The sequence below is a fragment of the Acipenser ruthenus genome, chromosome 15 (assembly GCF_902713425.1).
Source record: "Acipenser ruthenus chromosome 15, fAciRut3.2 maternal haplotype, whole genome shotgun sequence".
Taxonomy (NCBI): domain Eukaryota; kingdom Metazoa; phylum Chordata; class Actinopteri; order Acipenseriformes; family Acipenseridae; genus Acipenser; species Acipenser ruthenus.
In genome coordinates this window covers 15,308,797-15,452,975 of record NC_081203.1, presented here as the reverse complement: position 1 = coordinate 15,452,975, position 144,179 = coordinate 15,308,797, and the positions used below count along the sequence as shown (strand labels likewise).

At 43.1% G+C, this 144,179-nt stretch overlaps 2 long non-coding RNA genes across 2 annotated transcripts; one reads left to right on the top strand and one right to left on the bottom strand.

Annotated features, from left to right (window-relative positions):
* The first annotated feature begins 48,096 nt into the window (after nt 1-48,096).
* On the top strand, nt 48,097-115,003 carry LOC117422088 (uncharacterized). The gene is made up of 3 exons (XR_004547606.2): nt 48,097-48,261; nt 56,684-56,712; nt 114,077-115,003. It is a non-coding gene; the product is annotated as an uncharacterized LOC117422088 (long non-coding RNA).
* On the bottom strand, nt 81,794-95,611 carry LOC117422089 (uncharacterized). Its single transcript, XR_004547607.3, has 3 exons — nt 95,482-95,611; nt 84,565-84,591; nt 81,794-83,641 (listed from the first exon to the last, which is right to left on the bottom strand). It is a non-coding gene; the product is annotated as an uncharacterized LOC117422089 (long non-coding RNA).
* Nucleotides 115,004-144,179: the final 29,176 nt, after the last annotated feature.

Genomic DNA, 144,179 nt, shown 5'->3' with positions numbered 1-144,179 from the left:
AGATTTTTCTTTTTGAGAGGGAGAGCTGGAGATTAGTTCTGGATGTTCTTTTCTCACGCTGAATGCAGGAGACTTGACAGGTCTAAGTGAGGCAGATTGTAATACAAGCCTGTTGAACCCGTCACCCACACTCTGAGTGTTAATGTCTGTATGGGTGAAGCAATACTGCTGCCACACAGAGGAGATTCAAGATACTGTAATCTGTAATAGCTCTTTCTTTGCCTGTGGAGTAGATGTGCCAGAGAGATACAGTTTCTATTGCAAAATGTGAGGGTATCCATTTACAACCCATTATGCTTTTGAAAATATTATGGTCTCAGTGTGTGTAAATGGATATTGGGTAATTTATAGTGAAGAATGCTTATCCTCACAGATTCTATTTTAAGCATTCACATCAGGGCCCATGTGTGCAGGTCCTTATACCCCCCACCCCGTGTGTGATAATGAACACCTCACATCTGTTTAAAACCTCAACATTAGTGATGCTGGAATGTGTCTTCTTGAGCTCTTCCAGATGTCAGGAGTCACTGCCGCTGTTGAATTGCCAGTTAATACACAAAGGCAGAATGTTATAAAAGAGGTCACTGTCGATCTTGCAGTTAATTACCCATGAGAAAGATCCATACATGGTATGGTTTATATTGGCTGTTGTTTTCTCTAGACACTTCTGTATCTTGGTTTACCATAATTAATGTTGTATTTCTTTCACGGTTATCACAGATTTCTGAGAAATGTACCCATTGCCGTGTAATATGTAGTTCCCAGTAAAAACTCCTATTTCTGAAAGAGTAGTATAAATATGCATCTTTGTATCATTTAAATACAAATACAGCAAACATTTACTTATTGACGCACTGCCTGTTACACTACATTCAGGAACCTGGCAGCCGGTCTAGTTTGCTTCCGGTAAATGATTGAACACACACTGCATAGAGCTGCACGATTTCTTCAAAATGTCTCCAATGAAAAAGACACCAGCTGCATCAAAGATCGGAAATATTTCTGCTAAAGATCGCTCTGTCCAGTACAAGAAGGGGACATTTCATGTGTCTATTGTTATTTTTAAATTGATTTATGTTTTTATAGTATTTTGTTTGATAATTCACTGATGGTGAAAATAGAATGTCTTTAAAAGGTGGACATAAAAATATTCTACACATTTCAATTTTTTACTGCTTTAATAAATATTATGTTTAAGATGGTGAAATTAGATGGTGAAATTCTATGAAATATGCAATTTTTTACCATGAAAGAAACACAGCCCTAACCTCAATCCTCAGAATGTAACGCACACCTTGTTAAGACACAGAACTGGCCAGACTTCTGCTACATGCCTGCACTGTGACAGTCTGGCTCGCAGTGGTGACGTCACGGACCAGGAAGTAGAAACCAAAACAATGGATGGGCGGTTAAAGCTGAGTGCAACGGCACTCAGCGTATTTATTAATAAACAAAATATTTAAACAAAACAAAAGGGCACGAGGGCCAAACGAATAAACAAACAAACAAGTAAGTGTCGTGCTGGACAATCCAGCACGTTTTAGCAATTGTTTTTTCGAATGTTGCTCGCTCTCTCCACTCCCCGTACTCTCCTCTGTACACCCAACCTCAAGTGCAGAGAGCTGCAGGTTTATATACTCTGGCCGAGGGAGTAACTAGTTGGTAATTATCTTATTATCCCTCGGCCAGAGTCTGCACGCGTTTGGTAAGGATGCATGACTGTCAGCTAGTTAAATAATCAGTAGCTGATCAGCCATGCATACTCACTGGGTTTTTAAATATAAAATAATAAAAGACACGGCACTTTTACCCGCGCCGTAAACAAAAAATACAAATAATAATACATAGGGGCGGGACACTCTGCCACAAGCACACACTTCTATTACACACTGGTACAGCACACACTTCTATTACACACTGGTACAGCACACACTTCTATTACACACTGGTATAGCACACACTTCTAATACACACTGGTACAGCACACACTTCTATTACACACTGGTACAGCACACACTTCTATTACACACTGGTACAGCACACACTTCTATTATACACTGGTATAGCACACACACATACTGGTCATGAGTAAAGGAAATGGGTCTCTGAACATAGTGTGTATTATTGTAAGTCAAATTACCCATTAGAGCCAGCTGAAGAAGACTAAAATAAGACATTTTTATATTCAGAACATTTCTGTAATGTCAGTGATGGCATTGTGACTAAGATACGTCTTTATCTCTCACTAGCAACATTTTCACTGTTCTCCCTACCATTGTGATCTTTTAGCAGTTTTGATTGGGGTTTTTTTTCCCATGGTCCCAGCATATCTCTAATCAAAGCAAATAACAACAATAACAATAAAAGCACATTGAGAGGTGCAGTGATAATATGCAGAGCAGAGGGTAGGTTTTCATTCAGAGAATAATATGGGCAGGTTGTAGAGATTATAACAGATCCGCTGTGTATAGTCACTGCATCAATCTGCTCTAAGTGGCATTTGAATAACAGCTTTCGAATGTGATGTAAATCTGCTGCTTGACCTTGTCAGCATTGGATTTCAGACCATTTCACTGTCAAAGAAGAAACCTATTTGATTGATGCTCCCACAAGACACATTGAATCACAGTAACTTTCAAAAAAAATGTGTCATGCATAGATTTATGTAAAATGAACCATTGTTGATTACAAACTGTGCGAGACTAATTTCACTCCTGTACCCACAGCAGAGCAGAGTTACATTCTTAATGAATTGAACAGCCATGGTACTAAAAGACTTAAGCCATAAACCCTAAGGATGAAAAAATGTATTTTCAGCTGTCAAAAATGTAGAACTAATCCCAAAGCAGATAAATACTGAATTACAAAAGTAAGTGATGTGCTGGGATATTTCTCTTAAAGACAGCCCAGGGTGTTGAATTCATGAGTTACTTTTTGACTGAAATCATGTTACTTTAGGTGTGAATGGAAACACAATCCCAGCAGAACATGTGTGCATCTGCAGCATTGCATTGTGGGAAAGCAGTGTCTTGGAAAGTGCTCATTGGCACATCCTTTTCAACACCAACTCAATTCTTTAGTATCTCACTGTGGCAAAGTGCCCCGCCCCTGTGTGCATTTGTGTGTTCTGTGTTGTATATATGCGTGCGTATGTTAATGTTGGTGTATAGATTGGTACACAGGATATAAACGGGTCTGTGTTTCACGTGTGTTTAAATTGTATATTTGTATTTAGGCACGGGATTGCACATCACGCACGTGCATTTAAAATATAATATGTGAACACGGGGTTTCACGTAATGAATTCACGTGCTGGGATTCAAGTGAGTAATTAATTAGTAATTGAATCCCAGCACAACAGTATATATAGATGCACGTTTCTGTCACTCGGGGTTAGGTGTTCGGTGAGTGGAGAACGGGATTGGAGACGGAGGTAAAGAGAATAGTAATAATAATAATAATAATAATAGTTAGAGTATCTGCTCACCGTGTTTGTTTGTCTGTGTAGTCCGTTTTGTTTGTCTTTTTATTTTGGCGTGTAGTGCCGTGTCCTGTTTTGTGTTAAAACCTTTTATTTGTTAATAAACGCTGAGTGCAGCCATTGCACTCAGCTCATCACCACCGTCTGTCTGTGTGTTTGAATTCCTGTCTGGCCTGACGCAACCCACTCTGGCCGTCTTTGTGACACGTGGTGTCATCGTGGGATAACCGCGCCTCCAAGCGTCAGACCAGGAGAGGGGGTTTTGTGTTTAAAAAAAAAAAAAAAAAAAAAAAAAAAAACACAGGACTGGTTTAAAAAAAAAAAAAAAAAAGTGAAAATGGAAGGCTGGAGAGACGGCTGCCGGGACCTGGAGGACCTCCTCGGGGGCCTCGAGGACCAAGGCTGGTGCATGGCCTGTGGAGTCTACGGACACACGGTGGCGATCTGCCCCTTCCAAGGTGAGGAGGAGGAGGAACCGGCCCAGGAGAGGAAGGTGGGGAGGAGGAGTAAGAAGAGAAGGGGGAAAGGAAAGCTGCAGCAGCAACAGCAACCACAACACCAGCCGGAGGAACAGCAGCCCGGGTGTTACTGCTGTGCTGAGCCTGGGCATTCCAGCGCCAACTGCCCCTGGTACCCCCTCGAACAGCTACCCCAACGATGCCCCATCTGCAGAGGTGAGCACTTCGTGGCCCACTGCCCTGTCCATCAGGAGAGGGAGGAGCAGGGGTCGCCTCAGTCTCCACGACCAGCAGGGGGGGGTAGACTGCTGCTCCCACCGCCCCAACCACAACTGCAACAGCGGCCAGAGGAGCCAGAGAACCTGTTCCCCTGGTGCACCTGGTGCGGAGAGGTGGATCACAGCTGGAGGGACTGCTCCGAGGTGCCACCGAGCTGGTGCGGGCGATGTGAGGAAGGGGGACATGACTGGTCAGGATGCCCCTATGCCAGCTCGCCAGTGCCCAAGCGGAAGGAGCCTGAACGTCCTACGCCTGAGTGGGAGGAGCCCGAACGTCCTACGCCTGAGTGGGAGGAGCCCAAACATCCTACGCCTGAGTGGGAGGAGCCCGAACGTCCTACGCCTGAGTGGGAGGAGCCCGAACGTCCTACGCCTGAGTGGGGGGAGCCCGAACGTCCACAGCCCAAGAGGGGGGAGTCGGTGCGTCCACAGCCCAAAAAGGGAGGAGTCGGTGCGTCCACAGCCCAAAAGGGAGGAGTCGGTGCGTCCACAGCCCAAAAGGGAGGAGTCGGTGCGTCCACAGCCCAAAGGGAGGCAAGTCGGGGCTTCCACAGCTCTGGGACCCGAGCCACCAGCAGAGGGAAAATGCCTGCTGGTTCAGCCCCAAGAGCCGGAAGGGGAGGAGTTACAGGCCCAACCCCCTGGAAATTTTTTGGGGGGAGAGGGGCAGGAGGCTGGTGTCCCCCAGCAGCCTCTATTCATGCTGCTGAAGGCAGCACGGCGCGCACCAGCCCAGCCGCCACAGCGGAGGGAGCCAGCGCCGCCAGGAGCAGAGGAGCTGCCTCTGCCTCCGCCACCTCCACCGCTTCCTCCACTAGGAGCAGAGGAGCAGGAGCTGCCTCTGCCTCCACCACCACCAGGAGCAGAGGAGCAGGAGCTGCCTCTGCCTCCGCCACCTCCACCGCTTCCTCCACTAGGAGCAGAGGAGCAGGAGCTGCCTCTGCCTCCACCACCGCCAGGAGCAGAGGAGCACGAGCTGCCTCTGCCTCCACCACTTCCAGGAGCAGAGGAGCAGGAGCTGCCTCTGCCTCCACCACCGCCAGGAGCAGAGGAGCAGGAGCTGCCTCTGCCTCCACCACTTCCAGGAGCAGAGGAGCAGGAGCTGCCTCTGCCTCCACCACCTCCAGGAGCAGAGGAGCAGGAGCTGCCTCTGCCTCCACCACCTCCAGGAGCAGAGGAGCAGGAGCTGCCTCTGCCTCCACCACCGCCAGGAGCAGAGGAGCTGGAGCTGCCTCTGCCTCCACCACCGCCAGGAGCAGAGGAGCTGGAGCTGCCTCGGCCTCCGCCACCGCCCGGAGCAGAGGAGCAGGAGCTGCCTCTGCTGCCCGTACCTCCGCAGGGAGTACGGTGGCCGGAGCCCCAGAAAGGGGAGCTGCCGACCACGAAGAAGGGGGACGAGGTCTGGAGACCACTTTCCCCAGCAGCAGTTTCGCTGCAGGAGTTCTTGTGGCCGGAGCCCCACAGGAGGGAGCTGCCGGCTACGAAGAAGGGGGAGGTCGGGGGACCACCTGCCCCCGCAGCTTTTTCGCTGCAGGACGGGACCAGCATGCTGTCAGCCGTGCCACTACCGGCAGGGGAGCTGACAGCATTTCCAGCCATGGGCCCACTGAAGCCTCCCTTCCCAGCCCGAGACTTTGTCCTGGACTGCTGGGTTTTTAAGGGGGGAGGTGGCCGTTGAGGCCATGTGTGCTGCGCACAAGGGGGGGTATATGTGGCAAAGTGCCCCGCCCCTGTGTGCATTTGTGTGTTCTGTGTTGTATATATGCGTGCGTATGTTAATGTTGGTGTATAGATTGGTACACGGGATATAAACGGGTCTGTGTTTCACGTGTGTTTAAATTGTATATTTGTATTTAGGCACGGGATTGCACATCACGCACGTGCATTTAAAATATAATATGTGAACACGGGGTTTCACGTAATGAATTCACGTGCTGGGATTCAAGTGAGTAATTAATTAGTAATTGAATCCCAGCACAACAGTATATATAGATGCACGTTTCTGTCACTCGGGGTTAGGTGTTCGGTGAGTGGAGAACGGGATTGGAGACGGAGGTAAAGAGAATAGTAATAATAATAATAATAATAATAGTTAGAGTATCTGCTCACCGTGTTTGTTTGTCTGTGTAGTCCGTTTTGTTTGTCTTTTTATTTTGGCGTGTAGTGCCGTGTCCTGTTTTGTTTTGTGTTAAAACCTTTTATTTGTTAATAAACGCTGAGTGCAGCCATTGCACTCAGCTCATCACAACCACTGTCTGTGTCTGTGTATTCCTGTCTGGTCTGACGCCACCCACTCTGGCCGTCTTTGTGACACTCACACATTCACAAACCCCCAACCCTTAACATTTACAGCATGCTTGTGTCTAACAAAACAAAGTGAAGCTATAGATATTTACTTAAATTCTAAAATATCTGAACTTTTTGGAGCCCACTTGTGTAACTAACAGACATGAATAAGCACAAGTGGGTGTCAGAAAGTGAGCTTTTTCAGCTCTTTGTTGATGGAGGACATGGTGTCTTGTATAGCGAGGGCTCTGGAGGACATGGTGGCTTGTATAGAGAGGGCTCTGGAGAACATGGTGTCTTGTATAGCGAGGGCTCTGGAGGACATGGTGTTTTGTATAGCGAGGGCTCTGGAGGACATGGTGGCGTGTATAGCGAGGGCTCTGGAGGACATGGTGGCTTGTATAGCGAGGGCGCTGGAGGACATGGTGGCTTGTATAGCGAGGGCTCTGGAGGACATGGTGGCTTGTATAGCGAGGGCTCTGGGGGACATGGTGGCTTGTATAGCGAGGGCTCTGGAGGGCATGGTGTCTTGTATAGCGAGGGCTCTGGGGGACATGGTGTCTTGTATAGCGAGGGCTCTGGAGGGCATGGTGTCTTGTATAGCGAGGGCTCTGGAGGACATGGTGGCTTGTATAGCGAGGGCTCTGGAGGACATGGTGGCTTGTATAGCGAGGGCTCTGGAGGACATGGTGGCTTGTATAGCGAGGGCTCTGGAGGACATGGTGGCTTGTATAGCGAGGGCTCTGGAGGACATGGTGGCTTGTATAGCGAGGGCTCTGGAGGACATGGTGGCGTGTATAGCGAGGGCTCTGGAGGACATGGTGGCGTGTATAGCGAGGGCTCTGGAGGACATGGTGGCTTGTATAGCGAGGGCTCTGGAGGACATGGTGGCTTGTATAGCGAGGGCTCTGGAGGACATGGTGGCTTGTATAGTGAGGGCTATGAGGTCTGAGGCAGAGCTGGAATAGGCACCCTGGTTTATAAGAATAAAATCTTGGAAAGCTACCAAATAAGATCACATTGCACTGTACAATTTATTCATGCATTACTTCTTGGCTTATAGACCATTTGCAAACCCATTTTGTAACAGTTTTGGTATAAACTTGGAATTCACATGAATGCTGTTCTATAGTATTGTGAAATGCCATACAACAGTAGGGCTGGGTAACACTTATGTTGAAAGTACTTGTTTAACTATATTGGGTTTGGCAGTAGTATTTATTTTGAAGGGTAAATTATATGTGAATTAAAGTCTTTCACTGCAGTAACGACTCTGCTTGCTACTACTGAAGCAATGCCTCAGGTTTTTGTGGTATGGTCCAGCTCACAAAAGACTCAAATAATGTGCCTGGAAGTAAAAGCCTACTGCACATGCCAAGGGAAGCTTTACATTAGATGTTGATCAATATTTAAAGTGATGACCCCTCCCCCAATCCATGTCAGATCAGTGCTAACTTCTATCCCAGATTATCCATGTCAGATCAGTGCTAACTTCTATCCCAGATTATCCATGTGGGGATCAGTGCTAATTTCTATCCCAGATTATCCATGTTGCATCAGTGCTAACTTCTATCCCAGATTATGCATGTCAGATCAGTGCTAATTTCTATCCCAGATTTAATTCCTGGGTTACAGAATTATTCTAAATAATGCAGGGCTTGCCATGTGTTAAAATTACCCAGCTCTTTAAATCTGAAGCATTCATTACTATTGGTGCTATTATTACCAGCCATTTATATTTCAGATGAGACATTCATTTGCATTTTATGAGTAGCAAACAGCTTCAGAGAGGAAGTCTCAGAAAAATGAGTAGGTGCCAGCACTAGTACTGAAATTATTTAAAACAGTACAAACAACATACAATAATAGCCAACAAACACGTTGATTTCACTGGGGCTTTGCTCAGGTGAACCAGACAAATAGATATAAAGAAAGACAGGAGCAGACTATCTTCATGATGTCAACACTTCTGAAGGTTTTACCACATTCTTCAATAAGGTACCAGACATCGAAAGGGTGGACATGTCATTGTGTTCTCTCATAAGAAACAGAGCTGCATGTGATCCCCGTTACCCTCCTTGTCATTTTATTATTCTTGGTGATGCATCATAATAAACAGCAAGGGAAAGATGATAATCACCATGGACACGCTTTGTCTATCTTCAAGCCAAGTGTATATTCGTTACAAAAAACTTTAAAAATATAGCTGTGGTTTAAGCTTGAAGCCACAAAAGTCAGAACATTCCTTACAAAAAAATGACAAATAAATGAACTTCAATGGCATAGCTTGACTGCATTAAACAAGGAGCTTGGGGGCTAGAGACCGGGCTCTAAGTGGCTGCATTAAACAAAGAGCTTGGGGGCTAGAGACCGGGCTCCAAGTGACTGCGTTAAACAAAGAGCTTGGGGGCTAGAGACCGGGCTCTAAGTGACTGCATTAAACAAGGAGCTTGGGGGCTAGAGACCGGGCTCTAAGTGACTGCATTAAACAAGGAGCTTGGGGGCTAGAGACCGGGCTCTAAGTGGCTGCATTAAACAAAGAGCTTGGGGGCTAGAGACTGGGCTCTAAGTGACTGCATTAAACAAAGTGCTTGGGGGCTAGAGACTGGGCTCTAAGTGACTGCATTAAACAAGGAGCTTGGGGGCTAGAGACCGGGCTCTAAGTGACTGCATTAAAGAAAGAGCTTGGGGGCTAGAGACCGGGCTCTAAGTGACTGCACTAAACAAAGAGCTTGGGGGCTAGAGACCGGGCTCTAAGTGACTGCATTAAACAAAGAGCTTGGAGGCTAGAGACCGGGCTCTAAGTGACTGCGTTAAACAAGGAGCTTGGGGGCTAGAGACCGGGCTCTAAGTGACTGCGTTAAACAAAGAGCTTGGGGGCTAGAGACCGGGCTCTAAGTGACTGCGTTAAACAAAGAGCTTGGGGGCTAGAGACCGGGCTCTAAGTGACTGCGTTAAACAAAGAGCTTGGGGGCTAGAGACTGGGCTCTAAGTGACTGCATTAAACAAGGAGCTTGGGGGCTAGAGACCGGGCTCTAAGTGACTGCATTAAACAAAGAGCTTGGGGGCTAGAGACCGGGCTCCAAGTGACTGCATTAAACAAGGAGCTTGGGGGCTAGAGACCGGGCTCTAAGTGGCTGCATTAAACAAAGAGCTTGGGGGCTAGAGACCGGGCTCTAAGTGACTGCATTAAACAAAGAGCTTGGGGGCTAGAGACCGGGCTCTAAGTGACTGCATTAAACAAGGAGCTTGGGGGCTAGAGACCGGGCTCTAAGTGACTGCATTAAACAAAGAGCTTGGGGGCTAGAGACCGGGCTCTAAGTGGCTGCATTAAACAAAGAGCTTGGGGGCTAGAGACCGGGCTCTAAGTGGCTGCATTAAACAAAGAGCTTGGGGGCTAGAGACCGGGCTCTAAGTGACTGCATTAAACAAAGAGCTTGGGGGCTAGAGACCGGGCTCTAAGTGGCTGTATTAAACAAAGAGCTTGGGGGCTAGAGACCGGGCTCTAAGTGGCTGCATTAAACAAAGAGCTTGGGGGCTAGAGACCGGGCTCTAAGTGGCTGCATTAAACAAAGAGCTTGGGGGCTAGAGACCGGGCTCTAAGTGACTGCATTAAACAAAGAGCTTGGGGGCTAGAGACCGGGCTCTAAGTGGCTGTATTAAACAAAGAGCTTGGGGGCTAGAGACCGGGCTCTAAGTGGCTGCATTAAACAAAGAGCTTGGGGGCTAGAGACCGGGCTCTAAGTGGCTGCATTAAACAAAGAGCTTGGGGGCTAGAGACCGGGCTCTAAGTGACTGCATTAAACAAAGAGCTTGGGGGCTAGAGACCGGGCTCTAAGTGGCTGCATTAAACTTGCCCGTGTGCAACAACACCCTGTGTATACTGCAGTAATTAAACCCAGGAGCAGGTAAGGAAACCCATTACAGATTTACCTGTTAGCTTTTTAAAAGCCACTTTCCTATCTCGCAATGGAACCATTCAAGCATTGTGAAGTTCAGTTTTAATTATTTATGTTTTATGAAGATGTTTAATTAATGATGTGCTAAAGACTTCCCCTTTAAGGTGTTATATAAGACTCAGCATTTCTTGTTTCCCTAATGGGATATTAACATTGTGTTGTTTCGCTTAAAGGGTCATCAGTTTAGAGAGTATGAAAGTGTGTACCCTCACTTTTGAGCACAGAGATTGAGCAGAGGGAGGCTTGCCATGAGTCATAGGGGCCAGGTGTAAAAGCTTTGTCTGCAGTCTAGAACAGCAAAGAGACACACGCATGCTCTAGCAACATTCTAAGAAGCCCTAACAAGTGAACCAAATACAAAATACAATATATATTTTAAAATACTTTTAAAAGACTCTTATAAGCTGAGGTGTTTTCATTGCATCTGCACTTCAGGAACTCAAGCAGCGCAGAGCCTGTTTGGAGACTTGGCACCTGAAACTGTTTTTAATTTCCACTGCCAGAATTAGACCCCCACCCCCACCCCCCTCTATCACTTGAGAATGTGCTGAAGATTCAAATGAGAGGAATCGCAACCCATCTGCCCTTGATGTCTGATTATGATACATCTGTGATTGCAAATGGCAACTTCAACCAATGTTCTGAAATATTAAGTCCTACTACACTAGTGAGCCTCACTGACTTAGTTTGGGATTAAATCCCCTAAACTGACCTACTTCTCTGACTCCTGCCTCTTCAAACGTACTCGGATGGGCAATGTCTTCACGAGCACCATCTTGGAGTGGAAGGGTTTCATGTAGTAGTTCTCTTCATGGAGCAGGCTCTCTCCTCCACCAAACCAATTGATTTCCATCCATACGAAAGAGCCCACTATGTGACTGAGCTTATCTATGTATTTCTCTTTAGCATCCCTGTGGCAGAGGAGAAGCCCTGCTGATGTAAATAGTGTGGATGTCGAAATGTAAGGTTGGCAGGGATGAGGTTAAATCTGTCCCTGCCAGCAATCACAGGTGTGGCCATTCCCCAATGACTTGTCCCTGCCAGCAATCACAGGTGTGGCCATTCCCCAATGACTTGTCCCTGCCACAATCCCTTTGACCTGCCCGACACCTTGGTCAGCCTTTTCACTCCTAAACCTTCCTTCAATACGACGAGCACAACTCAAACCACATTGCATCTGCTCTTAAATGGTTGTTTACCTAAGAAATCTAATATAGGAAACAGACAGCCAGGAAAACCTTATTTCCAGGGCCAATGTGATATGCATGGTCCAATTCTCAAGGCTGATCCAAATGCATTTGCCAGCAAGCATATTCACATGTAGAGATGCGCGCTGGTATGTTATTTTAAGAACACGAAGAGCAGCACCTCTATTCATCTTGTTTCCACATGTGGAGGCACTTAATTTGAGTTATAAAACATTCTTCACTAAAAATAGACCCAGCATGAACAGTAGAAAAGAAAGCACATGAATGTGTTCTTTCTAATGCAGCAAAGCAGAAAGCTGCTGGAATTTACTATGGTAAAGATCATTAATGTAATTAAGAGAAGAATCTGAAACCAGCACAACGTGTTTATAACAGAGAGTCAGCGCTGGTAAAGATCCTTAATGTAATTAACATGTGTCATAAATCTGGACTCCAGAATAGTACAGGTACATGGAATATTAAGTCTCATGTAATGGGCTAAACCCGTCAAAACAAATCATTATTAACAATACCATTCAGAAAACTGAAAGCTGGACACATCTTCTATGAATTACAGCACTGAACAGGAACCATTTCATTATAAAACAGTAATCCAAACTCCTACAATTAATTTAACAAATACTATATTTTAACACTCAATTTAAATTCATCATCTTCAAATAATTTTCAGATACATAATTGTGACAAAGTGGCTGAGTGGATGCAGGTGCAGGGGTGATGCAGTGCGGTAATGAACAGACAGAGAGATTTAATCTGGTTTGGATTAGTTTATTTTTGTATCCAGGTCTAGTGACCAACAACAATAATAATAAACAATAACAGGTTTGCAGACCCGAACAATGACAATAACCCAACACGTATCCGTCCCACAATTGTACACACACGGTCACCAGTCCTGGTTGAGTGCAGTGGTGCTCATGGTGGGTGATACAGATTATTTGTGACAGTTGTGCAGTGCTGTTCTGGCTTTGTGCTGGCCCTCGGCGACAGCTCCGGAATCGTGTCGGCCGTCTAGTGTGGTGTAACAAACAAGACGATTACACACAGAAATACAAACAAACAAAAAACACTCACGATACTGCTTTCTCTGGTTAACAAGGTTTCTCACAGTCCTTCTCAGTTTTTAATTACAAACCAAATGCGAAGGAACAGATTACGATTCTCCGTCCCCTTTTATGCTGTCACACATGACCCCTTGGTAAAAGAGTGCAATCGCCTCTCCAATCTGCGGCTGCCACGTTGTTTCCCTTCCGGGTCAATGCGTTATTGCAATGGAGTCTCGGCCCCTTCCTGGCTGACCAACTTCCCTTGAACCCTGGGAAAGAACTGTCAGACCAGCCCATCCAAGGAACTCTGTTCTCACTGTTTAGCGCCCTCAGAGGTCGGGAGGGAGATTTACAATAATATACAAATGACTCAATGTCATGGCCAAAGTTATCTAAATGCATTGTATTAATGTCATATATTCAAATTCATTATTTAAAGATATTGCCACATACTGTGCCTTTTCATACATACCTACATGTAAACAAGCCTGTCTAAATATCTGAAGGTGACATTCCTAATACTGCAGTTAGCTGGTTTAGCAGGTAAACAAGCTGGCTAGTCTGAAGGCCTGTTTCTAGATTAAGTACAGTACAGGAGAATGTGCAGAGATAATAATGTATTAAACAGATACCAATCTACAGTTAACAGCATGTGATACATATTACTGTTTGCTTTTCAAATCCTCCTTCTTGCATTTTTTTGCATTTCTTATTTCTAAGTTCTGTTTTAACTAATCGTACAGCACTGCAGTGGTCTAACGATAACGATGACAGTCAATTTAAAGGATCATCATGATAAATACAGCTGAAGTATGTCATTGGCATGGCAATCATGTTGGTTATATAAGTCGCTCTCCTGGGAGTAAAGTCTATTGCCAGCCCTTAATGCGGTTACTTATATAACAGAGAACACTGTGTTTACATCAGAACCGGGCTTCTTATGGCCTGATTCTGATTTGAATAAACTGAGCAGGAGGCTCAAACTTCTTCAACTGTTTTCAACTTTTCCAGAAGAGAATGCGTCCCCAAAGACTGTTTTTACTCATACTGCACTCCAGGGCCCATCCATTCATTTCTTTTAGACACCTGGTTGATAAACGGCACTAAAAAATGACAGCTTTTTAACATTTGGAACTAACAGAGCACAAATCCGCTGGAATTCAAGAATAAATGTAAAATATCCACAGAGGTGATATGTGTGGTTTTCCGCACAGTTCTAGGAAAACAATCTAATGGGACATTCCTCATGGATGCTCCTCTTTTAACCGTGTGGCTTGCTTGTGGCTATGTGTCTGTATGACATGATGAAGGGTCAGCCCCAGTATAAAGCTGTGAGGACAGACAAACCCAGCATGTGTGCTCCTTCACCAGGAGTTTTTGGTTACTTTGGATTGTGATGATGTCATTAGTAATGCCCCACACCGAGGGAATTGCCAGGGATTACAGAGTGGTTTGGGTCACTGATCAGCTTTCTTTCACTAGGGAGACCGCAGCTCCTAAAGAAGTTTAAGGAGTTATCATTTGACCGTCCAGTTTATTATCGATTACTGATTATTGAATTCAAATGAAAACTATTGATTCGTCAAAGAAGCAGGTGCAAACAAACCGCAGCAAGCAACATCACCCACCAGCTTTCCTTCTGAAAGTCACTCAATGACGAAGTTATAATCCCCTTTTTGATAACGCTTTATTCAGAGTAAATATCATGGAAGTTATTACACATGAACTAACTCGTGGGTTCATTCATTACAAACTAATCCTGTCTCTGCCGGATTCTATTGCCTGAATTTACAACATTGACAAAGCAATTGATTCTCAATCTGCCACCTGAGTTATTTAAACAGATTGCGAGCACAGTGTAATCCTGTGTGCTATGCAATGTATTGTTTTAACACAAATAGTTAGCATGTTTAAAGAATGCTGTTTATTTCCATGAAAAAAAAAAACCTTTGAATGACTTGAGGAACAATGGGGGGGAAAAAAAAACAATTTCCAAATCTGTCACTAGAAATGGAAAGTGTGCACATCTTTGCAGCAGCTGTGTGAAATGCAGGACACAAGAGATTAGTAAGAGAGATTAGTCAGAAAGTGCACTCAGTATTTTTTAATGTCCCATTGGCATTAAACCTTAACCTCAGAAAATATCAGCATTAACTGGCAGCACATTGCACCTGTGTTAACACCTGTATGAACATCTGGCTCTGCAACGCCTACTTTTTTTGAATTTTAAGTGACATCTTCAACTGCTGCTTAATTTATGTCCATCTTTCCCCAGTGAATAAAGGCAATTCCATACTGTAATGTCCGTACACGTTTACACTGTCTGATTCCAAGGGGTGCATTGAATTGTAGCTGTTCAGGAACAACGCTGAGAATCAAAGGATTCTTTACACACAAAGCTATTGATTTGGAACAAACTGCTTTTGTCTTCATATTTTACAGTAATCTGTAAGAATAACCCTTTTCTTGTGATGTAAAAGTTGGCTTGGGCAGGTTGACTCCTAACTCTTATGTCCTATAAATGTTTTCATTGGTTGTGGCTGATTAATCCATTTTTAAATGTCTTTCAAAATCATAAACAAACAACTCTGATAACATGCAAGCAATAAAAACATAGAAAGAGATGGCGCATGTTCAGTGCTTGGCCGGTGAAATATTGTACAAAACTTAGAACCCACCAAATATCATCAGTCATTTCCATAAGCATGGTGGACACAGAACTTTGGCAAACTCCAAGGTAAACTTGAAACATAAATACATTCTGAGTTAAAAATAAAAGATTCATTTATTTTGATTGTAGAAATACTTAATGGCAGCTACTATAAACAAGCAGACAGATGCTAAAAAGGAAAGATAAGAACTGTAATGTATGTTTTGGTACTTGTTGAAATGATATTTAAACAACAACAGATGAACCAGCAAACACAAAGCGCCCAGAACTGATTTCAATGCTAACCTGTGCTGTGTTTCTGTTTGTGCCGCTTCACTATATCTATATAGAACTACCTATAGATACACTATACACCATACTGTACACAGACACACAGTATCTCTGTATATATATATATATATATTGTGAAATTAAGAGTGTCAAAGGGGTTAGAGACACAGAACGACTAGGAACTACAATTCCCAACAACGGGGCAAACATACCGTGCATGACGGGTAACAGCGGTAGCTTTAAAAAGCTGCGGGGATCAGCTAGAGGGGTGAGCGAGAACAGGTGCACACACGAGCCGTGGGACGGGAGAGTACCTAACCCAGACGAAAGTGGGCAGCGGCATTGGGAGCGAAATTGGGAAATTAACCAGTGGTAAATCAGAGGAATACAATTGTAGCACTCGTTTCTAAAACGGTACAGCGTAGTGGGACATTCCATTGAAGCAACCTTGCGGACTACCTTTGTCACCAGTCGGAGACAATCATTGTTTCGACAGCGGGACTGTGCACGGTGGTTTTACCTTGGAAACAACACGGCGGACTACAGGCTTCCCTGCATCGGAGCAACTCAGAGAACACTGACCGCTGTAGAGTGAGTACGCTGTGTTGTACTGTTGATATGGAAGTACGGGACTTGTGTGTATGTAAACAGAGTGCTTAAAGACTGTATCAAAAGCCCACGAACTGGGCAAGTGATTAACCCAGGAGAACTGTGTTCGGCTGGAAGAGTTGTGTACAAATTACGCAGGGACACAGAAAGGGTGATTTAAATGAAAACAACTTTATTGTATGTCCGGGGAACAGTGGAACCTGCAACAAAAGAGAGGCGAGAGTTAGAGAACGCTCAAGTGCTCACTGTTTTTCACCTGTATTAATTCTATTCTACACAGCAGTGTTATTACTTACCTTTACGAAAGGTTGGCCGGGTGTTGTGGCCGCACTATACCGCAAACAGGCTTCCGGGGCCGTCGGGATTACAAACCTGTGAGTAGGACGGGGACTACCACAACTCCACAGCGCCATCTGGTGGATGTCCGCGACAACCTGGAAAAGAGAAAGAAGCCACAATACCAAGCCACCAACAAAGAAACTTGGATACAGCAAGCCATCTCTTACCTGAGGGTTTCGTTCCACAAAAAGTCCTGGACTGTGTTTATTTGAGTTGTGTTATTATTTGTCTTGATAATTGGAACTTCTGTGTGTTCATTTGTAGAATATAAGAGGAAAAGGAAAATCATTAAAACCGAAATCTCCTTGGACCTGGGTCTCTGTCACGTTCTTCTGCACCAAAACAGGCACTACGTACACATCTCATACTTACGTGGACTTCACCAGTTCACATTTGGTGTCAGAAGTGGGATGTGTTAAGCCTGTAGTATCCATTACAGCACCCACCTGTCTGTTACCTGATTGCAGAAAATGGCTGATTTAGAAGCCCTGGTCCGTGTGATCATGAATGCCACGGCCGCACAACAGAACCTCGCAGCCATCCAACAGGAAACCAACCGGTTGCAGAACGAGCAGATACAGGAAGCAAAGAAGGAAAGGGTAGCCATTTTGCAACGGATGGAAGAACTGGTGAGCACTCCGGCTCCCTCGGCGGCCACCGCTTCTATACGGTCAACGCACGTATTGAATAAAATGACCAACGGCGATGACATTGAAGCATATCTCCTGGCCTTTGAAAGGACGGCAATTAGAGAAGGCTGGCCACGGGTGCAGTGGGCCGGTATATTATCAACCTTTTTAATTGGAGATGCCCAGAAAGCATACTTTGATTTGGCCACCGAGAAGGCCAACAATTACGATGTACTCAAGGCTGAAATCCTGGCCCGGGCCGGGATTACTACTGCTCTCCGAGCACAAAAGTACCACAGCTGGAGTTACAGCGGGTCCTTACCTCCCAGGTCCCAGCTGTTCGATTTGGTCCATCTGGCCAATAGATGGTTAAAACCCGAAGTGAACAACAGTCACACGGTCGTGGAATGGTTGGTAATGGATCGTTATCTCAGAGCACTACCCCCAACGATGAGGAAATGGGTTGGCCAGGGGAACCCTAGCACATTGGACGACTTCATTGCCTTAGTAGAGCGCCAACTAGCGGCTGAAGAGCTAGTGCGCCCTGGGGCCTCGGGTCATAAAGTGACGACCAGACCAGACAGTTGGAGACCACGTGTCCTAGACCCGAGGAGTAAGCCGCAGTCCACAGGAAATGAAGAGCGAGTACCTGTGGTGAAGGGACAGGGGGTCAACAGCAGCCGGGAGGGGATCGATTATTCTTTTTACCGCTGTTATAAGTGTAATCAAGTGGGTCATATAGCCAGGTTTTGCACACAAGGCGAGCCTATGCAGTGTAATATGGGGGATTATTTGTGTGGTAGTATAATAGTTCCAGGGAAAATAGAAAGAGGGGCGCCCTACCTCGCCCCAGTAGAAGTAAATGGACGTGAGGTCATGGCTCTCATTGATACAGGCAGTGCAATTACCTTGGTAGTGTCCAATTTGGTACCTACTTTCCGATTGAATTATGATCTCAGTACAGGGATTATGTGTATACATGGCGATACTAAACCTTACCCCACTGCTCTGGTTGATATAACTTACCAAGACCACGTGTGTAGCATGAGAGTGGGCGTGGTTAAAAGTTTGCCGCACTCAGTAATCCTGGGCAGAGATTATCCCAGGTTTAAATCCCTGGTGGACATTAACGGGAAATTGAGTCCTCCTGAGTTAAACACTGAGGAGGGCAATACCACCCCTGAGAGTCTATTAACCTTATTTCCCTTTACCGACAGCAGCCTGTTTGAAGGAACGAACCCAGTAAGATTTATAAGTCGCGACGACAAAGACGGCTAGAAAAGGGGTATGGACCGCAAGGTGCACCAGTCCTAGTGGGGGAACAAAGGAGAGAAACAGGCACCCAGTGTACCGTCAGTGATATTATGGATACCACGGAGGAGGAAATAATGGATATAGGGGAGAGGGATGAAACAGAAAACTGGTATGAACCTTTTCAACCCTCAGCCCAGAATTTCGGAAGGGAACAAGCCCAAGACAGTACCTTAGTAAATATCCGGGACAGGGTTATATCGGTGAATGGGGTGCCAGTAGAGGGTGCTGTTGTGAATCCTAGGGAACACTTCATTATTAAGAATGATTTACTGTATCGCATTACTATGGTTAATGGCTCACAGGTGGAGCAGCTCTTGGTGCCCCAAGCATATCGTCTGACAGTCTTAAGGTTAGCCCACAATCATTTGTTTGGAGCACACTTAGGTAGTGAGAAAACGTTACAAAGGATTTGCCAACGGTTTTATTGGGTCGGTATTAACAAGATGGTGGAAAACTTTTGTAAATCCTGCCCTAAGTGTCAGAAAGCCAGTCCCAAATCACATTTTAGAGCTCCCCTCCAATCCATGCCTATCATTGAAGTCCCGTTCGAGCGGGTGGCCATGGATTTGATAGGACCCCTAAATAAGTCTGCTCGAGGGCATGAGTATGTTCTTGTGATTGTAGATTACGCTACCAGGTACCCAGAAGCGATTCCCTTACGAAATATGGCCTCTAAAACCATTGCAAAAGAGTTACTTCAAGTGTTTTCAAGAGTGGGAATACCCAAGGAGGTCCTTACAGACCAAGGGACCCCATTTACGAGTAGATTGATGAAAGAATTGTGCATTCTGCTGAAAATTAAACCAATTCGAACGTCAGTTTACCATCCTCAGACGGACGGACTGGTTGAGCGATTTAATAAAACCCTAAAATCTATGCTCCGAAAAGTAATCGCCAAAGATGGGAAGGACTGGGACTTGTTGCTACCTTACCTAATGTTTGCTGTTCGGGAAGTGCCCCAGTCTTCTACAGGTTTCTCCCCCTTTGAGCTACTATATGGACGCCAACCCCGGGGAATTCTAGACATTGCCAAGGAGACGTGGGAGGAACAGAACACCCTAGGTAAGAATGTAATTGATCACGTCATCCAAATGCAGAACAGGATAGATAGGGTCACACCCATTGTAACTAGCCACCTTCAGCAAGCACAACAACGACAAGCACGACAATATAACAAAACAGCTAAATTGCGACAGTTTAACCCAGGCGATCGGGTTATGGTGCTAGTGCCCACACCCGAGAGCAAACTGTTCACTCACTGGCAAGGACCATATGAAATTATTGAACAGGTAGGCGAGGTAAACTATAAGGTACACCAATTCGATAAACGGAAAAAGGAACAGATATATCATATTAACCTGTTAAAACCGTGGGTAGACAGAGAAGCATTAACGGTAGAGATCGACTCAACTCACGGTAGCTCAACGCCGTCCATAAATGAAGTACACATAGGGGAAGAGAATCAAACAGAATCTATCAATATCAACCCCGAGTTAGAGCCGGAGCAGAAAGAGGAAATACATCAGATGGTACGGCGTAACCAAGATGTGTTGTCCAAGACGCCCGGCCGAACTAGTGTCATACACCATCATATCATAACCCCACCCGGTGTTAAAGTCACACTTCGACCGTACCGTATACCTGAAGCGAAAAAAATAGACATTAGGAAAGAGATCACATTGATGCAAGAACTGGACGTAATCGTTACAGTCCATGGAGTAGTCCCATAGTTATGATTGCAAAGCCAAACGGTACATGGCGATTTTGCAATGATTTTCGACAGCTAAATAATGTATCGAAGTTCGATGCATACCCTATGCCCCGGGTAGATGAGCTGATAGAGAAACTCGGAAAGGCAGAATACTTAACCACCCTAGACCTCACCAAGGGATACTGGCAGATCCCGTTAACTCCAGAATCCCGAGAAAAAACAGCGTTTGCTACTCCGTGGGGTCTGTTTCAGTATAAAGTGATGCCTTTTGGGCTTCATGGGGCACCGGCAACATTTCAGCGCTTAATGGACAAAGTTTTAAGACCACACGTAGAATACGCTTCGGCCTATATAGACGACATTGTAATATATTCAGAATCGTGGGAAGGGCATGTACAGAAGGTAGAGGCAGTACTGAATAGTTTAAGAGAAGCAGGGTTAACAGCGAACCCAGAGAAATGCTTTGTCGGTTTAAAAGAGGCGAAGTATCTGGGGTATGTAGTAGGGGGAGGAAAAATTAAACCACAGGTTAATAAAATAGACGCAATAAAAAACTGGCCCACCCCGCAAACCAAAAAACAAGTGAGGGCGTTTTTAGGTTTGGCAGGGTATTATAGGAGGTTTGTGCCGGAGTTCTCCACTATTACGGCACCCTTATCGGATTTAACAAAGAAATCGGCTCCAGTGAAAGTCAAGTGGAGCGCAGCAGCAGAGACAGCATTTCAGACAGTTATAAAAATCTTGTGTAACGAACCAGTGTTAGCGGTGCCAGATTTTTCAAAAAGGTTTATTGTTCAGACAGACGCATCGGATGTTGGATTAGGGGCAGTCCTGTCACAAATGAAGGATGGAGTAGAACACCCCCTGATGTATCTGAGTAGGAAAATGCTGCCGAGAGAAAGACGGTATGCAGTGGTGGAGAAAGAGTGCTTGGCAGTGAAGTGGGCGATAGAATCACTTAAGTATTACCTATTGAGTTGAGAACACTGACCGCTGTAGAGTGAGTACGCTGTGTTGTACTGTTGATATGGAAGTACGGGACTTGTGTGTATGTAAACAGAGTGCTTAAAGACTGTATCAAAAGCCCACGAACTGGGCAAGTGATTAACCCAGGAGAACTGTGTTCGGCTGGAAGAGTTGTGTACAAATTACGCAGGGACACAGAAAGGGTGATTTAAATGAAAACAACTTTATTGTATGTCCGGGGAACAGTGGAACCTGCAACAAAAGAGAGGCGAGAGTTAGAGAACGCTCAAGTGCTCACTGTTTTTCACCTGTATTAATTCTATTCTACACAGCAGTGTTATTACTTACCTTTACGAAAGGTTGGCCGGGTGTTGTGGCCGCACTATACCGCAAACAGGCTTCCGGGGCCGTCGGGATTACAAACCTGTGAGTAGGACGGGGACTACCACAACTCCACAGCGCCATCTGGTGGATGTCCGCGACAACCTGGAAAAGAGAAAGAAGCCACAATACCAAGCCACCAACAAAGAAACTTGGATACAGCAAGCCATCTCTTACCTGAGGGTTTCGTTCCACAAAAAGTCCTGGACTGTGTTTATTTGAGTTGTGTTATTATTTGTCTTGATAATTGGAACTTCTGTGTGTTCATTTGTAGAATATAAGAGGAAAAGGAAAATCATTAAAACAGAAATCTCCTTGGACCTGGGTCTCTGTCACGTTCTTCTGCACCAAAACAGGCACTACGTACACATCTCATACTTACGTGGACTTCACCAGTTCACAATATATATATATATATATATATATATATATATATATATATATATATATATATATAGCGTGTATCTTTGATAAATCAGAGTTCTCCCACCGCACACACCACTTGCAGCAGTAGCACTGTGTCCTGGAACAGCTAAAGATAGGTGTTTGAATTATAATTTCCATTTGAACTAATGCAATACCTTTTAATGTAAGAGTTACAGTGTCTTCTTTTCGGGCTCTGTTTTTCTTTGCTGCATAGGATAATCTGATGGCTTCACCAACTGTTTGCTTCAAAACCTGACCTATGGATGCTAGTGAGGAAACAGACAAACCCCTATTGTACACTTTCAGCTGGCGCGTCACACAGGGTTCCAATCAATAGACAGGCCACATAGTCATGAGTATATACACACCAGTCTAACAGAAGATTATAAACATTGTGCCTTATGTTATAAGTTTACCCCTCACCCCAAAAGGCCCTAATACAGTCTATGTCAGGGCAGTGGTGCCACCCAGTCCATTTAAGGAGAGTTCTGTTGTTGAACATATTGTGCCAATGCTATTACTGGGCACAGATCCAGTGCTGGTTGTCTATCAATATTTAGAAATATAATTTGACCCAAGTAGCCCAAGTCAGATTTGTGTACATAACGCCTTCATATCATCCAAGTCTGCAATTCCCAGTTGGCTTGGTGGAATCAAGCCACCAACTCCACCCCCACAATAACGACACCAGCACATGGCATTTACACAAGCTCTCCTTGAAACACACTACATCAAAATGCAGAATTGATTCTGTCATCTTCCAGTGCTACTGTTTGTTTTGTTTTGCTTTTTCAAGGTAAAAGCGTATGCCTTAAGATCAGTTCAATTATTCAGTTTAATTCAGGGTAATGACCGCCTAAGAAATATCCTGGTCTCACCCTTTAGTCCAGGAGGTATCTATCTGGATTGGAGGCTATTTCACTGCTCTTACTGGCTATATACTGTGGCACAAGCTAGGATTACTGTACAGTAGGTATCAATCAGGTGTTTATAGGGCTAATGTTACCAGTACTAATATTCATGCTGGGTGTTTATAATGCTAATGATACTGAATGTGCTACTCCATGTGTTTATTGACACATGCTATTGAAAGGAACTTTACTTTAGTATTGTCAGTATTATCAGTACTTTGTCTGTCTGTCTGTTTGTTAAAATGGTTAAAACAACAAACTGACAGCCTATTGTGAAAGTGTTATAGCCTCCATCAAGCCAGAGAGGCCTCTAAATCATGGAACGTAATTCTAAGGCACTTTGGCTAGTCCTGTGCATTGCTGGCCTTGAGAACATTATCATGTATCCAACACTGAATAACAGTATAACAATGGGTATCATAGGCCTGGCTGAAAAGATTCGCAGCTAATGTGCACTGCTACTGTCCTACTAAGCCTTAGCCTTGAATTCACTCATCTGCTATTTCAAGAGATTGCAGCTTGATAATTGCACCAGTGATCCATCTGTAAACTCCATTTGTTTAATACATATTTACAAAAGCACGTCCAGTATTACAGCATTGCTTTTGCTGAGTGCAAGGGAGCCCAGTAGATGCAGCTCTCCCTCATGACACATTGGAAATATCCTTACAAAGGACAATGGTCTACAACAGATCTGAATAAGGGCTCTCAGCTCAGCTCTTCAGTGCGGTATAGGACCTCAAGCAAACGCTGTATTACACTTAATGTTAGTTAAATGACGCATCAGTTTAACTTTGCTTCTTTCCACTGTTTTGAAGGTTGTGCTGTTTTGTTTTTGGTACATCAGAGTAATGACAACCCCAGCAATGCAAGCGTGTCAACAACGGTGGAAATGTGTTCTAGAGACAGGATGAACTGCAACACAGACACAGCTTCCACGGAGTGAGGTAACCAGTGGTGTACCACAGGGATCAGTATTAGGTCCTCTGCTATTCCTAATCTACATTAATGATTTAGATTCTGGTATAGTAAGCAAACTCGTTAAATTTGCAGACGACACAAAAATAAGAGGAGTGGCAAACACTGTTGCAGCAGCAAAGGTCATTCAAAATGATCTAGACAGCATTCAGAACTGGGCAGACACATGGCAAATTACATTTAATAGAGAAAAGTGTAAAGTATTGCATGCAGGCAAAAAATGTGCATTATAAGTATCATATGGGAGGTACTGAAATTGAAGAAGGGAACTATGAAAAAGACCTAGGAGTTTATGTTGACTCAGAAATGTCTTCATCTAGACAATGTAGGGAAGCTATAAAAAAGGCCAACAAGATGCTCGGATATATTGTGAGAAGTGTTTAATTTAAATCAAGGGAAGTAATGTTAAAACTTTACAATGCATTAGTAAGACCTCACCTAGAATATTGTGTTCAGTTCTGGTCACCTCGTTACAAAAAGGATATTGCTGCTCTAAAAAGAGTGCAAAGAAGAGAAACCAGAATTATCCCGGGTTTAAAAGGCATGTCGTATACAGACAGGCTAAAATAATTGAATCTATTCAGTCTTGAACAAAGAAGACTACGCGGCTATCTGATTCAAACATTCAAAATCCTAAAAGGTATAGACAATGCTGACCCAGGGGTCTTCTTTGACCTGAAAAAAGAAACAAGGACCAGGGGTCACAAATGGAGATTAGATAAAGGGGCATTCAGAACAGAAAATAGGAGGCACTTTTTTACACAGAGAATTGTGAGGGTCTGGAACCAACTCCCCAGTAATGTTGTTGAAGCTGACACCCTGGGATCCTTCAAGAAGCTGCTTGATGAGATTCTGGGATCAATAAGCTACTAACAACCAAACGAGCAAGATGGGCTGAATGGCCTCCTCTCATTTGTAAACTTTCTTATGTTCTTATGTTCTTATGTGCTGATGTTTTCAGCCCTGCATGCCATTCACATGTAGGGGGATGTGTGCACTGTACAGCCGATGTGCTTCAAAGTGAAATCCAGGCAAACCTCTGCATCAGCCACCAGAATATGGCAGCTTTGAAATCCAGCACGGGGCCAGGCAATAAAGAGTTAATGCCCCCATCTCTCTGCCCTCTAAGCACTGGGATGTGTGAAAGGGTATTGTAGGTAGCATTTAAAAGGTTCCCGATGTAGTGCTGACAGCATTAGTGGTTTGCTCTTTGGCATATATTTTCATTCTGGCACACAATACCTGCTCATCTTCCACAACTGAACACTGCAATGTCAGTTAACTTCCTGTACCCAAATCCACAACACTGCAATGCCAGTTAACTTCCTGTACCCAAATCAACAACAGTGCAATGCCAGTTAACTTCCTGTACCCAAATCAACAACACTGCAATGCCAGTTAACTTCCTGTACCCAAATCAAGAACCTCGTGACACACTTTACTATAGACTTGTTACACTGGGATATGCACGGCTTTGCACTTCATCCAAAATAAACCAGGAACTCCATCACAAGCTCTTCGCCAAACAGACAGAACTTCAAAAACGCTCAATCACAATTCTAATGTAAAACGAAGAAACTAAACCAAGTCGACAAACTTTTCGCCTTTTGCTTTCTTCAGTGCACTCATATATTTGGCACAAACAGAAACTTTTGTCTGCTTGACCAAGTTTCTTTTATTTTTACTCTTAAAAGAATATAAAAAATACAAAGCCTGAACAAATACCAATATTTACAGACTATACTGAACTAAGTGGAGAAGTCTGGGTAAGCGAGGCTGGGGCCCCATTACAGGTCCCTTCCTGGTGACATTCACGGTAAGGTTGGAAGGGTTAGGATAACTATGTTCATTTCCATATGTTTCCATATGTTTCCTTTAATAGCAAAAGCAAGCATCTGGGACTCCTGGAATAGAAACTTCATATCTAACTTTGGTAACATTCAAGGCTACCAAAAAAACCAAACCCCACAGAGCTGCACATTTATTCTGGGACTAATTGCTTTCTCTTCCTTCGGGTAGTGATCTTACATTTCAGTGTTTCCATTATCCCAGTAAGTCCTGGTAATCTGCTCGTTTCAAAGCATCCTTTCTGCAACTTCTTTATAACACATGCCCCAATCCCCCCAGCATTTCCAGTCAAACCATCTTTCATTAAGGGAAACAACAGAACCTTACAAACTGAACCTCCAAAACAAAAACCACAAAAACGCATCTGGATACCTTTAGAAATATAATCCAGTATACATTTAGAGACGTTTCCAAGAGAAAAAGCATGAGAAGTGTAACGAAGCCTAGTGTAACAATGTAAAGCCCATAGAGGGATAGTAGCATATTCAAAACATGTGGCACACTATGGACTTGCACAGTATAATCATGGGACAAGCAGGGGAAAACTGCCAAATGACCCTGCAAATGACATAAGGAAGTATGTAGGGAAAATAGATTGTTATAGATTGTATATTTCCAGAATACGAACAAAATATATTTTAAAACATAAATGAAAAAGAAAATGGAATGCTTTTATTCAAACTCCTGTTACAGCATACATGAAGTCAACTGTTTACGTCACACAGGCTTTTTTCCCCCAGGACTGATTATACTGTATTTGAGTTATGCCAGTAATTTCCAGCGGTGTGATTTCACATGTTTTTGTAATTGTCTGGTGAGTGGTTAAAGGACAGGAGCAGCTGGTTTCACATCCCTGCTTAGCCCTTCACAACAGGGTGAGATCACTCTTTCCTACAGTCCCACAGCTCTGTAAAGTAGGTATAGCAGAGGCCCATTAGAACTGAAAACTGCAGGGGCAGCCTACTGTACTCCCTATGGCTACCTAAAAGTGACCTATTATAAAATACTGGGAAATAACATATGCATTCCATGAGGAGATACTATGCAAAGTGGGCTCAATGTAAGACTTAGAGCTGTTAGTTACTATCCCAAATGCTCCAACAGGGAGTTAAGGACCTCTGTGTCACTGTGTCTCAGTCTCAGGAATTGTGAAGAGAACAAATCAATCAGTCTATGTGTGACTCCTGGGGTATCCCTGCTTTTGAACCCCAGTATACCTCCCTAAAGTCAGCGAAGGCTACAGGCTAGAGTAGAGAGGAGGAAAGAGTTTCTGGGTTAGACCCCGTGGGTTAGACCATGGATTTACTGTAAAAAAGATATCTCATCCCAGGGGATAACCAAAATGAAATCAATATATGAATGGAACTTAAACTGCCTTGTTTAGGAAAAAAAACTACTTATTCAACATTCATATTTTGACATCCTTGCTTTTTTCTCTTGAAATCATGAACTAAAATATCTTTGTGAAGGAGCACAAGCTGTTTGCAGTAGTCCTGTTTGATAAGCGTTCTTTCCCAACTGTGCATGGTCTGCCAATGCGTGCTGCCAGTAGCACAACAGCTTCTTTGTTTCTCAGTTCTCACAACTTGTTTTCCTCATTTTTAAACTGCTTACTAGACTGAGTTCATAATAGTGTGTTAGCTAATGACCTGATTCCAAGGGCTCCTCAATGGGACGATTGTGGCCGGCCTTGTCTCAATAAAAAGGAAGCTTGTTCATTTGTGAGTCTGCTGATAGCCTTCTTCCGATATCTAAAAATACCCAGCGCTTTAATTATTGGGCTGTTGCTTACTAATTTTAGTTCTGACTTCAGAAGGGGTCCGTGGCCACTAAACCCATGATTCAAGCTGTCATGGAACCCCCCAGGGTAATCCTGGGGACTTAACAGGAAGTGGGAATCAAAGGTTAAAACTGCAGTAAAAAAAAAACACAAAAGCACTAATAAAGGGCTTCCTGTGAAGCATCGTGGACTGGAAATACATTATTGTCAGGATTTGTAACCCAGATCAGACTGACAGAGTAGTGACTGACTGCTTTGGGAATGAATAGGGTCAAAGGCAGGGTGCTTCTTCCAAATACAAACTGCAGATATTTATGCAAGATCTTGCTTTAATGTCTGCAATAATACTTTTTTTAAAACAAATGAACAAATACATAAACAGATACAAATAATATGTCAGCTACATGTTTCAGAGTTTTAGCAGCACACTGTTGTAGAGTGCATTAGCTATGGTTGTGTGTTGAAAACATTCAGGGTTGAAACCAATGTAAAGTTTGCACCTGTCTTTTTTAATGAAAAGAATCAAACAATTAAATGCATTCTAAATCAAGAACTTGTCCTAGCTCTGGCTCTATTTACAATATTGATGTTGTTTTTTCTTTAAAAAATGAACAAACTTGGTGACAAATATCTGCATTTCATTTCAAATCTGAAAGTTAAATTTCATTCATTTTGAAGTATATCTGGAGATGTGCCTGGTTGTGGATGTTTTTGTTTTGTTCCACATCAAAGCCTCCTTCCAACTCGTCCTGTCTTTGATTTCATTCATTTCCACACAAAACCTCACATGCATGAACTCACACTCTTACTAGCACACAAAACACAGCACAAAAGCATCATGAAATATTAATTTGCATTAGGTTGTCCAGTACAGAACATCAAAGGGACCACAGGGTGTGTTTCCTTGTAAAAACAATCCAACTTACACCTACAAAGAAAAACATGCATCCATTAACTGTAGCTATGCACTTGAAACAACATAATGAATTGAAGAATGGAAAATACCAGCAACATACAGTTCACTTTGACCATTGATTAGAACTGCTGAACATGCAGTACAGTGTGACTACAATCTTCGTGATTAGAACTGCTGAACATGCAGTACAGCATGACTACAATCTTCATGATTAGAACTGCTGAACATGCAGTACAGTATGACTACAATCTTCATGATTAGAACTGCTGAACATGCAGTACAGAATGACTACAATCTTCATGATTAGAACTGCTGAACATGCAGTACAGCATGACTACAATCTTCATGATTAGAACTGCTGAACATGCAGTACAGTGTGACTACAATCTTCGTGATTAGAACTGCTGAACATGCAGTACAGCATGACTACAATCTTCATGATTAGAACTGCTGAACATGCAGTACAGCATGACTACAATCTTCATGATTAGAACTGCTGAACATGCAGTACAGTATGACTACAATCTTCATGATTAGAACTGCTGAACATGCAGTACAGCATGACTACAATCTTCATGCATATTATACAAGAGGTCTTCCAGAGCTATTTATAGAAGACATTCCTAAATGAGTGGAATTTCTTTTTTGAATATGGTCCATTCTCCAGAGGTGTAAGGAGGACAGAGGCTATTACAGTGTGTGATGTCATGTCTGACATTTCTCTTCCATGTCTAGATGTCTAAAACACCCTGCGCTGTCTGTTCAGAAACTCTTCTGGAAACTGAAGGAATTACTTCATTAAATGTCACTCCTTTGGTGATTTTGATTAAGGGTTTCATATGAAAAGACATGTAATAATATGGATTGATCTCATTAGAATTAAACAGAAGATCACAACACATGTCTGTAATTCAAATGTATATATAAAGATTTATAGGCATGCAGCAGGTGGAGCTTTCTCCCAATTATTCTGATCAAGTTTTGCATTTCTAACAGTTCAAAGCTCAATAAAGTCGCTATTGAATTCCTAAGGCTAGGTTTTTCGTTAGTTTTATGCTAGGTGTGTAATAACCGGTGACCCTGTGCATCTCAAGTGAGTGTCAAAACCACAATGCAAAAGAGCCAGGCTCGTCTGCATGTGTGCTTACAGAGCTTTTAACCTCATCTCATCAACGATAGGGGACAGAATCCGTAACAGCAGTGAATCACCCAACACTGCCTGTTACACTTGTGCAAAGTGTTTTGAATTGGTGGCACTGGAGACTGAAGTCCGCTCTATTAATCTCTAGTGGATAGGAGTGGTGATAGGATCAATGAGTGACCCGACCCCCCGTTGGCAAGTGGGTGGTTTTATGTTACATTATTTGTAACATGGGTCCCAAAACACAGTTTATAAATAAACAAGAAAACAATTGAAGGTGCTTCCATAATGGATTTTAAGATACTATTTGGAGTTAATCACTGAATAGCTTGAAGACAATCCCTTTATTCTTCTTAATGGCAGGTGCAGTAAAGCAGAAGCTCTCTGACAGTTAAAAAATTTGAAAAACTTGATTAGGCAGGTGTGGCAGAGCATGGCTCTGCCCTTGTAAATATTGGCAGGGATGGGGTTAAATTCTCCTCCCTGTCTAGGTTTGTTGTGTCAGGTGGGAGTAATTAGTAATCAATTAGCACCCAGCCATCTGACATAAAAGGAGACCTCAGCTCCTCCGTAGACAGGGGTAGCAAGTAGGTATTTTGTGTTGCTTGCTGGGTTCTTTGTAATTTTCCAGTACAGTGAAGGCAAGGCAAGGCAAAGCAAAGCTTAGCCTGGAAGCCTTATTTCTCTAAGTTTTACTTTGTGTTTATTGTTTGTGTTTAAGAACCTTTTTGTTTGGCCCTCGTGCCTGTTTATTTTGTGTTTTCTATTTAATAAAAGTATTTTTGTTTGAACTGCAGTCTGTCTCTGGGCCTCCCGGAGGTGCTATATCCCACTCTGACACCACATGTGACAGGATGGCGCAAGGGATGAGGCCCAGAGACAGACTGCAGTTCAAACCTGGACACTGTGATTTATGACAGTCCCATTCTTTTTATACAGATAGTCACACCTGGACACTGTGAATCATGACAGTCCCATTCTTTTTATACAGATAGTCACACCTGGACACTGTGAATCATGACAGTCCCATTCTTTTTATACAGATAGTCACACCTGGACACTGTGAATCATGGCAGTTCTATAACTCTTTTCATACCGTGCAGGTGCTCAGTGGTAAGTGCCCTTGGATTCCAAGGTTGTAGGTATAATCTGCGGTCAGTTCAGACAAGGGGCCTCAAGCTGTAGTCCTTGGAGCTAAACGTGGCTCAAAAGACACTGGAATGTAGCACAAGAGAAGAATGAAAATACAATGTAACTCAATAATACAAACACAATGCATCTCAATAATACAAACACAATGCATCTCAATAATACAAACACAATGCATCTCAATAATACAAACACAATGCATCTCAATAATACAAACACAATGCATCTCAATAATACAAACACAATGCATCTCAATAATACAAACACAACGCATCTCAATAATACAAACACAACGCATCTCAATAATACAAACACAATGCATCTCAATAATACAAACACAATGCATCTCAATAATACAAACACAACGCATCTCAATAATACAAACACAATGCATCTCAATAATACAAACACAATGCATCTCAATAATACAAACACAACGCATCTCAATAATACAAACACAATGCATCTCAATAATACAAACACAACGCATCTCAATAATACAAACACAATGCATCTCAATAATACAAACACAATGCATCTCAATAATACAAACACAACGCATCTCAATAATACAAACACAACGCATCTCAATAATACAAACACAATGCATCTCAATAATACAAACACAATGCATCTCAATAATACAAACACAACGCATCTCAATAATACAAACACAATGCATCTCAATAATACAAACACAATGCATCTCAATAATACAAACACAACGCATCTCAATAATACAAACACAATGCATCTCAATAATACAAACACAACGCATCTCAATAATACAAACACAATGCATCTCAATAATACAAACACAATGCATCTCAATAATACAAACACAATGCATCTCAATAATACAAACACAATGCATCTCAATAATACAAACACAATGCATCTCAATAATACAAACACAATGCAGTTGTAGGTTCTATAGACATTGTCATCTCAAATATATTGCAAATGTCATGGAATTTCTTATGTTATGATACTATATATTATCAGGAATCTACATTGAATGAACTTTAATCTAATTTGTCTAGCTTTGCCTAGAGATAACAATCAACCTAACACCTTGAATGCACCAGGCACTCAGGAAACAAAAGGCTAATCAAACCCGTCTCCGTGATTTAATTAACCTGTCTAGTGAAAGAGAGGTGGTTTAGCATAGGAGTCTGAAAGAGAGAAAAATAGCTCAGAGATTTAAGACAAATTTCACATCATATTGATTTAATACCACTATGAGTACAAGATGCAAGCGTTTTTATTCTTAAATTGCCTAACAAGTATAGAATAACCCAGGTAATAAATCCCTAAGAGAATTAAACTGTTTGCAATGTCTAACCAAAGTCGCAACCCGACATGTTTGGTGTCTAAAGAAATGTAATTTCTTATGGTAAAAATAACAGGAATTCAGAATAAAATCTGAATTATTTAGCAAAAGTTATGCACGTTTTAAAAGTTTCCCCTTTCCAGATTATGACAAAGAACTAATCAGACAGAGGAAGGGGGGAGCAATCAATCAAGATTGCAAGCCCATTCGCTACAAAATAGCTAATCGGAGCATGCAGTGGGAAATTCAAATAATCTCTTTGTTTGAAAAGTATAAAACCCCCTGCTTTAGCCCCAGCTCCTGGTCCCCAGCTCTACCCCTCCACGCTAGCCTCTGCTCTAGTCCCCAGCTCTAGCCCTCTAATCTGAGTCCCCAGCTCTATCCAGACCTGCGATAGCCCCTGCTTTAGCCCCAGACCGGCCGCTGATCCCTGCTTGCTCAGACTCTAAGAAACTACAAGACTGCACCTGGAGCCCTCAGCTCTCAGTATTTATCCATCAAGGTTGGGGGCCCTGACACTCGGAGAAACACAAGGTAGCAGAATGCTGAAAGTGACTGCTTTTCACGCTAGGTAACAATACTCTTAAATATCTATTCAGGTATTGTGTGACCCCTTGTTGTGTCAGTATGTACTAGTATTTCTTTGGTAAATTGTTGTTTTAAACCTTAGTTCTCATTGTAATGCTTTTAATGTGACATTAATTGTGTAACTGTTTTGTGTGATTTTCAAACTTATATTGTTGCATGCTTAATAAATACCATCTTTCTAAGAAGAGATTCCCAGTATTGAGTCATTCGCTCATGTTGAACAAACACGATTTATGAACTCTGAACAGTCTGGAATGTGGTCTATTTTTGGCTTGTTGTACGTGTAAATCCGCCATCGTTTTCAGAGAGCGATATTAAAAACGGGTTTGTACATTATAATTGGACACTGTTTATTGTAGAGGTCCCACCAAGATCTTGACTATTGAAGGTATCTTTTTACCCCCTACAGTTTTTGGAGGTCCTTTAATTTATTGCTCTTAAGAATATATCAACTACCTACAATAGTACCCACACATCTCAATAATACAAACACAACGCATCTCAATAATACAAACACAATGCATCTCAATAATACAAACACAATGCATCTCAATAATACAAACACAATGCATCTCAATAATACAATAAAAATAAATAAATAATAAATAAAGTAGGTAAACTCCCCTGTTTGGTGGAGTTGAACAGATAGATTAAACTGATAAACATGAAGAGATACATTGTTATTGGCCCTCTCAGGTACAGTTCTGTGAGCATCCTTTCAAGGGCTAAGATGAAGACTACTAGCACCGCCCTGCAGGTCCAACGTGTCTAACAGAACATTAACAGAACATAAATAACCAATCACAGAACACTCACACCCACTCACACACACACGCACGCACGCACACACACTCACACTCACGCACACACGCACGCATGCCCGCCCGCACGCACGCCCACACTCGCATGCACACTCACACACACACAAACAGAACAAACAGTCCAGTGGCCACGCCACCCCCCATGCTCGCTCCAGTTCTGACTGAGAGCTTTCAGCTGTCAATCTCACATGCAGCAACACAACACAGAAGCTCAGTGTTAATATATTTTGTTTTTAATCCAGGATTTGCACATCACAGGAGAGTAGAGGTGAGTAAACTCTGTATCCCTTATATGAGAAGTGGGTAAACGCTATATTGCCCAAATTAAAAGTGGGTAAACGCTGTATTTTATATACCTTCAAGTGTTTTCTTCCTCACCAGTAGATGTCTGCACCTCACTGAAATACATTCATTAATATGTAGTGTTGAATTTGACTGTGATTTTTAAAAGCAGCTTCCAGTTCTTCTAAATAATGGGCCATTAATAAATAGCATGAGGAAAAAATAACAATAAGGTGAAGCCCACACGACACTAAAACAGAGAAAGAGGTCATTTGTTATTAATGTCAGTTTTAAAGCAATACACATCGAGGTAACTGTATTTCACAGGGGACATTTTTTTAATAAAAAATAATCAGGAATTATTATTATTATTATTATTATTATTATTATTATTATTATTATTATTATTATTATTATTATTATTTAAGCAATACTAATGCTTCACTCCACATTCATTTTAATGTAAACTTTAAATCTTACCCTTATTAAATGTACTAATATTAAAATGATAGGGTTAGGTAAGATTAAACATCTCTGTGGAAAAGGTGAGTGCACCTCAAGAGAATCGTGGCTATCAAGCAGGAGCCTCACACACACGCTCCCCTCCCCATACAGACAGCGGACTGTCACAGAGAACAAGCACACCTGCATCACCTGCGCTCCTTGATGATAATGGTAAGCACCATGTCTTCAACTCATTAACAATCTTAAAATTCCCACCCCATTTATGTATAAGCATTTTCATTAGTAAAGCAGAAGTAAAAGATACAAGCTCGGTTAACTAGCAGTGTGCGCTCTGCTACCCAAAATGATGCATCGCATTTAAAAAAAACAACAAATGTATCTATCAGATTTCATTCTTACACCATTCCCCGATTCCTGACAAGCAGATACACGCAGGTAAGTGAATAAACATTAATGTATGGGGTAGTTTTTACATATGTCCATTTCTAAAATGGACAGATCTGTTTGTTCTGTTTTTTGCTGAGGTTACTTCTTCAAAGCTGGCTGAAATCGTCACTAAAATGAAGCCTTCCACTTGCTCCCTAGATCCAGTCCCTACACCACTTATTGTGTCACATTGTTTAGTTCTCAGCCCGGTGGTGACTGATATCATCAACGAGTCCCTGAGATCTGGAGTAGTTCCACCAGCATTTAAATATGCCATTGTGACTCCTTTATTAAAAAAAACAAACCTTGACGCAGATATTCTTTGTAATTATAGGCCTATCTCTAATCTGCCCTTTCTGTCTAAAATCCTAGAACGTGTAGTGGCTCAGCAGCTACTATCGGAATGTGATGTTTATGAACCTGGCTGTAAGACTCACCCTGCACACCACCCAGCCGTGCTTTTACCAGGGGAGCCACTCCCGGGGAGGGCAACAGGGCTTTTAAAGGCACATCATTCAGTGAGCAAGTATTATAATAACTTGAAATGGCAAACTCCTTTCCTGCTGTCACGCCAAGTGCCTTTCCTCAGATGGTTCTCCCTGCTTTAACTAAGTTAAAGATCCAATAAAAGTCTGTTTGAAGTAATCTGTTGAAAACGTAACAGTACACATGCTTTCTGGGCTGTGAATGAAGTCTTTACATAATTGGTAGTATATCCAAAACAAATTGATTTTCCTTATTGTGTGTGTAATGTAGCCAAAGAGAAAAACAGGGGGTCGTGATTTTATTATGTCAAGCATGTGATTCAGTTTTGGAATCCAAGGAATTTGACAACATCAGTTCCTTTTTTAGCTCACAATGCTGGCGTTGTTACTTCAGTAAGGACTGAATGAGATCACAATATAATACCCTCCCTATATAGATGATCCTTGCAGGGATAGTTTTACAGAATTAAACTACTTTATTTCAACAGATTTAACATTCAGTTCTGTTACACTATGAACTCACAGGTATTTAATGGGCTGTCTTGAGACCTTTTGTTCCAATTCTAAAAAAGGTACAGTGAAAGATACAATACACGTTCTAAAGCTCTTTATTATTATTATTTGTTTATTTAGCAGACGCCTTTATCCAAGGCGACTTACAGAGACTAGGGTGTGTGAACTATGCATCAGCTGCAGAGTCACTTACAATTACGTCTCACCCGAAAGACGGAGCACAAGGAGGTGAAATGACTTGCTCAGGGTCACACAATGAGTCAGTGGCTGAGGTGTGATTTGAACCGGGAACCTCATGGTTACAAGCCGTTTTCTTTAACCACTGGACCACACAGCCTCCTGAAACACATTGCTTAACACGGTTGAGAGATACATCCGTACTCTTTATTAAACACATTGTTTAACATGGCTGGGAGATACACCCGTACTCTTTATGAAACACATTGTTTAACACGGCTGGGAGATACACCCGTGCTCTTTATGAAACACATTGTTTAAGACGGCTGAGAGATACACCCGTACTCTTTATGAAACACATTGTTTAACACGGCTGAGAGATACACCCGTACTCTTTATGAAACACATTGTTTAACACGGCTGAGAGATACACCCGTACTCTTTATGAAACACATTGTTTAACACGGCTGAGAGATACACCCGTACTCTTTATGAAACACATTGTTTAACACGGCTGAGAGATACACCCGTACTCTTTATGAAACACATGATTTCCATTACACGAGAGTAGATGTTAAAACTTCATGCTGATTTGAACTCGGCTCTCGCCAAAATAAGCACCAACTAAGACGTAGCTTTACAGTAAACTAATGTGATCCATATGTGTCTCCATCCATTTACGTTTCCTTCCATATGATGATGTAGATATCCTTCTGTCTGGTGTTAATGGCTGAAGTGTAATGCTGGCTCCAGGGATCAGCTTATTTTGCCTCCCTGGCGCATCAGCACACACAACGGCTGCGATGCTGGCTCCGGGGATCAACAATAGTGCGGCCTCCCCAGCGCATCAGCATGACAACCGTCTGGATTGAGCTAAGTAGGGTACATCTCTGGGGTTTTCAAGTGGGCACCTTCCATCCTCAGTGTTTCGTCAACTAGCCCACGACACCTCAAGAGGGCTCGACGGTGATTCTGGCGTCCCAGCATCACCCCCCTCCGTCCCCCACTCAACTCAGCCCAGCTTACTTACCTGTACATCAGCGTTTCTTTCTTTCTATTGTGCTTGAGATCCCCAGCCAGAATCTTTCCGTCTCAACCACAGCCAGTTGCTGCTCCTCTCTGCTGCTTCAGATAAGTTCTTCACTGTGCGACGCAACTCTTGGCCACTGAATCCGACGTCTCTGAGAAACCGGGTTGTAGAGTGTGCCACAAATCCTCGACAACCCACTTCCACTGGGTAAACCCGGACTCTCCATCCTCGCTGTTCCGCTTCAGTGGCTAGTTGAGCATACCGCAGTTTCTTCCTCTCATATGCCTCATCTACAGCATCCTCCCATGGCACTGTTAACTCTACCAGGTGAACAAGGCGTGCTGATCCAGACCACAAGACAATATCTGGTCGAAGGTTAGTGGTGGCAATCTCAGGTGGAAAAATAAGCCGTTGACCAACATTTGCCAGCATTTTCCAGTCTCTAGCAGCTTCCAGTTGTCCTGGGCGAGGATTGGTTTTAACACCTTTTCTTGGTGGTTGCTCTCCTGGGCAGAGGAATGTTGTCTTTTGTGTGTAATGTTTTGATGGAACAGGTGGCAACTTATTGGTCATGTTACGCTTGTCTTCCAATGCTAAGGCCAAACATCGCAGCACCTGGTCATGGCGCCAAGTAAACCGTCCTTGGCTAAGAGTCACCTTACATCCTGTCAAAATGTGCCTTAATGTTGCAGGTGATGAACACAAAGGACATGAGGGATCCACTCCTACCCAGAGGTTTAGGTTCTGTGGTGATGGGAGAACATCATATGTTGACCTGATGAGGAAACTGATCCTGCTCTGTTCCATTGACCATAGGTCTTGCCAGCCAATCTTGCGTTGTTCCACACTCTCCCATCTCATCCATTCTCCCTGCTTGGCCTGGGAAATGGCCTTTATACACCTCATCCTCTCCTCCTGCTTTTGCACCTCGTTGACTACCAGCTTCCTCCTTTGAGCTGGGGCTGCCTTGTGCCATGTAGGAGGAGCTGAACTGAAACCAAGACCCCCTCTTCCATGCTGAACTTGCCCCATGATATCACCAATTCGAAGGGCAGCCTTTGCATCTTCCACAGCTTTCTTTGCCGCCCACTTTCTTCCAGTTTTCAACACAGGTGCTGCCTCCCTTACGCATTTATCGCGTGACTCTACTAATGTCATTTCCAGTCTGACCTTGGCGCACTTAAACTCCTCAGTTAGAGCAGAGACTGGTAGCTGCAGTATTCCTTTACCATAAAGTCCCGCTCTGCTCAGCGTGGAACTCCCAACCATTTCCTGATGTATGAACTGATTAAAGCTTCCAGCTTCTCTACTGTTGTCAAAGAAACCTCGTACACAGTCAGTGGCCACAGCAACCTCGGCAGTAGACCAAACTGAAAGCACCAGAGTTTTAGTTTACCTGGTAGAGCGCAGCTGTCTATGCTCTTCAACCCTTCCACTGCTTGTTGTCTAACTTCTCCCACACGAACTGTGTCCTTTAGATCCCCGTCGTACCATCTCCCAAGACTCTTCACTGGCTTCTCAGACACTGTTGGTATTGCCTCACCATTAATGAAGAATGTTTTATCTACTACTTTGCCTTTAATTATAGAGATGCTCCTTGATTTAGTGGGCTTGAATTGCATTCGTGCCCATTCAATGTTATTGGTTAATTTGCCCAATAATTGATTAGTGCAGGCTACTGTTGTAGTCATGGTTGTCATGTTATCCATTGTTTAACACGGCTGGGAGATACACCCGTACACTCTATTTTGTTGCTGTGGGCCTGTTTATAATTGCTTATTTTTTCAAGTAAACAAAAAAACACGTTTGAGCCAAGTAACTGCAGCCTGAATATCAATGGGTACAGACCTGGACCTCTCAAGGGGAGTCTCATGTGTGCTGTGTAAGATGTGTGTGGAAGTGTACAGTATATCATTGGATACAGACCTGGACCTCTCAAGGGGAGTCTCATGTGTGCTGTGTAAGATGTGTGTGGAAGTGTACAGTATATCATTGGATACAGACCTGGACCTCTCAAGGGGAGTCTCATGCGTGCTGTGTAAGATGTGTGTGGAAGTGTACAGTATATCAATGGATACAGACCTGGACCTCTCAAGGGGAGTCTCATGTGTGCCATGTAAGATGTGTGTGGAAGTGTACAGTATATCAATGGATACAGACCTGGACCTCTCAAGGGGAGTCTCATGTGTGTTGTGTACGATGTGTGTGGAAGTGTACAGTTTAGGATGTTATCATGTCAGGGAGCAGTAGAAATCAAATCCACCCACCTTACTTCTGCAGTAAAGATTCCATAACAGCATCAGTGTTTAAATATACTTCAAAGAGACAATAGGAAGATCCTTGTTTACAAATATACTTATAAGAAAACAAGAGGAGCAAAATAAACTTGTACCACCGCTTGCGCGATACTCTAAAGAAAGCTGGTTAACTGCAGAACTTCATCAAATATTACTGCTTCCTGCTGGAACATGGGCTGCCTGCCTCAGCACTGTCAAACAAAATAACATCACTAGCTTTTAAAAGCTATTTCTGAAACAGCTTCCATCCATTAGGTCAACGGGGTTGAAAAAGAATATGAGCTGAGTGTTATTGGCCGAAGTGCTTTTTCCTTGTAATGTCCTTTCTATATAAATACAATATGGAGAATGCACACTCTCAGTATAATCTAGAGCATACTGCATATTTTCAGAAAATCCTGCATGCTTTGTGATTATTTTAAGTCAGTCGACACCTCAAACCATTCAGCAGGATGCAAATGAGCAGTTCTCTGTGCCCCTGAGCAACTGTGTACTGTGCAGACTCACCATTCCTGTAATCCTTCAGTGAGCAGCCGTGCACATTTATATCTGGTATGTTATGCTGTTTTCGGTCTTTTACATCTTTTTATAATTGAATGTATCAGATTTTCCAGGCTTTTATGTAGTTTTTAATGTAATTTATCATATTTTTTCACCATTAAGAAAATAGTATGAGAATATTTTTTTCTGACGAAAGAAGATTAGACCCACGTGAAAAAGGATATTTTGTCGTGAGGCCAATTCCTTTTTCGAGATCAAACACCTAACTGCAAGAGCTGTACTGAGCATGCTCAGAACAAAGTGTCAAATTCCTATAAATCAGGAATAGATTCATATTTTTTCACCAAACCAGAAAAAGGCACTATTCTGGGCCAGTTCCTTTGTACCCTAAAATTGTTTAAACAGAAATTTCAAACCGTTTTGGAGCAAAAAACACAGATTTAATTTTTTTTTACTATCTGGATCTCTGAATCTGCATATTTGAGCAGAACAAAATGGCCCACATCAAGAGATCTAACCAAAGGGACCACACATCCAAATTTTTGTGCAAATCCTTGAAACGGGGTCAAGTACAGAAATTGGGGTTTAACATTAAGCATGGGGTTTATGTTGTCTTCATCTAGACAATGTGGGGAAGCTATAAAAAAGACCAACAAAATCCTCGGATGTATAGTGAAAAGTGTTGAATTTAAATCAAGGGAAGTAATGTTAAAACTTTACAATGCATTAGTAAGATCTCATCTAGAATATTGTGTTCAGTTCTGGTTGCTACAAAAAGGATATTACTGCTCTAGAAACAGTCCAAGAAGAGTGACCAGAATTATCCCGGGTTTGAAAGGCATGTCGTATGCAAACAGGCTTAAAGAATTGAATCTATTCAGTCTTGAATAAAGAAGATTACGCAGCAATCTGATTCAAGCATTCCAAATTCTAAAGGTATTGACAATGCCGACCCAAGAGGGCTTGCTTCTGTGACACAGGAAACTTCATCTCCGTGTCTCCCCTTTAGGCAGCTTACTGATAACAGGCCTCCATGATGACACTCTAGGATAGTTATTCTTCAGTGGTGTTCATGGATTCTACAGCAACAAATGAGGGTGCTATTCTGGTGATAAGGATTGTAATGAATTATTGGAATCTACATTCAACACCTACCCAAAGTGATTTTTTTCCATCTTACTATTGCTCCAGGGAACTTTAATCACAGTCATTTGTTTTGATGCCACTGCACCAATACAGTGTTTGTTTCTTCCTTTCATTATATCATTTGGCTCTGGAGAGCCATGCAGCTCTCAGTGATAATTATTTCAGGCTTAAGGCCTTTGCACATTGGATCCGTTCCGTCATTTATCATCCGTCATCCGAAGAAGCTGCGCGTCAATCCATTGCACACTGGATGCGTTAATATCGTACTTCAGAGCGCTGGTGTGCAGTGGAGGCTTTGCAGTAAATATACCTAGCTTCAGTATTTTAATAACAAATAAATACAATTCTGTTATACATAACTTTGAACACAAAAAATGTAGGATAAACTTAATGACCAACAAACACTTGGAATTTAAAACGTTTGCTAATTATTATGTTTCTACTAGATCTATAATAATGTAGTTACACAATACATAATAAAAAAAATTAAAAACGTATGATATTACACAGTTGTCATAGCATCAGAAACCATATGACCAATATTTAACACTCGCTCCATTAATAAATAGATCTAAAAGTTGGGAAGGTAGCAATGAGCTACTGAAAATACTTTACAACAATGACCTTCTACTACTCTCTGTGTGTGGAGCCAGAAATTCCATCACTTTCATGTACTGCCCCTCTTTTCTGACTGTTAAGCCCTGACCTCTCTTGCTCTGTCACACTTCTTTCTCTGATATGTGCCTCCAGGTTAGGCCATTGCTTCTTTACTTCCTCGACTACAATTGAAATAAAAAGTATATGCTTGTAACAACCTATACTGCACAAAATCCATGTGTTTATGTATGCTATCAGTTCATACTTTCATGTTTTACAATACATATCATTCATGCCCAAGTCTATGGCAATGTCTTTCCATATGTTTTCTTTTTTCTCAAAGTCTTTGTAATCTTTGTTAACGCATGTCAAATCAGATTAAATCAAACTTGTTGTGATTACAAAATTGACGCATCACCGTCGTACGACAATTACAGACTCAGTGTGCAAGGTGCAATAGGGAACGCACATGATGGTGTTTTTACAATTACGGACTCAGTGTGCAAGGTGCAATAGGAATGCACAGGATGGTGTTTTTCTATTTAGACGCACGTTAAATTCGGATGCGTTATCGGATCCAGTGTGCAAAGGCCTTTAGAATAAATGAGCTGCAATTAACATGGCTCTTTGTATGTGAGGGTCTGTGCCCAGCTGTAGTGCACACACAACTCCTCCAGGGTCTCTTGAGCGCAGTGCACACACAACTCCTCCAGGGTCTCTTGAGCGCAGTGCACACACAACTCCTCCAGGGTCTCTTGAGCGCAGTGCACACACAACTCCTCCAGGGTCTCTTGAGCGCAGTGCACACACAACTCCTCCAGGGTCTCTTGAGCGCAGTGCACGCACAACTCCTCCAGGGTCTCTTGAGCGCAGTGCAAACACAACTCCTCCTGGGTGGAGATCACATTCAGTCCACTACTTTGCCCCTGTAGACAGTAAATGACAGCACATTGCATCTCTGAATTTATTACCCGAGAAACCAGGCTTGCATAACTGTAATTTGTAGTCAGAGATACAACTATAGACCATTTCCCACTGGCATGCTCTACCCGGGTCACGACCCAGTGTCATGCGGTTCTGCTCCGTGATTTTCACACTGCTTTTTGAAGAAGCAGGGTCGACCTGGGTGACAGAAGCAAGTACACAATGCAGGTACGCAATGCCCTGGAAGCAGCAATGTTCACATGACCATAATCATCTGTTCAGGCTTTCAAGACAGCATGCTTGGTACAGACACTTCCATCCAAGCTTTTGTGGATTGAATCAGCCCAAATGTTGATTAGAGCAATAGGCGACATGCAGTGCATGCTAGTCTTGTAGAGTATACAGTATATACATGTGCACTGCAGTTCACCCTAAAGATATAGAGCATTATGAGCAAAGGCAATGCACAGAACCCACCCCTGAGAGGCTGAGGACCCCAAGGGAATGTGTTCAGAACCCACCCCTGAGAGGCTGAGGACCGCGAGGGAATGTGTTCAGAACCCACCCCTGAGAGGCTGAGGACCGCGAGGGAATGTGTTCAGAACCCACCCCTGAGAGGCTGAGGACCGCGAGGGAATGTGTTCAGAACCCACCCCTGAGAGGCTGAGGACCCCGAGGGAATGTGTTCAGAACCCACCCCTGAGAGGCTGAGGACCGTGAGGGAATGTGTTCAGAACCCACCCCTGAGAGGCTGAGGACCACGAGGGAATGTGTTCAGAACCCACCCCTGAGAGGCTGAGGACCGTGAGGGAATGTGTTCAGAACCCACCCCTGAGAGGCTGAGGACCACGAGAGAATGTGTTCAGAACCCACCCCTGAGAGGCTGAGGACTGCGAGGAAATGTAATTAGCTAAAGTAGCTGCTTCCACAGCTAAAAGACTTATACAGTATTGTGTTGTTGTCGTCTTTCATTACTGGCCTTAAGTTCTCTCCCAATCATTGTGCAGTTCAATTTATTTGATTTTTTTTTAATCAAGAAAAATATATCTTGGTTTCTTGGCCAAATTAAATCTATCATACTTTTTTTTTTTATTTAAAAAATGCTTCATTGTATATAAAAACACAATGATCTTCCTCATCCCATGCAATTGAAAGCAACAGATTGTCATAAAGCTCTTGAGTGTAATTGGTCCATGTTTCCCATTCTGCGTTTCTTAATGGAGAAAGATACCCGCATCTTTCTCTTTGTTTAGTATCTGAGAAGCCTCCCTAAGTCATGCAGTATAATGGGGGGAGATAGCAGCCACACCTCAAATTCCTGAAGCACCTGGCAGATGAATACACTCAATATACTCAACTTTAAGGTCTTGTCCCAGGGCATGGAGAATGGCGCAGATGGCTGATCAATGAAGCTGAAGAAAGGATAAGGCACGGTATTCATTACCCTGAGATAATATAGTTTATTAATGCAGGGTTGGTTTGTTTTTCTCAATAACTGTACCTCGTTGATCCCACAGTTAACTAATGGGATTAAAAGGAAGAGGCCCTGGGATGGTAATAACTTTCAAAGGGCTTGTTGTAAGAATTTGATGGAAACAGGCTTATTATAAGGGAGAAGACTACTTTTGATGTTAAAACTTTACAGACGTAGATGTCTTTCATCTCTCTGAGCACTTACTATAGAAGATCTTTAGCGTCAGAAAGCTGCCTGGCTGGTGACTCACTATAAGTCTGGGAAGTGTATTAATTCTGCAGCTATTTCTATTTGGATTCCATCTGGGGGACAGTGACATTCCTCCTGCTCATAGAAAACAAATGCTGTGTTGAGTTCTTAGATATCTCATCTAGACAGGAAGATTATTCAAGGTTTTATATTCTGAGATATCTCATCTAGATAGGAAGATTATTCATGTTTTTATATTCTTAGCTATCTCATCTAGATAGGAAGAGTATCCAAGTTTTTATATTCTAGATTTCTTATTATCCAAGGTTTTATATTCTAGATTTCTTATTATCCAAAGTTAATTACTACAGTACGCTCCAGTCATACGATGGGGTGGTGTGGCAGTATGGCTTGCGTGTGACGTGAGACCAGGAAGGAGACACACACACAGCCCTGGGGTATGAAGAGCTGATGTGTGAGTTTAATAATAATAAATAAAACGAGTGAACAAAACAAAATGAAAGGCATGATGGCCAAAACAGACAAACAAAACAGACATGGAACAAACACTAAATAAAACAAGTACCGTGCTGGTTTATAACCTGCATACGTAGCAATTGTTATTTTTATGGTTTCTTTTGCTTTACCTCCCGACTCTCTCTGAACACACTAACCCTGATGAGCGGCCGATAATTGTTTAATTAATTTGGTCACATTATGCACATGTTTTAGCTGGATGGAGGATTTTAACCCATCCATGCTGTAAAATAATTAACAACAAAACAAAGTTCAAACAAATACAGTACCTTTAAATAATAATAATACAAATACAAAATAACACAAAACATAAAGTACACACAGAGGCGGGGAGTACCCCGTCACATATCTCCCCTCTTGTGCGCAGCACACATGGCCTTAAAGGCCATCTCCCCCTTAAAAGCCTAAAAGTCTTGGTCAGGGTTCAGGGCCAGGAACGGAGGTATCAATGAGCCCACAGGTGGCCATGTTGTCAGCAGCAATGCTGGCCTGGGTGATGGTGGCTCCTCCCATAGAAGCAATTCTGGCAGCAGAAATGCTATTGGAGGAAATGCTGACAGTGAGGCGAGGTCCTCCTCCAGTGCCCCAACATGAAATGGAAAGGCTGACAGCAGGGTGGCACATTCCGGCAGTTGAAAAGGCTGCCCATGGCAATGCCGTCAGTGGCAATGCTGACAGAGCCGAGGCTGGCTCCTCCAGCAAAGGCAGTTCTGGCAGCGGACATGCTGCCAATGGCAATGCTGGCAGCAGAAAGTCTGACAGCGGCCACAGCAAATCCCCGGGGGTCAGCAGCAAACGACCCCCAGGCAGCGACAAACAGGCATCCCTGAGCGATGGTGAACTGGCCTCCCATCGCTCTCCATCTCGGGTCCACAGTATCAAAGGAGATGGGATTTTAATTTACGTTTTGCCATTTTATACTATTTTTATTAATATGTTGTTTTCAGACATCTGATTATCCATCAATCCACCCATCTCTCTTTTCAAGTGAATTCAACAGAGTGTAAAGTATGAGGAGGTCCATTAGGATCTCCATTCATTCAGTTCATTTCAGAGCTCAGGCCTTGAGCACTTTCTAATATTGCAGGCTTGTTTCCCTAAAGATCGTCAGTAAAGATTAGCCGGGGGCCTAGAGATGCCATTCTGCTGAAATAATTAAATGGTTTAAAAACAAAGAACAAATTCAATTTCCTTTTCAAAACCCAGCCATGACACCACTGGCAGGCTCAGTTTATCAGGTCATGCTTCATACTAATAAGGAACTTTAATTTCACCTCAAACCTTTTCTTTCTATAGTGTGACCCCCTCAGGCCTGCTGCCTGATGTACAGCACATACATACAAAAAGCACAAACTCATCCAGATGCAACAGTCAAACTGGGACTCCGTTGCACAAGTGCAGTAGGTATAATTGACCGACTTCTGAGATTTTAAAACCTACATTTGATTAGCAAACACAACTATATTTCAAGTGTGAAAATTAGGTTTTAGGTTTAAGGTGTGAGTCCAGTTTTAGATCTGAAAATGCCAGAAGTTAGTTTTTCAATTGCATTTAGCCAAGACATTTTTAATTGGTGTTCATGGCAACTTGTGGAGTTTACATGTTTTATAGAGAAAATGACTCCTTCATTTATGTTGTGTGTGATACTTTTTAAACAATGTGAGTTATCTGTTTCTGCTCTGAAATAGTTGCACAGTACTCTTTCCATGCTTTATTAACACAAAGTGGGTAGAAACACAGTTTATATACAGTGTTATTCCTGTGGTAGAAACACAGTTTATATACAGTGTTATTCCAGTAAAACAGTTCAGAAACACTGCAGGAAGACTCTCCAGTGAGGGGTACGTTCAGAGCAGTAAAAAGTGAGCCTCCTGTTGTTGCGGAGAGCATTTTTATAGGGAAAAGAAACCATCTTCCAAATATGAAATATATTTCCTATGCTGGAAACACTTCACATACTTATAAATATAACCCTTCTGTTTGTCAAAGTAGTCTGCCTCAAAATAATTTTCATGTGGTTTACATTATTTCAGTCAGGCTAACTTTTTAAAGCAAGCAACATTTTAAAAATATAACCACGCTTCTATCACACCATATATTATAGGATCAAATACACTTCATTTTAACTGAATTGCAGTGCATTGTATCTGTACTATACAACAGCACTGTCCAGTAACTACAATGCTATTATATAAGGAATCTGTGTGGTCCTGTGGTTAAAGAAAAGGTCTTGTAACCAGGAGGTCCCTGGTTCAAATCCCAGCTCAGCCACTGACTCATTGTGTGACCCTGAGCAAGTCACTTAACCTCCTTGTGCTCCGTCTTTTGGGTGGGACGTAGTTGTAAGTGACTCTGCAGCTGATGCATAGTTCACACACCCTAGTCTCTGTAAGTCGCCTTGGATAAAGGCGTCTGCTGAATAAACAAATAATAATAATCTGTACACCTAAGAGTAAATTATTAAGCTGTCATAAAACAGGCTCTTGTGGTTTATTTCTGTAAGAACCACCTTATTGAATTACAGCCTTACATGTTACTTCTAATATGACATCGGCAAAGAACAATAATATAAAAAATATAAAGAAATACATCAATAAAATATATAAATACATGTGTTTCATATACTGCCAACATTTTACACCTATAGAACAAAACCACATGGAGGATTGTACCTTTAAATGTGCAGAGATGGAAAAGCTGAAACTATTTGTGTTAATAGTGCAGAGTTAATTGTGTGCCTGTGGGGGGGGGGGGTCTCAGGTAATCATTTGTAGCATGTTATCTGTTTAGGGTGAGGCTCATGCCCCCCCACCCCCCACTCCCACTACCACGCACACACACGCACACACACGCACACACGCGCACACATGCACACACACGCACACACACGCACACACACGCACACACACACACACACGCACACACATGCACAGTGCTGCTTTGGTAACAGTCTAGTTAGTGAGTGGCAGGGGAAGTGCATTGTGTGTGTGGTTTGACGGATTGCTCTCATCTAGTGGTGGGAAGGAGGTTATTTTAGACACATCTTTCTAACGCAGCTTGAACAGCTGTCATTTAAGCTGACTTTCCATTAAAATTATAAATAGGGCTGTAAAATTGCTTATTTCACGGTCTAAAAATAGGTATTTCAAGATATTTCACGATTAAACATAGTATTTATTAAAGCAGAAATAGTGCTGTCAAATAACAAACGGATCATTTTCTCTAGAGTTGTTATACAACAAACGTTATTAAATATTTACAGTAAATGCTTATCTGAAAAACAGTAAATGTAAATTGTAGAATATTTCATGCTTTATGTCCTCCTTTTGAAGTCATTCTATTTTCATCATCAGTGAATTATCAAACTAAACTGTGCGACGCAACTCTTGGCCACTGAATCCGACGTCTCTGAGAAACCGGGTTGTAGAGTGTGCCACAAATCCTCGACAACCCACCTCCACTGGGTAAACCCGGACTCTCCATCCTTGCTGTTCCGCTTCAGCAGCTAGTTGAGCATACCGCAGTTTCTTCCTCTCATACGCCTCATCTACAGCATCCTCCCATGGCACTGTTAACTCTACCAGGTGAACAAGGCGTGCTGATCCAGACCACAAGACAATATCTGGTCGAAGGTTAGTGGTGGCAATCTCAGGTGGAAAAATAAGCCGTTGACCAACATCTGCCAGATTTTCCAATCTCTAGCAGCTTCCAGTTGTCCTGGGTGAGGCTTGGTTTTAACACCTTTTCTTGGCAGTTGCTCTCCTGGGCGGAGGAATGTTGTCTTTTGTGTGTAATGTTTTGATGGAACTGGTGGCAACTCTTCCAATGCTAAGGCCAAACATCGCAGCATTATAAACATCCACATTCCTTTCTGTCTTGAGGTGCTGTGATTAATGCTTATTTCTACTGTGTACTACAATCCAGTACTCCCAATTCACACACCACTGTGCTGCAAACAGTGCAATGGGGATTGTAATGAATGAAGCCAACAAAATGTACTCAAAACAACAGAGGCATTGTGGAAGACTAAACATTAAACACAGTAGTACAGTATTTCATGTTAGAACTGGAAATGTCACATTTTTCAATTTTTGTCATGTTTTTCGTTAAGTACATGGAAAAATACAACGCAGTATGTAATTCAATATGTTAACATAACGTTATTCAGCAGGTTTTATTTGACTGAAGCAAAATGAGTTAATTCTATAGGTGATGTAAACCTTTTGGCCATACCTGTATACATAATAATATGAACCTATAGATTACTGGAGCCAGAGTTTATTAGGACCTATGTATGTAGGTGCACTGGTGAGTACTGCAGACAGACAGACACATGCTGAGTTTCACCTATTACCGAGTGAACATTCAGCCTGGGCTCTGGACTCTTGACTGAGGGTCGTGGGTTCAATCCCAGGTGGGGGACACTGCTGCTGTACCCTTGAGCAAGGTACTTTACCTAGATTGCTCCAGTTAAAACCCAACTGTATTAATGGGTAATTGTATGTAAAAATAATGCGATATCTTGTAACAACTGTAAGTCGCCCTGGATAAGGGCATCTGCTAAGAAATAAATAATAATAAAATAATAATGAAAGCCTTTAAGCAAGACTTGGAGAATATAAACTGGGAAGAGATAAGGATGTTATCAGTCAGTGCAGGTGTTATTGTTCAGAAAGCACAGCCAGTCTCCTAGAACACTCTGTGTGGTACAGTGCAGTGTGTAATATTACAAACACAGTTTCTGGCTTTTTTACAGAAAATGTTCCTATTAGTTTTGGTGTGTCTTACTTTTACAGAGCTTGCTAGAAAATCTGGGCTGGAGTGATACTGTGTTGAGGCATTCTGAGAACTGCTCAGATCAAACAACAGCACAGATAAGCACCATAGCGTGAGCTTTACTTCTATTGCAACACAATGCAAATCAAACAACAACACAGATAAGAAGCAAAGTATGAGCTGCTTCTACAACGCAGCGCTCGGTACAAAAACACCCTAACACTAACCCTAACCCTAACCCTAACCCTAGCAAATTCTGCTGTTCTTTCAGTGGCATGGGTTACATTTTCAAATATATTAAAAAAAAGGCTTACCTTTTTGGCACGGTTATTTTGGTCGCACCTTTTGGGCAATTTGGATGTAGTTCTCTTTTAAGGAAATAAATTATTCTTCAAAATTCAAATGACCGAATTAATATTAAAACATGAGAGGGAATATTTCAATGTATCTGTCTGTGTTCCAGTTTGGCCTTGTGCGATGACTGATTCAGTGCAGCTCTCTTAAACTAGGTTTACAAGAAGATTTTAGGTTGTGTTGAAGAACCGCAAGTGCAGACTGCCTTGTTTGAATGTGCGTGATACATGCGTGCTACGTCCCATTCTCACAACAATGGAGAGACAATCTGGAGTTTCTAAACTGTATGTAAACCACGCCAGTGTTTATAAATTAACATATCATTTGAAACCTAAAATCCTGGTTATAGTAGATGTTAAAATTCAGCCAAACTACAGACATAGGGTATTATACAGATTTAGCCTTATTTCACAAAAAGATTACTAGTCATGTCGGGCTCAGAATTAGTTCTCACAATTGGAACACCAATTAAAGAAAGACATCTAGATTTTAGGAAGGACACAAAAAGAGTCAACTTCTCAGAACATCTCTAGCAGACACTGCTGGAAACGAATGTCTAAAGAAGTAATCCAAGGGGCCTGCAAATAGACGCAATTGCAGGAGAACACTTCCTTAATTGCAAGTCTTCTGGGCTGCAGAGAATCAGAAGCTACCTGGAATTGCTCAGACTGGTTGTTTTTCAGTTTGCCTGTCTGAGGTTTTTGTCAAGTCTGAACTCAAGCCCTTCTCTCTGTAGCTAAAAACAGCCAGCGTCTTGGATCCAGATAACAGATTTAAACTGCTGTTGCCATCTGTTGCTATTTTCCTACCTGTTATTTATTTCAGTAAATACTGACTTGAGTGTCTGGACAAATTGAAAGCAAACACGTGGCATGTTTTAAAGGGGTGCTAACCAAGGTTTTCAAATCTATTATTAGCACTACTGGGACCTCCTTTCGCTTGTTGAAGATGTATTGGTTCTTTGCCAGTGTTTTATACTGTAATTTGTAAGACAACGCTAAGAATGAAAAGTTGCTGCTGTTTGCATCTTATCACTTCACGTGTGGTTCAAACTCACTCTAACAGTATAGCTGCAACTAGAACATGTGACCTACTGCAAAGGTACCAGGATGCAGTAGTGTACCTACAGCTTTCTATTGCATTACAAATAAAACAAAATAAAAGTCAATAATGCAAGAACTGGATTTCAAAGCATTGGTTACATACCCGTTACCAACCATGACTGACAAGTATAGCAGGAGGCTACGAGAGGGACTGATATCTCTGAAGTTTCACAAAGGTGATGATTATGTGAGACATTCTGGACGACAGCTGTTCCTGCCCTGTAATCGAGGTATGACACAGGCCCGGTTTTTGGGATGGAACCGCATAACAGTCTCGCGTTTTGATTGGTCCATGTCTGTCACATGAATATGTCGTCACACGAGTGGAAAAGCGTGCAGGCATTTTTAACATTGTGATCAGATAGAGAGAGCGATCTGCTTTCCACAACCTTACCATTAAAATATAATGTGGTATTACACTGTACTGATATAACAAACTATGAGTAATTACTTTATATAAATTATCATGTTATGCACGAATGTAAGAATTGGCTTTCTGTTGTGGTGTACTTTTTTCTTTCAAGTAGCATATATCTATAATCGTTTTTGCGATATATTTTAATATAAACATATACGCTATTGCAGTTTTGTTACAGGATACATTAGTTTATCTCTAATGTAATCACAGTTTTACATATAGACTGCCCCTGTTTTCATTTACGTCCCAAATTCTGGGCCGCTTTGCTTTTCAGATAATGTCCCAAATTCTGGGCCGCTTTGGTTTTTAGATAACGTCCCAAATTCTGGGCCGCCTTGGTTTTTAGATAACGTCGCAAATTCTGGGCCGCTTAGGTTTTAGATAACGTCCCAAATTCTGGGCCGCTTTGGTTTTTAGATAACGTCCCAAATTCTGGGCAGCCTTGGTTTTTAGATAACGTCCCAAATTCTGGGCCGCTTTGCATTTCCGAATTCAGCCCAGTTTTGGGGAATCAGCTGACAGCCGAGTTTCTAAGTCATGCATGCACAGTTTACCATAAACTGGATCATGAATTCATTTGAGAGTAACCCTTAGTACATTAATCAAAGTTCATGTATTTTCTACTCTCCCCAGAAATCTTTTTTTTTTTTTTTAATGAAAAAAACAAAAATGTAAATGTTAAAAAACGCATTTCTTATTATATAAAGAAACTACATTGCACTGAAATAGATACATGAAAATTAATTTAAGCAGTCGTTTTCCTTTATTAAAGGCTAATATTAAAACACATTTTTGGGAAGGAACGTGGTATTCCGAAAAAAGGACATCTCGTTTTCTTATGTAACGTCCATCAATATATTGTAGTGTTTCAGGTTCTTTTTGGACAGAAATGAGACTGCAACTGTGAGTAGATGAAGGCCGTTTATTTTGACAATAATTAAATAATCACAAAATAAAATCATAAAGTGAGGGAAAGGAGACTGGGAGTCGAAAGTGAAAATAAATGACTGTAGTAATTTTTCTTTTACCCTACCCTTCCCAGTCTTTTCCCCGCCCCTCTTGTGCGCAAAACCTGAACTCCAATTCCCCTCCACACACGTGTACCACCATGCAACCCTGGCACGCACACACCACCATGCAACCCCTGCACGCATACACCCACAATGCAACCCCTGCACGCACACACCACCATGCAACCCCTGCACGCACACACCACCATGCAACCCCTGCACGCATACACCCACCGTATCAATTCTTTGCAAAATATATTTTCGGGTATTCAGCCCCATTCATGTCTATGGCAGTGTTATAAAACACATTTTCAGGCATATCTCTCGAACCCGAGCACGTAAAACCACCATTCAAAGTGATATAGACTCGGGGGAGCACCCCAAACCACCCCCTAAAAAGGTGTGGTGGTTCACCCAAAAACTCATGTCATGACAAAAAAATTCACTTTGCCAAGCCATCCTGGCATTTGAACCATGAAAATGGTGACTCCTTGTGCGGGGCCCCATGGGGCCCCAACGCAAAAAAAAAATCAAGTTCCTAACCCCCACAGAACCCGAGATACGCTCTGTCAAAAATGTCCAAAAACTACCCTTTTTGGGGTCATATCTCCAATACCCCGGGGCCTAGAAACCGGGTTGAACTTCCTAGGGTCATGTCTGGGGGTCCTCTTTCACAGGGAGCAACCCGTTTTCAAATGCTACATTTTCAACAAATTTTCACATTTTCAGCATGATGGCATGTCAAGGTTGTATTTCCAATAGCTTTTGAGCTCCAGGTTGGCAAAAAAAGTCTAAACTGGTGTCCTTTCTAGCTGGGGACACGTCACTTGGAGGGATCGACAGGGGCCCCGAGGTGGACCTCCATACCGATTTTCAAGTCTTGGGGACCCCCGGAACCCGAGATACAGCACCCTGAAAAATGTCTATGGGAAATCCCATTATAAAACCCCTTTGGGGCAACGCCCACCATCTGGCGGTGGGGTGGCGTTTGAACCCGTGGCTGATGTCTTTCTTTAGCTAAGACTCTTGTGCACGCAAAGAATGTCCTTCTGAGTTTGTTGGCCCAGGGGTCGTGGAGATACGGGTACGATAAGAGACCACCCCCTTCCCTATGGCAAATCCCATTATAAAAACACCATCGGGGTAAGGCTCAGCTAATGGCGGTCGTGGGTCTTACGAACTCGAAGGAACCCATTTTCTTTAGCTAAGATTGTTGTGCATCTAAAAAGAGTACAGAAGCACCAATTTAAGTCCATTCCAAGTGTTTTGTGATCACAGTATCAGCCTGAATGTATCGGAGCACAGTTTTGCACCAAAAGCGAGGGGAGGCGAAAAAATGCACTATATACCCTATTCTTTAAGATATCACTTTGCACTGCAAATTTGAGGAACGCAACCACTTAGCAACTTGCAAATTGGTACTGCAATTTAAAGGCCTGTAGTGTCAGACTAGTAGTGCCTAACTGATTCAAGTGTTTTTGGAATGATTTGTTGTTTTGTCCTAAACCAGCAGTTTGTCACCCAGATTTATTAAATAAACGGGGGGGGGGTCCATCAGATTATTCTCCATTTTATTGTAACTGAGGTACCATTCAGTTGAGCGAAAATTGTAAAGGGGTACTCGAGCTGAAACCTCCAGATAGAAGGGATACAGTTTCAAAAAAAGGTTGAAAACCCCTGACCTACAGTATAAATGATCAGGAATAGATAAGGGAAATGCTGACTCATACAATACAATAGGATTTATTTGAAGTTGTTGAAGGGCACTGGTCTCTTAAACCCAGAAGTTCTGATAAACCCCTACGCCTCACTATATATTGATGGACATTACATAAGCAAATGAGATGACCTTCTTTTTTTTTGGTATACCATGTTCCTAAATGTTTTCTGAGGAGAGTAAAAAATACATTAACTTTGATTCATGTACTCTTAAATGAATTAACGGTCCAGTTTATGGTAAACTGTGCATGCATGACTTAGAAACTCGGCTGTCAGCTAAGCAGAATATCTCAAAAACTGGCCTGAATTCGAAAATGCAGAATTCGGAACGTTATCTGAAAACCAGAGCAGCCCAGAAATTGTGATGTTATCAAAGCGGCCAAGAATTTGGGACGTTATCTAAAAACCAAAGCGGCCCAGAATTTGGGACGTTATCTAAAAATCAAAGCGGCCCAGAATTTGGGACGTTATCTAAAAACCAAAGCGGCCCAGAATTTGGGACGTTATCTAAAAACCAAAGCGGCCCAGAATTTGGGACATTATCTGAAAAGTAAAGCGGCCCAGAATTTGCGACAGGGGCAGTCTATATGTAAAACTGTGATTACATTAGAGATAAACTAATGTATCCTGTAACAAAACTGCAATAGCGTATATGTTTTATATTAAAATATATCGCAAAAACGATTATAGATATATGCTACTTGAAAGAAAAAAGTACACCACAACAGAAAGCCAATTCTTACATTTGTGCATAACATGATAATTTATATAAAGTAATTCCTCATAGTTTGTTATATCAGTACAGTGTAATACCAAAATATATTTTAATGGTAAGGTTGTGGAAAGCAGATCACTCTCTCTATCTGATCACAATGTTAAAAATGCCTGCATGCTTTTCCACTCGTGTGACGACATATTCATGTGACAGACATGGACCAATCAAAACGCGAGACTGTTATGCGGTTCCATCCCAAAAACCGGGCCTGTGTCATACCTCCTGTAATCTGCTGAAAAACCTCATTAAATCTGGCTCTATTGAGGGTGGCAGAGGAATGTATGAATGACCTTGGACTGTTGTGTTTCTTCATTTGGTTTTATTATTTGAGTCCCTTTGCTAATTAGACAGTTCCATGTCGATCCGTTGCCCTGTTTCAGTCAGTCTCTGCCTGTTTCAGTAATTAGTGGTCTCATTCCAATGCGTTAGTAATCTGCTCTATCTCAGGTTCATGTGTGCACTTCCATCACAGATATATAAAGATAATGTTAGCAGGTTAAGCCATTGTTTATGTGGGCTGGTAAATACTTATATGATCACATGAGCAATCTACTACATTCTAATTAGTAATGGAAAAAGCCTATTTTTAAATCACTTTTGCTGCTGTCACGGCCAATGCACTGAAGTGCACTTCGAGGTAATAAGAAGTGTCATAGACTTGAAGGGATAAGAAGTGTCATAGACTTGAAGAGATAAGAAGTGTCATAGACTTGAAGAGATAAGAAGTGTCATAGACTTGAAGAGGTAAGAAGTGTCATAGACTTGAAGAGATAAGAAGTGTCATAGACTTGAAGAGGTAAGACGTGTCATAGACTTGAAGAGATAAGAAGTGTCATAGACTTAAGAGGTAAGACGTGTCATAGACTTGAAGAGATAAGAAGTGTCATAGACTTGAAGAGGTAAGAAGTGTCATAGACTTGAAGAGATAAGAAGTGTCATAGACTTGAAGGGATAAGAAGTGTCATAGACTTGAAGAGGTAAGAAGTGTCATAGACTTGAAGAGATAAGAAGTGTCATAGACTTGAAGGGATAAGAAGTGTCATAGACTTGAAGGGATAAGAAGTGTCATAGACTTGAAGAGGTAAGAAGTGTCATAGACTTGAAGAGGTAAGACGTGTCATAGACTTGAAGAGATAAGAAGTGTCATAGACTTGAAGGGATAAGAAGTGTCATAGACTTGAAGAGATAAAGTGTCATAGACTTGAAGAGATAAGAAGTGTCATAGACTTGAAGGGATAAGAAGTGTCATAGACTTGAAGAGGTAAGAAGTGTCATAGACTTGAAGAGATAAGAAGCGTCATAGACTTGAAGAGGTAAGACGTGTCATAGACTTGAAGAGATAAGAAGTGTCATAGACTTGAAGAGATAAGAAGTGTCATAGACTTGAAGAGATAAGAAGTGTCATAGACTTGAAGAGATAAGAAGTGTCATAGACTTGAAGAGGTAAGACGTGTCATAGACTTGAAGAGATAAGAAGTGTCATAGACTTGAAGAGGTAAGAAGTGTCATAGACTTGAAAGAAAGTACATCTAAGGGGCGGGGTTGAATCGAACCCACTTCATGTCACTTCATGTTGGGCAGACTATAATCACTGTAACAGACTGTAATCACTGTAACAGACTATAATTTTTATTTTATTTTTATGTATTTATTTCTTAGCAGACGTCCTTATCCAGGGCGACTTACAATTGGTATAAGATATTGCGTTATTTTTTACATACAATTACCCATTTATACAGTTGGGTTTTTACTGGAGCAATCTAGGTAAAGTACTTTGCTCAAGGGTACAGCAGCAGTGTCCCCCACCTGGAATCGAACCCACGACCCTACGGTCAAGAGTCCAGAGCCTTAACCACTACTCCACACTGCACTGTAATGATGGTCTGTAATCACTGTAACAGACCATCATCACTGTAGGATACTGTAATCACTGCAACAGACTGTAACAGGCTATAATCACTGTAACAATTTTTTTAAATTTTTTGCAGTATCTGCTTTTCTGACGGATGAAGAGATGGTAAGCATACATTCTAAAGTTACACCAAACATTCCAGAAGAATTGAATTCAGTGGATGCAGACCCTATAGAACAGAGGAAGCAGAATAGGCATCATTAGAAAGCACTAAAACCTACTTCACAAAGCAGCAGGTTTTTATTCAGCATTTGCTGGCAATAGTTCAAGATAATCTTGTTCCATTTGTCACAGGAAAAAAATCAAAAACATTTCTTCTATATTCTCTTCTCACTCCTGGAAGCAATCCACTTCATATACTGAAACAATCCTTCCAGAAAGGGACAGCAAACATTTGAATTATGTACGTTTTAGCATCCTCTGTAGTTCAGCTGGTGGCCCAGCTTTTACAGTATGTTTTCTACTTGAAATTGTTTTTTTCAGATAGATTCCCATTTTGCATATAAAGCTCACGTGGTGTTCATTTAGAACTGGACAAAAAGGCACCTCAGATGCCAATGGCATGTTTGGTTAATCTGCAGTATTCACGGGTAGAAGTGCTGCTGTTTGCTTCTTGTAAATGTCCACTTTGGGTTTGGGTTTGTTGTACTTGTTCAAAAAGTGTTTTCAGTTTGGTTCTTAACATCTGGCTCTTCATTGTGACAATAGTAGATTAAGGGACATGTATGGAATAGGACTGAAGAACTCTTTGGACTACTGTTTATGGAACAGACTAGGATTGCTTTAGGATGTTAGGATGATGGACTGAGGTTTGTCTGGAGTAAAACCCATTGAATAAGGAACCGTTATGTTCTGGGAACAATGTATTCCTAGATATCCACACAGAACACAATGTTTTTATTTTCTGTCAGGCCATGTGCTGTATTTACAGACGTGTTAAATTCAATCCACAGAAATGTGTGACATATTGCAGGATAGTTTCCTAGTTGTTCCAGTTTTCTTTGGCACAGCATTAAAGACTTTAAAGCGTCACTGTGCTTCAGTGATAATAGATCAGATAAGGAAAGGGTTACAATGTTATATTGCAGTGGAGAGAAAAAGCAGGTCTGTGTCTGATAGTTTAAACTAACGAAATACAGTCTTTTTAATTCAATTGTTTCTAAGAAGTGCAAATCAATGCTTTGAAATCTTACCTATTTGTAGCTGTTCTAACATTATTACTGCCCCCCTTCCTTTGTGCTAAAACAACGTTACTGATAAAAGACTGTTTCCTTATACAAGCCAAGAGGTTTTTGTACAAGCCTCAGTTGACATCATAAGATACCTTGAACTTGCTCTCTATCCCTACAATTAGCAAGACTTTGTTAAAAGGCAGGGTGTAACAGAGGGTGCACTCCAGAGATCCCAGCAACAGCATTGGTCTGATTTACGAGGGCATGTAGTAAAACCCTTGCCTAACATGCAGCTCCCAGTGGAGGGCTTCAGGAAACTGGACCCATTTATCCATCCTCTTAACCAAAGCAGCTGTCACCTGCTTCACACATTTGGAAGTACAGTAGCTGCTGGTTTGAGTCTGTGAAATGTGCCAATACTAGCAGAGAAGCTCGCTGGTGCTGTGAGCTTCTCTCACAATGCCTGGCTTGTGTGGCTCTGTGCCCCAAACCTGGATCTGATCCATCAGCCATGCAAAACGGTTCAGCTGTTCAAACAGAGCGTGATAATGCCTCACAATGGGCTTTATTAGACTGATCTTAAAGAGCGGTGCTTTCACACTTTAGATATGTACAGGCCTCTTTACCAAGGTCTTTGCATCAGTTTGGACTGTTACTAAATTGGCAATAAACACCAAGTCAATTTATCTCTTAAACGTACATTCTGAGCTGCTTTGAAGTAGATTGAGAATATTAATAAATGCCTCTCCCTGAGCCATTATGCATTCCTAGAAAATGAATCATATTTAAGGGTTGCACTGCATTTGTGAGACAGCTTGCTTGTTGAAATCTGTTGCATGTGTTTGAAGAGTAGATGGTTATCTATTGATCATAGATATCAGAGATAGCAAGATATTTAGCATCCAGGAGTATAAGTGGGATCAAATGAATAACAAACACGCTTCTCCAATCGCTGTGCATGCATTCATCTGGTCCAACACTTGTTATTATTATCAATGGAAAATCTTCTTTTTTGCTAGCCATTCAAGACCATCAGACTTCATGATAACTGATGGATTACACTAACAGCCTTCGCCTCCATTCCTTTCCCCAGATACAATTTTCACATCCTTGTGATAGGGAAATAGCAGCAATGTCAGACATGCCTGGCAGTCTTTGTCTTTGAGCACTGCAATCCTTCTAGACTCTGTTCAATAAAAGCTCTGCTTCTCTGTCTGTTCAGTGACAGCACTACCCGGAGTCAATCTACAGCACTGCAATTCAATCACCTACATTCAAAAGTGGCTCAGATGTATAATCGATGCAGTATTCTACTGAACTATTGTACTGTACAGTAAAATGTGAACATACATGACAGAGGAACTGTTTGTCAGATTAAGACTTCATTCATTCATTTAATAATATCAGAATAGCAGTAGCAATGTAAAAAGGCTAAGTCATTTCAAACAGTGTTTTAAAATCGCCATGGAATCAGACGTATTTTATTATATTAGTATTAGAAGTTTAAACACACTGAATTGTCTATAGGCGCTTGTGGAAGTTGGGGGTAGTCACATAGAGCCTCTCTCAGTAATTGTGCAAGGTGGATTCGGTTCATTCTGCACAGTATATGATTATGCCAGTATATCAGTCTCGTGCTTAGCTGTCATCGTGTCTATGTACAATTGTTTTGTTCTGGAACTTCCCTTTCAGAAATTGTGCCCAGATAACATCAACATTTTCTTTATAATTACCCAGTATTTCTGGATAACTAACTCATGATATAGTCTAAGAACGGGATCTGAAACTCCCAACAGGAAATTTCTTAGCAAATGAAGCAAGAAGATGAGCTGTCGGTGGGCAGCGGTGTGTGCGTGTGGACTGGAGGGCTGTGGCTTTGATTCCCAGGCACACCGACTCAGTTCACTAGTTTAGAATAGACTCTGGGAGGCTGAAGACTCAAGTTGTTCTAAGATCGTGCTAATATAAAAAAGAAGAATTACTGTAGAATGAGCAAAAGTAGGCATACATAGGATTCAACAGAATTTGTCAATATACAAGTTATTGCCATTCCATTAAAAGTGAAAGAACTTAGTAAAAATACATTCCCATCTCAGAGCCTCTTGTCCTTTGTATTGTATAATGAGGATGTGAAAAAGTAATGATGTTCCAATGGATAAGGGCATCTGCTAAGAAATAAAAAATAAAAATACATAATTTGACATTGATATACATACTTTTTATGGAGTCTGTGGTTTGCAGCCTCACTGGGTCCGACAGCCTGGTATGCATTGCAGACTCGTGTGTTACACAGCTTCAGTTACACAGCTCAGACTCAGTATACATTGCAGACTCATGTGTTACACAGCTCAGACTTGGTATGCATTGCAGACTCATGTGTTACACAGCTTCAGTTACACAGCTCAGACTCGGTATGCATTGCAGTCTCATGTGTTACACAGCTCAGACTCGGTATGCATTGCAGACTCATGTGTTACACAGCTCAGACTCGGTATGCATTGCAGACTCATGTGTTACACAGCTCAGACTTGGTATGCATTGCAGACTCATGTGTTACACAGCTCAGACTCGGTATGCATTGCAGACTCATGTGTTACACAGCTCAGACTCGGTATGCATTGCAGACTCATGTACTACACAGCTTCAGTTACACAGCTCAGACTCAGTATACATTGCAGACTCATGTGTTACACAGCTCAGACTTGGTATGCATTGCAGACTCATGTGTTACACAGCTTCAGTTACACAGCTCAGACTCGGTATGCATTGCAGTCTCATGTGTTACACAGCTCAGACTCGGTATGCATTGCAGACTCATGTGTTACACAGCTCAGACTCGGTATGCATTGCAGATTCATGTGCTACACAGCTTCAGTTACACAGCTCAGACTCGGTATGCATTGCAGACTCATGTGTTACTGTGGCAATGCGCCCCGCCCCTGTGTGCATTTGTGTGTTATGTGTTGTATGTTGCGTGTGTTAATGTTGGTGTATAGTCATTGGTACACGGGATATAAACGGGTCTGTGTTTCACGTGTATTTAAAAGTGTAGATTTGTATTTAGGCACGAGGAGGGCACAAATCACTTCACGTGCTGGTTAAATGTAATATGTGAGCACGGGGTTGCACAGAATTAATTCACGTGCTGGGATTCAAGTGAATAATTAATTAGTAATTGAATCCCAGCACAATAGTATATATAGACGCACATTTCATTCAGTCAGGGTTGTTGGGTGTTCGAGAGTGGAGAACGGGTGAGAGAGAGAAGGAGAAATAACTTTAAAATATCAATTGCTATTACGTGCTGGTAGGACCAGCACGATACTTGTTTATTTAAAACTCACCGTGTTTGTTTGTGTGTCTGTCCGTGCACTGTCTGTTTACTGTATAGTCCGTTTTGTTTGTCTCTTTATTTTGGCGTGAAGTGCCGTGTCCTGTTTTTGTGTTCCAACCTTTTATTTTCTGTTCTGTTCTGTTTAATTATTAAATGCTGAGCGCAATCACGCGCTCAGCTTTACCAAAACCCCATCTCTCTGTCTGTTTATTTCCTGCATCTGGTCTGACGCCACCCACTCCGGCCGTCTTTGTGACAGTTACACAGCTCAGACTCGGTATGCATTGCAGACTCATGTGCTACACAGCTTCAGTTACACAGCTCAGACTCTGTATGCATTGCAGACTCATGCGCTACACAGCTTCAGTTACATAGCTCAGAATCGGTATGCATTGCAGACTCATGTGTTACACAGCTCAGACTCGGTATGCATTGCAGACTCATGTGTTACACAGCTCAGACTCGATATGCATTGCAGACTCATCTTTTACACAGCTTCAGTTACACAGCTCAGACTATAAGTGGTAATTAAAGTTATTTTGAGAATAGCTATTTCTGTACCCCTGGACTGAAATAGAATTCAAAACAAAGTATCATGTCTGGGCTGGTTGTTGTTTCCTGTGTGTTCTGTAAGTATGAATGCGCTGGCCGTGGGGCATGCCTCATGTAAACTGTCACATCATGTCTTAATGGTTAATCTTGTGCCTTTCAGTAAAATAAAAAAGAATAGCAGGAGGGGAGGGAGTGACAGTATTGATACCTGGGTTAACATCCAGATAGTGCTCTCAACGCATCTCTTAGTGAACACAGACACCCAATTGGTCTGAAATGATGTTGCAGTACTTATTTTGTTAACCTTGGTGGGTGCTTGAACTGTGATCAAACCAGCTAGTTTCAAATAATGTAGATTCCTTCTCATGAATTCAGGCTGTCGGGTCCCAAGTACATTTTTGAACCGTGTTCACTGTAACTGTGTAGGGACCCTATTATTTTCAGTGGTCTATTATATATATGGAACAAGCTCCATTTTCACATCGCACAGTATTGGCTCTGAAACGCTCTTGTTTCGCTTTGTTTACCATCTCTCTCTCTCCAATTTGCACGGCAATCAGTCCTGCCAGGGTAGTCTCACAATAGAAAAAGCCAAATTCAGGTAAGATAAATGCGATCGACATCAGACTTCACCTTCCAGTGCTAACCTCTTCTTACCTATTGTAAAACACTTCCAGATATTTGCAGATATTTTTGTTCTTTGCTTGTTTTTTTTTTAGTTGTTTTTTTTTTAATTGGGATTTTTTCAGAACGTTGTTAAAAAAGAAAGCCTGTACAGTACTTCTTTCTTCCTAGCATCATAACCAGAGCTGACATTCTACTGAGGTCACACTTAGGTTTCAAGCTATAGCTGCAGTATTTATAGGATTGCTTGGTATTTACTATTCAACCTCCAAATATATGTTACACGTCAAACCAACAGAGAAAATGAAGGAGTCTTTTGTACTTTACCAGAATTTTTACATGAGCATCAGCATTGATGATGCAAAAAAACAACCGAAGATACGACCTCGGTGTCCTCATAACTAGTTACGGCCATGCTTCTTCCTGGTACAATGTTATTTCCTTTGTTGTTTGGTAGTTGTTACTTTGCAGCAGTGGTGTAGTCTAGCAGGAACGCGCCGGAACAGAGATCGGGAACGTCTTTCAATAGGCAGAGCCTTGACTTAAGAGTCAACTTAAGAATAATTTCGATGCACGCGCACCGATGAAGCAATCTCTTTTCCATGTGGAAATCAAAATAGTCTTTCTGTACCATGCCATTGAATAGGAATTAGGAACCAGATTCCCTACGTGCCACTACTGATGGTACACGAATTGGAGTCTCTGTCTCCGATAACCAGCACGTATTTTAAATGTTTGCAGGGTCAAGTCACACACATCTCCTCATTCCTGCACAATTGTGCGTTTCAGTCAGTCGTCCTTGTGATGCAATGAAGAGAACATTAGGAACTTCTATTACAAACTACAGTACTAAAGTTTAATAAGGCTAACAATGTTTTTTAGTAAAAATGCTGATGAAGAAGCCAAATTGTGTTTTTCAAAGCAGCCAAAAACTGCATTTACATTTAAGATTTTATATATATATATATATATATATATATATATATATATATATATATATATATAAAACAAAAAGCATAAATAAGTGCTACACATTTATTTTTAAAAAGTAATGTTATAAACTATGTGTTTATTTATGTGTTTTGCTTGTTTTTTTCTCACAATGTCTGGTACCAGAAACGCTGTTTTTTATTTTAATTTATCTGATGAAATCAAATGCGGCCGGTCCAGGAAAAAACATGTATTCAGAAAGTCGTGTAAAATGAAATTGTCCAGAACTGTCAGTGGATACATTCTGTAAAAATCTGAAACTGCTGACAAATAAAAAAAAGAACTGAGCGTTTGTGTGATTCAGAATTTTGTTGAATGCAGAGTTCCAGAAAAAAGATGTGATATACTAGAGGGCATTGTGGTGATTGAAGTTCTGTGCTGGTGATGACCTCATAATAGAAAGGAATAGAAAAAGAACATGCACGATAAAAATAACTAAACCACCAAAGACAGTGTTTACCTGCAAGATGATTTCAAGACAAGCCAGATCTGGCAGCACTGACTGGGGGAGCAGCCTATAAAAGTCACATGCGAGATGCTTGCATTACCTATTAAATATTACCTCACGCTCAATGAACGAATAAAGCTGGAATTTGTATCATTTTTTAAGAAATCGATATTTTGTTGGCGTTCCGGTATTTTTGTATTTAGGACTACACCACTGCTTTGCAGCCTGTTGATGGTGTGCTTGGGGTGAGATGCTCTGGGCTGGACTGTGTGGATGATGCTAGAGCTGCACAAAGTGACCATTCAATTACTCTGATGGAGCTCTCCACAGAAATCAGGGGCTGACAATCATGTGAGGGTCACTGGTGTTGATTGGGTTACTACTTTACCATTCAGAAACAGCTGCTTGGGTTTGTGTGGATCGCTGTTCTGAGTCTAAGAGAAGCAGCAATCAGCACAAATCCAAGCAGCTGCTTCTTCACCTGTTTCACTTTGAATGGTAAATTAGCCTGATCAACAGCAATGACCCTCACCTGATTTCTGTAAAGAGCGCTACTTTATTGCTTAATTGTATTTGTGTTTTGCTAATTGTATCAGTCTTATTTAATTAAATGAGTTCCCATATGAGCTGGAAGTTTGTGATTAATTCTTCACAAATAAGTTGTCATACTGTCCGTGAACTCTAAATCCTTTGGGCTTGAACACTACCAATAAGAGGAATACAATTATATATGTGTTTATCACTGCTCTCAACCCTGTATCACCGCTCTCAGCCCTGTATCACCACTCTCAACCCAGTATCACCTCTCTCAACCCAGTATCACCTCTCTCAACCCTGTGTCACCTCTCTCAATCCTGTATCACCTCTCTCAACCCTATATCACCTCTCTCAACCCTATATCACCACTCTCAACCCTATATCACCACTCTCAACCCTGTATCACCACTCTCAACCCTGTGTCACCTCTCTCAACCCTATATCACCTCTCTCAACCCTATATCACCTCTCTCAACCCTGTATCACCTCTCTCAACCCTGTATCACCACTCTCAACCCTATATCACCTCTCTCAACCCTGTATCACCACTCTCAACCCAGTATCACCTCTCACAGCCCTGTGTCACCTCTCTCAACCTTGTGTCACCTCTCTCAACCCTGTGTCACCTCTCTTAATCCTGTATCCACTCTCAACCCTGTGTCACCTCTCTCAACCCTATATCACCTCTCTCAACCCTGTATCACCTCTCTCAACCCTATATCACCTCTCTCAACCCTGTGTCACCTCTCTCAATCCTGTATCACCTCTCTCAACCCTGTATCACCTCTCTCAACCCTGTGTCACCTCTCTCAACCCTGTGTTATTGCTCTCAGTGTTTAGACTTTTTAGAGCAGTGCTTTCTGGTATTGATCTATATTATTGGTATGAGGGACAGGGCAATTGCTAGCAACAGATATATGGAGCTTTCAAGTTTGACATTAAATTGGCCAGTAAGCTTTATTTGTGTCTCTTGATGAGACTGCAGTGGTGCTGAGTCAATCTGTGGAATAGTGTGGTCACTCCATCCAGCAGCTTTGACATGTTGTGCACTGACCCGAGGGTTCTCACAAATACACTGTTGGTAATGGACTGTGTTTGAAGTGTAACTCTTCTTAAGGAAAGGGTGGCTGGAATGTAAAGTGGATTTGCATGAGGGTCTGTGCTGTTTATATGTTTTCTAATTCCAGATCCCATTGCTGGTCTGCTTACAGTTGTGCGGACGTTTCTTCTGGGTAACAAACAGGTTCAAATGATTGTCACCTGCAGTTTCAGTATTTCAGGAAATTAAAAAGGGATACACTATTGTTTTTATTTTAGTGCTCTATTACAATGCATGAATGGAGGTAGGCAGAGAGGGTAGAGGGGAGAGGGGGTGGAGAAACAATACGACACAGGGAGAATGTCATAATAATTGGCATGTGTTTTTTTTTTTATTGCTGATTTTATCATATGATTAAGTGAGCTAAGATGGTAATGGATCATGCCTACACTGCTTCTTATGACTCAATAACCTTCTCCATATTAATATCTAATGTACTCACATATGTATTTTTTTAATGCTGACACAATAACTTAATAATGTCCTTCTGATTAAGGATGACTACATTGTCCATTCTGCATTGACTTTCATACAAACAGGAAACGTGTTCCAGGGTTTAATTTTAAATCAGCATTAATGATAAAATAATCACGCTCTTCATTTAAATGACAATGCAGCCTGAAATAGTAGCTGTGAAATGGCAATTTAGTACAAAATTACTGATTCAGGCTAATGCTAATGAGAATGAAGAATAAATGCAAGCAACTAAGGCTGGGTGAATGTTGAACAATTTTTGTGGCATGCTCCTGCAGCGAATAGTATACCACAAATTAATTTATTCTCTCTCTCTCTCAAAAAAAAAATTGTGATTAATCTCACGATTACAAATTATTTTTTATAACTTGAAAATATCGAAATAAAACAAAGCATTCACTGAGTACCGGTTATAAGTTCCTTAATTGTAAACAATATATTTTAAAATCAATTTGGTAATTTAAATAAAATTAAAAGTCAGAAGTATCCATTTTGCAACAGCATTGGTTATGCAGGTTGTCCCACTGTATTACAACGTACAAGTAAATAATAAATAAATGATCCCTGGAGCAGCACAGGCATGTACAGGAATCCTTGTTATTACAAACTCGCTTCATACAGGAATGCCACTCCCAACGTGGGCATGGAATGAATGCCAACATCTAACTGAAATACTTAAGCGGGGACTACTTTCACGCGGGACACCCTGTACTGTACTGACATGATGTAGCTTGATTCACAGACTTGCAGAAATCCTGAATTTCTAAAAAACTATGTCCAAACTGACTGTTTCATATGTTGCTGCCTGTAGCAGAACTGCTATTTTGAGAAGTGAAGGCATACTTACTGCACACAGGTTGTACAGCAGACTAGATGGAACTAACAGTCTTTCTATCCAATGAACTGTCAGAAAGTTTTAAAAAAAAAAACACTTCCCATTCATAAGTCCTTCACTTTTACTGCTTTGCTCCAGAATGCAGTTCTGTGACTAGCTTTCTATTCAAACGATGACTGCACTTATTGTGTTGCATATTAAAATAGTGACGCAGGGAATTAATTAAGGTATGCTGAGAGGATCAAGACAAAGGGCGATTAACAGGCGATAAAAATATTGATCTAAAAAGCAATTCACCATCACAGACGTGTGATTAATTGACAGCCCTGATTGACAGCCCTGATTATATATAGTGATTGTAAATCCTGGTCTGTGATTGGTTAATACCTCATCATCGGAGCAAAAATAGATTGAACTATTGCCCTGACATCCTTATACTACCAGGCTATAGTCTCCTTCGGTCATGTGATTGGTTCACATCCCTGTCAGTCCTGGCCCTTTTCAAAGAACATAAGAAAGTTTACAAACGAGAGGAGGCCATTCAGCCCATCTTGCTCGTTTGGTTGTTAGTAGCTTATTGATCCCAGAATCTCATCAAGCAGCTTCTTGAAGGATCCCAGGGTGTCAGCTTCAACAGCATTACTGGGGTGTTGGTTCCATATCCTCACAATTCTCTGTGTAAAAAAGTGCCTCCTATTTTCTGTTCTGCATGCCCCTTTATCTAATCTCCATTTATGACCCCTGGTCCTTTTTTCTTTTTTCAAGTCAAAGAAGTCCCCCGGGTTGACATTGTCTATACCTTTTAGGATTTTGAACGTTTGAATCAGATCGCCGCGTAGTCTTCTTTGTTCAAGACTGAATAGATTTAATTCTTTTAGCCTGTCTGCATACGACATGCCTTTTAAACCTGGGATAATTCTGGTTGCTCTTCTTTGCACTCTTTCTAGAGCAGCAATATCCTTTTTGTAACAAGGTGACCAGAACTGAACACAATATTCTAGGTGAGGTCTTACTAATGCATTGTAAAGTTTTAACATTAATTCCCTTGATTTAAATTCAACACTTCTCACAATATATCCGAGCATCTTGTTAGCCTTTTTTATAGCTTCCCCACATTGTCTAGATGAAGACATTTCTGAGTCAACATAAACTCCTAGGTCTTTTTCATAGTTCCCTTCTTCAATTTCACTATCTCCCATATGATATTTATAATGCACATTTTTATGCCCGCATGCAATACTTTACACTTTTCTCTATTAAATGTCATTTGCCATGTGTCCAGTTCTGAATGCTGTCTAGATCATTTTGAATGACCTTTGCTGCTTCAACAGTGTTTGCCACTCCTCCTATTTTTGTGTCTGCAAATTTAACGAGTTTGCTTACTATACCAGAATCTAAATCATGAATGTAGATTAGGAAGAGCAGAGGACCTAATACTGATCCCTGTGGTACACCACTGGTTACCTCACTCCATTTTGAGGTTTCTCCTCTAATCAGTACTTTCTGTTTTCTACCTGTTAACCACTCCCTAATCCATGTGCATGCATTTCCTTGAATCCCTACTGCGTTCAGTTTGAGAATTAATCTTTTATGCGGGACTTTGTCAAAAGCCTTCTGGAAAAAGGAACGCCTTCCTCCCCTGCACTCCTCACAACAAGAGAAAATGGCTCAACACCAATTCTGTGATTTAACAAAAAATGAATTACAAAACACACTACAAATGAAAGATGCTCCAAACACTAAAATGAATTAGAAAACACACTACAAAAGAAAGATGCGCCAAACACTACAATGAATTAGAAAACACACTACAAAGAAAGATGCTCCAAACACTACAATGAATTAGAAAACACACTACAAAAGAAAGATGCTCCAAACACTACAATGAATTAGAAAACACACTACAAAAGAAAGATGCTCCAAACACTAAAATGATGATTAAAACGGTACTGTCACTGTTTTCTGACTCAATGTAAACAAATATGACGGGCGGGATATAAACTGGATTATTCAGCAGTCAGCAAACCAGACAGACAGAGAAAAAGTTTGCTAACGATACTGTATGAACTTCAAAAACATTTTCTGTTATTTATTTTATTAATTTATTTGCTTGTACTGTATCAGCAATATTGAAACAAAATATATAAAGTCGTATTTACTATCCAGCCTTGCCTCGCTTATATTCTTGACTGATTCATGTATTAAATATGTACTGCAGACTCAGCTCATAGTGGAAAATTAAATAAGCCTCAGGAAGACTATTGTTACCGCCAGAGTAGATTATATATATATATATATTTTGTGAGCGAAAGTGCTCTATTTTGTAAGACTCTGACTGAATATGCTATTCTAAAGACTGAGTCGGAAACAGAAATGGCGAACCAATAGGTGAGATTTTATTTACAAAGAAAACAAAAGTAGAGACAAAACTAAATATGAGCACCAAAATAAAAACTAACCCAGGTCTGGGCACTAACTCACTTTTCAAGCCCTGACTATTGATTAGGGAGTGGCTAATCCACACCCTAATAATAAAGAAGAACTGTACACACAAACATAATGCAATTAAATCCCATAAAGATTTACTTTAAGTCCACTGGTACATGCACCTTTTCTTTTCAGTCTTTTAATTGTCCACACTTGGTGCACTTAGTCCAGTAAAGAAAAAAGAAACACAGCATCTCTTTCTTGTTCCTGGGTAATCACGTTGGCTTGCCAGCCACTCCACCAATTGAGTATAGGAATATGTATTCCGGTTGTAGTGCTTGTACTCACAGCTTGTTGTAGCGTTGCAGGTAAGTTTATATCCGATTTCAGAGCAGTGTCTTCAGTATTACTGTTCTGTCCTTTGCGTTGAATTGCGTACACCAAACGCTTATTTTGAAACAGCGCACCTCGCTGCATTTACGTATTTCATCGTCCTTTGAAGACTGTCCCTTACAGCCTCTGCTCGCTGTATATCCGTATCACCGTTTAGTTTAGTACTAACAATATTTTCCACTCTTTGACCCCCACAGGCACGTCCTGCTAGGATCTTTTTTATAACGCTTAAAAACAATCCAACACTCAGGCCTCACTGCCGTACCACCACCACCACTTGCTACAAAACACTCCCCTTTTTATTACCCAGAATCCCGCCGTTACAGAGCCCCTGAGTTCCAGGAACTAGGGGAATTGTAGTCTTTTAAGCGGCGGCCATTTTAAAACAAACGAAAAGAAAATCTTGTGACCAACAGTACAGTTATCGCTGTTCTTTATATAGAAATCCCTACTACTTCTATCAGGACTAACACCCGATAACCCTCTATTTATCACAATAATATATATATATATATATATATATATATATAGTAATATGATTGCACCTCACACGGGTTCGTTGCCCCTTTAAAAATAGACCCAACACACTGGAATGGATTTTTTTTACAGCGCTTGCGCTAAATTTTTAATGAACACAAACAAAACAAACACAAAATCAAATAAACACCTAGCTCTTATCGAGCACTAACTACACATGCAGGAACACCCTGTCTAATACGGGACAGCTAAGCTGTTTCCCCGTCCTTACACCAACACACAGGTTTAATACCACACTTACTTTTTATTCACTTTGGCTACTCTGAGACAGAGCACCTCTTCTGCCTCCTTCTCCTTAGCAGCCATGAGCAGACTATCTGCCTCCCTTAAATACCCTGCACCTGGTACTAATTTAACAATGGCTACCAGGTGCAGGGGATAATTAATACTAAAACAATTTAACAAATTCAATTAAACAATAAAGCAAACAATTAAATTAAACAAATGTGCATTCCGCACATGTTTTTTCTTCAGGGAGGCTTTAACCCCCTCCCTGCTGTCTTACAATATATAAGCAAGCACTGGTTGAATCATAAACAACTCCCATTAAATGGTTGAATTGAGCAATAACATTAAATGTTATTGCTCAATTCAACCATTTCTTCAATTCCAGTTAACAAAGACATTGTGCAGAATGTCCGTTGTGGTTCTTTCGCACATTTTAATTGTTGTGAACAGGGCCTGCTGTCCTGATTTGTTCAGTGTTCCTGTGGTGGGTTGGTTATGAATCACGCTGTGTAACACGTAGTCCATGGACTTTGGCACAACGTTCTCCAGAATTCATATTGTATGAGTGGCTGTTAGCAAGATGCGTTGATTACAGTGCAGTTGGTTTCCTGGCATGCTTTGTTGCTTTTCCTATCCATGACGATAGCTATGATTTCTCAAGCCAAGCAGAGGAACCATAATGCACAGGTACAGTATACAGAGTCCGCCACCCTGGATACATACCCCGGACCCAAGCAGAGGAACCATAATGCACAGGTATACAGAAACCGACACCCTGGATACATACCCCGGACCCAAGCAGAGGAACCATAATGCACAGGTACAGTATACAGAGACCGACACCCTGGATACATACCCCGGACGCAAGCAGAGGAACCATAATGCACAGGTACAGTATACAGAGACCGACACCCTGGATACATATCCCGGACCCAAGCAGAGGAATGTGTAACTGCTGTGTTACAGTATCATTACATTGTAATTAGAGACACTTTATGTAAAGTGTTACCCTGAACACAAGGATTTTTGGACATGCATGTTCAGGTTTCAGAAGGACCCAGCTGTGCATGGTGGATACTTCTCTGTTTTAAAGGCCTCTGTTTTCAGCTTGTTCAATGAGTTCCTGGTTGCTATCAAGGATAATAAAAAGAAGGATCGGACAGAGTGGGCGGGGCTTAGATTGGAGCCCACTCAGCCCAGTGTTCTGAGTCTGCTGTGGAAAGAAACTCTTTGAATGGGCGTTTCATAGGCTAGAACGTCTACCGCATTGGTATATTTACTGCCATTCTTAATTGTTCATTTGATTATATTAAGTTTCGCATCAGCTTTTACAGCGGAGGCATTGCGTACGTCCAACAAAATGAGGATTTCATATAAATGGAAAACTCTGTGACTGATCTGAACTAGCTGGTTGGATGATAAAGCATTGACAATTGCGTTTACAATAACATGGCAGCCCCGAAAATGTATTTACCAGTGGTGTCTAACATCCCGTATATGTATATAATAGTTATACTGTGTACAGTATGAAAGTATTGAACACCCTGTATTGTATTTATATTGTATATAAATTTATCTTGTAACAGCCTTGTATAAAGTAGTCAAACTGCTACTAGTAATAATAATAATAACAATAATACTTATTAATAACAAACAGGAGTTCACTAGTACATATCAGCTGACCACACCTCGATTGATACAGTGGACACCTCAAGTTGATTCTGATAAAACCTTGCATTTGGGTAATGAGTTCATTTCTGCACATATTTCACAACTACTAGGCCTGTTCAGCAATATTCGATAGTCAATGCAAAACACTTAAACCCGACACATTTAATAATCTTTGTTGCATTTTCATTATAGCACAACTACAGTTCCTTTACTGGATTAATGTAGTATGTAGGTTAAGTTTATTAATAGTGAAATAAGGTGACAAAAAACGCTAAAAGTAAGTCCTTCGATCAGTATTATCTTGTTTATTCCCATAGACATTATGGTTATCAATGAAATCTAAATTAAAACAGACTCATTGGAGTAATAAACACTATTTATTTTTTTAATCCAAAAGGGACATTTCAGTTCATTACCAACATTATTATTTGGTCATTTAGCAGATGCCTGTATCCAAGACTATTTACAGGGTTTTCAGGGATTTTCTTAGATATTCATAAGCATTCACTCCACAAACAATTCCCATCTTCAGACTTTCACCGACCATCTCAGAGGACCACTTGTACACTTCGCTTCCCAATCCACATGAGTCTGTAAAATGTCATTAAAAAATTAACAGCAAAAGGTAAACATTTGATTTGACATTTCTCAAAGTTGCTGCAATACATGCATACACTGTTAATCCATGAAATGATTTGTTTTTAAAAAAAACATTTCCTACCTGTTCAAGACACCATTTGATCTGGCCGTAAAATATTGTGCTAGCATTTGTTCCTGCAAAAACGAAACACTACTATTCATAATAGTAAAGGCAGCTCATGAACTATGTGCTCTTAACAGTTTATTTAATACTTCAGTTCTTAATTATTGGCCTCTTACCTTTTTCTCCAACTCAAGTTTTGGTCTGTGAATCGATTCATCTTTTCCTTCGGATGCAATAGCGTTGACAGTGTCTACAGTTCTCAGTGTGGCCCCTTGTATCCCTTCTGGTAGAGCAACATGATCATGGAAGCAGGTGGAATCTCGCAGAGATGTGTCACGAATACTCATTGCACTGCTGGCCTCGGTGCTGTGAGATTTGGTGAATGTGACTTTCTTTCCCCCACATACAGATGCTTTGCAGTATTCTCACTTTCTTCCCAAGGGTCATCCTTTAAATGTATTTTGCAATAGGAATGATCAGTATTGATGTTCTCTGCTGGTTTTACTTTTAGTGCTGCATGTTTACTGGCTTTGGTGCATCTGCCTGGTCTTGGAGGGGCAATATATTTTTATTTTCATATAATAAATTAATTAATTCCATATTGTCTTACGTATAAGTATACAAGTATAGTTTAAGGCACAATATTGCTTATCCTGACCAGGATAAGCGGCTTTAGGATAATGAATGGACACAATATTTATCAATATTGCTTATCCTGACCAGGATAAGCGGCTTTAGGATAATGAATGGACACAATATTTATCAATATTGCTTATCCTGACCAGGATAAGCGGCTTTAGGATAATGAATGGACACAATATTTATTACACTAAACTCAGAGAATAACATTGTTTCGAATGAGGGGTGCCAACACGTTTGATAGCAGCTGTATATATTTAAAAGACACATTTAACAAAAGTGAATTATCAAAAACTTTTTTTTTTTTTTTTTTTTTTAAAACCAAAAGCTGTTTTAGGATGTCCATTTCAAGAAGATATATACTCCCTTCACATAGCCTAGATCCTGGTGTAGGTGTCCAGAGCTTAACTCTGCCCTGTCCTGCTCTCTTCATTGCTTTTAGCCATTTCATACGCATTTGAGCATCTTTGGGGAAGTGAAAAGTTATTTCTGTCTGTTGTATGTCCCCTCTATTTGAGCATCTTTGTGTGGCACAACAAACCATTTCTCCTATCTTACTGTAAAACAAATATGGAGCTTTGGTGATTACCGACTTACTGCTACACTTTTGGGCTCCAACAATGGAGCCTCGGAATTATGGGAGTCTGTCCGATCCTTCTTTTTATTATCCTTGGTTGTTACGAATCATAGGAGTCACATACTCGCATGACTCAAGGAACACATGCTATTGGAGGGGTTGCTTCCTGTAGTAAAATATGTATTGTCATTGAAAAGTGTTTCTTCATTTATTTAAAACCGGTAACACTTAAAGGATTGATTCATTAACTAAAAGCACAGGGTGTCCACACTGCCTGCCACTCTAAATTATTAAATTCACTTTTATAAAAGGGCATTCACTGTTTCCTCTGATGGGAACCATCTGGACCAGAATGAAAACAGAAAGAACTGTAATGTTTTAATAGCTATGCAGCATCCTGTACACATCTGTACCCCAAACCCTCGAACCTCTGGAGAACTAAACCACTGGATGGATGACATCATGATTTAAAACATCTTATCGAGGCTTCCATATGGGGCCAGGAAACAGGCAGATAAATCCCAGACTGAAATTCATTTATTTTCAGGCTGTGAAAGAATGAATATGTTGCACACTTGAAATAAAAACAACTCAAGCGTGTTGTAGAAAATAAACCTCTGAGTTTATTTCTGAAAATCATAAAATACATTGCTTTAGTACAGCGCCATATTATATTACGACTGATCGGAGCAGCAGCTGTTACGCCATCCTGTAGCTCCCTCTACTGACGCAGTTGCACTGTCCTCCAGCAAACCACACTATTCAAGCATTTGCAATTCACCAAAATAACTTGAATGCCTAAAGAAATGTAACGGTTAACAAAAAAAATATGGGGGTGGGTATTTTACATACCTGCCACAAATACACTGACGAATATTCTTTTTCTTCTAAATTCAGAACTTGTAAATTCCTTTAAACCTGTGTAAGTCTAAAATGTGTAGAGAAGAAACAAAGAAAGAAAAGTGTTCTTGCCCTGGTGCCTTTTAAATCTATCATCGCCCTGGATAAGGGCGTCTGCTAAGAAATAAATAAATCAAAGCACAGCCACATGTGCCATCAGTCAAAGCACAGCCACACGTTCCATCAGTCCAAGCACAGCCACACGTTCCATCAGTCAAAGCACAGCCACACATTCTATCAGTCAAAGCACAGCCACACGTTCCATCAGTCCAAGCACAGCCACACATTCTATCAGTCAAAGCACAGCCACACGTTCCATCAGTCAAAGCACAGCCACACGTTCCATCAGTCAAAGCACAGCCACACGTTCCATCAGTCAAAGCACAGCCACACGTTCCATCAGTCAAAGCACAGCCACACATGAGCATGCATGACCCCGCTGTTAATATAGTTCTATTAATACATTATTATTAATTGGAAATAAAATATGAAAAATCAATTAAATGGTCTCTAGGAGTTTGTACTCAAGATATTTTAAGAGCAGTGCTCATTTAATTCCTTATAATTGTGTTTTTAAATATCCAAATGGCTGACTTCCTAAAACTCCTTTTGAATTTACAAATCCTCAAGTTAGTTACAATGTCCTCTTGCTAACAACGCAATTGTATTATCTGCCATTATGGAATGGTTTCCTTGGTTTTCAAAAGTATTTTCTTCAGAGTGAATCAGCATATACACACCTGCAGTCTGTTGGGAAATGATTGTCACTTCCAGTGATTCCGAAAAAGTTTTTCATTAAGGACTGGCTCCAACCCACGAAGCTGCTGTCGTGTCATTCAGCTGCTTCACATTCAATAGCTTGTAATCTGTTTATAGAACGTGTAAGGCAGTGTGCTGTGCCACTTCACTCAGATCATCTCATCACATTCAATAGCTTGTAATCTGTTTATAGAACGTGCAAGGCAGTGTGCTGTGCCACTTCACTCAGATCATCTCATCACATTCAATAGCTTGTAATCTGTTTATAGAACGTGCAAGGCAGTGTGCTGTGCCACTTCACTCAGATCATCTCATCACATTCAATAGCTTGTAATCTGTTTATAGAACGTGCAAGGCAGTGTGCTGTGCCACTTCACGTGGCTCATTTCAAGCAGCACTGCTAATGAAAGCAGGAGCGATTTATTTGCATCACATTTCATTAAACATCTTGGTGATTAATGCCATTTGCAGTCACTAAGTTATTAAACATCTGACAATAAGCTCTATTTTTAGGCAGTGATGTATTACATTTAATTTTGCATTATGAAACCAAGTTGCATGTTTGTTTTTGACTGACATTTTCTTATTGCTTAGTGCTTGCTCTATAATAATCAGCGTATGCTTGCTGCACACGCACTGTTTTTATCTTTTCATGTAGGGATGTTTGTTCTATTAACATACAAATGAAAGTATAGTTTTAGACTGAATGCCTCTCTCAGGTTGAGGCATTGTTTTGCTGCCATAAACACATTGGTTTTCCGATTGATAACTTCAGGGCAATTCTTGGAAATCGTGGGACTCCAGTTTATTGCCATTTCACTATAATACGTAGCAGCACTGATTGGACACAAATGTATGCGCCCACTCAATGTTTGCCTGTTTTCTTGTTTACAATCAATTCACTTTGGATGACTTTTGTTCATGGTTTCCAATATTTGTATTTCCATGTCGTAGTTGTTGCTTGAATTTCAATGCTCCTGTGTGTCCAAATATTATTGTTTTCCAGGATCCTTCTGTCCCATGTGGGAACCTAGTTCTGTTCCCGTGGATTCTCACTGTAAAGCACCTGTATCATGCTGAGGTTCAGGTTTTACTTTGTACTGTGAGTGTGTTCTGAATTCCTGTCCTATGTCAGTTGTGGTCAAAGCTTCCATTTAAAATATAAACATGAACAGTAATAGCCTGAAAACATGTTCATCTTTGAATATAGAAATCCACCCATGTGAAAAACACATAGCTGCATTTCTTAATTGCTTTCAGGCATTGTAGCATCCATCATTGTCATCATCACCATCATACTTCCCTTAATGTTCTGAGTTATAACTATACCAAAGCAGGTCAAGTCGACATTTCAGCCTAGTGTTAAACAATGTTGTAAAACTGACATTCACCATTAAGTTTGTTTAAAAGTTTCTCAATTTATGATAGACTGTTTTCAAAGTAAGGAATCACTCAAAATAAGCAAATCAATATATTTAAGTGTTTATACACCAGAAGGACAAGCCATTGTTTGCAAACATGCTTACCAACTACAAAAATTGAAAGTCATCATTTTATCACCCTGTTTTCAGCCCGTAGCAGTAAGCCGATAATTCAGTCAGCGTGTGTGATTCTAATTTGCAGCAGAGTTGATTCGTGTGTCTGATTGGGTCTGACTGAGCACCAGGCAGTGAGCTCAATTCTGGGCTTGGCTCAAACTATTCCCTCATTTCCTTTTGGCCCATAAAAGCAGCCTCATTAAAAATCTGAAAACGCAACAATAGTCTTATCTAAGCCGCATGGCAGGATTTAAATACAGAAACACACACACAGCGCAGTACTGCAGTAACGCATTGAAAAGCAACACTTTGCATTTCCTCCTCTCAGTGAGTTCAGTAGGGCCCCTTCCTGAAGTCTGGTAATCATGTTTCCTGCATCAGATTAATTGGGTTCAGGAACACCAAGACACATGAATGTCAAGTTCCAATCCGGTCTTGGAGCCTCTACTGAAATATGGATAATAATATAACTAAAGAAGAAATCAGGTCATTGCATAACCCCCTATCTGTCCATATCTATGCACCTAAATTAGCATCTAGCTACACACTGACATAACTATGTAGACATCAATATAACCATCTTCTCATAATAGTTGTTTTAAATGAACTGCTAGGATATATTTCTTCCACTCAGTAACACATTTTATACATTCAGGAAATGTTGTTGGTTTCATTATAAATGTTGTGTAAAAGCAGAGTAAGATCGAAAGGTCAATCCCAGACATGCATGCTAAAACTGAAAATAAAACCTGGTTAACAAAGCATGGGGCGCTCATGCCATGCAGCTTTGTGGGTCAGTGTCATCATTGTCTCTACTACTCTCACTTGTTATAACCATGTTCTATTAAATACATGCTATCTTGCATCTATGGTAAGTCAGAAGGTTGTTAAGCCTGGTCAAATACTCTCCATCTTCCATCATAATCCCAAATGAACTAGAAGAGGGTGTTTGGTGGGGGCAGGGCAGCATGACCCAGCAAGAGTATAAAAACACACACTTCATTATTGAGCAGTCACAATGGTGTGCAGGTTGGTTTAACAGACCCGGATTAGTACTAATCTTAATGAAGGTAACGTTAGGTATTCCCAGATTAGTGTTAATCAGTGCCCGTGAAACAGGCCATGGCATAAACAGATCGCTGCAAGTCCAATTCTGTTTGTTACTGCCAATTTGCTCTAGTAGTTAAAGGTTAAAATGATGTATTTTAGTCATTAGCTATTATTAGGTATTATTTACTGTAGAAAGGCCCTCAGCTATGTAGTGGTTGAGTCATTGGATTTGAGTTTAGCCCCATGAACTAAATCACAAGTAAATTTTAAATGGGGTGTGTGTGTGTGTGTGTGTGTGTTTTTCATAATTCTGATATGAACCTCTCACAGCAGGGCATCAGATTTCTTACAGCTCTTATTTGTTGGAAATGCAATAGCAGTTTCTGGCTCCCAGTCAATAAAAACAGATGTCTCTGAGGACTGCAATGCGCTGCTATTAAACACTCACTTCTCAATAAAACGATGGCTAACCTACCCAGGGAACCAAACGTCCCAGAGTCACTTGATTGAAAATGCTGGAACTCCAGATGCAGGAGGAAATCTGAAGTGCTTTTGTTATGACTTCAGCAGCTATTTTGCTATTATATGTAGTAAGGCTGGTGGATGCTTTTCGGTCTCTAGTACTGTTAAAATGTATTTACTAAAGTCATAGTATCAACTTCCTTCAATAAAACTACAGGAAATCTACGCAGGGAATGACTATTGCTTTACATGTGGTTTCATCACTAGCACTAGCAGTTTGAAAAAGCTGAAAGCAGAGTGCTCCCTTTTTAACAGTGAAGGACAGTAACATACAGTACATGATAATTTACTGTCTACATGGCCTAACCGTGAATTCAGCAACTTCTTATTCAAATGACCAAACTGTGAAATAATGAGGGAGTACTGTAAAAGGTGTGTATGTATGTATGTATGTATGTATGTATGTATGTATGTATACACACATACATATAAATAGGCTACTTAACTGAATAGAAATTATTGAAATATTAAAAAAAAAAAAATACTGTTAGTTCAAACCATGGTCCATATTCCCAAGACTGCAAGAGCTGTTTAAAGGAGCCCTTTTTTAAAGTGTAGCTTTTAACCCTGTTTTCAGCTGTTTAAGAGAGAGGGCTTGTTAGTTCATTCTCTTTTTATAAAGCACCGTATAGAAACCTGGCCATGAAGTTTTGTGAACAGGGCCCAATATTTCAGAAAGGCTTAACAGATTGACAGTTTGGTTCTTCATAATTTATTTGAAATGTATTTTGAGCATTTGTTTTTTTAAGTATTAAATATTTTAATACAAAATTCACAATCCCTCTACAGTACTGTATATGTATTCTCCTTACAAATGTCATGACATTTTGTAAAGTAATCACCTTTATATTAAGTACTGCCCACCCCTGAACAAATGTAGTTTCTGGGTAAACAACAAGGTAATATAATAAGCACTATTTGAATGGGTTATTTCATTTTTGCCACCCACCAAATCTATCTGAAACTGCAAAAAAGTGCAAAAGTGGCATCTGCAAGAAATATGTCAATTATACAAGTGATTGCAGGAGCATGAAAAACAAATCAATATTAATCTCGTCAAGAATACATATGGAGCCCAATGAGAAACATGATCTGCCACCCTCACCCACACACTGCCATAGTGAAGAATACAAAATGCATCTAAATATCCAGCCCATAGGGTAGCGAGGTGGTGGCTGCTACATGAGACGAGGAGATCAAGTGATGTTTTAAATGCAATACCCTGGGACACTGTGCTGCAGAGGCGTGGATCAAACTCGCTTCTGATTCCACCTGTCATTCTAGTAACAGATATAAAGCTGCAAGTCCATTTTAATATATGTATTTGTATACCAGAAAAGCAGATGGAGTGAACAGTGGACAGGTCACACTATCCATGAGGCAATGTCTACATTATTTTTATTTTCATTTAAAGCTAAACTCCATTATAACCAACTGAGTCTGCCACAGCAGGGGGATTCATTCTATGCTGTTATTTCATGTTCAGGGACAATATTTAAAACATAAAACAACCCTGTTTTATTAATTAGAAGCACTTGTAACATGGTTATAAAAGCACAATGTAATTAGTGTTTGCTGCCCTTCCATCTGTAATGCTGGCTTTATTTAGCTAATTACTGAGGATGAGTTTTCATTAGTAAACAAATAGCAGCTGTTGAGTCAATTAAAGGAACATTGACCTTTAGCACAGTGAAAACAGAGGCATTAGCAGTCAGGAATACAGGAATGAATCGTGTACAGTTTTTTATCCGGGAGTAAAAACATAATATACTTACTCCTCATTTTAACTACATAGTTCAATGGGCTTTGTTTTACTATATGAATATAAATTTGAATTACAAACGTTTTAAAAGGAGACATTGAGAAAGATGTCTAGTTGAAATGTTTGTCATTGAATTCATTCATTTTCTTTAGTATCTCTAATCTTCAAAATATTTCAATAACAACAACTACATTTCTACACACATAAAAATGAATTTCCACTGGAGCTAAAGCAGAAACATTTAATTCAAGTCCTCTGATATATACTGTAACTGGGTAACCATACAAGTTTTACTAATAAGTACCTGTAACAGGGCGAGGTGCCCTATACATTGTTTTGTTTATTTATTTTTAGATCGGGGTCTCCCCCTCCGCCCCTGTGCAGATTGTTTTGTGTTTGTTTATTTTTATGTCGGCAAGGCGCCGCAGGTTTTGTTTTTGTATTTATTGTTATTATTTTGCATTTTGACGGTGTAGCCGATTTGTTTTGTAGCGTGGATGGGTAGTCCCATCCACAGTAGTAATTAATAAACACGTGCAGATTGTGGCCGAGGGGTAATAGAATAATTAATTGCAAGCTAGTTAAACCCCTCAGCCACGATGTAAAAAGGCTGCAGCTCTCCAGCTCCGGGTGGGTGTTTCAGGAGCGGAGAGAGCGAGAGTGGAGAGAACTGAGAGAGAGAATCTTAAAAATTAAACATAGGAACAGTGAAGGCAATCTGCCCAGCCTGACCTGTGTTTTATATATTTTCTGTTCGAGATTTGTTTCTGTTTACACCTTTTATTTTTGCTCTGTGAGCAAAGTTTTTTTTTTGTTCAAACCTTTTATTTATTTTTGTGATTTTGTAAATAAAAACGGCACAGCCTTTAAACTGCAGTACTTGCCTGGTGGTGTCAGTATTTTTTCCCTTCCTGCTTCTGCCTGATGTCAGACGACTCCGTCACCCTGTCACAGTACCCTATAGCCATTAGCTACCCCAGTACTATTGTGCAGGTCATGCTGTTCATTAGAGGAAGGCAAGGCCTCCGTATCCATGGCACCATTAGCTACCCCAGTACTATTGTGCAGGCCATGCTGTTCATTAGAGGAAGGCAAGGCCTCCGTATCCATGGCACCATTAGCTACCCCAGTACTATTGTGCAAGTCCATTAGAGGAAAGCAAGGCCTCCGTATCCATGGCACCATTAGCTACCCCAGTACTATTGTGCAAGTCCATTAGAGGAAAGCAAGGCCTCCGTATCCATGGCACCATTAGCTACCCCAGTACTATTGTGCAGGCCATGCTGTTCATTAGAGGAAAGCAAGGCCTCCGGAGGCACATTTCTTTTTCCATCTGATCTCCATCTGATCTCATGGGCAAACATTCAGCGTGCCTCATTTCACAATGATGGATCTTTTTACATTCTCACTGACGCAAACACGGGGAGCAAAAGAGGTTTAAAATAAACACTTTGATGCACTTAATCATTTGTGTGTTTTTGTGGATTGATACAAGTACAGTGGCAGCTGTTCAGCACTGTTTCCGAGTCCCTGTTCATAACTCAGCAACATGCCCTGAATTGCATGTCCTTACACTGCACTTGCATTGTTTAGGCACTGAGGCTCATATAGCCTCCCTTGTAGTTACACTTTACAATAAGAGTCTCTAATTACTGTGCATTTACACAGTATTTACTTAGTAAATACATGTGAACTTACAATTACAATGTTATTATGCTTAGTTACAATGTAACTTGTGTACAGCTTTTTGTAGCCTATATACAGTATATAAGTACACAATTGTATCAGAAAAGGGTTTGGGTTCTATCCTATAAGTGTTAGCAAAGTTGCTTGCTGTTTAGGTTTATAAAACGTACTTTATGTACCAAGCCACTCCATCATAGATATTTTTCGGAGCTGGCCGGACCCTTTAACAAGGTTATAATGGTAAAAGCAGAAGTGTAATAAAGCACAGCGAAAGTATGATAAAGCATATGTATTGTAAAGCCCAAAAAACAGAACCCAAAATAGTTTAAATAAAAGTATACCTTTAGGATAAGGAATTTCAATACTGTAGACCTGAATGTAACTTCATTTAAAACAGTACTATAGGAAAGAACGCTACTCTAAATGAATAGACTTTATTCTGTATACAGCATGTCTATCTATTCCGGTATAAGAGACACTGAAACTATTCTATGATGCTCTTTCTGTAAAGTTACTTCATACTAAGAGTTACAGATCAAATCCTTTATAGCGTTTAGAATATAGAAGAATGTCAGGTTTATAAATCAGTGATGATAATTCAATGTGGAATACAATATGAACTGAAATATAATTCCACAGAAGAGCTCCCTATCCCATAAAGGATTCTACATGCAGCCATATTAACCACTGACTTCCAAAGCAGCCTTCAGTTTCCCTCAAGATGAAACCCAGTTTTGTATTAATAGGATAAATTATCTTTGATTTCATTAAAATTAATAAACAAAAAAACCTGACATAAGGATCTGAAGATGAATAGTGTCCTGGATTGTAACAGTTATGTAAACTTAAGGATTTACAGAGGAAGAGAAGCCCCTCCATGTATCTACATGTTTAACTGTATCAAAGTGTTTGGACAGGTCAGTTCAGAACTGTATCAAAGTGTTTGGACAGGTCCATTCAGGGTTAGATGTCTTTACTCAGGTGTTGTGCACACAGGTTGCACAGATGAACTTCCAATATTGCAGGAGAATAATCAATGGGTTTGGAAGCTATTGTTCTTCACAATTTCTACTACTGTCAAACAAAAGCTAAGGGCGGTCCTCCATGAAGGCTAACCAAGTACAGCAGTTCCACAAGCAAGCCTGCTCTATTCACCCCATTAAGAGCACCCTTGCATGCTCACATCAGTTCTGAAGTGTCACAACGATGAAGAAACAGTAAATACTGTGTTCAAACTGACTCTTATCATGTTACATTAACATGTACATCTTTTTTTTCTCCAAAGGACTTCGGTACAGCCACTTATTTTAGAAAAACAGAACAAACTGTACAACTGTATTTCTATGCCAAAAATCCATAAACAAATATTGCAATGATACGTAGCAAATTAATAACAAGAGGACTTTGAAACATTACTCACAGGAGACAATCTTTCAGATATGTTCTATAAAGAGTCTGAATATACAGGGAGTCATTTTTAATACTTGGAAACAAAAATAGGCAAAAGAAAAGTGGAGCCGCATCCCAGCCCTTTACCGGTGAAACATTTTGCAGAGTCATTTCCATTCACAAGGTTTCTGTCAATGATAAAAGCAGAAAACAGAAAGTTAGTCGCTTCTTCACAGTCTCTTAAACGTCTCTGTGAGCTACACCAGTTGTGTTTTCCGGAAAGCCATGTTTAAGAATACCAAGCAGGAATGCAGACCGAATCTGCTTTGTGTAGAAAAAATGACTTTTCTGAATTCAAGGATGTTACCAACAGGAACACACTGCCCTGACACAGCTCTAGTATTTATGAATGGTTTTTGATTATTTTACAATTGCGGGTTTCAATTATTAATAGTACGACTCTGTGGGAGGGATTTTAAAAAACCAGTTACCTGTGGCCCTTTAAAAATGACCCAGAGACATAGAAGGACAATGCTGTCAAGCCAACACCTTCATATGAGGAGGAATATACATGGCCCCTTTTCATAGAACTTAAATACTGTTTCATGGGGAGTTATATACTTTTTCATTAATTAAAACACTCTTTTTCCAAGTGCAAATTAACTACTGATAAATTGACAATTAACACAGATTCTTTTAAATTCCCCACACAAACAAAATATAGTCGCAAGAAACACTGCTCGTTAAGATATTAACACTATTTCAGAAATCAACATAGTTTTGGAAATCACAGTAGCATGATTATTTAACAACAATAGGCATAACAACCTCTTGAAATAGCCAAGATCAATGCGACATACCGATGTGTTCATTAACACTGCAGTTATCATTTAGGCCTACAAACTTTTGAAAATCACCCCCTATGAAACTAACTATATCATGTCAGCTGTAATGCGAGACGCAGCTCCATTTAATTCTGTCGAATTTGGTTTTGTTTTGTTTGCCAAAGATGATTTTTGTCAGGAGTACTTTCAACAATACCAGGCCTGTAAGTGAAACCGATTCACACAGGATTGAGAGAAATGTTTCATACAAGATTGTTTTACTTAACCTTTTGTACATCTGTCAAGACCATGGCCTGAAAACAAAACAAAAAAAGATGATTTCTTAGTACTTCTATTTTACAGATTTGTGTTCAAGATTAAAAACTAAGTGAAAATCTGGTTTATGAGTTTGTAAAAACAGACACAATGATTGTAAACAATGCAGAGATTGAAGAGGCCTTGATGTACAGCTATGGCCAAAGAGTGAGACATACTAAAGAAAAAAATGATCATTTCAATCTTTTATTTAACATCATGTAAGCAAAGAAACTACAAAATCAGATCGCAAACGTATATCTGAAGCCATAGTAGTAGCACAGTATTTCATGTTAGATTTCGAAAAGTCTAATTTTTCAATTGTTGTCAGTTTTTTGTTAAGTATATGGAAACTATTAAGGCGCTATGTAATTCAATATGTTAATGTAACATTACTCAGCAGGTTTCATTCAACTTTATGAAACAAAATGAGATCATTCTATAGGGTGATGCAAAACTGTTGGCCAGAGCTGTAACCTGTCACAGTGAAGATGACAATCGATTTGCAGTCCTCGTGTTGTTTTCTTTTAGGTGGCAACTGGCAAGAGCTAAAGCACACATATGAACAGGTCTTTTGATTTGAACTTTATTTAACCAGCAAAGGTTTGAGATCAACAACCTCTTTAATAAGGTAAGCAATGCAAACTGTTCTGCAATGTGTTATTGCATAAAATTACAGTAAAAAGTGCAATTACTGGAAATCAAATATAGTTACTGGATAGTGTACTTGTTGTGCAAAAGGAAAGAGAACAACAAGTCAAATTTCAAACGATCACAGATTAGAAGGAACCATGACTTTATTCACTATTCCATGTTGCCAGTTTCTACATCATGGACCTACATAAGTCACTGGCTGTCACACGGTTCACTGCTGTGACTAACAGACTACAGCAAAACCGCCTGAGCAGAGGAAGGATTCCACCGCGTCACCACGTTTAAAACTGTAGAACCCACCGCTGAACCTCCAGGAAGAGACCAGTATGTGTGCGTTCCCAGCTCTGGAAGTAGACTGGGTGCTTGGAAAAGGAACTGGACAGCTTGTGATAATCAGCACTTGGGTATAAAGCAAATAATCATGACAGCAAGTTTATTTTGAGGGCCTTGTCTTGTGTGTGTACATCAGCCAAGCTAGATCTGACGCAAACATACATATCTACACAGACATTATGAGGATTAGAGTAATTGTGTGCACTCTGTTTGACTCATGGAAAAAGTGCTTAAGACTGGAGAGTAAAAATGAAAATGGCAAGCCACACAATTTTATTTCTACTCCCTTTAATGTTTTTTTTGCCTTTTTTATACGGCTTTATGGTTTCACAACTTTACCATGCTTGCACTGTGTTTTACCATGCTCCCTGTGCTCCATGCTTGCACTGTGCTTTACCATGCTCACTGTGCTCCATGCTTTCACTGTGCTTTACCATGCTCACTGTGCTCCATGCTTGCACTGTGCTCCATGCTTGCACTGTGCTTTACCATGCTCACTGTGCTCCATGCTTTCACTGTGCTTTCACTGTGCTCCATGCTTTCACTGTGCTTCAAAGCCATGTAACATTCACAGGCTGTTAGACTGGTTTAAATATATACCTCTGAGCTCCAGCACAAAGTACATCGGTGACCTTTGATTTAGAAGTTTGCTCAGAGAGAAGATTTAAACTCAGACCTGGAACTTGAGCACTAGCTTCAGCACGCTGTGTTCATTTCATTAAAGGAGGAAAAACTGATTTTATCTTGAAACAAAATAACTGCTTAAATCAAGAAGAAAGTTGACGAAGGCACTGTAGCTAAATACTGTACCTATATTACACACATTATATAATATATAAATATAATATGTTATGGACCGATGCAAAAATCGGGCAGTTGCCGAAGTTCGTCAACTGCCCACAGCCACCCGGGCTGATGGCAAAGAAAGATTTTCAACAGATACAGTATACTACTAATAGAGAGTGAATTACCTCTGTTGCCTTTAAGCGCAAAAGAGCACCACCATGGAGCCACCCATTGCCGTGTTTATTTAAATAACTTAAATACTTTGACAACGCTAGTTTAGAGCAGTGGTACTCAACAAAATATCAATGCACAAGGTTATTTTCGTCGTGGGTTAGATGTGGCATTGTAGACATGGACAATCTACCCCCAATAATATACTTAAATGCTACAGAATTCTGGATGTTGGTTGCTTACTCTCTATGGTAAAATTTATGTCCATTGAAGTACATTGGGCGATCAATACTAACTCCGGCCAATAGGTGGTGTCAGGGTGCAAGCAGCAGAGCAGTAAAAGGTGAAGCTGCATTGCACACGCATTGCTTCGTTGTTTGTGCTGTAAACAAGGCCAATGGTTCCTGTATGGTCGGCCAGTGTAAAAATAAGACATTTTTTGCTTTTTCAGGTAAGATCTGTAAATATTGTTACACAAGAAGTAATATGTTTACAATATCTTAAGTAAGATATATATTTAGTATTATTTGCCGTGTTCAAAATTATATGCAAAGTTATTTGTGATGTTGATGTTCACAACGTGGTCTGCTCGGTGATACTATAGTTGTCTTATGATTTCATTGCGTCGATTACTAGAGCAGGGGTGCACAATTCCGGTCCTGGAGGGCCGGTGTCCCTCCTGGCTTTTGTTCCAACCTTGCCCTAAATTACTTAATTGGACCAATTATTACCAATTATTGGTCTAATTAAGTAATTTAGAACACAGTTGGAACAAAAGCCAGGAGGGATCCGGCCCTCCAGGACCGGAATTGTGCACCCCTGCTATAGAGTATTGACGATCGAATAACGGCAGGGACACTGAGAGTAACGTGTTCTATGTAATGTTGTTTTAAATGAAACTGTTTATAATATATTTATATTATATGACAGAAACTGCATTGCACACGCATTGCCTCGTTGTTTATGCTGTAAACAAGGCCAATCGTTCCCGTATGATCGGCCAGTGTAAAAATAAGATATTTTTTGCTTTTTCAGTGTGCTGGAAAAAAAAGACCATTAACTGGAGAACAGAGTTTTCGTCCATGTTTATTCAAAGTTGCAACGTAGATGTAGATGTTAGAGTAATTGGGGGAGAAAAAAACGAGTCCAGAATAAAATGCAGCAATATTTTATTGTATTCTTATTGTGGTAAGTAGTGTAATGCAGAGTTATGTTGAATGAGAGATCATTCAATATCAGCAAGAGACTAATAAATCACAGTTTAAACGTGTAAAAGCCACCCAGTTAAATAGTTAACTGAATCTCAGGAAGAATGCAGTGCCAAACAACTCATTTATCGTAGCAATATTAATCGTATTTTGGGAATACAACTGGAAGCGACAGCGTGTGGAAGCGACATCGTGGGAGAAGTACGAGTGGACAAGTACAACGCAGTTAGAAGCAGAAAGGAGGAATTACATCTTTAAATTTGGAGTTGCTTTAATCAGAAAACATTGCAGCTTAAAGCCTTGCAGCTGCGTGTATTTTTCTGATCAGCTGAAACTCGGAGCAGCTGATTCAAATCCCGCGGCGTTCTGGGACACGGGGGAGGAGCGGAGCACGCAGCACAAAAACAAACAAACAAAAGGCAGGCAGACTTCCAAGTGACAGCGTGTGGAAGCGACATCATGGTAGAAGTACGAGTGGACAAGTACAACGCAGTTAGAAGCAGGTTGACAGCTGCAGAAGCTACACTAAACAAAAAAAAATGGTATTCAAGCCAGTAATCTGTGACAACTGCATGATGTGGGAAATCCGAGAAAACCCAACAGAGCTCAACCAAGTGTGTGTAAAGTGCTGCACGATCCAGGACTTGCTTCAGCGATTAAGCCTGCTAGAAAAGGAGCTGGAGGAAATGAGACAGCAACAGGAGCTTGAGGAGCTGACACACCCACAATTCATGGAAGTCTGCAGCCCTAGCAGACTGAAAGCCAATAGGGAGATGGAAGAGAGTCGAAACAGCTGGGTTCAGATAGGCAGAAGCAGGGAAAAAAAGAAACTTCGTCAAACACAACCACCAGAAATCCAGACATCCAACACATTTGAGCCACTTCAACACAAAGAAACAACACCCAGGACCCTATAAACATTGCTGACCAGCCAGCAAAAAGAAGGGAGGTCATGATTGTTGGGGACTCCATACTGAGAAACACAGCAAGTTCAGTTCGCAGTTTGGACCCCCTTACTACAACAGTGTGCTGCCTTCCAGGAGCCTCTGTCAAGCACATCACTGAGAACGTGGACAGGCTCCTAGAACGAACAGGAGATGACCCGGTAGTAGTCGTCCACATTGGTACAAACAACATTGGAAGAGACAGGCCAAGATCCCTGCAAAACAAATTCAGAGAGCTAGGAAGGAAATTAAAAGACAAGACCAAAACTGTGGTATTTTCTGGGATACTGCCAGCGCCTTGCAAAGGACCATATGGACAGCTGGAAATACAAAATCAAAATGCATGGCTGAAATCATGGTGCACACAGGAAGGCTTCACCTTTCTTGAACATTGGAGCACTTTCTACAACAAGGACTATCTATACAGGTGGGACAGACTGCACTTAAACAGAAAGGGAACCAATCTACTCGGAGAAAGGATCCTTTAGGCGGTACAGAAGCATTTAAACTAGAAAGGAAGGGGGGAGAAAACAAAAAAACAGAAGGGAGACTACATCAAAACAAGGGCAACAACTCAGGTAAGACCACTATTAAATGTATTTATCTTAATGCTAGAAGTCTCAGAAACAAAATGTTAGAACTTGAAGCTACTGCACTAACAAGTAACTACGATGTGATAGGTGTTACAGAAACTTGGTTGTCTGAGAGTGATGGAGACGAATATAATATTAGTGGGTACACACTGTATAGGAAAGACAGGCAGGACAGAAGAGGCGGAGGGGTAGCGCTATACATAAGAAATAGCCTTGAAGCCCAGGTGTTAAATCAGGACAAAGAAAACAATGCAGAATCAATATGGGTCAGAATAATGGACACAAATTCAAAGGGCATAATAATAGGAGCATGCTATAGACCACCAAATTCAGACGCTGAGCAAAATAATCTGTTGTACAATGACATTCGAAATGCGTGTAGAAAAGGAGAAGCCATACTAATGGGGGATTTCAACTTCCCCTGTATAAAATGGGAAAACCCAATGGGGGGCACGACGGACGAAATTGAAATGGTGGAAATGACAAATGACTGCTTCCTAACGCAATTTGTCAAAGCACCGACTAGAGGGGAGGCATTATTATTATTATTATTTATTTCTTAGCAGACGCCCTTATCCAGGGCGACTTACAATCGCAAGCAAATACAAATACATTCCTTGACCTAGTCTTTTCAAATAATGAAGACAGAATAACTAAAACAGAGGTCAAAGAGCCATTGGCAAACTCAGACCACAACATGGTCTCATTTGAAATATTTTTTAAAACCCCAAAAGTAATGACTAAAGCTAAGGTTTACAATTTTAGAAAAGCAAACTACAAAGGTATGAAACAGAGACTAACAGAAGTAGATTGGAGTAAAATAGAGAAAACATCCACAGAAAAAGGGTGGCTGTTTTTTAAAAATGTAGTACTAGAGGCACAAAACAATTACATCCCAAAAGTAGACAAATCTAAATGTAAAACAAAATGGCCAAAATGGTTTAATAGATCAATTAAAAAAAATATTCAGCGAAAAAAGGCACTTTACAGAGCGTTTAAAAGGGACCAAAAACAAAGCACACAGAAAGAGTACTTGGAACTGCAAACACAAGTCAAAAAGGAAGTTAGAAAGGCCAAGAGAGAGATATAAATCAATATTGCTAAGGGGGCTAAAACCAATTCCAAAATGTTTTTCCAATATTATAACAGCAAGAGAACATTCAAAGAGGAGGTTAAATGTCTAAGAGACACAAATGGCAAAATCATAGATGAAGAAAAATAAATAGCAAATATATTAAATGATTACTTTTCACAGGTTTTTACAAAGGAGGACACGGACAACATGCCCCACATGTCGACCTGTTCCTATCCAGTTTTAAATAACTTTAGCATAACAGAGGCAGAAGTGTTAAAGGGACTAGGAGCTCTTAAAATAAACAAATCCCCTGGGCCAGATGAGATCCTCCCAATAGTACTCAAAGAAATGAAAGAAGTTATTTACAAACCGCTAACCAAGATCATGCAACAGTCTCTTGACACAGGGGTTGTACCAACAGACTGGAAAATAGCAAATGTAATACCAATCCACAAAAAGGGAGACAAAACCGAACCAGGTAACTACAGACCAATAAGCCTGACTTCTATTATATGTAAACTTATGGAAACTATAATAAGATCCAAAATAGAAAATTACTTATATGGTAACAATATCCTGGGAGACAGCCAGCATGGTTTTAGGAAAGGGAGATCATGTCTAACTAACCTGCTTGACTTTTTTGAGGATGCAACATTGAAAATGGATAACTGCAAAGCATACGACATGGTTTATTTAGATTTCCAGAAAGCTTTTGACAAAGTCCCGCATAAAAGATTAATTCTCAAACTGAACGCAGTAGGGATTCAAGGAAATGCATGCACATGGATTAGGGAGTGGTTAACAGGTAGAAAACAGAAAGTACTGATTAGAGGAGAAACCTCAAAATGGAGTGAGGTAACCAGTGGTGTACCACAGGGATCAGTATTAGGTCCTCTGCTATTCCTAATCTACATTAATGATTTAGACTCTGATATAGTAAGCAAACTCGTTAAATTTGCAGACGACACAAAAATAGGAGGAGTGGCAGACACTGTTGAAGCAGCAAAGGTCATTCAAAATGATCTAGACAGCATTCAAAATTGGGCAGACACATGGCAAATGAAATTTAATACCGAAAGTGTAAAGTATTGCATGCGGGCAATAAAAATGTGCATTATAAATATCATATGGGAGATAGTGAAATTGAAGAAGGAATCTATGAAAAAGACCTAGGAGTTTATGTTGACTCAGAAATGTCTTCATCTAGACAATGTGGGGAAGCTATAAAAAAAGGCCAACAAGATGCTCGGATTGTGAGAAGTGTTGAATTTAAATCAAGGGAAGTAATGTTAAAACTCTACAATACATTAGTAAGACCTCACCTAGAATATTGTGTTCAGTTCTGGTCACCTCGTTACAAAAAGGATATTGCTGCTCTAGAAAGAGTGCAAAGAAGAGCAACCAGAATTATCCCAGGTTTAAAAGGCATGTCGTATGCAGACAGGCTAAAAGAATTGAATCTATTCAGTCTTGAACAAAGAAGACTACGCGGCAATCTGATTCAAACATTCAAAATCTTAAAAGGTATATACAATGTCAACCCGGGGGACTTCTTTGACTTGAAAAAAGAAAAAAGGACCAGGGGTCATAAATGGAGATTAGATAAAGGGGCATTCAGAACAGAAAATAGGAGGCACTTTTTTACACAGAGAATTGTGAGGGTCTGGAACCAACTCCCCAGTAATGTTGTTGAAGCTGACACCCTGGGATCCTTCAAGAAGCTGCTTGATGAGATTCTGGGATCAATAAGCTATTAACAACCAAACGAGCAAGATGGGCTGAATGGCCTCCTCGTTTGTAAACTTTCTTATGTTCTTATGTTCTTAAGTGCTGCATGAATGGAAGATATCGCCAGTGAAGTTTGACCAGGACGCGGCTTTGTGGAAATTAAAGTTTAAAAGCATGATGTGGTAGATATGAACTCCTTTTTACATAACTGAGATTCTGTATCTTTGCCTGTTTTATGATCTCTCATTCAAACAAAGCAACTCTGCACTGAGATCTGTATGCATTACTGCAATAAAAATGCAATAAAACATTGCTGCATTTTATTTTGACCCCCCAACCCGTATCTAATCCATGATAAAACCTGTGGATTGAGATATATTTTATATACAGTATATATACAGTATATATATATATATATATATATATATATATATATATATATATATATATATATATATATATATATACATATAAATATATATATATACATATAAATATATATATATATAGTTGCGCTGTACTGATGAGCCCCAAAAAGGGCGAAACATGTATACTTTTAAAACGCTGTGAATGTAGAATCCGTTGGGCAACTTTCACACGATTTGATTGGCTCTTGTAATGCTTTATTTGCATATCTCCCTACAACCCATTTGTTTTTGAATTTATTGCTTTCTCTCACCTTAACTCGAAAGCTACTTGTTTTATATATATATATATATTACACACCACAGTAGTGACATAAAAAAGTGGGAATTCCCCGAGGAAAATATACTTGAACTTTGACCCATTCAACTCCGAGACCATCACTTTCAATTCAAACACAAAATGTCTCGTTTTTAATCATTCAACACACAGTACAGAAATGTTCATGACTAAAATGAGAATACCTTTATATTTAAAAAAAAAAAAAAAAAAAAGTTGGTACATTTGTATCTCAGAGAAACGGATAACGACATAGAACATCTGTACAGCACTGAAACACTACGTTTAAAAAACCGAACTGTACTGCTGAACCTCCTTCTTTAATGTTAGCATCACAAGGGTATCCATGGATTATAAAAAAAATAGATGGGCCTCTTCAGTGAGTTACAGGAAAACAACTCCTTCTCGGGTTTCTGTGACAGTTTATAAATTACGAAACCCTAGATGAAATTATTTTCCTGTAACTCACTGAAGCCCATCTATTACTCTCTCTCCCTATATAAATGAATTATTTTAAATGCATTGGCTGTCCTGTAATGGATTTGTCACAGGGTGAAATTCTGCTTCAACATGATTTCCACTCTGCCTAACAAGGTAATGGAGTTCACATTAAACAAATGCTCTCTGTAAATTGTATTAACGATGGGGAAATTGGAGCAGAGTTACAAATGATTAAACACACACAAACACACAAATCAGTCATTTGATTCCCTGACCCTGAGAACAGATTTTCGATGCCTCAGTATGTTTTCTGATCTAAAATGGTGAAGAGATGCAGAGCTGGAACACTTGAGTATCACTGAGTGCAGCTGTTATCTGTAGCATTGCTTAACGTTAGAGCAGTTTATCTTTAGCATTGCTAATCCTGATTAATTATAGAAAGTGAAGAGCAAACATATACCCAGCACAACAAGAGACAGAGCCCTCTAATAATGTTAATAAAGTCAGGAAGATGAAACACCAGATTGAAAGCATTAGTTAACACTTCAAAGCGCAGCAGGGGGTATGTTAACAGCAGACAATGGCACAGCAACAGCTAAGGAGAACATGCCAGTACAGTACAGACTCTCGCTAATCTGAACACGCCTCATCTAAATCGTTTACTCATATTTAATCATAGACCTGAAAAACGTACAGTTCAGATTACAGCTGTAAATGCTTTTTGTAACCTGAATATGCTTATTATTATTATTTATTTCTTAGCAGACGCCCTTATCCAGGGCGACTTACAATTTTTACAAGATACCACATTATTTTTACATACAAATACCCATTTATACAGTTGGGTTTTTACTGGAGCAACCTAGGTAAAGTACCTTGCTCAAGGGTACAGCAGCAGTATACGTTATATGTGGTATAGCAGTATAATGTATACATTTTGAAATAATGCACTGTACAGTACATGTGCCCCTCACTGTTTACAGTGATATTTATTTCGCCAGTGTGAAAAGGCCAATTGGAAACGCTGACGACTTGCATCCACAGCTTGCAGTTCATGGGCCTGTAGTGTTGGGTCCTGGTTTATCAGGATGGTTGACTAAGTGTTCGTGGGGATGTTAATCTGTAGCAACATCTTTGTTTTTCTTGGACGGTGGTGCATTATCCACCGCTTTCAACATCACTTTTGTAGGCAAGGACAGCGCACGTTTCTACACTGCTTCATGAGAATGACACTGATGCGTGAGCACTATGGTAACTCAAAACTCATACTATCAGCTATCCCAAAACAGCCCTAAAATCCAGAACAGAGGCGCCAGCCTGGATGGGATTTGTTTTTATTCACATTTTTCTTCCCGGGGGGGGGCTCCAAAATAATTAAATCATTTGCACAAACAGGAAATTAGTATTAGAAGTAGTAATTTACAAGAAGCATCTGTTAAATCTGTCAGGGAGCATCTAGAGAATTCCTAGTATCAGGAAATGTGTTTAATCCCAATTTGTCATAATGGCAATTGACTATAATATATATATATATATATATATATATATATATATATATATATATATATATATATATATATATTATTTATTTTTTTAAAATTGTCATCGCCAATGGTTTTTACCCCGGTTTTCTCCCCAATTTGGAATGCCCAATTATTTTTATCCAGGTTCACTGCTGCAACCCCCAGGCTACTCGGGAAACAGAGGTTGACACATGCACCCTCTGAAAAGTGTTCCTGCCAATCCGTAATTTTTCGCACTGTGGATATACAGCGAAGCCACCAGACCTATAGTGCCAGAGGACAACACAGTTCTGAATAGCTCCACTGCAGACCCGCATGCACCCTGTGATGGTTCATGTCCCATCCCTTATAAAAATATAACTTTTAACAAGTGAATGTGTTTTAAAGGAATAAAGCGGGACTGTTTCTTAAGAACGCAATGAAAATAATATTGTATATTGTGTTTTATTTAAATGCATACGAATTGTTTTACATTTGATATTGCATAAAGTATATATATAAAGTTATGACTTACCTGTGGGGTTGTAGGTGGCCGCAAGTGGATTCCAGGATAGCAAGGGAAAGAGAGACGAACAAAAATAGTTAGGTTAAAGCGGTGCTGAATGCTCAGAGCGCGTTTCTCGGTGAAGGTGCACATTCACAGAGAAATGCGTAGTTTGTTATTCAGTAACCTAAATTGTCTAAACCAGTAAAACTAAATTTTAAATTGGAGATTACGAGCAAATACTTACCTGTTTGTTTGTAAATGGTGTTTGTTAGCATCGGCGTGGTGTATGGGCGCCGCCATGTTTGTGTGAGTCGAGCAGTACAATGAGGCACCATGTTTGTGAGGGGCAGATGATACCTCGTTTCTACCGTAAAGCCTGTTGGCAATGCGCAAGCCAAATTAGAGGATACCGGTGTGTAATTGAAGGGCAGACCATGCCATGAGTAAAGTAAGGGGTGTTATGATTTATCTAAAAATACAATTATACATTTTATATCAAAATAATTCTAGGTAGAATTGTTATTTAACCTAGTGATTTTTATATAACTTGGTGATTAGTTATATAATGGTAGTGTTGATGATATATACATGGATTTTAAAGTTAATTAAAGTTAAATTTTTGGTTTCTTCCAAGGGGAGGAGTGATTTTAGCCTGAGTATAAAAGGGAGGCTGTGCTAGAGTAGAAGGAGAAGGGTTTAGAGAGAGATGGGTGCTGCATGAGTGTCCTGGCTATACAAAATAGACTATCTCTACTGTTATATTGCTAAAAACAGTTTTCTCATCCTGCATTTAGGAGTTTTTTTATTTTATTTTGTAAAAAGTTATTTTTCTTTTTCTTTGAGATTTTGTTTTGATATGCTTTTGTTCAATTTAGTTCCTGGATCATTTGAAAAATAAAGAGAAAAAAAGAAATTTTGCAACCAATCTTCTGTTGTCCGTGTGCTTCCCTGCAATACCATCTTTGGCCACTTGGCACATCCTAACACACCCTATCAGCCACAGGGGTCGTTGGTGTGCAGTGAACCATGGATTGCCCTGCCAACCTAAACCCGAGTGACGCTCGGCCAATTGTGCACCGCCCCCTAGGAACCCCCGGTCACTGTCGGCAATGACATAGCCTGGATTCAAACCTGCGATCTCCACGCTATAGGGCGCATCCTGCACTCCACGCGGAGCGCCTTTACTGGATGCGCCTGCTTACAGCTTGTTTTCTGGTATACAGTGCCTTGCATAAGTATTCACCCCCCTTGGACTTTTCCACATTTTGTAGTGTTACAACCTGGAATTAAAATGGATTTAATTGGGATTTTTACCATTTGATTTACACAACATACTTAACACTTTGAAGGTGCAAAATATTTTTGTGACACAAAAGTTAATTAAACAAAAAAAAAAGATATTTGTTGGTTACATAAGTATTCACCCCCCCTGAGTCAATACTTGGTAGAAGCACCTTTGGCAGCAATTACAGATGTCAGTCTTTTTGGGCAAGTCTCTACCAGCTTTGCACATCTGGATCCTGCAATTTTTTGCCCATTCTTCTTGGCAAAATTGCTCAAGCTCTGTCAAGTTGGCTGGGGACCGTTGGTGAACAGCAATTTTCAAGTCTTGCCACAGATTCTCAATCGGATTGAGGTCTGGGCTTTGACTGGGCCATTCCAAGACATTCAGGTTCTTGTTTTTAAACCACTCCAGTGTAGCTTTTGCTGTGTGTTAGGGTCATTCTCCTGCTGGAAGGTGAACCTCCGCCCCAGTCCCAGGTCTCTTGCAGACTGAAACAGGTTTTCCTCTAGAATATCCCTGTATTTGGCTCCATCCATCTTGCCCTCAATCCTGACCAGTTTCCCAGTCCCTACCGATGAAAAGCATCCCCATAACATGATGCTGCCACCACCATGCTTCACCGTGGGGATGGTGTTCTCAGGGTGATGAGCAGTGTTGGCTTTGCGCCACAGATAGCGTTTTGCGCTAAGGCCAAAAAGTTCAATTTTGGTCTCATCAGACCAGAGAACCTTTTTCCACATGTTTGCTGTGTCTCCCACATGCCTTTTGGCAAAATCCAAACGGGATTTGATATGGGTTTTTTTTCAGCAATGGCTTTCTTCTCGCCACTCTTCCATAAAGCCCAGCTTTATGGAGCGTCCAGGTTATAGTTTTCCCATGGATGGTTTCTCCCATCTCAGCTGTGGATCTCTCCAGCTCCTTCAGAGTTACCATTGGCCTCTTGGTTGCTTCTCTGACTAATGCCCTCCTTACCTGGTCACTGAGTTTTGGTGGACGGCCTTCCCTAGGCAGAGTCGCGGTTGTGCCATATTCTTTCCATTTTTTAATAATGGATTTAACGGTGCTCCAGGAGATGTTCAAAGTTTGGGATATTTTTTTTATAACCCAACCCTGATTGGTGCTTCTCCAGAACTTTATCCCGGACTTGTTTTGATAGCTCCTTGGTTTTCACGATACTGTTTGTTTAGATATGCTCTCTAACAAACTATGGGGCCTTCCAGAAACAGGTGTATTTAATCTGAGATCATGTGACACTTTAATTGCACACAGGTGGACTCCACTCAACTAATTATGTGACTTCTGGAGGCAAATTGGTTGCACCAGAGCTTATTTATGGGTGTCACAGCACAGGGGGTGAATACTTATGCAATCAAGACTTTTCAGTTTTTTATTTGTAAATAATTTTGAAAAATATGTAGATTTTTACCCCCACTTCGACATTATGGACTATTTTGTGTAGATCAGTGACAAAAAAATCCTAATTAAATCAATTTTAATTCCAGGTTGTAACACTACAAAATGTGGAAAAGTCTGGGGGGGGGGGTGAATACTTATGCAAGGTACTGTATTTAAATGTACAAATCTGTAGAGCTGCATTAATCCCACTCTGCAGAAGGATCTGCTCAAATGTAGGTCAAACTCAAATACATTGTTACCTTTTTATTAAGGGTTGGCTCACAGAAGAGTGGGGCCTCAGTCCCCTTTTCACGTGTTTCCATTTCTGCTCCATTAATGGTTTGCAAATAATTGAAATGCATTGGTTTAGAAGGGTTTATAGTTAATGCAGTCTCAGTGTTTCACCAGATTATTGAAACGTCTCCTGCTATTGGAACTTCAGTGTGCAACATTCTATTCACGCTGTTATTTAAACATCAAAAACAAGCAGTCAACAACAAATGGCCTAAGCAAAATCCAGATCGCAATGCACAAGCTAAATGTGGGTATTTTACTTTTACAACAGTAGAGATACAATGGCACAGTCGAAACACATATTAGCATGGGGTTTATAAAAACAGGAGTTAAAGACTGGAAAGAACACTTTGGAAATATGGCCCATTGCAATCATGGAAAACCGCCAAGTTACAGAATATCGTTTCCTTTACTGTACAACAACACAGGATTCACCAAGTATAGCTTACATTGGTCACGATTGATCCAGAATAGAGGCCGATTAAAATAAACACACTGCCAGAAGCGCTGGAGTGGGTTTAATTATACCCTCTACTGCATAAACATGTTATTAAACCTGGAGGTGCCAATAGGCAAGAATAACTGGTTAGTCCTCTATAATGTTATGAACACCACTTGTGTAAATGTCTCATTTTATAAATTGCAAGGTGTTGTTTAATGCTATTAATAATTACTGAATTATTTTGATGATATAAGTCTACTATTGTTAATAGTGCATTTATAGATGTAATTTTATAAAATATTACAAGTCCTTAATCTCCTCATCTAGCTTGTTCTTGTGGGATAATGTGGGATGTGTTTCTCAAATTCACCGCTGAGACAGGACAGGTGTTCATGTGGATATGCTGTCATATATTATATTTTAAAACAGGAAAATGTTTGTGGAATGTCTGCCCCCCTCCTGTACCCAGGTTGAAGTAACCTTCTTCAGTCAGACAGCTGGAGTCCTGAAGCTCAACGTGTGCAAAACCATGGGGGAGAAGCATCAACATTATTTCAGCCAATGCTGCACAACACAATGAGCATCTCCCATTTCGCTCACACCCGAGCTCTGGTATGTACTTTAAAAAGGCTGTTTCAGTCCAGCACATCATGCTTCTTGTTTTACCAGAGCCTCCTGTTCATGCCAACTAGTTTTAAAAGAAACGCATGATATTGCAAACCTGTATTTTGAAACACTTGTAAACGATCACACTGCACAACTGAGAGGCAGGTGCCCTGTCCTCCCTAAGGAGATACTACTGGCCCTATTCCTACAACTAAATAAGCTAGCAAAAGTGACAGACAGCAGAAGCAGGGACATCAGAGGTGTCCATTTCACAAACAACTGGTTTATTATTGTAAACAATAATGTCAACAAATGAAATAAATACAAAATAAGTAAAGAACAGATAAAGGAGAGAAAAAGAAGAAAGGTTGAAAGCAGCAACAACAATCATCATAAGAAAGAACACAAATAATTGTAGGGAACAGGCAAGTATGTAGGAGCACAGCTAAGTAGGAAAGTAAAGTGAACAAAACACAAGGCCAAAAAATAAACACAAAGGAGAAATGGGTGTAGTGTCCAGTGGGCCTCAAACACAACACATACATAAACACAAAACCAATGCACAGGCAGACAGAGAAAGATAAAGGTGAATGAAATAATTACTGATGGAAAACAATTTCAAAGACACTTGATGGCAATGGATGATGAATGAACGTGAAGTCTAAACAAATCCAGCAGTGCAGGGTCATTGAAAACCAAACAGAGTAACAAAAGAACAAAACCAAAAAATGCAGGAAACAAAGTATCAAATTAAAAGGAGAAAAAAATCCAAAACAAACAGAAAAGGAACAATCTCACCAACTGATAAGGAAGTCCAGAAAAGAGTCCAGTACTGATGGTGATGGTGGAAGGTTGATGAAAACATAGAGAACGTTAAAAATGATGAGTCTGTCCAGTAGTGCGGAGTTGAATGCTGAACAGTTGGGAAATAATCAGGAAAAAATGGAAACCAAACACACAAAACAATAAACATTAAACAGACCTTGAAAAACAGCTAAACTTAAACAAATAATAGTGAAAACAAAAAGAAGAGTTAAGGCAAAGTGCAACAACAAAAGAAAATTAATGGATGCACTGGTATTTATCTAAAAATGCTAAAGGATTCACTGAAATTTAATTAAAGAAAATACTGTTGTGATTATGGATTCCTCAAGAGCAAGGGAATCACCCTCCAGACCTAATCAGCCTTCTTTAGTACAGGTGCTGGCTTCTAAGGAGCTCTGCGATTGGAGGAATGGATATTTGAATGAGCCAATGGGGAGAGAGGATGAACAGAGGGTGGTTGCAAGGAACTGTGGGAAATGAAGTTTAAACCTGGCCAGGCTACTGACCCTAATTAAAGGGACAGGTGGGTGAGACTTACACCCACATTATGTAGCATGGAAATTGTTACACACTATACCTGGTAAAAGAAAGCACTCATTGCTTTCCAGTAGGCCTGCTTCACTGCATTGCTTGACCATTTCACCTCAGCAGTGTCTTCAGGGTCAAACACATAACTGACTGCAAAGCATGTCAGCCATTAAGGAAAGTCAGGAAAGAAGGCCCTGAAGGAGTGGAGACAATTTCACTGTGATCAGGAAAGTGCAAGACTATCTGAAAGCATGCTTGCTAACAGAGGTTTCTTTAACCTTGTGTAGTACCAGATAGGTTTTCTTTCACAACTACCCATTTGAAGCCTATGTAGTGAATGGATGTGCATGGTGTAAGAATTATTGTGTTAGCTCCAGTCAGTCTAAGCCATTACTTTGCTTCGGGGATCTTTTATGCAAGAAAAGCAAAGTGTGTTATTGTTTCATTTTCTTTTTTCTTCTTTGATATTGTAAGTGTTTTTAGGTTCTCTTAAGTATACCACTGAGCCTTATTTTCTTTTTATCTGAATAATACATTCATGCAACCCAATTCAGCAGCACAAGATAATATCAAGGGTGGCTCCGTCAACAAGCACAGTTCTGATCTCCAGTCAACAGAAACTAGAGACACACACAGGAAGTGGCTTTGAAAAGAGACCAGCCGCAGAAATTGAATGCTTGTATTGTCTTTGATGGGGCATTCTTGAACAGCAGTCGCTGCCACAGATAATATTTATTAAACCTGCAAGCAAAGTTAAACCCCAGTAAAGGGCTTGGATTCAAGGATTTCAAGCCAGTATAATCACTGATTAGGGTCTTTATTAACCGCCAACAAAAGCATTTGCAAAATATTTTCCTAATAATACATGAGAATCCAAGGAGAAGGTTACCATAATTAGATCAACCTATTTTAAAGCCATATAAAGGACAGGTGTGGTAAATCTCCTTCTAATGACATATCATAGTAAAAAATATAGTACGAAATCTGTATTATATGGGCTGAGAGTGGAAAAGAGAAGTCACCCAGCTGGTGGGGCTCAGTGACAGGTTCCCCTCTTTGAACCAGGCCTGCCAGCTGGTGGGGCTCAATGGTAGGTTCCCCTCTTTGAACCAGGCCTGCCAGAGGTTGGGGCTCAGTGGCAGGTTCCCCTCTTTGAACCAGGCCTGCCAGCTGGAGTGACACTCCAGCACAGGGAGACACTCCTTATTCATCTCTACAGGATGACTTTCAACTGAAAGATTCATCCAGAGCAGAATTACAGGCGGGTCTGAGGAAGTCCAGGTATTCAGCTGTCAGGCCCGCCCTTAGCAGCTGTCGAGAGAAGTACATCGCTGGAACCTCCAGCCTGGTTGGATCCGGATAAAACAGAAGGTTCTGAAATAAACCAGACACCAAAAACACATTCACAACAGTACATACAGCCCTCATTGACTGTGTTCATTTGGAAGCACTTAACATGTTCCATAGTCTTTGAGAGATGTTTACTGGGTTTTAATATGAAGAGACAAGAAGGGCATTCTCCCAGTAGGAGCGACCCCAAGCTTGCCTATCATTATTTATCCATGTGCTGCACCCGATAAACAAGAAATAAATAGTTCCCATTACCAGCTTTCATGAGAACAGGCCAGTTTTCTCAACACATTTCAATTAGATGATTTGTATTCATTTTGTGTGGGGAGTGATTTCTGATAGCTATATTTTTGCTCCTGTTTTCAAATTATCTAATGGTTCCTATACAGCAGTCCTGAAGATGATTTGCAAAAAAGTAATTTTAAGGCAGACTGCCTTTTATTACATTTTTGTGGAATATGTATCAGAGATTTTAGATTTTGTAAAATTATCTTTTGTTCTGTCAGTCAGCTCTTCTTTTATCTCAAATCTCTGACAGCAGAATCTCCATAGGGAGGGAGGGTGGCAGAATATCCATAGGGGTTGAGTATATCCATAGGGAGGGTGGTAGAATATCCACAGGGAGAATTGTAGAATATCCATAAGGGTTGCAGTATATCCATAGGGAGGTAGAATATCCACAGGGAGAATTGTAGAATATCCATAAGGGTTATTATTATTATTATTATTATTATTTATTTCTTAGCAGACGCCCTTGTCCAGGACGACTTACAATTGTTACAAGATATCACATTATTTTTACATACAATTACCCATTTATACAGTTGGGTTTTTACTGGAGCAATTTAGGTAAAGTACCTTGCTCAAGGGTACAACAGCAGTGTCCCCCACTGGGGATTGAACCCACAACCCTCCGGTCAAGAGTCCAGAGCCCTGAGCCCTAACCACTACTCCACACTGCTGCCCTACTCCACACTGCTGCCCTGGGTTGCAGTATATCCATAGGGAGGGTGGTAGAATATCCACAGGGAGAATTGCAGAATATCCATAAGGGTTGCAGTATATCCATAGGGAGGGTGGTAGAATATCCACAGGGAGAATTGCAGAATATCCATAAGGGTTGCAGTATATCCATAGGGAGTATTTCCTGATTGTTTCCCAGCCCCAAATTACTCAGGGTACTGGACCGCTGAAGTGAGGTCAGATGTTGGTGAAATGGAAATGTAGGCATGAAGGTCAGGGTATAGTTATGGATTCAATCATACAGCTTGCTGCTGGTGTGCCTGCCAGAGCTGTACTGGGTCCCAGTAAGCAAGTTTATTTCAATCTAAAACTGGTTACTGGTGTAAAGTTTGCTGAGTTTTCACTCACTTGCAGCACTTTCTCCTTTGATTTGAAATGAGCTTTTTAAATGATATTTTTAATTAACAGTCAAAACTATCTAATACTGTTAACTATTGCAAGTATTTCATGGTTTCCTATCAATAAGGATGAGAAAAAAACATCGTTGAAGAACTGGCAGCCCCACTGATTTGTCAAAAAAACAAAAAACAAACATAAGGTTTTTATTATCCCGTCAATTGAGCATGCAAGTACTGTTATAATGGTGTCCCAATGGTGTATATTCAGGGTAAAGCACTGCAATTATAATGGTGTCCCAATGGTATATATCCAGGGTAAAGCACTGTGATTATAATGGTGTCCCAATGGTATATATTCAGGGTAAAGCACTGTGACTATAATGGTGTCCCAATGGTATATATCCAGGGTAAAGCACTGTGATTATAATGGTGTCCCAATGGTATATATCCAGGGTAAAGCACTGTGATTATAATGGTGTCCCAATGGTATATATTCAGGGTAAAGCACTGTGACTATAATGGTGTCCCAATGGTATATATCCAGGGTAAAGCACTGTGATTATAATGGTGTCCCAATGGTATATATCCAGGGTAAAGCACTGTGATTATAATGGTGTCCTGTGGCAAAGTGGTAATGACGTGCAGGTGAGTGCAGTGCAGAATAATTACACAGACAGACGTTGGTACAGGTGCAAGGGTGTTTATTTATTTTAGTAAATGTCCAGAGCCTCAAGGCAAAACCTGTAAATAATAATAGTGCTGGAAGTGATACAGCGGCGTGTATCACTTCTAATTTATAATCCCGCGGGTTTGACCCGCAACCCCAAAGTCCCGTTCCGACACCCACACTAAACACGAACACAAAAGACAGTGCGTGATTCAAGTGCTAAAAGGTGCAAACACAAAGACAGTTGGTAGTGAAAGGTGAGTGGTGAAGTCCGGGTTTTTCGCTGGCCTGCGGCTGCAGCTCCGGATCGTGCTCAGTAATCTTCTGTGACAAATAACACACAAGACACACAGTGTTAGGACACAGACACAGAACACTCACGGTTTACTCACAGTACGGGCTCCTTCTCGGTTATTTAACTTAACCATATGCAAAGGAACAGATCACTCAAGCCATGCCCCCTATTTATACCCTCGCCCATGACCCCGAGGTTAACGAGCGCATTTGCTCCTCCAGTCCTCGGATGCCACGCCGCTTACCGTCTGGGTCACTGAGCTCGGGTGCCATGGCTCCGCCCCCTTCCGAACTGACCGACTTCCATCTACCCTACGGAATAAATTGTCGTGCCATTTCATTAAGGGTACTCTGTTCCTCGTATACCGTGCTCTCACAGGTCGAGAGGGAGATCTAACACTAAGACTCATTCGATCTCTGTCACATATCCCACCGCTCAGAGTGGAGCCGAAGGAACACTCGGCTAAACCTACCTTTCCCATTACTCCCCCCTCCCGGGAAAAATAATCCGCATTTTGGTGGTCTTTCCCTGCACGGTGTACCATATGGTACATGAAGGGCTGCAATGCCAGATACCACCGAGTTATCCGGGCATTGCTGTCCTTCATTGTGCTTAACCACTTGAGTGGGGCGTGGTCAGTGACAAGATCAAATGAGTGTCCCAGCAGGTAGTATCTTAAAGAGTGAGTAGCCCATTTCATGGCCAAACACTCTTTTTCGACGACGGAGTAGTTGCGCTCCCGAGGGAGCATTTTTTTTACTTATGTACAAAACAGGGTGTTCTACTCCGCCTACCATTTGAGACAGGACTGCACCCAAACCGACATCCGAAGCATCGGTGTGGAGGATGAATCTCTTAGTGAAGTCTGGAGTGATGAGAGCAGGGGCCTGGCAAAGTCTCTGCTTAACAGTATTAAACGCCCCCTGACATTCTTCTGACCATTTAATTAAATTTGGTGCGCTCTTTTTGGTGAGGTCAACTAAGGGATTAACCACTGTGGCATACTCGGGGATAAAGCGGCGGTAATAACCGGCTAACCCCAGTAGCGACCGCACTTGAGCCTTGGTTTTGGGGATTGCCGCGTCTACCAAGGCCTGGACCTTGGAGACAACGGGTTTCACCCTGCCATTCCCCATTACAAATCCCAAATATTGTGTTTCTCTTTTGGCAAACGCACATTTTCGCAAGTTAGCTGTCAGCCGGGCTGCCCTTAGAGACTGAAGGACGGCTGTGATCCTAGCCAAATGCTCTCGCCAGGTGGAGCTGTAAATGACCACATCATCAATATACGCTGCCGCATATTCACGATGTGGGTGTAAAACCTGGTCCATCAGTCTCTGGAAGGCAGCAGGCGCACCATGTAACCCAAACGGCATGGTTGTAAAATGAAACAGCCCCTCTGGTGTTGAAAATGCTGTTTTCTCTCTAGACCTACGAGTTAACGGGATCTGCCAATATCCTTTCGTCAGATCCAGAGTGGAGATGAACCTCGCCGTCCCCAGTCTATCTAGGAGTTCGTCGGCCCGAGGCATGGGATACGCATCAAACTTGGCAATAGCGTTTACCTTGCGGAAATCAACGCAGAAGCGGTTGGTGTCGTCCTTTTTGGCCACTATCACAATTGGACTGCACCACTCGCTCCTGGAAGGCTCAATCACCCCAAGTTCGAGCATGTCCCATACCTCTTTGCGAACGCCACTCCGTCGACTTTCCGGGATCCGGTAAGGTCTCTCTCGCACTGTGACACCTGGGGGAGAGATAATGTCATATTCAGCGAGGTTAGTTCTACCGGGCGTGTTAGAAAAAACATCGCTAAATTCCTCAATTAACCTACGTAGTTCACGTTGCTGATCAGGAAGTAACTGTTCCCCCATCGAAATGTTCTTTGTGCTAGAGGGTTCTAGCTCGGGCCCTAAATCATCCTCTATATTGCCTGGGGCTATAAATAACACCTCTCTTGCCTGCCAGGGCTTTAATAAATTTATGTGATAAATTTATTTTTTGTTACGGCGATCGGGCTGTTTAATTTCGTAATTCACCTTTCCTATAGCCCGAATCACCTCATATGGCCCTTGCCATTTAGCACATAGTTTGGATTCCGCTGAGGGAAGTAGCAGCATTACCTTGTCTCCAGGTCGAAAGGTTCGGATTAATGCATTTTGATTGTAATGCTGCTGTTGTCGATGCTGAGCCGATCTGAGATTGTCTTGGGCCAAACGACCGACCAAATCTAGGCGATCTCTCAGTAGGAGCACATGCTGCACTACATTTTTGGACGAGCCTTTGTGCGCCTCCCACCCCTCTCTCAACAGATCGAGGATGCCGCGAGGCTGTCGGCCGTACAAGAGCTCGAAGGGGGAGAACCCTGTCGAACTCTGCGGCACCTCTCTCACTGCAAAAAGGAGGTAGGGGAGAAGCGATGCCCAATGTTTTTGCTCCTGATTCACAAATCGTCTCAGCATCGCCTTTAGAGTCTGATTAAAACGTTCCACCAAACCGTCCGTCTGTGGATGGTAAACCGACGTTCTGATGGGACGTATTTTTAGTAATTTATATACCTGCTGTAGCGTGTTTGACAAGAAATTAGTTCCATGATCAGTCAATATCTCGTTGGGAATCCCTACTCTTGCCATAATCTGCACTAGTTCTTTGGCTATCGCAGCAGCACTAGTGGACCTCAATGGAACTGCCTCTGGGTATCGCGTTGCGTAATCTACCACCACTAATATATGCGTATACCCGGAGTCAGAAGGTAGCAAAGGGCCGACTATGTCCACTGCGATGCGTTCAAAGGGGGTAGAAATAATCGGCAGTGGGACCAAAGGGGCGGGGCGCACTCGACCCGGCGCTACTCTCTGGCAGTCTGGGCATGTGGCTACATATTTCGACACTTCTTTATAAACACCTGGCCAAAAGAATCGAGCCAATATCCGTTCCCTTGTCTTGTCAACTCCGAGGTGCCCCGCAAAAGGGATATCATGCGCCAGCCTCATGACCTCCAGCCGACAAGACGGGGGGACCAATAATTGTGTTACAGGATGTCCTGTGCCCGCGGCCAGGTTTACCCTATATAGTAATTGCCCCTTGATAATGAAGTGTGGAAATACTAGTGCCCCAGCGCCTTCAACATCCTTACCTTCAATGGACCGGACCTGTCCCCGAATGTGCACCAGTGATGGGTCATTGTCCTGCTCCCACACTAGGTTCACATTCGAGTGCCACATGTCCGGTATATTGAGCGGGGCGGGAGTAACATCTGCCCTTGATGGCCCAGTAACCTCGCCCTCTCGGTCACACTGCGTTCCGACCCCCTTTGACTGACGTTTTTCACCGTTATAACAGGCTCCCACCAGCCCCCAGCCTTGTCTCATTAACGCTCCCTCCCATTTCCGCAGCCTTCTCTCTTTGTTTGTTTTTTTTGGCCGGAACAGGGAAGAGAACATTTCCGCTTGAAAGGGAAAAACATTACCAATTATTTCCCCTTCTACTTTTTCTGCCACATTTGCGTGTATGGCCGGGACTGCCCTTAATTTCAATAAATCTTTATAGTTGGGCCAGTCCCGACCCAGAATAATGGGATGTGGTAACCTTTCCGCTACCCCAACTACCAGGGAACGTTTCATCGGACCGACCGATAAATATGCTTTTACTGTGGGGTATGTTGCCGTGTCTCCATGGATACAGGAGATCGCCACCTGACCTTGTGGCTGCCACACCATACCGCCCAAGAGAGATGCTCTAATTAAGGTCTGACCACACCCTGTGTCCACTAATGCATGGGTCTTCACATTTCCAAAAATCACCTTAACAATACAAGGCCCCTCCCGACCATTTTTCCCTCGCTTACCCGCTTCAGATGCCAGATTACAGACGGCCACGTCATGACCTAGCCTGATGTCCCGGCTGGCGGCACCTAAAACAGGTAGGGGGAAAGGAGGGCACAGTATTAAATGGTCTGTCCCGCTGCTGGTATGGCAACGGGGCAGGGGCAGCACCTCTACCCCAGCTGGGGGCCAACCTTGGTCTCCATGAATAGGAGGCAAGGTCGCCCATTGGGGTTGGTGCTCTTGGAGGTCGTTGAACCGGTCCTGGTGGTGGGGCTGATGGAGCAGAGAGAGGAGGTGGGGCTCGGCTGCTCCGTTGAGGTAGCGGGGTGAGTAGCCTGGTCTGGGCGGATACCAGGGAGTCCTCGAAGTCCTCAGCGAGCTTGACTGCCTGTTCCAGGGTGTCGGGGTTGTGGCGCCGTATCCATCCTTGGGTCTCGGCGCCGACCACATGACAAAACTGCTCAATAACGATGGCCTCCCCCATCTGGGCAGTTGTTTTTAGCGCCGGGGTGAGCCAGTGTATCATGTGGTCACAGAGCTTCTGCGCGACCACCCTGGGGCGTACGTTCGGGGACCTCCTGTACTCCCTGAACCTCACTCGGTGCGTTTCCTCCGTAATATTCAGACGGCGGAGAATAGCCAGCTTTACCAGGTCATATTGAGCGGCGTCGTCATCCCCCATTGCCTGGTATGCTGCCTGCGCTTCCCCAATCAGGCAGGGTCCCAGCTGGCTTGCCCAGAACTGTCGGGGCCATGACGCGGTGGTAGCCAGCCGCTCAAATGCCACCAGGTATGCCTCTGGATCATCATCCGCCGTCATTTTATGCGTCCTGGCTTTGGGCGCTATGAAGCCGCGCTCCGCTGATGCTGTGGGAGGTATTGCCAGCCCGACCCTCTCGATCAGCGCGGTGTACCTCTCCTCTCTCCGTCTTTCCTCCCCCTCCCGTCTGCTGTCCAGCTGCTCCAGCAGCGCCGACAGTGTTGCGTAGTCCATCTCCTACTTCTGACGACCACGTGTGGCAAAGTGGTAATGACGTGCAGGTGAGTGCAGTGCAGAATAATTACACAGACAGACGTTGGTACAGGTGCAAGGGTGTTTATTTATTTTAGTAAATGTCCAGAGCCTCAAGGCAAAACCTGTAAATAATAATAGTGCTGGAAGTGATACAGCGGCGTGTATCACTTCTAATTTATAATCCCGCGGGTTTGACCCGCAACCCCAAAGTCCCGTTCCGACACCCACACTAAACACGAACACAAAAGACACAAAAGTGCGTGATTCAAGTGCTAAAAGGTGCAAACACAAAGACAGTTGGTAGTGAAAGGTGAGTGGTGAAGTCCGGATTTTTCGCTGGCCTGCGGCTGCAGCTCCGGATCGTGCTCAGTAATCTTCTGTGACAAATAACACACAAGACACACAGTGTTAGGACACAGACACAGAACACTCACGGTTTACTCACAGTACAGGCTCCTTCTCGGTTATTTAACTTAACCATATGCAAAGGAACAGATCACTCAAGCCATGCCCCCTATTTATACCCTCGCCCATGACCCCGAGGTTAACGAGCGCATCCGCTCCTCCAGTCCTCGGATGCCACGCCGCTACCGTCTGGGTCACTGAGCTCGGGTGCCATGGCTCCGCCCCCTTCCGAACTGACCGACTTCCATCTACCCTACGGAATAAATTGTCGTGCCATTTCATTAAGGGTACTCTGTTCCTCGTATACCGTGCTCTCACAGGTCGAGAGGGAGATCTAACACTAAGACTCATTCGATCGCTGTCACGTGTCCCAATGGTATATATCCAGGGTAAAGCACTGTGATTATAATGGTGTCCCAATGGTGTATATTCAGGGTAAAGCACTGTGATTATAATGGTGTCCCAATGGTATATATTCAGGGTAAAGCACTGTGACTATAATGGTGTCCCAATGGTATATATTCAGGGTAAAGCACTGTGATTATAATGGTGTCCCAATGGTATATATCCAGGGTAAAGCACTGTGATTATAATGGTGTCCCAATGGTATATATCCAGGGTAAATGTCACAAAGACGGCCGGAGTGGGTGGCGTCAGACCAGAAACAGGAACACAAACGACAGAGAGATGTGGTTTGGTATAAGCTGGGCGCGTGATCGCGCTCAGCATTTAATAAACAGAAAATAAAAGGTTTTAAACACAACAAAAACACAGGACACGGCACTACACGCCAAAATAAAAAGACAAACAAAAACGGACTACACAGACAAAACACGGTGAGCAGATTTTACTACTACTACTACTTCTTATTATTATTATTATTATTCTTAACATTTACCTCCGCTCCAATCCCGTTCTCCACTCACCGAACACCTAACCCTGAGTGCAAGAAATGCGCGTCTATATATACTGTTGTGCTGGGATTCAATTACTAATTAATTATTCACTTGAATCCCAGCACGTGAATTAATTCTGTGCAACCCCGTGCTCACATATTACATTTAACCAGCACGTGAAGTGATTTGTGCTCTCCTCGTGCCTAAATACAAATCTACACTTTTTAAATACACGTGAAACACAGACCCGTTTATATCCCGTGTACCAATCTATACACCAACATTAACATACGCACGCATACATACAACATATAACACACAAATGCACACAGGGGCGGGGCACATTGCCACATAAACCCCCTCTTGTGCGCAGCACACATGGCCTCAACGGCCACCTCCCCCCTTAAAAATCCAGCAGTCCAGGACAAAGTCTCGGGCTGGGAAGGGAGGCTTCAGTGGGCCCTTGGCTGGCAATGCTGTCAGCACCCCTGCCGGTAGTGGCACGGCTGACAGCCTGCTGGTCCATGCTTGCTGCAGGGGATGCTGGTCTCCTGACCTCACCCCCTTCCTTCGTAGCCGGTAGCTCCCCTTGGTGGGGCTCCGACCACAGTACTGCCGGCAGCGAAGAAGCTGCAGTGGGAGCAGGTCTCCGGACCTCCCCCACGATCTCTGGCAGCGAAACTGCTGCTGGGGTTGGTGGTCTCCAGACCTCCTCCCCCTTCTTTGTGGCCGACAGCTCCCCTTTCTGGGGCTCCGGCCACCGTACTCCCCGTGGTGGAAGTACGGGAAGCAGAGACAGCTCCTGCTGTTCTGCTTCTGGCGGTGGTGGAGGCAGAGGCAGCTCCTGCTCCTCTGCTCCTTCCGGTGGTGGTGGCGGAGGCAGAGGCAGCTCCTGCTCCTCTGCTCCTTGCGGTGGTGGTGGCGGAGGCAGAGGCAGCTCCTGCTCCTCTGCTCCTTGCGGTGGTGGTGGCGGAGGCAGAGGCAGCTCCTGCTCCCCTGCTCCTGGAGGTGGTGGAGGCAGAGGCAGCTCCAGCTCCTCTGCTCCTGGCGGTGGTGGAGGCAGAGGCAGCTCCAGCTCCTCTGCTCCTGGCGGTGGTGGAGGCAGAGGCAGCTTCAGCTCCTCTGCTCCTGGCGGTGGTGGAGGCAGAGGCAGCTCCAGCTCCTCTGCTCCTGGTGGAGGTGGAACCAGCAGGTATTCACCCTCTGCTGGTGGAGGTGGGAGGGGCAAGCAGTCCTCCCACTGCGGTGGAGGTGGAACCAGCAGGCATTCACCCTCTGCTGGTGGAGGTGGGACCAGCAGGTATTCACCCTCTGCTGGTGGAGGTGGGAGGGGCAAGCAGTCCTCCCACTGCGGTGGAGGTGGAACCAGCAGGGATTCTCCCTCTGCTGGCAGCTTGGGTCCTAGGGCTGTGGAAGCCCCGACTTCCCTCTCTTCGGGCTGTGGACGCACCGACTCCTCCCTTTTGGGCTGTGGACGCCCTGACTCCTCCCTGTTGGGCTGTGGACGCACCGACTCCTCCCTGTTGGGCTGTGGACGCACCGACTCCTCCCTGTTGGGCTGTGGACGCACCGACTCCTCCCTTTTGGGCTGTGGACGTTCGGGCTCCCCCAACTCAGGCGTAGGACGTTCGGGCTCCTCCCACTCAGGCGTAGGATGTTCGGGCTCCTCCCACTCAGGCGTAGGACGTTCGGGCTCCTCCCACTCAGGCGTAGGACGTTCGGGCTCCTCCCGCTTGGGCTGTGGACGCTCGGGCTCCTCCCGCTTGGGCTGTGGAGGCAAAACCAGCAGGCATTCTTCCTCTGCTGGTGGAGACGGGGACAGCAGACATTCTTCCTCTGCTGGTGGACCTGCTACCTGGGCTGCTGTTCCACTTATAACTGCCTCCAGGTAGCTGAGGACCAACCCCACACCTTCCTCCCAGGTGCTTACGGTCTGTTCCCTCGCATATGCCTCCCATCGCTCCCTATCCATAAATCGCAGGAACTGGACGACTACTGGGATAGACTGGGCCTCCAGCCCAGCATTTTCCAGCATCCAGTCCCGCACTTTGATGGCGTCTTCTGCCATTTTTTTTTTTTTTTTTTCTTTTTTAAATCCAAACTGCGGTTCCTGCTCTGGCCTGAGTCCTGGAGGCGCTGTCGATCCCACGCAGGACACCACGTGTCACAAAGACGGCCGGAGTGGGTGGCGTCAGACCAGAAACAGGAACACAAACGACAGAGAGATGTGGTTTGGTATAAGCTGGGCGCGTGATCGCGCTCAGCATTTAATAAACAGAAAATAAAAGGTTTTAAACACAACAAAAACACAGGACACGGCACTACACGCCAAAATAAAAAGACAAACAAAAACGGACTACACAGACAAAACACGGTGAGCAGATTTTACTACTACTACTACTTCTTATTATTATTATTATTATTATTAACATTTACCTCCGCTCCAATCCCGTTCTCCACTCACCGAACACCTAACCCTGAGTGCAAGAAATGCGCGTCTATATATACTGTTGTGCTGGGATTCAATTACTAATTAATTATTCACTTGAATCCCAGCACGTGAATTAATTCTGTGCAACCCCGTGCTCACATATTACATTTAACCAGCACGTGAAGTGATTTGTGCTCTCCTCGTGCCTAAATACAAATCTACACTTTTTAAATACACGTGAAACACAGACCCATTTATATCCCGTGTACCAATCTATACACCAACATTAACATACGCACGCATACATACAACATATAACACACAAATGCACACAGGGGCGGGGCACATTGCCACAGTAAAGCACTGTGATTATAATGGTGTCCCAATGGTATATATCCAGGGTAAAGCTCTGTGATTATAATGGTGTCCCAATGGTGTATATTCAGGGTAAAGCACTGTGATTATAATGGTGTCCCAATGGTGTATATTCAGGGTAAAGCACTGTGATTATAATGGTGTCCCAATGGTATATATTCAGGGTAAAGCACTGTGATTATAATAGTGTCCCAATGGTGTATATTCAGGGTAAAGCACTGCGATTATAATGGTTCCCCAATGGTATATATTCAGGGTAAAGCACTATGATAATAATGGTGTCCCAATGGTGTATATTCAGGGTAAAGCACTGTGATTATAATGGTGTCCCAATGGTATATATCCAGGGTAAAGCACAGTGATTATAATGGTGCCCCAATGGTGTATATTCAGGGTAAAGCACTGTGATTATAATGGTTCCCCAATGGTATATATTCAGGGTAAAGCACTGTGATTATAATGGTGTCCCAATGGTGTATATTCAGGGTAAGGCACTGTGATTATAATGGTGTCCCAATGGTATATATCCAGGGTAAAGCACTGTGATTATAATGGTGCCCCAATGGTGTATATTCAGGGTAAGGCACTGTGATTATAATGGTTCCCCAATGGTGTATATTCAAGGTAAAGCAATGTGATTATAATGGTGTCCCAATGGTATATATCCAGGGTAAAGCACTGTGATTATAATGGTGTCCCATTCAGGGTAAAGCACAGTGATTATAATGGTGTCCCAATGATGTATATTCAGGGTAAAGCACTGTTATTATAATGGTGTCCCAATGGTATATATCCAGGGTAAAGCACTGTGATTATAATGGTGTCCCAATTGTATTTTTCAGACTTTTCTAACGAGGGAAGGCTTGGACCAGCAGAATCCCTTGCACTTCACTGAATCGTTCCAGTATCATTAGAATCCAGCCCTGGAGACTTACTAGGGAAAGTAGCCAGCAGGAAAGTTTGGCATTGCCCTATCTATTGTGAATGCAGTAACTAAGGCAACAGGTTTGATGTTTCCGTCAGTCAAGCTTTAATAAATGTTTAACTTTCCACAGTTTAAGAGTGCATCTTAATGTTCTATAAGCAGCTGACAACATTGTATGTACGTTGTGTACTGTTCAGTACACACATGTATTAATCAGCCAACGCAAAGTGAATGTGGAGCCCTAATGTTCAGAGCACTGTATGCATCTTGGACAGAGCAAACATAGTGCTGTTATATAATGATAAAAAGTGAAAGGCTCTGTATAGAAATAACATGCTTTATCTCATAATGTATGCATTATTCTGGACAGGAAGATTAAAGTGCTCGAATTCTAACTCCAGAAAAGTTCAATGCGTTTTTAATCTAGGGTGGGTTTCTGGCCTGTTCCAAATACAGGAATTATCATTTAGTAGCAATTCTATTTTGGATTGCATTCCCTGTGGCTCCGCTCCTTCCCAGTTTATATACAATATTGATAAAATGCCAACTGCACCTCAGTGAATCCAAAATTCAATTTGAGCTGCAGATAAATCATGAAAAGGGCATGTGATGGGGTGCTAGCTCACCCCTATAAATATGTGTTGTTTGTTATTGTTGTTATTTTTACTGTTTTCATTATGGTTTTTGTGATTCTTGGTTTGTTTTGGATTGGCAGGGAGGGGGTTAAATTCCTCCCTGTAAAATGCATGTGAGAATGTGGCTGGAGCCTTAAGTGTATAATTGTTAATTATTAGTTAATTGGGCTCCAGCCACAGACTATAAAAGACAGCTGAAACCCTTTGTTAGAGAGGAGAGGGGTTTTTTTTGGGTGAGTTTGTTTGTTGGTGTGCTGTGCTGTTTAGTTTTGTTGAGAAAGAAACTGTAGTGAAGGCTAATGCCCAGCCTACATTTCTGTATTTTGTTTAAACCTTTTGTTGGCCCTTGTGCCTATTTATTTGATTATTTTTGTTTAATAAAGATTATTTTGCCCCTTCCACTGTCTCTGAGCCTCAAACCTCTGTCATCCTGCCACACGTGGTGTCAGAGCGGGATAGCGCCACCTAGAGGCTCAGAGCAGTATTTTGGGGAAAAACCAATGGCAGCGAAGAAAGCAGCAGCAGCAGTGGCCGCCACCACCAACCCAAACCCTGTGGGAGGACCCAGCAAGCTTGTTCCCGTGGTGCTCCTGGTGCGGGAAGGAGGAGCACCGGTGGAGGTCCTGTCCGGATGGGCCACCAGCTGACTGGTGTGGGCGCTGTGAGCTGGATGGCCACAGGAGGATGTAGGATGCCCCTACAACCTGGACCAGGAGCAGCTACCAACCCCGTCCTCGGCAGCCACCCCACCAACACCGCCTTCACCACCATCACGGGAGATCTGGGAGTGGTTGGTGCACCCCGAAGCGGACCTCTTCCACGACCTCCCCACAGCCCTCAGCATGCTGTGGCATCGAGATGGGGAGAGGTGGGAGGAGTGGGAGAGAGAGCACCACCCGGGGTCCCTCCAGGAGATAGCCGTCATGGTCCTGGCATACCTGGCGATAGACATGGGGGAGATCCCCCTCCTTGAAGAAAAGTGGGTGGAGCCGCTGCCGTCGCCCGAGAGGGAGGAGCCCGAACGTCGGCAGCCCGAGAGGGGGGAGCCCGAACGACCACAGCCCGACAGGGGGGAGCCCGAACGTCCACAGTCCGATAGGGAGGAGCCTGAACGTCCACAGCCCAAGAGGGAGGAGCCCGAACGTTCACAGCCCGAGGGGGAGGAGCCCAAGCGGGAGGAGTCGGTGCGTCCACGGCCCGAGCAGGAGGAGTCGGTGCGTCCACGGCCCGAGCGGGAGGAGTCGGTGCGTCCACGGCCCGAGCGGGAGGAGCCAGAGCTGTCTCTCCCTCCACCGCCAGCAGAGGGGGAACAGCGGGCGCTGTCTCTCCCTCCACCGCCAGCAGAAGATGCTGGAGGTCCCTCCCAGCCTCTGTACCGGCTGCTGAAGGGAGCGCGGGGACAAACTGCCCGGCGGCTAAGAGGCACAGCACCGCCCAAGGTTGCCTGCCTGCCCGCATCGTCTAGAGAAACTCTCAGTGTGCTTTCTCCTAGGGATGCTGGTCCGCCGTCGCCTGGGGTCGCTGCTGGTCCGCCGTCGCCTAGGGTGGAGCTACTGTCCCGAGCGCCAGAGGGTCCAGCGCCGCCAGGGGGTCCAGAGTCGCCAGAGGGGCCAGGGGGTCCCGCGTCGCCAGAGGGTCCAGCGTCGCCAGAGGGGCCAGGGGGTCCCGCGTCGCCAGGGGGTCCAGAGGGACCAGCGTCGCCGTTCCCGCCTCCGCCATCAGAGGGAGACGAGCTGCTGTTCTCGCCTCCGCCATCAGAGGGAGACGAGCTGCTGTTCCCGTCTCCGCCATCAGAGGGAGACGAGCTGCTGTTCCCGCGTCCGCCACCAGAGGAGCTGGAGCGGGCTCTACCTCCTGCTGCCAACAGAGAAGAGGAACTCTGGCCACTGCCACCCTGGCCGGAGGTTCCTGCAATGTTGGCCACGCCCAAGGATGCCTGCCTCGCATCGCCTGGGGTTGCCTGCTGCTCTGCTTTTGTTCCTCCTAGGGTCGCCGAAGGTCCTGCTTCGCCTGGGGTCGCCGAAGGTCCTGCTTCGCCTGCGGTCGCCGAGGGTCCTGCTTCGCCTGGAGTCGCTGTCAGTCCTGAATGGCAGCAGGAAGTACTGTGGCCGGAGCCTCACAAAGGGGAGCTGCCGGCCACGAAGAAGGGGGGGAGGTGAGGAGACCCTTGTGCCTATTTATTTGATTATTTTTGTTTAATAAAGATCATTATTTTGCCCCTTCCACTGTCTCTGAGCCTCAAACCTCTGTCATCCTGCCACAGGGCACTTCAGTGAAAAATGGATAAACTTAGTCATTTTTCAACCTCCACCACATAGTGAAGTTAACTAATGATAAAAAGGGTTAGGTAGATTTGTCTTTGTTGTATATTAGTCTGAAGTCTCTATTCTGTATATAAAGAATTAAACACATCTTACGCCTCCCCAGCTCTGACACCCTAGTCCAGTATGGATAGCATCAGCTGTTGACAGTCTTGGCCTGGATAGCTGCAGTGATGCCATGGCTTTCTATCAGACCATGCAGATTTAGGGCAACTTAGTTTAAAGTGAATATGCATGGGGGCAAAGATGACCTTACTGCAGCTAGCTCCTGTTAGGTCAGTCCAAAGAAAGAGTGAGGGCCAGGTGGGGTGGGGGGGGTGAATGGAGGCATGGGTTTGAACCCAGCTCAGGACACAAATGAAAGAGCCAGGTGGACACATGGGTTTGAATCCAGCTCAGGACACAAATGAGTCAGGTGGACACATGGGTTTGAATCCAACTCAGGACACAAATGAAAGAGCCAGGTGGACACATGGGTTTGAATCCAGCTCAGTACACAAATGAAAGAGCCAGGTGGACACATGGGTTTGAATCCAGCTCAGGACACAAATGAAAGAGCCAGGTGGACACATGGGTTTGAATCCAACTCAGGACACAAATGAGTCAGGTGGACACATGGGTTTGAATCCAACTCAGGACACAAATGAAAGAGCCAGGTGGACACATGGGTTTGAATCCAGCTCAGGACACAAATGAAACTTAGTGGACATTATCCACAACACAATAATACAGTTTGCTTTAAATGAATTACAGAAGACAGAAGTTATTTGCAATTTTCATCATCAAGTATCTTTAAACCAAAATGAGTCAGATTTTAGTACCTGCATGCCCTTGTTCATTGATTGCCCAGGAAGTGCAAGTATAACTGATATCCTAAGAATAAGACACAGAAACTGAAAACGTTCTTTAACCTAATGTAGTACCAGATATTAAGATTTAAATGAAAATATATGTTTGCTATAACAAATGTTTCATTTGATATCAAACCAAGGTTTCAGGTACATAACAAAACTGAGGGTAAGTAAGTCAAGTACAACAGCAACAACAACAACAAACGTTTAACTCTAAAGAGCTTTTTGTGTGAGACACACCTCACAGCTCTGTGCAGGCTGAATACAGAACTACACCAATAACAGCAAATGATACATGCCTAGGAAGCTGCAAAGGCCATACTATATCAATAAGTCTTCAAGTTAGTTTTGATGGATTAAACAGAATCCCTAATTCCTTTTGGAACTGAGTTCCAGGTCCTAGGCGTATAGTTTGAGAAGCACATGCTCTCTAACTCTGTGCTCCACCAATAAACCAGGATTCTGTGACCGCAGGGCACGCCCAGGGACATGGAATGAGCCTCTCTGCAATATAAGCTGGCGCAAGACCGTGTAGGGACTTGTGCAGTAGGGAAGTCATACAACCTTAAAATCACTCTGGATTGCACCCGAAGCCAAAAGTTCAGTTAATGTCTTCATCAGCTGTCAAAACCTCTGAATTTTGTAAGTTATGGATTCTTATTCAGTCTGTAATTTAAAGCTACAGTTCTCCTTCCTGATTTGGAGGAAGGATTGCACAAAACATGAATGAACAAGATTAATAGAAAAGGCGAAAGTGCTGTTAAACCCTTAAAGAGTTGCATTGTTTAGACTGCTATTTAAATTCATAGAAATCATGTATCTTCACCGTGTCTAACAGACATGTGCTAAAGGGTATAACGTAAAGAACCTTAGCTTGTTGTTACTGTCTTGAATATGTTTTAGTTGCACATTAAGAAGAAGCATATTTTCTCAATTCCATTTCAGTCTTTTATTTTTACTTTCAAAAAGAAATAAGTAGATCCATATCTGCTGAATGCTGTGCAGTTTTGTAACAAGGTTTACTCAACAATGATGTTAGCATGCAGGCAGGCATCCAAACCTAAACAAAATAACCCTTATCAGCAGATTTTAATCAGCAAAGTGAACTCTACTATGCAGTGGATTTAGCTGTAATGCAAGAATCAATATTATTTTAATTAGAATAATGGCACCAGATGTATTTGCAGACTTATCCAGTGAGTCTAGAAGGCTGGTTTCACTTTTTAAAACGATATCTTCAATCTATAAACAAAACAGAAAACAATTAAATCAGATTGAATTTAAAATACTCTAAAACTGATGTACTATAAAACTTGTACTCTCCAGACCTTCCCAATGATGCAATAAAAAAGGGGCCACATGTGCAGCCCTCAACCACTCCTGAGAACCAACCAAAGGGTGACATGTGCAGATCTCAACCACTCCTGAGAGCTAACCAAGGGTTGACATGTGCAGATCTCAACCACTCCTGAGAGCTAACCAAAGGGTGACATGTGCAGATCTGAACCACTCCTGAGAGCTAACCAAGGGGACGCATGTGCAGATCTCAACCACTCCTGAGAGCTAACCAAGGGGTGACATGTGCAGATCTCAACCACTCGAGAGAGCTAACCAAGGGGTGACATGTGCAGATCTCAACCACTCGAGAGAGCTAACCAAGGGGACGCATGTGCAGCCCTCAACCCGACTCTATCATCATACAACATAGTTGCTTCTTGGATTTTGCAATTTTTTATTTTTTTTAATGTAGTGCATCCAATTATAATTTCCCCACGATGTTTTCCCAGTTTGGAATGTCCAATCGCTTTCCCCCTATGTGCATCAATTCCCCACATGGCTCAGGAGACCCGAAGGCTCAGTGGACGTCCTGTGATCCCACGACCAAGGCATCCACCTTTGAGCTCACTGGATGCCTGGCCAGCAGAGTTCTCTGTAGCGCGACAAGGAGAAACAGTCCCTGCTGATTTTGCCTCCCTAACCCACACGAGCGCTAGAGCCAATGCGACACTGCCTTCGGAGCCCCCAGTGAAGTCCTGCTTCACACAGCCAGGACGCGAACCTGCGCTGTATGACTCACCTTTAACTGTAGGTGTCATTATTAAACAATTAAGTAACCTTTGCTTCCATGCATTGTATAACAAAGCATCCCTGTAGGGTCGACTTACTGTATACTGTCCTTCGGGGCCCTCGATCATTGAAATAGAGTTTGAAACATTACAAGATGTTCTACTCCTTGCAGAAAGAAATTGCAAGTTTTCGTTTGGCTAAAATTGAAATTGTTGAGAAGATAGTTTAAACGTTAAATTTGTGACAACACTTTCAATTAAGTGTCTCTAATTACTGTGATGACCCCTCAAAAGAGCTGGTCACACAATAAACGAGCTGCTGTTATTCAGTGCCTGTGATGTGTAAATAATAAAGGCTTGAGAAGAAGCCATCTATGGATGAAAGAAACAGGTTTAAAGATAAGATGCTATTTGTGTTGAAGTGCCCAATCTTGAGAAAGAGATTTTAAATGTATGCTTAATTAGCACCCCTCCATTTTTAACCCGTGAGTAACTGAAACTACATTTTGGAATATTGACAAGCCATCCCTGAGGAAAAAGGGCAGGGTGCACAAAATGCATTTACTGTATTTATATAAAAGCATGCTGGTGGGTTTTCAGAAATTAAAAGCTTTAAAAAAAAAAGGAAAGCAATGAATCTTCAGCTGACAAAGAAACCCAAAGAGGACCAGTTTCAGCGAGCTCTGTACAGTAAGCACATGAAACCCAAAGAGGACCAGTTTCAGCGAGCTCTGTACAGTAAGCACATGAAACGCAAAGAGAATCAGTTTCAGCGAGCTCTGTACAGTAAGCACATGAAACGCAAAGAGAATCAGTTTCAGCGAGCTCTGTACAGTAAGCACATGAAACGCAAAGAGGATCAGTTTCAGCGAGCTCTGTACAGTAAGCACATACAACCACTTTCACATATATTTGTATATTTATCTGAATATATTTTGGAAGATTTTTTTGGGGGGGCATGTTGTGTTTGGTTGAGGGCGGAGCGACTTTGTTTGGGCACCAATGCATTACCATGGCTTCAGAATTAGCCAACACACACACACTAGCAATTTGTGACATACAGCACACTGATTTGTCACATTGCTTCCTGTGACATACAGCACACTGATATGTGTTTTAACAGGGATCGCTGGGGACTGAAAAACAACCTGAATGCAGCAGCTCTATGGATGAGGTCATTCCCATTTCTCTGACACATTTCATATTTAAAAAACTTGAAATGACCTCATCATTTCCACAAATCCCTTCATGTAACTCTGTGGGGAGATTTGATTTTACTGTACCGCTTTGGTCAGACAGTACCAGAGTATCGCACTATAGATTCCAGGAGAGTTAAAAAAAATACCATTGGGATGCCATTGTAAAATAACATCCAGAACTTTAAACTCTAAAATCATAAGGGCTTTTAAGCATGCTAAAATGTGCATGAAATGTTCTTTAGGGTATCAGCATGAAGTCAGCTTGTCAGACCCATTAACAGACCACAGCATTACCAGGATGGAGTTTAACAAATATTTCCTTGTGGAGAGGACACAGTGGTGCACTGGTACTGGTATCACTACTGCTATGGTGTCATGGTGCTGCACTGGACGGCATTGCATTGCATTGTTCCCACTGTGGTACCATTGTCTCAATGGCTCGTAATATTGCAGCCACTGCCCCATGGTAAAGAAGCATTTCAGGAAATCGCTTTTGATTGTTTTCTGAATATCAATCATGGGATTTTATATTTTATATGCAAGCGTTATTTTCTGAAAATGACGTTCCCTGTAACTATTAAAGGCCGTACTTCCTGTATATGTAGCTTCAGTCACATTGTAACTGGCCTGGGTACCTGCATATGTAACTACTGACATATACATATTTTAAATGCATTTTATTTCCAATCCAAATAAGTATATGTATTAAGAAAAAAAAAAAATATATATATATATATATATATATATATATATATATATATATATATATATATATATATATATATTGCCAAACATGCTTTACTTACAGTACGATACTTATTGCAGTCAATACAGTAAATGTTATACTTTATATGTGTACTATGGGATTATCCTGTGCGGTAAAATACTCTCCTGGGTCGTGTTTACTCAGAAGAGCCATTTGGTTTCTGAAGTTAACACGAAACGATTAAAAAGAAGCAGTGGCATTGTGAACCCACACTGCCCTCTAATGGATAGCAGTGATGTTACATGCACACTGTTACAAACAAGTCTGTTTCCACAAGTTTTATATGGTTCAGCCCAGTTTTCATACAAGGACAGGACCTTTGTCACGTGACTTGTTTAACTTTTTCATATAATAAATCTCAACTGAGTAAATCACATCAAAGAAATTGGGTCATTTTATAAAAAAATAAGTTAATTGTTTCTTCCTGATGTGAAACACCCAGGTATGTTCCTCTTATGAGAGCTAGCCATTAACATTTTAATATGTATAGTTTCAGTTTCTTATATATCTCAAGCTGGAGCCCTCGGTGGGAAGTGTTGATACCTCTCAGCACCTTGCTGCAGTATGCTTGTCCATTTCAAATACACACCTAACAGTAGAATAAATAAGGTGCCCAACATTAAATGATACTCTCACCTACGTAGTAGCAATATACTAGCAACTATGGCTGGTATTGTATATATACAGCTTTCTTTGCAACAAAAAGTTTTTTTTGTTTTGTTCTATTTTTTCATTTATAAACTGCATAATTCTCACCTGTCAGACAAAATCCAGCAGCCTGTGGTTATCAGCAGGTAAATGGCTGTAGTCCCAATTTCTTTGCAACAAATATCTGACACAAATGAAAGGAATAATCCACTAGATCTAGGATTGCACCTACTAAACTGTGAACAATAAATCATCAGTAACGTGATGTTTCAGTTTCAGGGCTGAATTGAATTCCTTGTCAGTACCTTTGCCTTGAACATGGTATTCCATTCTTCTTTCCGGGTTCTGTAAGCCAAGCCCAATCATGAACATGGTATTCCATTCTTCTTTCCGGGTTCTGTAAGCCAAGCCCAATCATGTGTGTTTACCTTGCAACTGAGGCACACGTGCTGTGTGTCTCTGTTCATTTTCTGAACTCCGTGCTGCTGGACGACTCAACATATAACCAGGTAAGTGGATTGTATTTAATTTGATAGTTAAAATCGTTGTTGTTGGGGTAACTATCCCTGTCTTTAACAATTGTTATTTAAGTTTTGTAAACTGTGCTGGGCTGTGTTGAATCGTAGGGTTGATTAGAATATTGTGTTAAGTATACGGCTGTAGGCCTACAGGATAGTATAAATTGGCAAACAGTGTCTTAGAACGCAGGCCGTTCTAAGCGGCAGCTGTCTAAGGGCCACATCCAAGGGCAGTGAGCTGTGGCAGTCTAAGGGCCACACGTCCAAGGGCAGTCTGAGCTGTGGCAGTCTAAGGGCCACACATCCAAGGGCAGTCTGAGCTGTGGCAGTCAGAGCGAAGACAGGTGGAGCGAGGACCTTTGCCAAATCTCTCCCAATGGCTACCAGAGGCCTCATTTCCACCTTGACACCTGAAGTCTGGATCCCCTGGACAAAGTGTGCTCACTCTTTCTCCTCTCCTAGAATGAACACTGGTAAGTACTTGCTTCAGATACCATTACTAACTCCCTCTCCCCCTGTACTGCCTGTTACAAACTGTAAACTCTCCTTCCTAAATTGCCATTCTCTGACTAACAAATCTCTGCTTCTCAACGAACTTATAACTGATACTAATCTTGATCTTCTCTGTCTAGCTGAAACCTGGCACTCTGTATATGATAAGCACTCGCTACATCTCTCCACCCCAAATGACTACTCATCTGCCAACATAGCCTCATGTTTACTCCTATGCAAATGACACCCAGCTCTACCTAAAAGTAGACCCTGGATGTCCCTCTGCCATGGTCTGCTTGTATCCAAATTTGTATCCAAATTTCTTCAGCTCTACACCAACAAACCTACTTCTCTAGATGGATCGAAGAACTCAAGAATCTTAATATTGCCACCTTGAACCTTGGAACTGTTTGCTGCTGCCTTCCCCCACTGTACGAAGCCTTGGTGTACTTCTGAATAATAACCTCTCATTTGATGCCCACCAAATGTCCTCTATAGTCAAATCCTCCATCTACCACCTCTGAAACATCTCAAAGGTCCGTCCCTATCTTTCCCTCCCAGATACAGAGATACTCTGTCATGCATTAATCTCCTCTCGAATCGACTACTGCAACTCTCTCTATGGTGGTCTTCTGTCACGCGCCATAAACCAATTGCAGCCTGTTCAAAATGCCGCTGCTAGGACCCTTACCAGATGTAAAAAACATGATCACATTACCCTCTGTCTTGCCCAGCTGCATTGCCTACCTGTAAAGTTCAGGATTACTTTCAAAATTCTGCTGCTTGCCTACAAGGCCCTTCATCACACAGGTCCAGAGTATCTCTCCAACCTGCTGACCCGCTATGTCCCCGTATGTAACCACACTCGGAGAGCGCTCTTTACCTATGGCCCCGACTCTCTGGAACTCTCTCAGAGATTTAGTGTGTGCAGCTCCCACAATCGCTCGCTTCAAATCAACCCTCAACACTCACTTCTTCTCTCTTGCTTTTAAAGCCTGATATGTGTTTTCAGCTGTCTAAATTGCTATTTCAGGTTTTACTCCATCTTATTCATATAATTCTGCTTGACACACGCATCCACAATGTTCAGAATTCACATCCTAGCTTTTTATTTAATGTATTATGCCTAAAATTTAATGTATTTGCATTGTTTTTTACTGTTGTATTTAATGTACTATGCCCTGTATTTCACTGTATTTAATGTATTATACATTGTTAGTCACTATCTTGCAAAGCGCTTTGTGATGGTGGTCCTGTATGAAAGGCGCTATATAAAATAAATATTGATTGATACATGTAGCTTTACATCCAGAACACCAGACTCAGAGCACTGCAGCAACACATCCAGAACACCAGACAGAGTATTGCAGAAACACATCCAGAACACCAGACTCAGAGCATTGCAGCAACACAGCCAGAACACCAGACTCAGAGCATTGCAGCAACACATCCAGAACACCAGAATCAGAGCATTGCAGCAACACATCCAGAACACCAGACAGAGTATTGCAGAAACACATCCAGAACACCAGACTCAGAGCATTGCAGCAACACAGCCAGAACACCAGACTCAGAGCATTGCAGCAACACATCCAGAACACCAGACTCAGAGCATTGCAGCAACACAGCCAGAACACCACTCAGAGCATTGCAGCAACACATCCAGAACACCACTCAGAGCATTGCAGCAACACTTCCAGAACACCAGACTCAGAGCATTGCAGCAACACATCCAGAACACCAGACTCAGAGCAATGCAGCAACACTGCCAGAGCACCAGACTAAGAGCATTGCAGCAACACATCCAGAACACAAGACTCAAAGCATTGCAGCAACACAGCCTGAACACCAGACTCAGAGCATTGCAGCAACACATCCAGAACACCAGACTCAGAGCATTGCAGCAACACATCCAGAACACCAGACAGAGTATTGCAGAAACACATCCAGAACACCAGACTCAGAGCATTGCAGCAACACAGCCAGAACACCAGACTCAGAGCATTGCAGCAACACATCCAGAACACCAGACTCAGAGCATTGCAGCAACACAGCCAGAACACCACTCAGAACATTGCAGCAACACATCCAGAACACCACTCAGAGCATTGCAGCAACACTTCCAGAACACCAGACTCAGAGCATTGCAGCAACACATCCAGAACACCAGACTCAGAGCAATGCAGCAACACTGCCAGAGCACCAGACTAAGAACATTGCAGCAACATTTCCAGAACACAAGACTCAAAGCATTGCAGCAACACAGCCAGAACACCAGACTCAGAGCATTGCAGCAACACATCCAGAAAACCAGACTCGGAGCATTTCAGCAACACATCCAGAACACCAGACTCGAGCATTGCAGCAACACAGCCAGAACACCAGACTAAGAGCATTGCGGCAACACAGCCAGAACACCAGACTCAGACCATTGCAGCAGCACAGCCAGAACACCAGACTCAGAGCATTGCATCAACACATCCAGAACACCAGATTCAGAGCATTGCAGCACAGCCAGAACACCAGACTCAGAGCATTGCAGCAACACATCCAGAACACCAGACTCAGAGCATTGCAGCAGCACAGCCAGAACACCAGACTCAAAGCATTGCAGCAGCACAGCCAGAACACCAGACTCAGAGCATTGCAGCACAGCCAGAACACCAGACTCAGAGCATTGCAGCAGCACAGCCAGAACACCAGACTCAGAGCATTGCAGCAACACATCCAGAACACCAGACTCAGAGCATTGCAGCAACACATCCAGAACACCAAACTCAGAGCATTGCAGCAACACATCCAGAACACCAGACTCAGAGCATTGCAGCACAGCCAGAACACCAGACTCAGAGCATTGCAGCAGCACAGCCAGAACACCAGACTCAGAGCATTGCAGCAACACATCCAGAACACCAGACTAAGAGCATTGCAGCAACACATCCAGAACACAAGACTCAAAGCATTGCAGCAACACAGCCTGAACACCAGACTCAGAGCATTTCAGCAACACATCCAGAACACCAGACTCAGAGCATTGCAGCAACACAGCCAGAACACCAGACTAAGAGCATTGCGGCAACACAGCCAGAACACCAGACTCAGACCATTGCAGCAGCACAGCCAGAACACCAGACTCAGAGCATTGCATCAACACATCCAGAACACCAGATTCAGAGCATTGCAGCACAGCCAGAACACCAGAGTCAGAGCATTGCAGCAACACACCCAGAACACCAGACTCAGAGCATTGCAGCAGCACAGCCAGAACACCAGACTCAGAGCATTGCAGCAGCACAGCCAGAACACCAGACTCAGAGCATTGCAGCAGCACAGCCAGAACACCAGACTCAGAGCATTGCAGCAACACATCCAGAACACCAGACTCAGAGCATTGCAGCAACACATCCAGAACACCAAACTCAGAGCATTGCAGCAACACATCCAGAACACCAGACTCAGAGCATTGCAGCACAGCCAGAAAACCAGACTCAGAGCATTGCAGCAGCAAGCCAGAACACCAGACTCAGAGCATTGCAGCAACACATCCAGAACACCAGACTCAGAGCATTGCAGAACATCCAGAACACAAGACTCAGAGCATTGCAGCAACACATCCAGAACACTAGACTCGGAGCATTGCAGCAACACATCCAGAACACCAGACTCAGAGCATTGCAGCAACACAGCCAGAACACCAGACTCAGAGCATTGCAGCAACACATCCAGAACACCAGACTCAGAGCATTGCAGCACAGCCAGAACACCAGACTCAGAGCATTACAGCAACACATCCAGAACACCAGACTCGGAGCATTTCAGCAACACATCTAGAACACCAGACTCAGAGCATTGCAGCAGCACATCTAGAACACCAGACTAAGAGCATTGCAGCAGCACAGCCAGAACACCAGACTCAGAGCATTGCAGCAACACATCCAGAACACCGGACTCAGAGCATTGCAGCACATCCAGAACACAAGACTCAGAGCATTGCAGCAACACATCTAGAACACCAGACTCAGAGCATTGCATCAACACATCCAGAACACCAGATTCAGAGCATTGCAGCACAGCCAGAACACCAGACTCAGAGCATTGCAGCACAGCCAGAACACCAGACTCAGAGCATTACAGCAACACATCCAGAACACCAGACTCAGAGCATTTCAGCAACACATCTAGAACACCAGACTCAGAGCATTGCAGCAGCACATCTAGAACACCAGACTCAGAGCATTGCAGCAGCACAGCCAGAACACCAGACTCAGAGCATTGCAGCAACACATCCAGAACACCAGACTCAGAGCATTGCAGCAACACATCCAGAACACCAAACTCAGAGCATTGCAGCAACACATCCAGAACACCAGACTCAGAGCATTGCAGCACAGCCAGAACACCAGACTCAGAGCATTGCAGCAGCACAGCCAGAACACCAGACTCAGAGCATTGCAGCAACACATCCAGAACACCAGACTAAGAGCATTGCAGCAACACATCCAGAACACAAGACTCAAAGCATTGCAGCAACACAGCCTGAACACAGACTCAGAGCATTTCAGCAACACATCCAGAACACCAGACTCAGAGCATTGCAGCAACACAGCCAGAACACCAGACTAAGAGCATTGCGGCAACACAGCCAGAACACCAGACTCAGACCATTGCAGCAGCACAGCCAGAAGACCAGACTCAGAGCATTGCATCAACACATCCAGAACACCAGATTCAGAGCATTGCAGCACAGCCAGAACACCAGAGTCAGAGCATTGCAGCAACACACCCAGAACACCAGACTCAGAGCATTGCAGCAGCACAGCCAGAACACCAGACTCAGAGCATTGCAGCAGCACAGCCAGAACACCAGACTCAGAGCATTGCAGCAGCACAGCCAGAACACCAGACTCAGAGCATTGCAGCAACACATCCAGAACACCAGACTCAGAGCATTGCAGCAACACATCCAGAACACCAAACTCAGAGCATTGCAGCAACACATCCAGAACACCAGACTCAGAGCATTGCAGCACAGCCAGAAAACCAGACTCAGAGCATTGCAGCAACACAGCCAGAACACCAGACAGAGCATTGCAGCAACACATCCAGAACACCAGACTCGGAGCATTGCAGCAGCACAGCCAGAACACCAGACTCAGAGCATTGCAGCAACACATCCAGAACACCAGACTCAGAGCATTGCAGCACATCCAGAACACAAGACTCAGAGCATTACAGCAACACATCCAGAACACCAGACTCGGAGCATTGCAGCAGCACAGCCAGAACACCAGACTCAGAGCATTGCAGCAACACATCCAGAACACCAGACTCAGAGCATTGCAGCACATCCAGAACACAAGACTCAGAGCATTGCAGCAACACATCTAGAACACCAGACTCGGAGCATTGCGGCAACACATCCAGAACACCAGACTCAGAGCATTGCAGCAAAACAGCCAGAACACCAGACAGAGCATTGCAGCAACACATCCAGAACACCAGACTCAGAGCATTGCAGCACAGCCAGAACACCAGACTCAGAGCATTACAGCAACACATCCAGAACACCAGACTCGGAGCATTTCAGCAACACATCCAGAACACCAGACTCGGAGCATTTCAGCAACACATCTAGAACACCAGACTCGGAGCATTTCACAAAAACACCTCCAGAACACCAGACTCAGAGTATTGCAGCACAGCCAGAACACCAGACTCGGAGCATTGCAGCACATCCAGAACACCAGACTCAGAGCATTGCAGCAACACAGCCAGAACACCAGACTCGGAGCATTGCAGCAACACATCCAGAACACCAGACTCGGAGCATTGCAGCAACACATCCAGAACACCAGACTCAGAGCATTGCAGCAACACATCCAGAACACCAGACTCAGAGCATTGCAGCAACACATCCAGAAAAGCAGACTCAGAGCATTGCAGCACAGCCAGAACACCAGACTCGGAGCATTTCAGCAACACATCTAGAACACCAGACTCAGAGCATTGCAGCAGCACAGCCAGAACACCAGACTCAGAGCATTGTAGCAACACATCCGAACACCAGATTAAGAGCATTGCAGCAACACATCCGAACACCAGATTCAGAGCATTGCAGCACAGCCAGAACACCAGACTCAGAGCATTGCAGCAACACATCCAGAACACCAGACTCAGAGCATTGCAGCAGCACAGCCAGAACACCAGACTCAGAGCATTGCAGCAGCACAGCCAGAACACCAGACTCAGAGCATTGCAGCACAGCCAGAACACCAGACTCAGAGCATTGCAGCAGCACAGCCAGAACACCAGACTCAGAGCATTTCATCAACACATCCAGAACACCAGACTCAGAGCATTGCAGACACAGCCAGAACACCAGACTCAGAGCATTGCAGCAGCACAGCCAGAACACCAGACTCAGAGCATTGCAGCAACACATTCAGAACACCAGACTAAGAGCATTGCAGCAACACATCCAGAACACAAGACTCAAAGCATTGCAGCAACACAGCCTGAACACCAGACTCAGAGCATTTCAGCAACACATCCAGAACACCAGACTCAGAGCATTGCAGCAACACAGCCAGAACACCAGACTAAGAGCATTGCGGCAACACAGCCAGAACACCAGACTCAGAGCATTTCAGCAACACATCCAGAACACCAGACTCAGAGCATTGCAGCAACACAGCCAGAACACCAGACTAAGAGCATTGCAGCACAGCCAGAACACCAGACTCAGAGCATTGCAGCAGCACAGCCAGAACACCAGACTCAGAGCATTGCAGCAACACATCCAGAACACCAGACTCAGAGCATTGCAGCAACACATCCAGAACACCAAACTCAGAGCATTGCAGCAACACATCCAGAACACCAGACTCAGAGCATTGCAGCACAGACAGAAAACCAGACTCAGAGCATTGCAGCAGCACAGCCAGAACACCAGACTCAGAGCATTGCAGCAACACATCCAGAACACCAGACTCAGAGCATTGCAGAACATCCAGAACACAAGACTCAGAGCATTGCAGCAACACATCCAGAACACTAGACTCGGAGCATTGCAGCAACACATCCAGAACACCAGACTCAGAGCATTGCAGCACAGCCAGAACACCAGACTCAGAGCATTACAGCAACACATCCAGAACAGCAGACTCGGAGCATTTCAGCAACACATCTAGAACACCAGACTCGGAGCATTGCAGTAGCACATCTAGAACACCAGACTAAGAGCATTGCAGCAGCACAGCCAGAACACCAGACTCAGAGCATTGCAGCAACACATCCAGAACACCAGACTCAGAGCATTGCAGCACATCCAGAACACAAGACTCAGAGCATTGCAGCAACACATCTAGAACACCAGACTCAGAGCATTGCATCAACACATCCAGAACACCAGATTCAGAGCATTGCAGCACAGCCAGAAAACCAGACTCAGAGCATTGCAGCAGCACAGCCAGAACACCAGACTCAGAGCATTGCAGCAACACATCCAGAACACCAGACTCAGAGCATTGCAGAACATCCAGAACACAAGACTCCGAGCATTGCAGCAACACATCCAGAACACCAGACTCGGAGCATTGCAGCAACACATCCAGAACACCAGACTCAGAGCATTGCAGACACAGCCAGAACACCAGACTCAGAGCATTGCAGCAGCACAGCCAGAACACCAGACTCAGAGCATTGCAGCAACACATTCAGAACACCAGACTAAGAGCATTGCAGCAACACATCCAGAACACAAGACTCAAAGCATTGCAGCAACACAGCCTGAACACCAGACTCAGAGCATTTCAGCAACACATCCAGAACACCAGACTCAGAGCATTGCAGCAACACAGCCAGAACACCAGACTAAGAGCATTGCGGCAACACAGCCAGAACACCAGACTCAGAGCATTTCAGCAACACATCCAGAACACCAGACTCAGAGCATTGCAGCAACACAGCCAGAACACCAGACTAAGAGCATTGCAGCACAGCCAGAACACCAGACTCAGAGCATTGCAGCAGCACAGCCAGAACACCAGACTCAGAGCATTGCAGCAACACATCCAGAACACCAGACTCAGAGCATTGCAGCAACACATCCAGAACACCAAACTCAGAGCATTGCAGCAACACATCCAGAACACCAGACTCAGAGCATTGCAGCACAGACAGAAAACCAGACTCAGAGCATTGCAGCAGCACAGCCAGAACACCAGACTCAGAGCATTGCAGCAACACATCCAGAACACCAGACTCAGAGCATTGCAGCACATCCAGAACACAAGACTCAGAGCATTGCAGCAACACATCTAGAACACCAGACTCGGAGCATTGCGGCAACACATCCAGAACACCAGACTCAGAGCATTGCAGCAAAACAGCCAGAACACCAGACAGAGCATTGCAGCAACACATCCAGAACACCAGACTCAGAGCATTGCAGCACAGCCAGAACACCAGACTCAGAGCATTACAGCAACACATCCAGAACACCAGACTCGGAGCATTTCAGCAACACATCCAGAACACCAGACTCGGAGCATTTCAGCAACACATCTAGAACACCAGACTCGGAGCATTTCACAAAAACACCTCCAGAACACCAGACTCAGAGTATTGCAGCACAGCCAGAACACCAGACTCGGAGCATTGCAGCACATCCAGAACACCAGACTCAGAGCATTGCAGCAACACAGCCAGAACACCAGACTCGGAGCATTGCAGCAACACATCCAGAACACCAGACTCGGAGCATTGCAGCAACACATCCAGAACACCAGACTCAGAGCATTGCAGCAACACATCCAGAACACCAGACTCAGAGCATTGCAGCAACACATCCAGAAAAGCAGACTCAGAGCATTGCAGCACAGCCAGAACACCAGACTCGGAGCATTTCAGCAACACATCTAGAACACCAGACTCAGAGCATTGCAGCAGCACAGCCAGAACACCAGACTCAGAGCATTGTAGCAACACATCCGAACACCAGATTAAGAGCATTGCAGCAACACATCCGAACACCAGATTCAGAGCATTGCAGCACAGCCAGAACACCAGACTCAGAGCATTGCAGCAACACATCCAGAACACCAGACTCAGAGCATTGCAGCAGCACAGCCAGAACACCAGACTCAGAGCATTGCAGCAGCACAGCCAGAACACCAGACTCAGAGCATTGCAGCACAGCCAGAACACCAGACTCAGAGCATTGCAGCAGCACAGCCAGAACACCAGACTCAGAGCATTTCAGCAACACATCCAGAACACCAGACTCAGAGCATTGCAGACACAGCCAGAACACCAGACTCAGAGCATTGCAGCAGCACAGCCAGAACACCAGACTCAGAGCATTGCAGAACATCCAGAACACAAGACTCCGAGCATTGCAGCAACACATCCAGAACACTAGACTCGGAGCATTGCAGCAACACATCCAGAACACCAGACTCAGAGCATTGCAGACACAGCCAGAACACCAGACTCAGAGCATTGCAGCAGCACAGCCAGAACACCAGACTCAGAGCATTGCAGCAACACATTCAGAACACCAGACTAAGAGCATTGCAGCAACACATCCAGAACACAAGACTCAAAGCATTGCAGCAACACAGCCTGAACACCAGACTCAGAGCATTTCAGCAACACATCCAGAACACCAGACTCAGAGCATTGCAGCAACACAGCCAGAACACCAGACTAAGAGCATTGCGGCAACACAGCCAGAACACCAGACTCAGAGCATTTCAGCAACACATCCAGAACACCAGACTCAGAGCATTGCAGCAACACAGCCAGAACACCAGACTAAGAGCATTGCAGCACAGCCAGAACACCAGACTCAGAGCATTGCAGCAGCACAGCCAGAACACCAGACTCAGAGCATTGCAGCAACACATCCAGAACACCAGACTCAGAGCATTGCAGCAACACATCCAGAACACCAAACTCAGAGCATTGCAGCAACACATCCAGAACACCAGACTCAGAGCATTGCAGCACAGACAGAAAACCAGACTCAGAGCATTGCAGCAGCACAGCCAGAACACCAGACTCAGAGCATTGCAGCAACACATCCAGAACACCAGACTCAGAGCATTGCAGCAACACATCCAGAACACCAAACTCAGAGCATTGCAGCAACACATCCAGAACACCAGACTCAGAGCATTGCAGCACAGACAGAAAACCAGACTCAGAGCATTGCAGCAGCACAGCCAGAACACCAGACTCAGAGCATTGCAGCAACACATCCAGAACACCAGACTCAGAGCATTGCAGCACATCCAGAACACAAGACTCAGAGCATTGCAGCAACACATCTAGAACACCAGACTCGGAGCATTGCGGCAACACATCCAGAACACCAGACTCAGAGCATTGCAGCAAAACAGCCAGAACACCAGACAGAGCATTGCAGCAACACATCCAGAACACCAGACTCAGAGCATTGCAGCACAGCCAGAACACCAGACTCAGAGCATTACAGCAACACATCCAGAACACCAGACTCGGAGCATTTCAGCAACACATCCAGAACACCAGACTCGGAGCATTTCAGCAACACATCTAGAACACCAGACTCGGAGCATTTCACAAAAACACCTCCAGAACACCAGACTCAGAGTATTGCAGCACAGCCAGAACACCAGACTCGGAGCATTGCAGCACATCCAGAACACCAGACTCAGAGCATTGCAGCAACACAGCCAGAACACCAGACTCGGAGCATTGCAGCAACACATCCAGAACACCAGACTCGGAGCATTGCAGCAACACATCCAGAACACCAGACTCAGAGCATTGCAGCAACACATCCAGAACACCAGACTCAGAGCATTGCAGCAACACATCCAGAAAAGCAGACTCAGAGCATTGCAGCACAGCCAGAACACCAGACTCGGAGCATTTCAGCAACACATCTAGAACACCAGACTCAGAGCATTGCAGCAGCACAGCCAGAACACCAGACTCAGAGCATTGTAGCAACACATCCGAACACCAGATTAAGAGCATTGCAGCAACACATCCGAACACCAGATTCAGAGCATTGCAGCACAGCCAGAACACCAGACTCAGAGCATTGCAGCAACACATCCAGAACACCAGACTCAGAGCATTGCAGCAGCACAGCCAGAACACCAGACTCAGAGCATTGCAGCAGCACAGCCAGAACACCAGACTCAGAGCATTGCAGCACAGCCAGAACACCAGACTCAGAGCATTGCAGCAGCACAGCCAGAACACCAGACTCAGAGCATTTCAGCAACACATCCAGAACACCAGACTCAGAGCATTGCAGACACAGCCAGAACACCAGACTCAGAGCATTGCAGCAGCACAGCCAGAACACCAGACTCAGAGCATTGCAGCAACACATTCAGAACACCAGACTAAGAGCATTGCAGCAACACATCCAGAACACAAGACTCAAAGCATTGCAGCAACACAGCCAGAACACCAGACTAAGAGCATTGCGGCAACACAGCCAGAACACCAGACTCAGAGCATTTCAGCAACACATCCAGAACACCAGACTCAGAGCATTGCAGCAACACAGCCAGAACACCAGACTAAGAGCATTGCAGCACAGCCAGAACACCAGACTCAGAGCATTGCAGCAGCACAGCCAGAACACCAGACTCAGAGCATTGCAGCAACACATCCAGAACACCAGACTCAGAGCATTGCAGCAACACATCCAGAACACCAAACTCAGAGCATTGCAGCAACACATCCAGAACACCAGACTCAGAGCATTGCAGCACAGACAGAAAACCAGACTCAGAGCATTGCAGCAGCACAGCCAGAACACCAGACTCAGAGCATTGCAGCAACACATCCAGAACACCAGACTCAGAGCATTGCAGAACATCCAGAACACAAGACTCAGAGCATTGCAGCAACACATCCAGAACACTAGACTCGGAGCATTGCAGCAACACATCCAGAACACCAGACTCAGAGCATTGCAGCACAGCCAGAACACCAGACTCAGAGCATTACAGCAACACATCCAGAACAGCAGACTCGGAGCATTTCAGCAACACATCTAGAACACCAGACTCGGAGCATTGCAGTAGCACATCTAGAACACCAGACTAAGAGCATTGCAGCAGCACAGCCAGAACACCAGACTCAGAGCATTGCAGCAACACATCCAGAACACCAGACTCAGAGCATTGCAGCACATCCAGAACACAAGACTCAGAGCATTGCAGCAACACATCTAGAACACCAGACTCAGAGCATTGCATCAACACATCCAGAACACCAGATTCAGAGCATTGCAGCACAGCCAGAAAACCAGACTCAGAGCATTGCAGCAGCACAGCCAGAACACCAGACTCAGAGCATTGCAGCAACACATCCAGAACACCAGACTCAGAGCATTGCAGAACATCCAGAACACAAGACTCCGAGCATTGCAGCAACACATCCAGAACACTAGACTCGGAGCATTGCAGCAACACATCCAGAACACCAGACTCAGAGCATTGCAGACACAGCCAGAACACCAGACTCAGAGCATTGCAGCAGCACAGCCAGAACACCAGACTCAGAGCATTGCAGCAACACATTCAGAACACCAGACTAAGAGCATTGCAGCAACACATCCAGAACACAAGACTCAAAGCATTGCAGCAACACAGCCTGAACACCAGACTCAGAGCATTTCAGCAACACATCCAGAACACCAGACTCAGAGCATTGCAGCAACACAGCCAGAACACCAGACTAAGAGCATTGCGGCAACACAGCCAGAACACCAGACTCAGAGCATTTCAGCAACACATCCAGAACACCAGACTCAGAGCATTGCAGCAACACAGCCAGAACACCAGACTAAGAGCATTGCAGCACAGCCAGAACACCAGACTCAGAGCATTGCAGCAGCACAGCCAGAACACCAGACTCAGAGCATTGCAGCAACACATCCAGAACACCAGACTCAGAGCATTGCAGCAACATATCCAGAACACCAAACTCAGAGCATTGCAGCAACACATCCAGAACACCAGACTCAGAGCATTGCAGCACAGACAGAAAACCAGACTCAGAGCATTGCAGCAGCACAGCCAGAACACCAGACTCAGAGCATTGCAGCAACACATCCAGAACACCAGACTCAGAGCATTGCAGAACATCCAGAACACAAGACTCAGAGCATTGCAGCAACACATCCAGAACACTAGACTCGGAGCATTGCAGCAACACATCCAGAACACCAGACTCAGAGCATTGCAGCAACACAGCCAGAACACCAGACTCAGAGCATTGCAGCAACACATCCAGAACACCAGACTCAGAGCATTGCAGCACAGCCAGAACACCAGACTCAGAGCATTACAGCAACACATCCAGAACAGCAGACTCGGAGCATTTCAGCAACACATCTAGAACACCAGACTCGGAGCATTGCAGTAGCACATCTAGAACACCAGACTAAGAGCATTGCAGCAGCACAGCCAGAACACCAGACTCAGAGCATTGCAGCAACACATCCAGAACACCAGACTCAGAGCATTGCAGCACATCCAGAACACAAGACTCAGAGCATTGCAGCAACACATCTAGAACACCAGACTCAGAGCATTGCATCAACACATCCAGAACACCAGATTCAGAGCATTGCAGCACAGCCAGAAAACCAGACTCAGAGCATTGCAGCAGCACAGCCAGAACACCAGACTCAGAGCATTGCAGCAACACATCCAGAACACCAGACTCAGAGCATTGCAGAACATCCAGAACACAAGACTCCGAGCATTGCAGCAACACATCCAGAACACTAGACTCGGAGCATTGCAGCAACACATCCAGAACACCAGACTCAGAGCATTGCAGCAACACAGCCAGAACACCAGACTCAGAGCATTGCAGCAACACATCCAGAACACCAGACTCAGAGCATTGCAGCACAGCCAGAACACCAGACTCAGAGCATTACAGCAACACATCCAGAACACCAGACTCGGAGCATTTCAGCAACACATCTAGAACACCAGACTCAGAGCATTGCAGCAGCACATCTAGAACACCAGACTAAGAGCATTGCAGCAGCACAGCCAGAACACCAGACTCAGAGCATTGCAGCAACACATCCAGAACACCAGACTCAGAGCATTGCAGCAACACATCCAGAACACCAAACTCAGAGCTTTGCAGCAACACATCCAGAACACCAGACTCAGAGCATTGCAGCACAGCCAGAAAACCAGACTCAGAGCATTGCAGCAGCACAGCCAGAACACCAGACTCAGAGCATTGCAGCAACACATCCAGAACACCAGACTCAGAGCATTGCAGAACATCCAGAACACAAGACTCAGAGCATTGCAGCAACACATCCAGAACACTAGACTCGGAGCATTGCAGCAACACATCCAGAACACCAGACTCAGAGCATTGCAGCAACACAGCCAGAACACCAGACTCAGAGCATTGCAGCAACACATCCAGAACACCAGACTCAGAGCATTGCAGCACAGCCAGAACACCAGACTCAGAGCATTACAGCAACACATCCAGAACACCAGACTCGGAGCATTGCAGCAACACATCCAGAACACCAGGCTCAGAACATTGCAGCACAGCCAGAACACCAGACTGAGAGCATTGCAGCAGCACAGCCAGAACACCAGACTCAGAGCATTGCAGCAGCACAGCCAGAACACCAGACTCAGAGCATTGCAGCACAGCCAGAACACCAGACTCAGAGCATTGCAGCAGCACAGCCAGAACACCAGACTCAGAGCATTGCAGCAGCACAGCCAGAACACCAGACTCAGAGCATTGCAGCACAGCCAGAACACCAGACTCAGAGCATTGCAGCAGCATAGCCAGAACACCAGACTCAGAGCATTGCAGCAACACATCCAGAACACCAGACTCAGAGCATTGCAGCAACACATCCAGAACACCAACCTGAGCATTGCAGCAACACAGCCAGAACACCAGACTCAGAGCATTGCAGCAACACATCCAGAACACCAGACTCAGAGCATTGCAGCACAGCCAGAACACCAGACTCAGAGCATTACAGCAACACATCCAGAACACCAGACTCGGAGCATTTCAGCAACACATCTAGAACACCAGACTCAGAGCATTGCAGCAGCACATCTAGAACACCAGACTCAGAGCATTGCAGCAGCACAGCCAGAACACCAGACTCAGAGCATTGCAGCAACACATCCAGAACACCAGACTCAGAGCATTGCAGCACATCCAGAACACAAGACTCAGAGCATTGGAGCAACACATCTAGAACACCAGACTCGGAGCATTGCGGCTACACATCCAGAACACCAGACTCAGAGCATTGCAGCAACACAGCCAGAACACCAGACAGAGCATTGCAGCAACACATCCAGAACACCAGACTCAGAGCATTGCAGCAACACATCCAGAACACCAGACTCAGAGCATTGCAGCACAGCCAGAACACCAGACTCAGAGCATTACAGCAACACATCCAGAACACCAGACTCGGAGCATTGCAGCAGCACAGCCAGAACACCAGACTCAGAGCATTGCATCAACACATCCAGAACACCAGATTCAGAGCATTGCAGCACAGCCAGAACACCAGACTCAGAGCATTGCAGCAGCACAGCCAGAACACCAGACTCAGAGCATTGCAGCAGCACAGCCAGAACACCAGACTCAGAGCATTGCAGCACAGCCAGAACACCAGACTCAGAGCATTGCAGCAGCATAGCCAGAACACCAGACTCAGAGCATTGCAGCAACACATCCAGAACACCAGACTCAGAGCATTGCAGCAACACATCCAGAACACCAACCTGAGCATTGCAGCAACACAGCCAGAACACCAGACTCAGAGCATTGCAGCAACACATCCAGAACACCAGACTCAGAGCATTGCAGCACAGCCAGAACACCAGACTCAGAGCATTACAGCAACACATCCAGAACACCAGACTCGGAGCATTTCAGCAACACATCTAGAACACCAGACTCAGAGCATTGCAGCAGCACATCTAGAACACCAGACTCAGAGCATTGCAGCAGCACAGCCAGAACACCAGACTCAGAGCATTGCAGCAACACATCCAGAACACCAGACTCAGAGCATTGCAGCACATCCAGAACACAAGACTCAGAGCATTGCAGCAACACATCTAGAACACCAGACTCGGAGCATTGCGGCTACACATCCAGAACACCAGACTCAGAGCATTGCAGCAACACAGCCAGAACACCAGACAGAGCATTGCAGCAACACATCCAGAACACCAGACTCAGAGCATGCAGCAACACATCCAGAACACCAGACTCAGAGCATTGCAGCACAGCCAGAACACCAGACTCAGAGCATTACAGCAACACATCCAGAACACCAGACTCGGAGCATTGCAGCAGCACAGCCAGAACACCAGACTCAGAGCATTGCAGCAACACATCCAGAACACCAGACTCAGAGCATTGCAGCACATCCAGAACACAAGACTCAGAGCATTGCAGCAACACATCTAGAACACCAGACTCGGAGCATTGCGGCAACACATCCAGAACACCAGACTCAGAGCATTGCAGCAAAACAGCCAGAACACCAGACAGAGCATTGCAGCAACACATCCAGAACACCAGACTCAGAGCATTGCAGCACAGCCAGAACACCAGACTCAGAGCATTACAGCAACACATCCAGAACAGCAGACTCGGAGCATTTCAGCAACACATCCAGAACACCAGACTCGGAGCATTTCACAAAAACACCTCCAGAACACCAGACTCAGAGCATTGCAGCAGCACAGCCAGAACACCAGACTCGGAGCATTGCAGCAACACATCCAGAACACCAGACTCAGAGCATTGCAGCAACGCATCCAGAACACCAGACTGAGAGCATTGCAGCAACACATCCAGAACAGCAGACTCAGAGCATTGCAGCACAGCCAGAACACCAGACTCGGAGCATTTCAGCAACACAGCCAGAACACCAGACTCAGAGCATTGCAGCAACACATCCAGAACACCAGACTCAGAGCATTGTAGCACAGCCGGAACACCAGACTCAGAGCATTGCAGCAACTCATCCATAACACCAGACTCAGAGCAATGCAGCAACCGAGCCAGAACACCAAATTAAGAGCATTGCAGCAACACTTCCAGAACACCAGGCTCAGAGCATTGCAGCACAGCCAGAACACCAGACTCAGAGCATTGCGGCAACACAGCCTGAACACCAGACTCAGAGCATTGCAGCAGCACAGCCAGAACACCAGACTCAGAGCATTGCAGCACATCCAGAACACCAGACTCAGAGCATTGCAGCAACACAGCCAGAACACCAGACTCGGAGCATTGCAGCAACACATCCAGAACACCAGACTCGGAGCATTGCAGCAACACATCCAGAACACCAGACTCAGAGCATTGCAGCAACACATCCAGAACACCAGACTCAGAGCATTGCAGCAACACATCCAGAAAACCAGACTCAGAGCATTGCAGCACAGCCAGAACACCAGACTCGGAGCATTTCAGCAACACATCTAGAACACCAGACTCAGAGCATTGCAGCAGCACAGCCAGAACACCAGACTCAGAGCATTGTAGCAACACATCCGAACACCAGATTAAGAGCATTGCAGCAACACATCCAGAACACCAGACTCAGAGCATTGCAGCAGCACAGCCAGAACACCAGACTCAGAGCATTGCAGCAGCACAGCCAGAACACCAGACTCAGAGCATTGCAGCACAGCCAGAACACCAGACTCAGAGCATTGCAGCAACACATCCAGAACACCAGACTCAGAGCATTGCAGCACATCCAGAACACAAGACTCAGAGCATTGCAGCAACACATCTAGAACACCAGACTCAGAGCATTGCATCAACACATCCAGAACACCAGATTCAGAGCATTGCAGCACAGCCAGAAAACCAGACTCAGAGCATTGCAGCAGCACAGCCAGAACACCAGACTCAGAGCATTGCAGCAACACATCCAGAACACCAGACTCAGAGCATTGCAGAACATCCAGAACACAAGACTCCGAGCATTGCAGCAACACATCCAGAACACTAGACTCGGAGCATTGCAGCAACACATCCAGAACACCAGACTCAGAGCATTGCAGCAACACAGCCAGAACACCAGACTCAGAGCATTGCAGCAACACATCCAGAACACCAGACTCAGAGCATTGCAGCACAGCCAGAACACCAGACTCAGAGCATTACAGCAACACATCCAGAACACCAGACTCGGAGCATTTCAGCAACACATCTAGAACACCAGACTCAGAGCATTGCAGCAGCACATCTAGAACACCAGACTAAGAGCATTGCAGCAGCACAGCCAGAACACCAGACTCAGAGCATTGCAGCAACACATCCAGAACACCAGACTCAGAGCATTGCAGCAACACATCCAGAACACCAAACTCAGAGCTTTGCAGCAACACATCCAGAACACCAGACTCAGAGCATTGCAGCACAGCCAGAAAACCAGACTCAGAGCATTGCAGCAGCACAGCCAGAACACCAGACTCAGAGCATTGCAGCAACACATCCAGAACACCAGACTCAGAGCATTGCAGAACATCCAGAACACAAGACTCAGAGCATTGCAGCAACACATCCAGAACACTAGACTCGGAGCATTGCAGCAACACATCCAGAACACCAGACTCAGAGCATTGCAGCAACACAGCCAGAACACCAGACTCAGAGCATTGCAGCAACACATCCAGAACACCAGACTCAGAGCATTGCAGCACAGCCAGAACACCAGACTCAGAGCATTACAGCAACACATCCAGAACACCAGACTCGGAGCATTGCAGCAACACATCCAGAACACCAGGCTCAGAACATTGCAGCACAGCCAGAACACCAGACTGAGAGCATTGCAGCAGCACAGCCAGAACACCAGACTCAGAGCATTGCAGCAGCACAGCCAGAACACCAGACTCAGAGCATTGCAGCACAGCCAGAACACCAGACTCAGAGCATTGCAGCAGCACAGCCAGAACACCAGACTCAGAGCATTGCAGCAGCACAGCCAGAACACCAGACTCAGAGCATTGCAGCACAGCCAGAACACCAGACTCAGAGCATTGCAGCAGCATAGCCAGAACACCAGACTCAGAGCATTGCAGCAACACATCCAGAACACCAGACTCAGAGCATTGCAGCAACACATCCAGAACACCAACCTGAGCATTGCAGCAACACAGCCAGAACACCAGACTCAGAGCATTGCAGCAACACATCCAGAACACCAGACTCAGAGCATTGCAGCACAGCCAGAACACCAGACTCAGAGCATTACAGCAACACATCCAGAACACCAGACTCGGAGCATTTCAGCAACACATCTAGAACACCAGACTCAGAGCATTGCAGCAGCACATCTAGAACACCAGACTCAGAGCATTGCAGCAGCACAGCCAGAACACCAGACTCAGAGCATTGCAGCAACACATCCAGAACACCAGACTCAGAGCATTGCAGCACATCCAGAACACAAGACTCAGAGCATTGGAGCAACACATCTAGAACACCAGACTCGGAGCATTGCGGCTACACATCCAGAACACCAGACTCAGAGCATTGCAGCAACACAGCCAGAACACCAGACAGAGCATTGCAGCAACACATCCAGAACACCAGACTCAGAGCATTGCAGCAACACATCCAGAACACCAGACTCAGAGCATTGCAGCACAGCCAGAACACCAGACTCAGAGCATTACAGCAACACATCCAGAACACCAGACTCGGAGCATTGCAGCAGCACAGCCAGAACACCAGACTCAGAGCATTGCATCAACACATCCAGAACACCAGATTCAGAGCATTGCAGCACAGCCAGAACACCAGACTCAGAGCATTGCAGCAGCACAGCCAGAACACCAGACTCAGAGCATTGCAGCAGCACAGCCAGAACACCAGACTCAGAGCATTGCAGCACAGCCAGAACACCAGACTCAGAGCATTGCAGCAGCATAGCCAGAACACCAGACTCAGAGCATTGCAGCAACACATCCAGAACACCAGACTCAGAGCATTGCAGCAACACATCCAGAACACCAACCTGAGCATTGCAGCAACACAGCCAGAACACCAGACTCAGAGCATTGCAGCAACACATCCAGAACACCAGACTCAGAGCATTGCAGCACAGCCAGAACACCAGACTCAGAGCATTACAGCAACACATCCAGAACACCAGACTCGGAGCATTTCAGCAACACATCTAGAACACCAGACTCAGAGCATTGCAGCAGCACATCTAGAACACCAGACTCAGAGCATTGCAGCAGCACAGCCAGAACACCAGACTCAGAGCATTGCAGCAACACATCCAGAACACCAGACTCAGAGCATTGCAGCACATCCAGAACACAAGACTCAGAGCATTGCAGCAACACATCTAGAACACCAGACTCGGAGCATTGCGGCTACACATCCAGAACACCAGACTCAGAGCATTGCAGCAACACAGCCAGAACACCAGACAGAGCATTGCAGC